The sequence below is a fragment of the Hakea prostrata genome, chromosome 1 (genome assembly GCF_041222555.1).
Source record: "Hakea prostrata isolate BN-2017 chromosome 1, UWA_Hpros_2, whole genome shotgun sequence".
In the NCBI taxonomy this organism is placed as follows: domain Eukaryota; kingdom Viridiplantae; phylum Streptophyta; class Magnoliopsida; order Proteales; family Proteaceae; genus Hakea; species Hakea prostrata.
This window is the reverse complement of record NC_142600.1, coordinates 78,844,633-78,966,528: the sequence shown is the minus strand read 5'-3', so window position 1 is coordinate 78,966,528 and position 121,896 is coordinate 78,844,633. Positions and strand designations below refer to the sequence as shown.

Here is a 121,896-nt window from a genome sequence, read left to right as displayed (position 1 = left end):
GAAACAATTTGGTCCAATTTTCATGTATGATAAGGGTTTTTGCAAAACTTCTTTGACTTGTTTTGTCATTCTCAAAAATAAAAAGCACATTAAAATTACATCAAACCCAACTTCATTCACACGCAATTTTTAACCCACTATCATCTTCATAAGAATTATTTATTTATTTATTATTATTATTTGTTTTTTGTTTGAAGAAAGTCTCAATAGTCTCAAGTGTTCTTAGGACAAATTTGACCAAATTGTCAAAATTTTGCTCAGAAGACCACCATTTTTTGATAGAAGCGGTAGAAAACGATTATTGCAAAGAATATCATTATAAAAAAAGACCGTTACAAACACACACTTAGAGTACCAAATTCCATTAATTCCCCTTATAAAACAGTGTCACTTAATTCCACCCCGCACCCGATTTTGCTTCAAGAATAATTGTTGTGTCGAAAGTATTTATTGAAGCAACAATTTTCATAAATTTCAATTTATATTGCAAAATTCATGCAAAAATAAATGGTTTATCAAACGGTTTTTGGCCAATTTTTATGCTTCTCGAAACAAGAAACACAAAAAATGGTTTATTTGGTGGGTTATCAAACGGGTCCTTAGCCAATCCATTGTGGTTGAATTTCGTTAATTTTGTTCTCTATGGATTTATGATTGTTGGATTGGCATCGAACTATTAGACTCATTGATATCTTAAATTATATTCCTCATGCTCCTTCACCCTAACAAATATAACGCAGAGTTGCTCTAATGGTAAAACCAATGATTCTTAGTGAAGAGGTCGTGGATTTAATTCTTGCCAACAACATATATTCATCCTAATATATAAAATCGACCTGTTAAAAAAAAAAAACAGAAAAAAGGAAAAAAGAAAACAGAAAAAAGAAAAAAAGAAATAAAGAGAAGAAAAGAAAAACAAAAAGAGCAAATATAACCACAATTTGACCAAAAACAAATATAACCACATTAATAAAGACTATATATATATGTAATTAACATAATAAAGACTACATGAGCAAGTCCTTTTAACTTTCTAAGCTACATTTAAGAGGCCCGGCGTGCGTGCGTGCGTGCGTCTAGAGGGAGAGAGGGAGGGGTCGTTGGAAGTTGGTGAAAGAAACGATTTCTCCATAAGTTATTTAATTTTTCCTTGCTATTTGCTATTTTTTTCGAATTCTCGATTCTTGCCGAGGATTAAACACCAACGACAATCTAGGGTTTGTATTCTGGGAATTGTTGGAGGTAGTTTCAATAGCCCACTGAATGTGCCTGCTCCCAAATTTATCTATTTGATGAATTCGCGGACATTAAAGTGAATACCATCCGGTTATCCAACTAGGCGGGAAAGAAAAGTCCAACCAAAATTGTGTCTCTCCTCTCCCCGTTCGCAGTTCTTACATTTATTTTTGTGAGAATTTGTTGAGATTACAGAAATCGAGTCGAACATTCGAACACCGATTGGGGATCGGCAGTTGGAGTGCGAAGACCGAAGTTTAGATCGTCGTTTATTGATTTTGCTGGACTGTATTCCGTTGAAAAGGTAACTCCGGGTATTGATCTCCCATGACGATTCCTGGTTCTGGTTACCTGGTGGACAATGAAGCGAGTTGCTTGCCGTGCACGCCTGAGGAAGAAAAAAGGATAATAGAAGAATTGACAAAAGAGGCAGAATCCAAATTGAAAGAAGGGAATTTGTATTACGTTATCTCCAGCAGGTAAGATCTTGGAATGGATTATGTAGCCGCCTGATTCTTTTTGTGATTAAAATTGATTTCGCCTCGTCATTATCATATCTTACGTTGTTATTCATTTATGCTGCTTTCTTGATCCACATAATCGTTGAATACACTACTATTTAGCGTTGAGTGGTCATATTTGCGTTTTTGTATCTGTTTCTTACTAAGCTGGATTTTCTACCTTCTCTGTTTTACCTACCTTCATATCCTTCGTTTAACCCTATGGTGCATACCTAGGAGAAAATCTGTTATCTTTTTTATGCCTCTGATGGTTTATCCTTTTTTTGATCAAGATATATGTTGCAGCTAATGTCGTTTTCAAGCAGATGTTAGTCTTGGCTTTTCGAGCTAATTGTTTCAAAATCCTTTATTTTCTTGCCCAGGCAGTATACTTCCGGCTTTCATCTAGAAAAGTGACGGCTGGTAAACATGCAGCCGTATGGATATTAAATTTTGTTAAAGAATTATTTGGTTGCCCTAGATTCTTAATCTTTTTGACAAATTTCTACTGAAACAACTTTTTGTACATCGAGGAATAGATTCTTGTTTTCCTACAGTGTGCTTTAGAAGGAAATAGACGTTGAGAAGGGTTAGACTGATTCACTCCATTTTCATTGTTTGAGTGAAGTGGGTACTTGTTTTTCTGAAGATTTGTGCTACATTTAGTATGCATTCCTGGTTTGGTTCATGGGTTGATAGTGCCACGAAATCAAACCAAATACTACTTTAACTTCAAAATGTCCATACAATTCCATGCAATTTCAATCGATAGCTGTATTAGTTCATTCTCCTTAACCATGATTTAGAGTGAAGATCCTAGAAGGGTGATACCAAGGACTTAAACGTTGAGTATGGAAAGTAATGATAGTAATACATTAAATTAATAATTAACAGGTGGTCAGTGAAGGGCCAAGGTTGTACTTGCAATTTCTTGGAGTGCATGCTAAATACAACCTTAGGTTCACAAAAGTTAATGTGGTAGTGGGCAGAGACAGTTATATCACAATATTCCTTACCTGGTTTGGTGGATATTTATACCTCTCCCTGTAAAGCCTGCTGACTGATCTGTTAAAAGTTTAGTAACATTTGTTCAGTTTTATAATAATGAAGTACAACTCTGTGTTGACACTGAAGTAACAAAAGAAAAATCCCAAGTTTTTTTGATAGAACTGTTTCCCTGGATAGCAATTACCGTTGACATTTTGTACTGCTCATATGAGTTTGATGTCTTCACTGCTGATTTGAAATTGCACTTAATTACTTCAAATAAGTGATATATTAGTTGAAGGGTTTGTTTTTGAGGTGCCTATTTTATGAGAAGGTGATGTCAAACTGAATGAGTAGCAGTGGTAAAAATGTTTGAAAAGATGAATTGTAGAACGTGAACAATTCTGGGATGGATGAACCACTCTAAATCTTGGAATTGGATGGGAAAAACCATGTTTTGTTTTGCTTACTTACTAACATATAGAACCATAATTGCTGATGAGGATTTCTTTTCATTGATATCTATCATCTGCATGGAAGTTCAGCAGTGAAAATCTAAGTGTTGTAGTGTATCTTTCTCAAAGGGTGTGTTCGTTTGACAGAGAAGAGTGGAAAAGGTAAAAAGTGGTGACAAAATTGTACTTACTTCCCACAAATTACAACAGATGTGATTGCTTGGCTAGACAACCTGACTAATGCATTTATTCTTGTATAGTCAGGTGGCACCTCACCTTTTCCCAACCCATTTGCCTTAAGTGTCCACTCAAATCGGTGGTACTTTGGCGCTATTGTGGAAAAGGCCCTTTTGATTCCCTCTCTTGTCAATTTCCTCTCCTGTATAATTCTTCCCCATATCTATTTCCTCTTTCCTACTAATTCCATCCAACTACAAAGTGTATATTACCATAATTTTCTTCCCTTGTCAAGCCAACCCACAACAATTGGAGCCCACCCTCACTAGTTTACCACTCCTTTTTAATCATCAAACAGACACATCCTAAAGGAAAAAGTGTGTTCTGATAGTTTTGTATAATGAATGGCGTGTTTATATATCTTACCTAGTTAAGACTCATTATTTCAAGCAAGGTTTACAATATTGGTATTGTATGGGATAGAGCAAGATACACAAGATATTGGTTAAGAAACATATTAAAGTGCTTAAGATGCATTAAAGATACAGGTTGAAGGATAACACACTTCTACCAAAAAAGAAAGAAAGAAGCATAACACACTATAAATAGGTAATGTATCACCTTTTGAATATGATGTATAGCAAAGAGAAAAAAGTATAATGAGATAAGTGCATTCAATTGATTATGATCATGTTCTGTAGTTTGCAAGAGATGTATTAAGCATATTGATAGGTATTACCCGTGTATCAACCAAAACCAGTCATGCATCAGTGGGTGTTGACAGGTAGGGTAGGATAATTGAGACCTGGATTACAGGTGGTTTGCCTCTGGAAAATGTATTGGCCTTAGCATACTGGTACTCTTGGACATTTTTTTCTCCTGTGACTAGTTGGACAATGTCTAATTTCTTACTTCTAATCACTACCTTGGTTCTATATTGAAAAAGACTTGTTATTTATAGTTTCCTCATGTATTAGTTTTTCTGTGTGTCTCCCTTACACTTAGGAACATTTGTGAAGTATATAGGGTCCATTTGAATACATGCATGTCGAAGCTGATAAGTGAATTTACTCTTTGCATATCACATTTCGCCTAATTGGATTATTGATCATAAGTTGATAGAAGGCAAGTGATCCTTTAGGTTGATGAGTTGGCATGGGACATCTCTTGGTAACAGTTCCAGTTACCCTTCAACTTGACACATTATTAAATTAATTGACTTGAAGATTCTTCATTTTAGCAAATTCTACATCCATTCCCTAACTTAGAAAAACTGGATCTGTTCTAAGTTCAATTTCTGGACTTGAGCATGCACCCTTGCTGATATAGGATCATTACCATGGATTGCCGTGAAGCCAGCTGGAAAACCTGATTGAGAACTGGGTCCAGTAGGATTGGTTTAATTTAGGAATTTGTACTATTTTATAATTTCATTTGTTGCTGGAGTTCTAGGGTTTCTTTCCAGCTTTGAGTTCTAATCAGAGTCATTAATAGTATATTCATATTTTCTTCCTATTTCAATCTTTTTGTCTAATCATGAGTTTTTGTAAATATCCTTGTAATCCACTATGGAGTATGGTTGATAGTGGAATAAGTGTGAAATATGTGGTCAAAGGTTTGAGCTGGTGCATGTCCAATTTTCTCCCCTCTCCACTCCCACCCTCTTCCTTTTCTTTCTCCCAAGGAGAAACCCCTTTCATCCCTTCTGTCTGGAGAAGAAACAGCCCTCATTTTGGTGGGGTTCTCACCCCTCATTTCCTCCTCATTTCTTCTTCACATGTTGGGCAAGGATTAGCCATCCGTAGGTGACCTTAAATTGTGAAGCTCAAACCAAATCTTTTCCTGTGGTCGAATGTCTAACTGAGATCAATTCTGATCTTGATTCCATTCCCTGGAATGGTTTCTGCAGAGGTATCTCCTTCATAGTTGCTGCTGCTTAGTTGTTATTGGTGTGTGTTCAAGAGATTTTATCAGTACTGACTTCCCCTGGAGACAGCATGCTCAATTGAATCACCTAGGAGTTCTCTTTTGCATTGTGCGGAATTTTCACTGTGTCAGTTCATTTTGATTAGACGATGATACTTCTTTTTTCTCCTCCTAATTAAACCTTTTTACAGCTCAAGTCCCAAAGTTACCCTTCTTCTTGTTTAAGCCTTTACTCAGGTAATCTATTTTCTTCCATGTTACTCCTAAATCTATGCAAATACTTTTTGTGTCACTCCGTTGTTCCTACTCAAATCGCTTTATTATTTCTGTTAATTACTTATCTGCCAATCGCCCCAATCCTACTTTATAATTTCAGGGTATTATAAAATTTTGATTGTTTCAATGTAGCTTGGTTGTTGGTACCAGAGTGGGCTCATGGTGAACCCAGTAGGGGATTTGTGACCTGGGTTCTGCATCACTTGCAAATGCTTCTAATTTGAGCACAGTCATTATGACATCTAGGTGAACCAAGGAGCAGAGGGGTCCTGGATTCAGAGGCTACCCCACCAGGGAACTCACCATCTAGCTCCTTGAAAAGGCACTATTGTCACAAGACTCACAATTAAATCTTTTGGGTGCATAAAATTTTCATTGCAAAAGCCCTCCTAAATGGTGTATAACTGAACCATGGAGTCGCAACTGAATGTTTGAATCTGTAATCATCAAGTGTCCTGAGATTGATGCTTGTTTTGGTGAAGAACTGAAGATAAAATAGGGAAAAAGCAACGTAGGATTTAAGATTGGGAGAATAGCAATCATCGGAGGAGTTGATGATGTAAACCAGGCCTAGGGTGATGGTAATTTGTTAATTCCCTAGGCTTAGGGTTCAGCTCAGGAGTTTCCAGAAGTAGAAGGAAGGGTTCCTAAGGGTTTTTTGGGCTGTTCAAACCTGTTGTAACTGAGTTTCAGATCTGAAATGATCGTGAAAATAGGGGTCCTAGGACTGGTTTTTAGTTTCGGCTAGGGTGGAAGGTGGGTTAGGATGCTGGTTCTGCTTCTCATCTCAGAACTGACTTCTATCACTCTATCCTCAACTAGAATGGATCTAATTGATTAGAAATTAATGAAATCAGTTTCTGAAAATTTCTGCAAATTCCTAAGATTGAAGATGAAGTGCGGGTTTTTTGTTAAACGTCAGAATTGGACAGGTTTGGGGAAATAAGAGTAGGAATGGACTCTAGAGGCTTGGGCGATTGAAACAAGGGTAGTTAGGAGGGCTTTGGGGCTGGGACTAGAGGTTTCCTAGATGGTTTAGGATTTGCTGCCGCTGGAAGAAGAGGAAGATGGAAGAGCTTGCTGGTGCAAGGGGAGGGAGGGAGATGACTTGCGAGGGGAGGAGAAGGGAGCACTTAGCAGAGGGGAACTGGGGCAGGGGAGGCTACGGCCAGATGGGGAAGGGCTGTGAGAGGTGTGTGGGCTAGGGGAGGGGTGGGGATGATTTGTACTTACTTGGAAGGTGTTGGAGCTGGCTTACGCGGGAAGTCGAAGAACGAAGTTGTTTTAATTGAAGAAGCAGAAATTCTGAACTCAAAACCCAACCGGCCCCCCGAGAAGGGCCGGGTCCACAATCAATTAACATCAAAACTGAAACAATTACAAAGAAGGCTATTTAAGCCTGGGAAGCAGGCACTAACTCAACTTAGGATGTCTCTTTCTGAAAAGACTCCTTTACAAACTTACTTGGACTCTTGAATTTAAAATACTGACTTACTAAATAAGATAGGAAACCTATCCTAACTCAACGGGACTCTTTTAAACTTAACTTGACTCTCAATTAAACTTATCTAAAACAAATCCAAACTAGACTCAAACTGGAATCTGAAAGACTCAATCGCAGACTCTGAATTGGAGGCGAATCCAACTCTCAAGAAAGGCAAAAATGCCTAAGCTAAGGGGAATTTGGCCAGGTTAGGGAGGCCTCTTTGACCCATCTTGAGGGCCAGGTTAGGGAGGCCTCTTTGACCCCTCTAAGTGGAATTTGGCCAGGCTAGGGAGTTTTTGTGTTCACATCAGTTGAGTAAATTGAATTTGATAAGGTGGAGTGGAGCACAGGAATATTGGGATTGATGCTTGTTTTAGGGAAGATAAAATAGGGAAAAAGCAATGTTGGATTTAAGATTGGGAAACTGTGAACAAAGAGGTGGTGGTTGATTGCTAGACTGATGGAAGAGGAGATAATTTTCCTAAAAGTTAGGATCTGAAGTTGAACAATCAATAGAGGAAGGGGAAAGAAGTAGGAGAGGATGGAGTTGAAAGTTGGGATAAACCTTCCCGATAGTACAGAGAGAGAAAGTTCGGCAAATTGAAACCTCCGTTATCAAATCAAGTCCAGTCCACCATATATGTATTTAATTGTGGAAGATCAAAGGAACTCTCAGCTCAAATTCTGTTGAACTATCTTAGACTTTCTTAAATAGGACTCAGAGTTGTAGATGACCAAACCTTTTTCCCAGTAACGAACTACTTAACTACTAATATAGTATTTTAAAGTTAAACTTCTCATCAATTTTCCAATGAGACTTTATTTTCCTAGCATTGCTAACAAATAACAATAGGATAGGATGGTTCTCAATAAAATATTAATTTTGGTGCATCCTCTAAAACTCCCCACGTTAGTCTTTATACTTCAGTCTGTTACTGATTTAATATGATAAAACAACATGGTCTAAAGCAAATTATTGCTTAATCTTCCCAAACTTAAACTGAGTGAGCATCTGTTGTGGTTTGACCGGGATTCGGCTGATAAGTTTCAAGTGTAGACTGTAGACCTTATTCATGTTACTAAGAGATGATGGAAGTGATATTCATTTTAATTTTTTGTAGTATTAGAATATAGTTTTAAGATTTCAGTTGGAAATGCATGTTTGTTAGTATCTGATAGAGTGATAGCTCATGAACTTGGATTTCATTGCAGCTTGCAATGACCTACTGAAGTTGTAACGTGATGCATAACAATAATGTAATTCTGTTCAGCTAGCATCATGCATATTCACATATTATTAGCAACCCCATCTAGTTGGGATAATGCTGAGTTTTGTTCCTTGGATATATCATTAGCATGACTAGGATATAACCTTACGTTTGATGGTTAGCAAATTTCTTGATTCTAATGGATGCTGCTTCCCTCTGTCTCCTTCTTTCCACATCTAAAATTAAGATACTGTGGTCATGTTAATACAATATAAGGAAATTCTTGGATAATTCTGTTTCATTTTAAGTGCTAACTTATGGATATTGCTGTTGACTTTTAGTAACTATGCTCTGATGCTTGGATGCTTGTGCAGATGGTTTGTGAATTGGCAAAGATACAGTGGACAAAATACAGGTGATAGTGCAATGAATGAGCATCCCACTGGTTCCCAACTTTCAAATGGATTTCCTTCAAAAAAAGCAGATAGACCTGGACAGATTGATAATACTCATCTGGTTAAGAGTGGCAGTGATGGTGAAGTTAATGACCTGGAACTTGTCAGATCGTTGGAGGAAGAAAGAGATTATGTTTTGGTTGCTCAAGAAGTCTGGAAGAAGCTTCATGATTGGTAATCATATTGCTTTTTTTCTTGTAAGATTAGTCATAGGCATAGTTTCATTCTCTCTGTTGTCTTCTCCTTGCAGGTATAAAGGAGGACCAGCATTACCTAGAAGGTTGATTTCTCAAGGCGTCCTTCAGAAGATCTTTAGCGTAGAGGTTTACCTTCTCTGCCTTCACTTGATCGATTCTAGAGACAACAGCCAGTCAGTTATCCGGATAAGTAAAAAGGTAATTTCTCTTTGATTTTTTATTTGTTTCACAATTCATTGTTAGGGATGGTCTGGGGGAGCTCTGGGCTACTTGATACCACTTGTCTGACCAAAATATTGAACTGGTCTATTAGAGGTAGGTGGGGCAGGAAATATGAAAAAGAAGTTCAATGACATTCCTTGTGTTTCAAAGGAAAATTTTGGAAGACTGACTTTAGATATTGAACTTTTTGTTTTTCTTTACCTTTTATCTCATGAGATTGAGAGAAAAACACTGTATGGTGGAGGTGGCATAAGTTAATGATTTACCAATATACAGAAGCTTTGGAAAATAGAGGTAGCAGAAATTTATTGTAATTTATACTTCATTTTGCTTCTAATAAAATTTGTAAAGAAAATTTTATTTGAACAAATGGACATAAATAAAAAGGAGTGATCAAACGGGACAAAGCAACATGTGATTAGGTATATTTAAACGAATAGAAATGCAATGTAGCCTTAGATGGAAGAGGTTCAACTAAGGACCAACAACAGGATCTCTCAAGAGCCATTCAAATGGTTATGGTTTGATTTGGGTTCAATGGTAGACAATGATAATGAAAGTTTGAAAGATTGTTTGTGGCGTAGGATGGTTAACATGTGTGTCACTTGGAATGGGATTTCTATAAAATTTGGTATGTTAATGGTTAGGGTTTTGAGACCAAGTGTCTTGATTAGGGTTTTGGGTGATCAGTTACTGTCAAGTTTTGGAGGGTGTAGTGGAATATTTTAATAGGAGTTTTTTCAAGTTTGAAATGAGTCGGATGGAAGTATGAGGTTTTGTAAAGTTAGGGTCTTAGGATTTTGGGTAGTTTGATGGGGTAACCAAGAACATAAGTTATAGTAGTTTGATGGAGGCAAAATGTAGAGAAAAATTAGATAATGTGTGTGGGGTGATCCTTAAAGTTTAGGACAGTTCTGATTGTTAGATTGATGTAGTTTTAAGTTTGAATTTTTTGGGTTTCTTTTGGGGTTCGAAAATTCAAGAAGGGAGTGGATCTTGGATGGTAGTTTGAGATATACTCTTGACAGGGTAAAGGGGATGATGTGTGTAGGCTGGGGACAGCTTGAATGATAGAAGAAATTCTTAGGAGGAAGAAAACAAAAGAAAAGAAAATAAGAAATCAGGCTGCGATGCCAGTCCTTGTGCATTGCTCAACACCACTAAAACTCTTACAAAAAGAAGTCATCTTATTAAATCAGATTATCTCTAATTAATGGGTGGTTCCATTATTTAAGAGTAAAATTTCCTAATTTGACTCATAAGTCATAAAAGAACATCCTAATTAGTCTAACAGACTCAATATGTTTTTAAAAAATAATAATAATTCTAGCTAGCTATAGAGTTTCCTAGTCCGACTCAAACATGGAATTTAATTACTAATCCATATTCCCATGTAATAGCATTATCCCAGTTATGGGCTTATAAATTAGGCCTGTTTCATCAATAAACCCAAAAATAAGAAGCCTAATATCTGTACAATCCACCCAGTGACCAAATAAATAAAGTATTCCAAGTTCCAGTTGACCTTTTTGGATATTTTTAACTGCATCATGCCATGTTCCATTGTGACCTGAATGCCATGGATCCATCAAATGAAACCTGATCTGGCTACTGAATGGCCCTAATAAGGATGGATGGAGGCATGGTGATGCCAGATTTCATCACTCAAATAGGCTTTGTATAGTGGGAATAAGTCTAATGTTGGTTATACTTATACACATGTTGGGCCTTCAAAGTTCAATCCCAGGGGGTTTCTATGCATAGGTCCCCTTTAAGGCTTTAAGGACCTAAAGTAGGGGGTAATTAGGTTGAGTATGAAATTAGCTTCTATACTTGGTTTAGTTTTATGATTTAAGATTGGGCTTGCTGATCTGAACCAGTGGTTCAGTTAAGTCATTTGATTATTCTGTTACCTAGAAGAGGGGGAGGGAAAAAAGGGGGGGGGGGGAGGTGGAATCTTTCATATTTTGTGTGTTTGTGTGCCTTTATTTTTTATTTTTTCAATTCATAGGGCAGTTTCACTCCCTCCACGATTTTGGAGAAGCTGTAAATTGTTAGACTCAACCTAGGAATACAACTTCTTGTCTGCATAGGATTTAGGCCTTGTGGGCATATTATAAATAAAGGGATTTGTGGTGGGGGGGGAACCCAACTTGGATTTGATAAAATTTTGTGCAAAGCTGCTGTCTTCCTCTTTCTTGTAAGAGTTTTTAGCCTAGCAATTGATCTAAACTCGGGTGGGATTGGTGTGTATATCCAGTCAACTCCTTGGTGGTGTGAAGCCCAGGAGGTATGCATTCAACTATTCAAGCTCCCTCTTCCTTATTCTGAAGAACATAACACCGTTCAAATTCAATTGGATTCGTTTACCTGCTGTCCAGCTTTAGAAACACAAATTACCCTACCCATGTTTGCTGGTTATACAAGATTCTCTGCAATTGGCCCCAGTTGATCCTTTTGATCTAAGTTAGATTGCACTTGGCATGTCTTTTCACTTACTCAACTTCCTTTTGTGATCACAATTGATGTAACCCAATTTTAGGGCTAGGGCTTCACGAAAGATTTCCCTAAAATTTAGGGTTATCCCAGAATCTTCTAATTGAACCAGAAAATAACTCACAAAGATCTAATAGGTGATTTTAGGATTACTTGGAAACCTAAGGGGAGTATTATGGGAAGATTGGAAAGTTGTTTAACCATATCCCATGGGATGATCTTGGGGACTAAAAATTATCCTAGGTTTTCTGGGAAGAAGAATGAGATAATTTGGACTGATATGGTTAGGTTTAGAGAAGATTGTGAGGATGATTCCTGGAATGAAACAAAAGATTTGGAATTTTTTTAGGGTTTTGGGGAATGGGTGTTTGGGCAATCTTCCTTGGGTCTTTCCTTTTCTTTGTCTTTTCCTTTCTTTCTTCTTGCTTTTCTGTTTTCAGACTTGCCACAAGTCAGAAAGAGGGAGAAGGGGGCCCAGAGAGAGGGTGGTGGGGGTATTGCTACAGGGTTTTGGGGAGGTAGGGGAGTGGTCTAGGGGGATCATAGTGGTGGGGCAGGCGCCTAGGGAGGATTGCAGGGGAGAGGGGCATAGGGAGGCTGCAGTAGTTTTTTTTTTTTTTGGGGGGGGGGGGTTGGTTTTGGGGCGCAATGGGAGGGGAGGGGGGGTGGTTTTGGGGCTGCAATTGGAGGGGAGGGGGTTTTCCAGGGTTGTGATGGGAGGGGAGTAAGGGGGAGGGCAGCAATAGAGGTAGGAGGTTGGGAAAGGGGCTTGGGGTGTTGAAATTACTTGATGGAGCTGCTGTTGAAGATGACTGCTGGATCTTGAAGAAGGTTGCTGCAATTGAAGGCAAGAAGCTAAGAATCCTGCCTTGACCCTCCCAAGAATGCCACGACTTGTTTCCCCCAAGAATTCTTAAATCTTTAATCAATGCACTCTAATTTTACAATTAGGGGAATGGCTTATTTATAGACTTACATAATGAAAGAAAGACTTAGCTTCTAACTAGGAATTAGAAACTGGCTCAACTAGGTTTCCTTTATAATTTAGGATACCCGTTTACACTTGATTAAATAACAGTCACATAAATAAAAGGACTTAACTTGATAAAAGACCTAATTATCGATAAGGAATCCTACTTTTATGCCAAATCCCTATGACACTAGAACTTAAACAAAGACTGCAAAATAGAATTGGACTCAGAAAAATAAAACAAAAATTTCTAAAATAAAGTAATTAACTAAATCAAAAGGGAAAATGACCAAACTGTCCCTATAGGGGTTCAGCTAGCCCAAGTTGCCCCATCTTGGTTGGGCCTTCAAACGAGGGTTTTGGCCGGGGGAGGCCTTTGCTTACATCACCGATAATCGCAATTGAATGCTATTTTCTTTTCTGCTGTTAGTTTTTCTTAGTTTGGTTGTGATTTTCACAAATGAGATGTATGTGGAGACTACAGATGGAAGTTATGCAGTTAAATGATTTAATGTTATTCCTTTGAACAGAGTCTGGGGCTGAGATTCAGTTAGGGATGTACAATATTAGGGAACTCGTACCAATTTGGCTGTCTTAGTGTCTTAAATTAGTAAATGGGTTTCTAATGGAGAGGTAGGGGGTATGATGGATTTCTCAGTTGGCCAGTAGTAATGGATTGTGTTTTTGTGCTGTTTGGTCAGGTTTCATTGTGATGGGTTGAGATGGGGCTCAATGGTATTTACTGATGGATTACAAATTTGTGTTAGAATATTGCAAACAAATGATAAGCATGGGACTGAAAGAGGAGAGGGGATAATCTTTATCAGCATTGTCCAGGATGTATACACATATTAATGCGAGGCCAACCAATATCAGTGCTATATTAAAACACCTTTGCAGAATAGCCTTGGAAGTAGTAGGCTGGGGTATTTCTGCAATTTTGGAGAGGATGTTGTTGTGAATGCTGTGGTTCCTGACTTGATTTTATGATTATGCTGCAGTCCTGACTTGGTAATTTGAATCTGCAGGCTTCTGTACGTGAGCTTTATGACCGGGTGTGCTCATTTCACAAGCTAGAACAGAAGAAGGCATGTCACAGAATTATTTGACCTCATATATTCATTTGAAGCTCTTATCATACTTAATAAATGGTTTGTTTTTATTGACAGGTTCGCATTTGGGATTACTTCAATAAACGGAAACATTCATATTTGGCTATATCTGATCGTACGTTGGAAGAGATGAATTTGCAGATGGACCAGCATGTGAGTGAACTTCTCAATAAAGCAATTGTTAGATTTACAGGTTTAGGTACTGATGCAGATTGAGTCAAGATGCAATTCATGGGAGTCACTGTTCACATAAACAGTGTAGTGGGCCATATGGATGGGTGAAGTGGAAAGATCAGATGCTCGATGAATATCACATTTTCAGTTGCTGTTTTGTTAGTTTCTATTTAGTTGCTTAGCCATTGACCAAGTTTTTTTTTGGATGAATAAAATAACTTAAATTGCGAAAAGGAAAACAAAACGGCCTTTAAGAGGAAGACCGAAGAGAAGAGTTAAGTTAAGGCCCCAAGAGTCAACAATAAGCGTGATCCTTGGGGTATCATCAATCAAGGGGAGGGGAGAAGTTACACGTCTTAAAGAAACATCAAAGAAGATAGCATTCCAAATCATATCTTTGGAGCGGGATTTGGAAGTCCATCTACGAAGATTGTGCTTCCACCAAAGATGATGGACAGTGGCACAAAACACTAGCTTACCAACTCGATCACATATGGTAGAACCTGAAAAATTTCTTAGAATCCAAGACCAATCACTAGCAAAACTGAAGGAGCGCCTTGAGTGAGGCCAAATGAAAGATAGGGCTTTTCTCCATATAGATTTGGAAAAAGGGCAAGAAAAGAAGAGGTGGTCAAGGGTCTCCGAACCATTCCAAAAAGGGGTACAACTTGGGTTTACAGGTCGATAAGGAAGGATTGGGTGGGAGGGCAAGATTAAGGGCCCTCCAAAGGGTGAGGGGATGTTGGGCTTGTTTTGTAAGGGAATTGAGTTCCCTGACATTCCATATAACAAAGTCTGACATTTAGACCAAAGTAAGGGGGCATCCATATTGTTGCTGGAGAGAGGGCGGAGGGGGTTGGATTGGGCAGACTCACACAGGGGGGGAGTTGAGAGGGGAAGGGGTTTCAAAAAGGTCAGGGTCAATGGTTGAGCTAGAGGAAGGGGAAACAGGTTCTGGAAGGGTTAGCAGCTTAAGGGTGGAGGGCAGAGGGAGGAATTTAGGGGAGAGAGTGATACGAGTACCCTTGGATAATAGGGGGTGGGTGTTAGGTTTGGGGGGGGGGCTGTAATGGGGGGGTTAAAGCATGAGAAAGAGGGCTAATGGAGTTGGGAAGTTTAAGTTGGGTTTGGGCTATGGGTTGGGCTTCTAATGTGTAAAAAGAGGTCTTGTGAGATGGGTTAGTTAGGGGGTCCAAGTTTTGAAGAGGGTAAGTGGCCGAACTGGTTGGGCTTGGGGTAATAACCAGGTATAGCACCCAAAATGGAAGAAGAGCCAGGGGATATGGGCTTGGGCTGGAGTTTGCGGAGGGCTGCCATTAAGGGAATCAGATTGGGTTTAAGGGTTGGTAAGCAAGGTGGATGAGAGAGGGGAGCTTTATCTTTAGGATATAGGGGAGAGAGAGCGGTATTTTGCAGGGTGGTTTCAGCGTGAACCAAGGTAGGGTTTGCGGAGGAAGGTGGCACTGATAAGCTATTGGTAACGTGATTGTCAAGTTTTTGAGGTACTATACTTGTTTTAGATGGTTTAGGCGAAACTCAAGCAATGTGCAATATGCCTTTGGAGATGGGAGCAAGTGGAGCTTCGATTAGTCTTTGAGTTGCAGAGGTAGTCTTCGGCGTGGCTACAGAGTCTACAATGTTTAGATTTTTGTAGTAGGTATAGATCTGAACATCGGGAGAAGAGTCACAAATCACCGGCAGCAGATTTTTTGGCTTGCTTCTTCTTCGATGGTAGGTGTTTACGATTGTCAGAGATTTTGCAGGCATCGGAGAAGAGGCAGATGGGCTAATAGCTTTTCCAGGGCGTCAATTGTACATTGAGGAACATTGTCGATTTGAGTAGCAGAAAAAAGTAATTGATCCTCAGTAAGGCCATCAACAGTAGTCATGCGTTCTTCAGGACATGGCGGCAAGGGGGCACTACAAGGGGGAGCGGGATTTGGAGAGGAGCATGATTTTTCTTTATACCAAAAGATGAACACAGAGCACAACGAAGAGGAACCCAGTCGTACATGATTAGTTGCTAATACTAAAGACCATAATCGTCATAAATGGTGATAGTCGACGGGAGAGGTTTTGCAGTAGAGACGTCCACTCACAAACGCGTATAGGAGAGCTTTTCCATCGAAAGGGTTTTAGCATCTGTATGTAGAGGTTTGTCGATTGTAGAGCCAATTCGGCTGAGGCAATCGTTGTTCCAAAATTCAAGAGGGAGGCTAGGGAGACTAATCCACAAGGGTATGGTGTTAAAGTCAACCCTGCAGAGAGGCGAGGATGGAGACCAAGGCTTGGTGAAGACTTGGGCCTTGCCTATAGACCAAGGCGATCCTTCTGAGGCATGGGCTTGACAGTTCAGAGAGGAGAAATTAAAGAGATAGATCCCAGAATCTAACATGTTTGTCTCCATGAGACTTGTAGGTTTCCATTGTTTAGCAAGGGAGTTTTTTATGATGCTTTTGGGGGGGGGGGATAGGGCCAAGGAATTGGCCAATAATGGCGGTTTTTCATCAATGGATACTAGAGGCAGTGGCAGTGAGCAAGAAAAGTTGAGTTGGTGATTTTAGGTGGGACGAAGTTGAGGTTAAGATTTTCAGTGAAGGTGGTGTGGTTAGAGAAGAGGGATGTCCAAGACTTAGGAGGGTCATTTGTGGGTGACGGGGGGAATGGGATGTCGGAGGTGGGGGAGGAGGAGTTGACAAAGACGGGGGAGACATGTCAGGTCATGGGAGAAACATTCTCTAGTTCTTGTTTAGAGCCAATAGCATATTTCCTCCTTATGGGAAGGTTGCCTTCACTTAGGACTGCCAACTAATATTGGTGGTTACTTTTCATGGACTAGAATGTAAGTGGTGCTTAGGATGAAATGGGTGGTTTCATCTTTTAAAGCAATGGTTAAGTTGTATATTGTGTTGAAAATTATTATTCACCCAACAAATATTTGCATTATTGCAACCTGTTGGTTGTGGGTTGAAAACCTGATGGCTGCCTCTCCTGCAAAACACAGGGTTGGGGGAACCTCTTGCATTGGAGTTTCTCAGAAAATAGTCATTGACGAAGTTAGATTTGAAGCTCTTATTGGTACCAATTTCATGAAGCTGACCTTGATGGGGTGTCCAACTCACGAAGCAAGCAATCAAGATTTTCTAAAGAGATAGTTGTATCCATTCAAACTAGGTTGTTTATGAAGTTTTAGTATGATATAGGGATTTGTTGGGGTTGTATCTATAGGGTTGGACAACTCCTAAAAATTAGGAGTTTGTTGGATGAAATTAGAGATCTTAGGTCAATGGTCCTTCTGGGGTTTAGATTAAGCTGGAATTCTCATGAAAGGAGGGGATGGGGCTATAGTCTATGAAAAGAATAGGGATTCTAGTGGCTAATTCCTAGGCAATCAACAGTTGCGACGGGTTTGGGATCTCGCGAGATATCTCTCTTTTTTAAGAAGGCGAGACAAGATGAAGTGTGAGATTCCCACGTCTCACTTAAGATCTCACCATATCTTGCTATCTCGCCAGGTCTCTCCCCAGCTCTCGCCATATCTTGTTGGAACTCTCAATTTTTGCTGGATTTTCACTTGCAACATTCCTTAGCACATCTTCGACGCCAATGGAAGATCAATCATTCTATGGTTGTCTTATGAACTTATGAGTTATGACTTATATAGAGCTTCTAATGATTTAATTTTATTATTTTGTTCTCGAGAGTCAAGATTGTGACGCTCATATGGGTGGAATTTTAATGATATTTAATTGATTTGATGTATTTGATGCACTTGCTTTTCATTTATATGCGTTAAAGGTTTTATATTACATGTTGTGTAACCTTGCATTCCCTAATCCTACAACATTTTGGTTTCATACTTAGAGTAGACTTAGAACTAATACTTAGGATTGTTTCTCACAAATCTAAGGCCACTAATGTATTTAGATGACCTAAATTAGGCTAACTACCAAATTTGAGCCCAACTTAGACCCTAAAACCCACCCAGATGGGCCATCGAGGGGGCCTAAAAAAGTACCATATCTTGACCACCATCTCGCCAACTTGGTCGAGATGTCGGTTTTTTGGAAGGGGCAAGATCTTGAACCATACTCAGAGGGGTAGAAGAAATGTCCAAGACCTTGGGAAGAATGGTGGATGGAGATTCCCTGCCTAGGTGCTTGACCTGGTTGGTGGACCTATGTAACACTGTTTAAGAGCTCTTGGTGAAGGTGGTTGACTCCTGTCTTAAGTCCCAGACTTGCTTTGCAGTCAATGAGATGCTGCCCAGCAAACCCAACAAGGAAGAAGTCCCTGCCCAGCTTCTAGTCCACAAACAACTCCCGTGATTTGCTCCAAATCAAAATTCTTTCAATCAACTTTCTCTATTTGCTTTTTCTTTGGGTGAAAAAATATATTATATAAACACCCCAAAGGGAAAGAAATACAAGAGAGGGAGGAAGAGGAGGGGACGGGTGATGTGAAACCCAATTTTAGGGTTACGGTTTTTTGAGGATTTTCCTAAATAAAGGGCTGCCCATAATCTTCTAGCGGATGAGTCAAATGTCATGGGATCGTTCTAGGGTTCACTAGGGCTAGGTAAAGGCCTAAAAAAAATTGGTCAGGCCTAGGGTTATGAGGCTGAGGGTTTTAAACTTGAAACCTTGCTGTAATGACAATTTCAGATCTTGATTTAACAGTTAGGGTTTAGAAACTGGTGGCTTAGGGTTTCGGTTAGGTTAGAGATGGGGCTGTTGTTGATATTTTGTAATTTCAGATTTGATCCTAAAGGGTTTAGGTTTAGTTGGAGGTTTTCTACTTGGAGTGGGACTTTTAGGGAAGTCAACTAGGGTTAGGATTTGGAAGGGGAAGTAGTGTACGTGTAGCAGATCCTAATCCCAAGTGGCTTGGAGTGTGGTTAAAGGGTTTATGTTAGAACTAGGGTTTAGGTCTGGAGGTTGAAGATGAATTGCAGAATTTTAATGAAGAAGATGAAGTGTAGGAATTCTAGAAGTATCAGGGTTTTAGGTTTTAGATGGAACTAAGGGTAGGGATGGGATGAGAGGTGATATGTGATCCAACTAGGAGGGAAAGGGAAGGTAAGGGGGTGGGTGGGAATTAGGGACCTAATAGGGGAGGATTGCTGCTGCTGCTGTAGGGAAGGGGAGTCAGCCAAGAGGGGTTGTGGGGGTGCTGGAGGGGAGGGTCTAAGGGAGATCGTTGGGGGTTGAGGAAGGGGCTGGTGTCGTGGGGCTTGGGGAATGAGGTTGCCAACGTACGGCAGCAAGGGAAAGGGGAAATTAGGGTTGCACAGGCAGGGGAAGGGTGCGATGGGTGTAGAAGGCAAGGGAAGGGGATGTGGGTATGCTGTAGTCTGTACTTGCTTTTAGGCTGCTGTGGTTTCTTAAAGATATTGATGGGACTGGAAGAAGAGTGCTTGGTAGAAGATAGTTGCTGATCTTTGAAGAAGAAGCTTGCTGAAAAACTGTCCCCCTCAAAAAGGAACCACGGTCCTCAACTCAATAACTCTTATTCAAATAATCAGACTTAAGAAGTTAAGATTACAGAGAAAGAATAGGCCTGTTTATAGCCTACTAAAAGACTCTAAACCTGACTGGGACTCCTTTATAGATTAGGATCCGGTTACACTGAATCACAATCGACCAGATAAATAATGGAAGATCTAATGGACTCTAATTGACGCATGCGGAAATAAAATCCTAGTTAACTGAAGTCTCTAATTGACACATGCTAAATTCTGTTTAACTAAAGACTTGAATTGACATATGCTGGACTTAGAAAAACTAAAGACTCACATGCTGAAATTAAAACTTAATTAAACAAAGACATGCTGAAATTAGAGGTTAATTATTCTAAGGGGGGAATAAGGACAACATTGCCTCCATGGTTTGGCCGGCCTTGGGAGGCTTCCCCCCCATGTGGATTCTAGGCACAACTTAGGGTTTCGGCCAAAGGCTGAAATCTGGTTCACATTAATGGGAGCCCAAAGTAGACAGTCCTGGGCACGTACAAAACAGAATATCTAAATCTCAGCCCACGTGGCAGCAATCTGTTCCTAGAGGTAGCTAAGAGGTTTATGAAGTAAGAGGGAGAGCTTGGAAGTTGGAAGAAACATCCTTGCAGATGGCAATCCAAATCTGATCCAGAAATGGAGGCCCATTTGCAGAGGTCTTACTCCATCCAAATGTGAGATATTAAGCACAAAGCATTAGTTTCCACGTGGCGTTAGTGGTCGTCGATCCCTTGAAGGTGGAGTTTATCGGATAGGTGTCGGTAGCAAAGAACTGGGGGCGTAACACTATGCTAGATGGAGGTAAGAGAAACCTGATGGATTTGAAGAAAGGGTAAATAAAGCGGAAGCAAAGCAATTAAAAGAATGGACGTGCTACAGAGGAGGCGCTTACCTGATCCATAAATGGAAACTTGGGGGTTCATCTGCAGAGGTTTTACTCCATCCAAATGTGAGATATTATGCACCAAGCGTTAATTTCCCCGTGGTGTTAGCGATCGTCAATCCCCTGAAGGTGACATCTATCGGATAGGTGTAGGTAGCAAAGAACTAGGGGCGTAACACTATGCTAGATGGAGGTAAGAGCAAGAGGACAGATGGATTTGGCGAAAGGGTAGGCATTAAAAAGGTGGGGAATGGTTTTGGCTTTGGTACAAAAAATGTAGGAGGGGTATGTTTGGATGTTTTGGTGGAGCAAGGATTGGGTGGGATGGTAGAGGGAAAGGTTCTTTAGATAGTGAAGGCTTATCAGCGTATGTGGCTTTTGACCCAAACAAGATTGGCCCAGGGAGCAGAAGGGTGGTGATGCAGGGCTGAAGACATGCTGAAAAAAAGAAGCCCAATGGGTCACAAGGGTATGACTGTTTTAGTGGGTTAAAATCAGCCCACATGTTATGATCTTCATAAGCCTTAAGTCTAGTCCTAGATAAATTCATCAAAGTCAGTAATAGGGGTTGTACTTTGAACATAAAGAACTCATTGTCAACGGAGTTATCCTTTGTCTAGAGTTAGGTAGTGGATGAGGTCATTATTTGGTGGGTGTTAGCTAGTGATTGGTTATGTGTATTTAATGTTTATGTCTTTAGATTGGCTATATGAAGGGATTACGTAAGAAGGTGGATCACTCACTCACCAATTGAAATTAAAGTTGCTTTGCAAGTCCCACTTCTCCTTAGAGAAACCTTGTCTTTTATCAAGGTAGGTTGGTGTTCGATCCAATCGATCCACCTTGAGGTGTGATTGTTGTCCTTATTGCTCTCTCATCTCTGGTATATTGTTCCCTGACTATTGTCTATTAACAAGTTTAGTTTAGTGATCATTTTCTGTTTCGTTTGCTATTCAGATCTGCCATTTACTTGATATCAGATCTTAGGGTATCTTCTCATTTCATAATGGTGATCTACGCTTTGGCCTAACTCAAATCTGCGTCTTAGTTCTGCCCCTACTTTGAAGGGCTGCTATTTTGCCCTCGTTTTTATGTTATTTTCATTGTAATATCACTCTAGGTTTCAAGCTTGCTTCACATCTGAATTCTGTCTCATACTTAAGTCTGTCAAATCTGGATTTCATTCCTGTAAAAGGATCTTGCTTGGCTAGTAGTTTTGATCATTCAAACTGAATATAGTAGTACATTAGATGGGGGTGCAGATGAACTTCCAGGTGGAAGCAATGAAGAAGGGAAGCCAAAAGAGTTGATCTTGAGGAGGATAAGGGGAGGGGAGGGGAAGATGTGATGCCCCACATTTTTATATTATTATTTTATTATGGTGTGTGGATGTGTTAGTCTTTAAGATTATTAAAGGATCCGATGATTGGTTTAATCAAATGATCTGAGTGTAGTTAAATGATAGTTTAATTGAGGCTAGATTCCAATTGATATTTGGTCGAGGTCAGACATCGCTTGTGGGTCCCACAACAGTAGAATTAGACTGAACTGAAAATGAGGTGATGATCAGCATGATTTTTTGAACCCTGAGGTACTAATCTTTAGACTGTGTACATATGTTTATAAGTCAGCAACGGTGTTGTTTGTTCTTGAGAATGTTTAGTTTAGCATTTTGTCTTAGTAGTTATAACCAGATTAATAAAGGAAGAAAGCCCGGCCCTAGTTAAATGTCCATAATGTGGGCCCCACCAAGCATGTGAAAAGTGGGGTCGTGACAGAGGAGGTGGTGCCTTCCCTCAAGGGGTTTTATATAGCTAACAGTTATACAATAGAAAGTCCTTTTTGGACTGAAAATAGAAATATTAGTGTTCTGACCTAGTTATAAGATATTACACTACTAATCCTAATTAGGAGCTCATCTTTTTCAAAAGAATCATAACTAAAAGTTAATAGAAGACTAAATTTCATGCATGGAGGCTGTTATTTCCCTAACTACACACTTAAAATAGAATGACTCTAATACCTGACTTAAATTGAATTGGAAATATGACAAGTTGAACTACTAGGCTATTCCAACTAAATTAAAACAGAAGGCCTAAAATAACATTTAGTGTGGAATTCATACTCAACTCTCGTACCCATGTTTTAGGTCCATAAAGTTGGACGATTAGAAGGTAAACCAGGCGAGGCTCAACCGGTCAACTCCCATATATATATATATATATATATAACAATCCTAGGTTGTTTTCTCAGAAAAGTAGGCTTCTTTGCTATCAGATCTTGCATAATTTGTCCTTTTAAAAAAATCAGGACGAAATGCCATTTTTAATTGCAATAACAACGACAACCAAGCCGTCCCAACTAAGGTGTCAAGAAAAAGAGAAAGAGAGAATTCCCAAGTTAGTATTATGATAGTAATTAAAGAATTTAAAGCCTTTGTTGACATGGTGTGTAGCTATTGACTTCGTAGCTTATTATTTATTGGAGGCTTGGATCTACTCCAAGACCAGCTCTAATATGATTATCCCTATCCTTCTTACTTTTGCTACTTATCCATTTTAGCATCCTCATTTATGCTACAATAAGATTCTATATAATATTTTTCAACCACCCAACACTGTACACCATACATTGTTGCTGGTCATTGACGATACTAAAGATTTTCTTTTGAATTTTAAAGGAATACATCAATTATACAAGACCCTGGACGCACATCTTCACTTCATTCACCCTATTTTAATTCTTTGGGAAATATCATCCTCTATATCTGCTTATATATATACACCCAAAGGAATGACATTTGGAATCTCTTTCTCATCAAGTTTATCACCTCATCATCTGTGCAATCACGTCCAAAGTTACACACTATATGCTCTGTCTTTGTTCTACTTAGTTTAAAGCCTTTTGATTCCAAATTTGCTTTCCATGATCAACTTGGTATTGATCCCTACTTTTGTGTCTCATCTACCAAAACATATCATCAACAAAAAACATATACCAAGGAACCTCATCTTGAATGTCTTTGGTTAAATCATCCATTATAAGTGCATATAAAATATGGGATTAAAACTAATCCTTGATGTAGCCCAACTATAATTGGGAATTCACCACATTGTCCCCCTGCTGTTCTTACATTTCTCACTAAACCATTATACATATCTTTAATGATATCCACTTATTTGACTTGCAACCTTTCTTTTTCTCTAGTACTTGCCAAATTAATGCTCTGAAGACTATTGTAAGCTTTTTCTAGGTTAATAAAGACCATATAAAGATATTTTTTACACTCTCTATACTATTCCATAAGTCTCCTAATAAGGTAAAATAGCTTCAAACAGAATAAAATGAAAAAATAGGTTTGGTTGGTAATTTATAGAATAAGTTTTTATAGTGGGTGAAGGGATTCATCCTTCAGTTGTCCTCTGTCTCAATTCCTCCCCAAAGCCCTCAGCTTTGTTCAAATGCTAAGAAAAAAAGAGAAGACCAATACATTTGGGTAGCAGTGTGGGCTTCACTCACAGCTTCAAGAGTACAAGGCTGACTACAAAACCCACACTCAGCAGGCTTTGACTTGATGTCAAACTCTTATCCAAAATGAGAACAACCTCTTCCTTTTCAGGTGCACCAGATTCAGCAAACACACCATGGGTGTCATTCATAACAACAGCCATCTTACCCTGGATGTGGTTAAAAATGTTCAAATGGGTAAAGTTGGGCTTTAGAGTACTTTGTCTTGGCCCATGGGTGGGTTATATGGACATCAAGCTTTTCATTTTTGGGTTTATTGATGTGATGGAGTAATGGATGTAATTTATACTAAATTATCAGTCCATAAAAGTGGTTTGTAGTTTGTACATGGGATTAGTAAAGTGTTTGAGGTACATTAGGATACTTAATAGCTAGTTAGCATGCTGGTTTTTTGTTTTTGTTTTTTGACTTTTTTGATTCTTTTGGAGTGATTCAAAGTCCTTTTATGAACCAACTTAGGAATTTTATGTGGTCTCTATATCTGTAATATGTCCCCCATCAATTAGAGATAATATGAGTTTGTAATATGACTTTTCTATAAGAGGTTTGGTGCTCTTGAGCAATACATACACGATTGTTATTCCAAGCCTGATTTATTCTCTTCTCTTCCTTCTAACTTCTAAGAACATAAATCTATCATTCAAGTTGTTCGGGAAGTCTTTGACAACAATAAGTTGAATTATCCGCATCTCCAACTTCTCTTCTTCTAATTTCCCAAACCCTATTTCCCCTCTTAAATTTTTGGTTTTCTCTAATCCCTATCGTGATGCAGTATCAGTAGGTTGGTTCAACTGGTTTTGGTCCAACCCCAAAAAGAACTGACGCAATGGGGTTTGGTCCAACAATAGTTGGACTTATGTAAGTTAGTTCAGTGTTAAGGTTAATCTGTTATTTGTTATAGTATTCCTATGTAAGAGTGATTTAGACTTCAGTTAAGGTTTTGTCTTGAGTTTCACATTTCGACTAGGATTTCTATTTCTTCTTAAAAATAGCTTGTATTAGGATGCAATTTCATATTGAATAGCGATAAGTTGAGTGTTACTTGATTGTGACATTTCCTGCTCCTGCCTCCACTTCCCCCTTCTTCGTCTTCCTATTGTTCTATTCCTGCCCATGAAAGCCCACCTTACCGGGCCATTCCCAGGCCTGCATCATATCCATTAGAACCTATGTCTAGTCCAAACAAACCATTATAATCTATTGGAAATCCATCCTGGATGTAGCCATAAATGAATGAGGGCTAGTCAACCAAGATCTTTTAAGAGAACCAACTCAAATGCTAGAAAGAAAGGGTTTCTTTGAATTTTGGTTATGACCTATGAGAGTTTTTTGTGATTTGGCTGTAATGGAATGAGATCAATGGTAAGGACGTAGGTGGTTTACATGAACAGTTCCAAGGTTTGCTTTCAAGGGAAAAAGTATTCAAATATGGGATAAATTCCTTGAGATGGGTAACTAGGGTCTGTAGGTGTTGGAACAGGCTGAAACTTAGAGGGAACGTAGGTAATGATTTAGGGATATGATCCTCCTATGATCGGTTTGGATGGTTAAATTGGAAGATATGAGAGTAGTTGTTTATAGACTATGAAAATCCAGAAGATACTTATATCTTGAAATTTGTTGGTCAAAATGGGGTCAAACTAGGATATAAGGTCACCTGGGTTGGAATGTTGACGTGCCTAAAGTTTGGACATTTCTAATGGTTAGATTGGTGGACTCTGAACTTGAAATTTGGATGTCTTGGTAAGTCCAATAAATAAAAAGAATGAGAAAAAGGTGAGAGAATAAGGATGAGGGTGCTGGCTACCACTTACATGGTGGTGGAGCCTTGTTTTTATTGTGGAGGATCTGGAATCGACTGTTGCAGGTTGACATCCACAATCAATGCAAAATATCTTTTTTTTACTTCACATAGAACCTTTTGTCAAACACTTGGAGTTCCCTTACCAAGAGTTGAGAACAGTAAAGAGATCATAAATATAGAGTAGAACACTGGGAGAAGTTCATAAAAATAAGCTGGTGATGAATCTGCATCAAATGTGCTCCCCACCAGCAGCCAACAGCTTCAACAATGGAGCAAGCCTGGGAACCGAGGAAGGAGCTTCAGTATCATCTCTAATGATGCAAACGTAATCTTCTTTTTTAGCTGTGAACTACCCACTCAAACATCCAATTCTTGTTCAGAATCATCAACTGTGTCTCAGGAGTCCTCATCAGTTTCAACATCCATTCCATAGCAAACTTCAATATCAAGTGCCCTTTGAAGTAGATCTGAAACAATAAATGAAAAGAAATCAGGGAAAAGCAGACCAAAAGAGGAAAGAGCAGACCAGCTGCTTGTTTCATAAAAGATGTCTTGATAAGTGAAAGATTTGTAAGTTATGTCTAAATTACTTCATTGCCCCTTGTTTTCTATCTATTAGAGCTCATGCTCTTCAAAAATGGACAACAAAATGAAGAAGAATGATTTTTTTGCCATAATCCATAATATTCTTTGTCTTTCAGTTCTTTTAAAAAGAAACAAGTATAGAAAATAATACCAAACACAAAAAGAAAAATGTAAAATCATCAGAAAATGAGAATGAAAAATGATACCAACAAAACCTTAGCTTCTATTTCTGTTTGAAGAGATTTAGGCTAGATCTTTTTAGTTAAGACAAGAACATTTTTGCTTATTTGCTACTTCCTAATTTGTAATGTTTGTAGAAGATAGATCTTGAAATAGGAGTAGTTTCTGTTGTTGAAGTTTCCAATCTTTTCTTGTCAGGGGCTTTACAGCCTATTACAAATTCAGTTCATTGTTGGAATGAAACTTTTAGCTTTTGTCCCAGCTATGAGATAACCTGAATTTATATGGGTGTATACCCGACAAAGATAGCCATCCATGTTTTGAGTTTTCTGAATTCTGTAGAGTGCATTTGGTTACTAAATTTCACATATGCTTGCATTGATTCTGATTTTTCAAATCCTTTGGAATAGGCATCTATAAAATCGTAGTTCATTAGAATTAACCTTTTGGTTTCCCTGATCCTTTGAACTAGTTCGTCCTGAAAAACGTAGGGCTGATTGGCGAGATCAATAGGAATTTACTCGAAACAGTGAAATTTTAGATGATTCCATTTTCAAGGGAAATTTGACAACTCTATGGGGATTATGTGTTTGGTTGTGACACCTAAATAAATATCCGAATGATTTTTTATGGGTCAACTCATGATGCCATGGATTTGAAATCCATGGGATCAAGTAACTAAATGCACTCTTAGAGTTGAACAAAGGGTTGTAAATTTATCTTTTGACCTGTAATAGTTGCTTAAAATTTAGATCTGGTTATGAATGCTTTTAGGTTGTTATTGAGTCCATAAGCACACAACAGGTCCGATGCATGGGGTCTTTACTTCGTGCATATATATAAACCTAAAAACTTTTATGTTTCACATTTCTTGAGCATGAACCATGATTACGGATTTACTTGCACTTCCAATTTATTTGTTTCTTGTTAATCATTTTTTTGGGTGCTCTGAAGATGCTCTTGGAGGTACAGCATACTGGTTTGTGGTCATCTGGATTAGGCATGGACTCAACAGGAAATGAATTGGCTCTGGTACCAATTGAACCTTCTAGGTCACCTGTAAGCATTGCAGGAGGTCAAACCTTGTCCAATGGTAATTCAACAGGATATGGTTCCAGTTTGCTTCAAGGAAATAACTTCAGTTCAGTTCTAATGGATGTTGACGATGCATATGGCTCATCAAACACTGTGGCTAAAGGTGATAGAGGGTTAGCAGGATTACAGAATCTGGGAAACACGTGCTTTATGAACAGTGCCATTCAGTGTCTGGCCCATACACCTCCACTTGCAGAGTTTTTCTTACAGGACTACTTTGATGAGATCAACAAGCAAAATCCTTTAGGAATGCATGTATGTGATCTCCTGGTGTCTTCTTTTTGAATAAAATGCAGTGGTCTTTCTTTTCTTATGGCTTCTTTTTTGTGTGTATAGGGTGAGCTTGCAGTTGCTTTTGGTGACTTGTTGAGGAGATTATGGTCCTCTGGACAAACTCCAATTGCTCCGCGTGCATTTAAGGGAAAACTAGCTCGGTTTGCTCCGCAGTTCAGTGGGTACAACCAACATGATTCTCAAGTAAGTTTACATTTACCAAACTTTAAGTTATACAGTTGCAGAGGAATTTGTTTCAGGCTGTTTAAAACAAAGCCAAAAAAAGAAAGAAAGAAAAAAAGAAGGTACTTAAAGTTGTGTATCAAAAAAGAGCGGGTGTTGGGAAAAATTTAGGGGCCTTGTCAAATTAAACGTTGCCTGTAACATTAATCCAATTTTTATCCCAAGCCAACTTTATCCTTATTACTTCTGGTTGATTTAGACGCCATTACCGATGATGAGATGATATTTGTGCCATTTCTGGAAGGATGAATGACATGCCTTGATGTAAACAATTGAATGACTTCCTTTTGATCTGTGCAGTTCTCTTCTCTTCTCTCTCCACTATACAATGGAAACACTTTCTTTACTTTTTTTTGAATGAATTACTTGTATTCCTTCAGGAACTTCTTGCCTTCTTATTGGATGGTCTACATGAGGATTTGAATCGTGTCAAGCACAAGCCTTACCTTGAAACTAAGGATGCAAATGGTCGCCCTGACGAGGAAGTAGCAAATGAGTGTTGGGAATATCACAAGGCTCGAAATGATTCCATAATTGTGGATATTTGTCAGGTGATCTCATTTACACATGAATAGCTCATCCTGAAAGTTCCATGCTGCTAATAGTTGTATGGATTTTATATTTTGATTAATACCATTCTTGGTTTATTGTGAAATGCTTATTCTTAGTTCAGTTATTCAATTCTGTAGTTGTTACTCGAATCATGCATGAGATCAGGAAAAAGTAGAGTTTTCAAACTATCGTTTTCAAGATAGAAAAAATGGTGGAAAGTCCCTTGACCGGAGAATCTAACAGAGACATTACTGTCGAGATTCTGACCGAAAAATTAGACATTCCATGCCCTTGGAGAGTGCTTTGTTGTGCTAGGTCACTGACTCCTTTTTTGTCTTTTTTGGACCCCAATACTTGTATAAATTCATGGCTTTGAGTACCGTTTGATTGAAGTATGTGTGCTTCACTTGTACATTTTGATTTGTGCTCTGGGAATTGAAGGATATCAATGGTCATGCCCATTGATCAAGCTGGACAGCTACCAAGCAGCAGTGTGGCCAGTGTCCTGCAACCTTGCTGGTGTTGGGGGTAGTAGGATAAGTGGAGATGATGTTGTTGCATTTTTTTTAGTTCTCATGGGGAAGGGTGGCACATCTAGGGTAGAACTATCATTAATTTGTCATTTGATGGATTCCCCATCACAGGAGGCTTTCTTAGATTCAGAATGGATGATGTATGTATTGCCATGATGGTTTGTGCATATGCTAGCATTGAGCCTATTGCATATTAACTGAACTCATTACAATGGAGGCCAAGATCGGCAGATGACTTTGCAGGATGCTTGGTAAACAGGAACTGTGCTATGGAAAAATGTGTTGTGCCTCTTTTTTATTTTTATTCTTTAGTTCCTCATGCTCATTTAGCAGCTGCTTTTTATTATTATTTTTTTTTTTTTTTTTTTTGAGAAATGTGTAAAGTTAAAAAGTACAATAGGATATGATATTTAGTCAAGTTTGGAGTACGTGGGTTCAGTCTTGATGTTCCACTGCTGAAGGTTATGACTTCCCGCCATTTATAGTTGGGAATGTTGGGAACTTTAACAAATAGTGCCATAATTTCGGGCAGTTACTGCATCTAATGTAAACCAGGTCTAGGGCAAAGGGTAAATTGGTAATTTCCTAGACTTTGGGTTTAGCCCAGGAAGTTCCAACGAAAGAAAGGAGGGTTTTAGGGTTTCTAATGGGTTTAGAGCCTTCTGAAACTTAATTTCAGTTCTGATTCCTTTTGTAAATTGAATTTCAGACTTGAATTTTTTTTGCAACTCTAAATTTTCTGCAAAAATTCTCAAGGTTAAAGGTGAAGTGTAGAATTTTTAAAGTCACTGAACTAGGACAGAACTGCAAAAAATAAGGCTAGGACTTGAGTCTATGGCTTCCTGTGATTCTGAGGGATGCAAAAGGAGTTGGAAAGGGGCTGGGAATGGGGGTTTCCTAGATGGAGTAGGATGCTGTATCGCAGTGAAGAAGGTGGGGATGGGAGAGGCTGTGGCTACTAGGGAAGGGCCTAGGATTTAAGTGAAACTGTAGGGGAAGGGGTAGAAGGTGTATGCGATGGGGTGGGAGGGTTTACTATGCCTAAACAAGAGGGGAAGGGGGCAGGGATGCTATGGGAGTGAGGGGAGGGTTTTTGGGGTTGCATAGGTGAAGGAGAGGGGTAGCAAGGGGCTGCAGATAAGGAGGAAGGTAGGGGTGGGGTTTTCTTCTTACTTGGAACTGCTGGGATGCTTGCTTGAAGGTTGAAGAAGTTGCTGGAGTTGCTGAACTTGAATTAGACAACTGCAGGGTCCCCCTTAAAGGAACCCTGCCATACCTTGGCACTAAGACTCAAATTTTATTCAATTCATATTGAAAAATAAAATTACATGAAGAGGCAATTTATAGCCTAAAATAATAGACTCGGACTCTAACTGGGATCTCCTTACTGATACGATGCCATTACATATTCGATTGGACTCTTACACAAAACTCCTAACAGATAAGGAATCTTATCTTATCTAAACTACTAAATAGGACTCCTCCAAAAAAAATTTCAACTCAAAATAAGATACTTCAAACAAAGCCAACCTTAACTCAAACTAGCAACTAGACCCCACATAAATTCTGGAAATAAATTCAGAAATAAAATAAGGGCAAAACTGCCCAAATTGCCACTCTAAAGAGGTTCGGCCAGCTTAGGGTGGCTTCTTGGAGCCATCCTGGGGGCCCACTTGAGTTTCTGGCCAGGGGTTCCTTTGTGTTCACATCAACTTCTCCCTTAGGCTAGGAAGGTTTCACACTATTCAAGATTGTGATACAAATTGTATCTTCCAAGCATAACCCTAATTAGTACCTCAATCCTAGAACTTAAATAACCTAAATGACTTTGGGAACTCTTAGTCTGACATGCTCTCCTTTGTGACACTTGTCCACTACTAGGGTTCTAGGTTCATGTTTTAAAATACTCATTATTTCCCAAAAGTGGATAACTTGAATGCAGAGTTAGCTACTAATCTACAACAACACAACTAGCCTTGTCCCAACTAAATGCGGTTGGCCTTTCCTTGCAATCAGGTTTGGTTAAAGCCATGCTAGATACAAGGCTTAACCTATGCATATCCTTTCTCACCACTTCTCTTAAGGTAATCTTAAGTCTTTCCCAAGCTCTTCTAATTCCTTTAATTTGGATTATATCACTCTTCCATATAGGGACATTTACTGGCTTTCGTTGAACGTGGCCATGCCACTTCAAATGACTTTCTTGCAGCTTATAACTTATTGGAGCTTCTCCTAGACCAGCTCTAATATGATTATTCTTTATCTTATGCTTCCTAGTTTTGCCACTCATCCATCTTAGCATCCTCATTTTTGCTATAGTAGGTTTGTCTATATAATGTTTTTTAATAGACCAACACTTTGCACCATACATAATAGCTGGTCAAACAATGGTCCTTTATAATTTTCCTATGAGCTTTTAAGGGAATATATCATTCACACAAGACCTCGGACACACTTTTTCACTTCATCCACCGTATTTTAATTATTTGGGAAAGATCATCATCTATTTTACCTTTTTTATTTATGTTAGAACTAAGGCACCCAAAACAATCACTTTGAGGAATCTCCTTATCATCAGGTTTCACCACCTTATCATCCGCTGATCCTGACCAAAGTTACAAACCAGATATTGTTTTCATTTTACTTAGTTTAAAGCTTTTTGATTCAAAGTTGCTCTCTATGCTTCAAACTTGGTGTTAATCCGTGGTTGTGTCTCATTTATCAGCACAATATCATCAACAAAAAGGATGCACCAAGAACCTCATCTTGAATGTCTAGGGTTAATTCATCCATTATTAGTGCAAATGAATATGGGCTTAAAGCTAATCCTTGCTGTAGCCAATTATAATTGGGAATTCACTACCTTCCCCTACCCCCCTCCCCACCCCCCCCCCAAAAAAAAAAAAAAAAAGAGGAACCGTTCTTACACTTGTCATTGAACCATCATAGATATTCTTGACTATGTCCACATATTTACTTGCAATGTTTCCTTTCTTTAATACTTTCCAAATTAACGCTTTTGGGACTCTATCGTAAGCTTTTTCTGAATAAAACCCATATGAATATCTTTCTTGCACTCTCTATACCTTTCCATAAGTCTCTTAATAAGGTAAATGGTAAATAGCTACCATTGTAGATCTTCCTGATGTAAAGTCAAATTGGTTCTCCGTAATTATGTTTACTTGTCTAAAATGGATTTTAATTATTCTCCCATAACCTCATAGTATGATTCATCAGTTTGATGCCTCTATAGTTATTATAGGTTTGAAACTTTGAATGTCTGCTTTATTTTTGTTATTAGGACCACAATGCTTCTCCTTTATTCATCTGACATTTTCCTTATGCTCATAGTCTTATTAAGCAAATTGGTTGGCCGAGCTAACCCATAGGTTCCTAAGCTCTACCATACTTCTATTGGGATTTCATCAGGACCTTGTGCCTTGCCTACTTGCATCCTCCTTTAACTTCTTTTACTTTTGACATCGAAGTTCTTTGTATATATGTTTGAAAATTGGTGTCATGTTGAATGGTGTAATCATTTGAATTACAAGTACCTGAAGTATTCTTGTTTAGTAGGCTAGAGAAATACATTTCCCATCTCTTCTTAATGTCCTCTTCACGTACTACTATTTTGCCATTGTCACATTTAATACATTTGACATTGTCTAGATCTCTACTCTTCCTGATCCTTATTTTAGCCATCTTGTAAATAGATATTTGCCTTTGTGCCCAACTTAGTATATAAATCTTCATACTTCTCTCTTGCTTTTCCCACAATTTTCTTAGCTTCATTTTTGGCCAATTTATACCTTTGCAAATCCGCTGAATCCTTAGTCCTTTGCCATGTCTTAAAATTAGCTTTCTTATTCTTAATGTTTGATTAAACCTCACCATCCCACCACCAAGTCTCTCTATAGGAATGGGGCTTTCCTTTTGATTCACATAGGACATCTTTACCCACCTTCTTGATACATGTAGCCATCTCATTCCACATCGCATTAGTGTTCCCCTCAAAATCCCACTTTCCTTGTTTGATTATTTCATTAGCAAAGGATTTCAAACACTCTCCTTTAAAGTTCCACCATTTTATTCTAGGGTAGTTAACCTTGCACCTTTTATGAGTTTTTGGGGTTAGGCAGATATCCAAGACCACTAGTCTTTGCTGTGTGGTTGAGCTTTTCCCTAGTATTACCTTGCAATCCGTGCACAACAATTTATTAGACCCTTAAGTTAGGAAGAAATTTGTTTGGCTTCTATGATGTCCGTATTTGAAGGTAATCAAGTGTTCCTCTCTCTTTTTGAAGTAAGTATTTACGACAAATAGATAAAAAATAATAGCAAAATCTAAAATTGAGATTCCTTCCTCATTCCTCTCTCCAAAACCATATTGATGTGAACCAGAATTCTCCCCTTAGCTGAAACCCTAAGTGGGGCCCAAAACCCACAGCTAGGGGGAAGCCTCCTAGGCTGGACAAACGGGGCAATTGTCCTTATTCGCCTCTTAGATTAATTAATTCTAATTTCAGCACATGTTTTTAGTAATTATTGTTTTAATTCCAGCATGAGAGTCTCTAGTAGAATTTTTTTTTTATTGTGTGCCAATTAGAGTCCATTAGATCTTTTATTGTTTGGTCTGTTGAGATTAATGTAGGGGGATCCTAATCAATACAGGAATGCCAGTTAATGTTAAGAGTCTTTCAGTAGGCTGTAAATAGCCTATTCTTTCTTTGTATTTCTTAAGTCTGATAATTTGAATAAGAATTATTGAGTTGAGGACCGTGTTCCTATTTGAGGGGGCCACACAGATTTTAAATTAATTTCCTCTTCAAAGGTCAGCACCTTTCTTCAAGAATTCCAGTGTTCTTCTCCCAATTCTAGCAGCCATCAACAGTCTCAGCAAGCTCTAAGGTAAGTACACCAGTCCCCACCTCCTTCCCTCACATCCCCACACCCCTCCCCAGCCCTCCCCCTGTGCAGACTCTAGGAACCCCTCCCCTTCCTTTGGAGCTCATTCCCTGCCCTCCTCCCACACCCGCATGCCTTCTGCAGCCCCCAGACTTCCTTCTGACAGCAAGGGAGCCCTCCCCCTGCCCCTTCCTCTCTTGTGGCACCCTCCCTCCTTCCTACCCCATTCAGCTCCTTCTCTCTTTCTCTACTGACATGCGGCAGTAAAAAGGAAAGGAACAGAAAAAAAGAAAAAAGAAAGAGGAAAGAAAAGAAAGAAGAAAAGAAAGAGGAAAAGAAGAAGAAGAAGAAGAAGAAAGAAAGATTGCCCAAGATCTTCAAACCCTTATCCCATTCCATCCTATGTAATTTGTTAAAACCATAACCTATCTATAACCTCCACTTATAGATTCCAATCTTTAATTAACAAATTATTCATCCCGTATTATTTTGTTACATCCTATATTGCTTCCCTATTATTTAATAGACCTTCCCATCTAGGTTTTGAGCTTTCCCATATAATTTAGATTGATTCTATTTCTTCCCACATCTTTTCCTTATCAACCCATGTCACTCCTCAGATATTCCCACAACTTTCGCAGATTCCCATTGGCAGCCCATTGTATTTTTAAATTTATTTGCTCTAAGATTCTGGGAAAACCCTCAATTTTAGGAAATTCTTCCAAAAACCCTAAGCCTAAAATTGGATTTCACATCACATGTCCTCCATTTACACTCTCACATAGCCTCTTTGATCTTTCTCAAAATGTCATTTAGATCACTCCCTATGATAATCTTTTCTCCTTGACGAGTTCCTTGCATTAATCCATCCATATTTTTGCAAAATTCTTGACTTTAGATGTTCATCTAGTCCTACTTGAGGTGCACATGTGCTAATTATATTTACGATTTCTTTCTCCATTGCAAACTTGATAGTAATAAGCCGATCACCTAATATTTTAACGTCCACCACATCGTTCTTTGAATCTTTATCCACTATTGTACCTACTTTTCCTCATAAAATCTATTAATTCTATGCTCTTTCCCGTTAATGATTCTATGTTCTAAGATGCCAATCTAATCCTACGTTTTTGGTCAGCTACTAATCTGTCACCATTTTATTTATTTCTTCCTATTTTTGACCCCCTGACTTGCAATATGGCCTTGGGTTTGGGTAAGGTGGCTTAGGTCCTCTCTGTGGATTCTTCTTGTCTCTATTAATAAAATGTTAGAGGCGCTTCCCCTGTCATGGGTCCTGGATAATATTCAGGTTATACAATAAAATTGAGAAATAAAAAAAAGGCTTTTTTTTTCCCCTTCTTTCATGAACTTATGTATATATTACTTGCTATCATTTGATTATGTTACCATTTGTTATTCACGATGTTGATACTCTAGAACTGTCATGATATGCAAGACATGTAATATTTCAGTTCAGAATAACCTTCATTGGTTCATTATGCAGTGATTCAAGCTGAAATGATTTACTGTGCTTCTAAATTCAATTTTGATGCCTGTGTTATTTTCCTGATGCCTGATGGCATGATGTTTGTATAAAAATTTCAGGGTCAGTATAAGTCAACACTGGTATGCCCAGTTTGCAGCAAAGTTTCAGTGACTTTTGACCCCTTCATGTACTTATCGTTGCCATTACCTTCAACTGTGACACGGTCAATGACAGTTACTGTTTTTTATGGTGACGGAAGTGCTCTTCCCATGCCATTCACTGTCACACTGCTTAAACATGGTTGCTATAAAGATCTTACTCAGGCGTTGAGTGATGCATGCTGTTTAAAGAGCGATGAGAGCATCTTACTTGCGGAGGTATTGTTACAATTACCAATATCTTTGATTGATAAAATTTAAATTTATACATTATTTTCTGCTGTTACTTAAAAGGTAGTGGATTGCGACTCTTTGCAGGTGTTTGATCATCAAATATATCGATACTTGGAGAAGCCTTCTGATCCCTTGTCTATGATAAAGGATGATGAGTATATTGTAGCCTATCGACTTCCTAAAAACCACGACGGATTAACAAGATTAGAGATAGTTCATCGAAGTAAGGGAATGTAAGCTTTTTCTTCCCCGGTGATCCATATCTAGACGATTTTTATTTAGTGTTGCAGTAATTTATTTCTTTTTTATTTCACTGGTATTAGTGTGATTGGTGTTTGCCATAAATTTCTTCTATAATGTTATTATTATTGTAACCTGTAATTTTGGAGACATCTCATCTGGATTTGCATGTCGTGCATTCAGATTTCTTGGGATCAGATTCTATTGGCTGATCTGGCTTGGGATTGGCCAAGTTATATCTGGTTCTCCTCAATTGGGATTAGGCCAATCCTTTATGCCAGTTCCAATAGTTCAGATTGGATTTAGACTCTCTTTCTGTCTCTCTCTCTCTCTCTCTCTCACACACACACATGCGCACACAGACACACACCTTTGTATACTACCTTACTATCATAACAAGAAGAATTTATCATTTCTCCAGAGGCACGTCGGACATGAGTAACAGCAGGGATTTGAGACTTTTCGGTACACCTCTGGTTACTTGTCTGGGAGAGAGTCCTCATACCGGAACTGATGTTCAAATTGCAATACACAAAGTGCTTGCACCATTACAGAGAAAGTCATATTTTTCTTTAACTCAGACCCATGCCAACAAAGAAAATCGTACTGCTCCCGGAATTGATGTTGATCAATCCAACAGCTGTGACCCTCAATCTGGACTTTGGAGCCAAGCAATAGACAACATGGAAGTAGAGCAGAAATCTAATGCTGGATTGTCATACCAGCTCTCTTTAACTGATGAGAAGGCATCGAGCTGCACTCCGATTGGGAATGATTCCCTAATTCAGACTGAATCCATTAAGGTTGTCTTGGATTGGTCAGAGAAAGAACATGACATGTTTGACACAAACTTCCTTGAGGATCTTCCTGAGGTCTACAAAAGTGGCTTTGCTGTGAAAAAGACACGGCCAGAAGCACTCTCTCTGTTTTCTTGCTTGGAAGCCTTTTTGAAGGAGGAACCATTGGGGCCTGATGACATGTGGTAATTAATCTCAGATGCTTCAGAGTTGTTATATTGCCTAATGTCTGTTGCAGTGTTGTCTAACATTGTTGTGCATTATTCTCTTGATGCAGGTATTGTCCTACATGCAAGGAACATAGACAAGCATCAAAGAAGTTGGACTTGTGGCGGCTGCCAGAGGTTTTAGTTGTTCACTTGAAACGATTTTCCTATAGCCGGTATCTGAAGAACAAGCTTGACACCTTGGTGAATTTTCCTATCCATAATCTTAACATAAGCAAGTATGTGAAGAGTAAGGAGGCTGGTCCTCAATCACATGTGTATGAGCTCTATGCCATCAGTAACCATTATGGTGGCCTAGGAGGTGGCCACTACTCTGCATATGCGAAGGTAAATTTTTTTATTGTTTTGCTTAAACCCATGCTTTTTATAACTGAAATTGCAACGAGAAGCTGCATTTTCTGCCTACTATATCCATGCACTTCTGTTTATTATTAATTTTTATTATCTTTTAATTTACGTGAATTGAAGGCAAGTTTATTAGTTTGCAATATTAGTAATGGAATCATTTGTCAGTAAGTCTAATCTCAGTTTCGTGGATGGAAATCAGTAATTTCCTTGTGGAAATGAACTTGATTGTATCCTTATCCTCAAATTTCTTATTGGGAGGATGATAGCGAGGACAATAGAAGGCCTTGAGAAACATGGGGATAGGCCTGTTATACATCTAAGATCTCTATGGAATTTAGCTTAGCCAGATTTCCTGCCAGGATTGATGAGATCTTAGTGTTGGCTGACCTTTCTAGGGCTAGCTTCATCTTACTGAATTTTCTTGACCTTCTGGACATGGAGCCTGATAGTGTATCTAATTTTTTTTTTCTTTACTGGGTTGGCAGATAATTGATGAGGATAGATGGTATCACTTTGATGATAGTCATGTTTCACCAGTTACAGAGGATGAAATCCGGACATCAGCTGCTTATGTATTGTTTTATCAGAGAGTTGAACCAAAGGTGGGTGCTGAAGAGTCATCTAAGTTTCGTTCTCCAAGCAACCGAGGGTGATTACATCAGAGTTTAGTTCTCCAAGCAACTGAGGGTGATTACAACTAAAGAGTATGCGTAATAGCAAATTAGCTATGCGTCTTTGATGCTTTTGTTGTTTTTCTAGAGGAAGCACAGATTGCTTTGGCTCTACGGCTACTGCTAGTTGGAATGGATGGTTTTTGTGGGCTGAAGGTGAGCAAAGCGGTCCGATTTTGATTAATAAGGCAGGGTAGAAAATCATTCTGTTTAGACGATGAATTGCTGATTAAAATGCGAGCAAATTATATTCCGCTGGTTTATTATTCATTTTCACAATGAAATTTTTGAAGGTAGTTTGGCAGTACATAAATTGTAGGGAAAGTATTTGTTTCCTGAAATTATGTAACCCTCAGGTCCGGTCTACCCAAGATGTTCCCTGCACTCACTGCAAGTTGCTTACGGTCGCTCAGCCAAGTTCTGATGTTATTCGAGTAATCGGGTCCATCTGTCTATGGTTCACGTGGTTTCCTCCGTAAGGTTTTCAAAATTACATGATATGTGAAATTCTCATTGTTTGTAAAGTTATAAGTTATGTTTCCTCAGGGTAAGTATGCCTTTTGCAATAAGATTCTCAAATTCTGTTTCTTTATGGGGGTAGAATTCTCAAATTCTCTTTGAACTCGAGAATTTTGGAGCATTGTGCCTAGTTTGTATTTTGGTGGATTATGTTTGCGTGAAAGGATTTTCTGAGTCCACATGGTTGGGGAGCTAGTAAATACGTATTGTGGGTCAGGGGGAATCAGATGTCACCTAGGGTGTTGAAAAGGGCCCCCCCCCCCCCCCCCCCCCCCCCCCCCCCCAAAGATGTGGTTCGCAGGTTCTTTAAATAAATTGAATTTTTTTCTCTTTGTCGTTTGGAATTCAAAGTTGATCGGAAAAATCGCAGCACAAGAGAGTTTAAAAAAAGAGAGAGAGAGAGAGGGTAGACCAGGAGCAAATTGTTCATGGAATTTGGTCAAAAGACCTATATAAGAAACCCTAGTAATCTTACACGAAAATTTAACAACGTGTGAACGTCGTTGAACTCATACCGAGAATTAAAAACCTCAACAAAACTAGAAGATTAGAGTGGAATACATCATAGAGAAAAGAAGGCGAGAAATCCTAAATGTGAGAAAGAGAAGAACCCCAAATCCATCGCATTCTTCAGACCTAAAAGAGTATTTGTTCTCCGGTTCAACATAAAACCAAATACCGGTGGTTCAATGTAATGCACGAATCGATGAAACTGAATAATCAATGGAGCCAAACACAACCAACCACACAAAAGATAGATATATATATCTTTTGTCAATAAAAAATAAATTCCATTATATAAAATGGTTAAAAGACATAGAGGTCGAAGAGACAAGGAAGAAGGTGGTATTCCCCTCTAATGACGAACAAGTTTGAACATTCTAGCTCTACTAGCTAGGTAATCAACAAAGAGTTGCTAAACCTAGGAATGTAATAGAAATAGACATCGAAACTTAAAGACAAGTTTAGAAATAGCTAATAATAAGCCTTTACATATCCAATCTAAAGAAGTAGAACAACCTAATCAAGTCAGTCAGCATTGCAGGTTTAAAATCAAAGTACACATGGATATCAAGAGCCTCCAGATGAAGAGCTAAAAGCAAGCCATTTATAATGGCTTGAAGTTCCAAGATAGCTAGCGAGACACCTTCATTGCCCCCACATTGAGCTGCTACAAAGTTGTATTGCTAGTCTCACATAATACAGTCTCTCCCACCAAAGTGAGTCTCACTCTTCCATGAGCCATCCACAAAGAGCTAAAATGCATATGTAATATCATCTCTATAAGCTATCTGTCCAAATGTCCTCTCTCCCCATTGCAATTAATGTCCACAATAATGCTGAATTTCTTGCAAATCTGCCAAAATTGTACTATTTCGTCAATGTGATTTCCTTGAAGCAAGTTTAACCTCCAACCCATCTTGGGCTTGGAGAGGGATTTTAGAGGGCATAAAGGTTCTTCAAGCTGGTCTTTTGTGGAGAGTTGGTAAAGGGGACAACATCAAAATTTGGGAGGACAATTGGTTGCCTAGTAATCTAGGTTTTAAGCTTCTTCATCTAGAATTCAGATCGAATCAAGTTACTTGGGTTGCTGATTTGATTGATTAAGATCATCAGAAATGGAAAGAAGATTTGGTGAGAGGATTTTTCATAGAGAAGATGCTAAAATCATTCTTAAAATTCAGCTTGCCATCTTCCTTGGTGAGGATTAGAGGGTGTGGGGACCTTCCCACAACGGCTTATTCTCAACTAAATTTGCTTATCATTTGTTGTGTGATTTGATGGATAGAGATAATCCTCACTTAAGGGGTGTTGCAGTTTAGCAACTACAAATTCCTAAGGAAGTATGGAAGTCTATTTGGAATAGCAAAGCTCCCCCTAAACTTCAGACTTTCATGTGGAGGGCGCTGTTGGGTGGGTTAGCTACTATTGCCGCTTTAAAATATAGGAACCTAGCAAAGGAGGCCTATTGTCCTAGATGTGGAGGGGGTGAAGAAACAATAGAACATATCCTTTTTGACTATCCGTTTGCTAAGCTGTATGGCATTCTTCTCCTCTTGGTTTTGCTACTCTTCATGCCAGTCTTTCTCTTACAGAATTCATTCAAGCATGGTGTAAAGTTGGGGCTGACAAACAAGAATCACAAAATGTCTCCAGCCTTGCGATCTTCATTTGTTGGGAAATATGGCAAGCCCACAATAGGATGTTGTTTGAAGGCTGTAATGCATCCCTAGTTGAGATAATTCAGCATGCTATAAGAGAGGTTAGAGATTACTCTGCTGCAAGTACATCTTGGAAGTTGAAGACACTAGCAGCCTCTACTTTGGAAGCATCAAGTCAATGTTGGAGATCTCCTCCTAGGGGAAATGTGAAGCTTAATTCTGATGCATCGCTAAAAAACAGCTTAGGGGGCTTGGGGATAGTGTTGAGAGATTATCAAGGAGCTTCATTAGCTGCAGTCTCAATTTCCTACTCTTTCTTTTCACCAATTGAAGGCGAGGCCCTAGGCATTCAAGAAGGTTTGCTACTTGCAGCAGCTGAAGGGATTGATCATTTGCAAGTAGAAAGTGATTGCTTAGTCCTGATTAACACTATTAATTCACAAGTTTCTACTCCAGTGGGTCTTTTGAACATTGTGGAAGACATCACTCATTTGGCTTCCTATTTTATTTCATGTAATTTTTCTTTTGTTCCTAGGGGATGCAATACTGTTGCTCATTCCGTAGCTGGGAAGGCTGTTACCTCGGCAAGGAGGACTATCTGGCCAAATTCCTCTTCTTGGTTGTTAGATTTGTGTAACCTCGACACCTTGTATGATGCTTGCTCTTTGAAATAAATTTCAATTTACCAAAAAAAATAAAAATAAAGAAGAAGGCGACGTCATTCCTCTCTCATCCAAATGTAGAGATCACAGCACTTTCTATTTTATAGAGGGTAAATTTTAGGATAAAAATATTAAATTTTTATGAACCATCAATTTCCCTTTGGATAAAGAAACATGTTTATCGGTCACACCCAAAAGTTTAGATTAAATTAAAATAATTTTTTTATTATCTAAATCTTACCTCAATTTAGATGTGACTAAGGGTGTCAATATGGTACCGAAACCATTTAACCATACTGAACCGCGCCGCTTAACGTACCGTACTACACGGTTTCAAATTCGGTACAGTATGTACCGAAACCGTTTTTTGGAATTTGGTACGGTAAGGTTTCGGATTTTGATGGTGTACCATTGGTAAGGGTGTCAATACGGTATGGTATCGGTAATTTGGTATAGTATGTATCGTACCGCATTTCAAACCGCCATACTGAAACCGTACTATATCGAATTTATTCGGTACAGTTTATGATTTCAGTATATAATTGATACGACAAAAACTTACTTAAACAAAAAAACGCTTGGATATTTGCAAATCCTTGCCTTTGGGGGATACCGATTGTTTCCTTATTCTTCTTATATTATTATTATTATTTTAATTTATTTTTCCCTTCGATGCTTCTCTGCTCCGAGGATATCATTTTATTTTTCCTTGTATGTGGCGTATTTCAAGAGAAGCTGACTTATACTGTGAAGTGGAGTAGTATTGTTCTCTTCAGTTACTGCTTATTGATATGGATTAGTCTCCACAGTCATCTTAGATTCTGTCATGGGGGGCCATCGCATTGGTCCCAACTGGGGGTGAAGTTCTTCATTTGTTAATGCCCTGCATATGGGATGGAAATACTGTTTTTTTTTATCAAGTGTGATCCATCCTCAATGCTTTTTCCGCTTCTTATTTTCCTTACATAACGTATTCTTCTCAGAATTATTACCAGTTGAACACCGTCTTAGATGCTTCTTGTTTTTTTTTTTTTATCGAAGAAAAAGAAACTATATTAAAATTAAGTCTGGAAACACTTACAAGGACTACATATAATGTTATTACAGTAATCCTCTTGATTAAACGCTATGTTAGCATAATATTCAAAATGCATCCGGAGCGAACTGTTTGGGAAAATATCAAATTTAACCATTTTTGTGGTTTTAGCTATATCCAAAAGACTTGTTAATTCTGCCAGAGGCCACTTTAGATTTGTAGGCTTAGGTAATAGATGAACGATTTTTGAATTGTTTGTCCATATCTCATCTATACTTAACCCACGTTGTGAAGCTGTTGACATTCCAATCTGAAGTCCATCAAGCATAGCCTTCACCACACCTTCCGTCTTTTGCTTTCCAAAGTTGACATATTGTATATGTCTGTCTTTGTATATTCCCACGCTCCATCCTACGATCCCTAGTTGTTGATTAGGAACCCCTACACACATCAAAATACATTTGTTAGTTATTAGTATATTATTGCATAGATCTTCTTCCAAGTTATAACTATTCCCAAAGTTGTTGTGACTGTAAATATTAGTATTATCTTCCTCCCTTTGTGGATTTAAAGCTCCTATCCAAGACATTAGTTTTCCGAGCACCTGGTTGGGGTTAGGTACTTTTTGATTGAACACCGTTTCATTCCTTTCCTGCCATATGAAATAGCAAGTTATAATGAAGATGGACATAAACCCCTGAAAGTTGTTGTGGTTGTTTAATTGGCTTCCCATGTTTTGGCACCAATTAATTAGGGAGTTATTCGTCCAATTTTCAGTATGCAGTCCCAATGGTCCGGCCGCATGTATGCGCTTTCCCCAATCACATGAAATAAAGAGGTGCCATGTTGTTTCTGCTTCTTTCCCACTCATCTTGAGTGTCCATCTCATATGCTTCTTGATCATCTAAACATAGTTGCAATTTAGATCAGCCAAGTTTGAATTGTTTTCTTGATGCATACTTTCAAATTAAACATTAAGCAATCAGAGAACCATCTCAAATTTCACATCTTGTTTTCAATTATTCATTTTATCAGTTGAAAATTTAATTACCCTCCACATTTGATCAGATTTGTGGACTAAGACTAACCCAACAGTTGGATTTATAGTAATATCTCTTATTTCCAGCTCAAACTAATTGGCCTCTAAAATTTTACTCCAGATCTTGATCAGTCTTCAACTATTACCAAAAAGATGGATTAGTTTAAAGAAGCTCTAAAGCTGTAAGCACAATTCTATAAAATCGCTGACAAAAATCAAACACTTGTCATAAAAAGCAGAAGTAGAAGAACCTATGTCACAACGATTCACTTACAATGCAAATGGGAGTTTCTAGAGGACAGGTGAACCAGGTTGGGCATCAAAAGGGAAAATGAAGGTGCTAGCTTCAACTCCAGAGTCGTAGTCGCAGAGAGCCAGAGAGACGAACGAATGGAGAACTCGATCTGAATGCTGATGCTTGAACTCAAACTGAAGGTTGATGCTTGAACTCAAACTAAAGGCTGAAGCTTGAACTCGAATTGAAGGCTGAAGCTTGAAGAAGGCTCAGCCGGCTCAAGAGTCGCAGAGAGGAACAAAGTCACAAACATAACAAAATTGTAAAACAAATGGATTTTGGGACTTAGGATTATTAACTTATTAGGGTTTAAAGTTTAAAACAAAATTATAGAACTAACCTTAAATACGGTACAAAAACGGTATTCGGTAATTCGGTAGGGTATGCATCAGCGGTACACCGTCTAAAACTGAAACCGTACCGAATTACAGATAATGGTTTAGGTACATACCGTACCAAATTTGAAACGATGCAGTTTTAAGTGGCGCAGTTCGATATGGTTAAACGGTTTCGGTACTATATTGCACCCTTCTTCACATCAAAATTGAGGTAAGATTTCGGTATGGTGATTTAAAATGCAGTATGATACTGTGACGTACCAAATTACCGATAGCGTATCATATTGATACCCTTAGATGTGATTGATGAATATATATCCTTCATCTAGAGAGAAATGGACTATCCAAAAAAATAAACCATCCAAAGAAATGAACCAGATAAAATTCCTAAAAATATTTAAACAAGTGGGAGTGCAAGGGAGGGGAGAGAAATAATAATTACAAAATTTCTATTATTCATATGTATTTTTTTTCTTTTTGGAAGCTGAAGTTTATCCAGACCAGCAAGCTCATACCTTGATTACATCCTCATAGGAGAACCTGTCTACAAGAATTAAACCCATCACATGACCTAATCTGCTGAGAAGTATGGATCTCCATCACTTCAACAATCCTACATTGACTACTATTCATATTTCAACATAAACTGACTGCTCAAATCATGGTTGGCCGTTGGCCCAACTTGGTTAATTTCCTTCAAACTGTCGAGTTTTTAACCCCGAAAAAAAAGTAAAACCGTAAAAGTAGAAGAAAAAAAAATCCTCAAAAGGAGAAAAAGGGAAGGGGGGGTGTATTAATTTGAAGATGGCGGACGCTTCCTAAAATCTGATTCCTGCAGCAGAGACAACATTAACTGGACCACACCCAACACATTCAAAGTGCGAAAGACGACAATCCGGAAAAGCCCAAAGACAGCGAAGCCGGCCTGCACGTGCCCCTCTCTCTCTCTCTCTCTCTCTCCCATTATTCATAAGTCATTACCCTCCAACCGACCATTACTCAAACGGCTATTTCCTTTACCATTCTTTCTTCCTCTTTTGGAGTGGGAAATGCAGAAAGCAGAAGAAAGGATTTAAAGCAGAGAGAAATCGATAATGAATAAATAAATAAAGCCAATAAACACGGCTGTCCAGAGTCCAGACAAACAAACAAATATGGCCGGTGGGTCCCACCAATTGAACCGATCTACGAAGTTCGACGTGTAAAATCCAGGAGCAGGACAAGGACAGGAGCATCGTCGGCTTTAATTATAGGATTCCATTTACACAGCAGCTTTTCGGCGAAGAGGAAGAGGAAGAGGAAGGAGGAAGAAGAAAAAGGATTTATTTTCTCTTCCCATGTTCTGCTGCTACTTCGGCTCCAACCCTGAAACACTTGAACAGGAACAGCTTAAAGGAAAAGTAATGACGAACTCAACCACCCACAAACCGCAGTCGCAGAAGCGGCGCCGAGGAGATTAGATCTCTCCTGAAATTTGAAAAAAAGAAAAAAAGAAAACAACCAAAATCAAACGGCGTGAATAGTGAATGTAGTATACAAGAACAATATTAGTTATATATATCTCATCTAGCTATAGAGGATATTCAAAATAGCTCACCGGAGCAGAAGATATGGACATGTAGCCATTTGACGAATCTGCGGGAGAGGGCGTAGTTGCAGGGTTCCCACCGGCACCGCTGCTTCCGCTTCCATCACCGGTACTGCCACCTTGTGTGCCACTGCTGTTACTGCTTCCATTATTATTATTTATTATTATTATTAGTACCGGCAGGAGCGAGTGCAAATTCATACGCTGGTGTACCATCGGGCTTAAAGAATCCAAAATTCCTCTCCGATGTTGGACCCGGCTTTAGGTTCTCGTTAAAAAGCGCAAAGAAGTAGATATTCAAATCAGAATTGGGCCTCAATGGCGTTCCCTTCTTCTGAGCTACCAGCTTCATCAGGTTACCGTTGTACTTCTTCGCGTTCTCCGGTGTCGCACCGGCTTCGTCATCGTCGCCCTTGGACGGCCAACCAGTCTCTGAAATCTGCACCGGCAATTTCTTGTATCCCAGCGAAGCAAGCGCAGCATACACGGCGTCGATCTGAGCGAACAGCATGTTATCGTAGCGGAAATTAGTGCCGGGATCCACAACCCCTGGGTTTGGCTGGAAACAGAACATAGTCTAGCGAGACCTGTTTCGGGTTCGCCCTGTACGCGAAGTATGGATACGCGTTGATGAGGAAGGGGGAACAGTTTTTCACATGGAAATCCAAGATGGGCGAGATGTACTGCGTCAGATCTCGCCGGAAAGCGCCGGCGGAAGGCGGATAGGAGGTCTCCAGCACCGCCAACGAGTGTGCAGTAGTGACGGTGACCTGCTTGTCTAAGCCTAGGCATGCCAGGGCGGCCTGCATGCTCTGCATTGCAGGGAGGAGGTGCTGCGTCAAGGATGTGTCGTTGAACGTTAGAACCTCGTTTCCGACGGTGATGCAGGTGATTTTGGTTGCAGGCAAGTATGCTTGAACGTTGGTTTTCACCCAAACCAGTGCTTTATCCGGATCCTTCATCTTGGCCAAGTATTCATTACCCAGAGAGACGATGAATTCGACGCCGGTGTTGGCGAAGGCACAAAGCACTCGGGGATTTGCATCGTAGAGCTTCACTTTAGTGACGCCTATGGAGCGGAGAAGGGGAACGACGTTTTGCGGCGAAGGGAGATTGTTAGCGATCTGACCGTAGTTGATGCCGACGGAAGCGACCAGTAGAGGAAGTAGAAAACCTGCAAGAGTGGAGCCTCAGATTGTTTAGTAGAGGAGAAAAGAAGAGTAAGCAACTGTTCTAGATCAGGTGGTGAAAGCAGAGACAGACAGTACAGTACCTGAGAGGAGAGCAATGAGAGCTGAGGAGCGAAACCTCTTAGTAATCTCCATGACCTAAAAATTGAGAAAAGATAAGGAAAATGGGAAATGGAGAAGTAGAAACCGATGAAACCCAGCTTAACTAGCTATCTCGCCGGAGCCGAAAGAGCAATAAATAGTCAATGTACTTAATTTATGTAGTAAATTGTGAGAGAGTGCGAGAGGCTGCCGTTGTGGTTGCAGGGCGCAGGCTCACACAGGCACACAGCACAGCCTCGCCGCCGCACCTCGGGGAGAGGAGCCTTTCTGCTACTCTACCAACGCCACCGCAGACCAAAGGATAGATAGAGCAGGGCAGTGACTAGGGCAGTGACTGGGAGTGAATGGGAGTGTAGCAGTGAGCATCCGTGAAGACTTAATTATGAGGCTGAATGGAAACGTGGCTATTAATATTTAATACCACCAATATCCCCAAAGGGAATCTCTAAACTGGACTTGGGCACGCAATGGTTAATTTATAAGATAATTTACTCTCTCTCCCCGCCCTTTATGTATTATTTTTTATCTTTTTGGGGTTGGGGGGCTTTGTGGTGGTAGAATCTCTCCATTTACACCCTTGGGTGGTGGAATCCGTATCCTTTCTGAGATTTTTGGCACCCTTAGGAAGACTGGACTTGCCACGTTATGCATTTTCTTGTATATCTGTGCTTTCTGTCTTTTGCTTTTATTTGGGAGTGAACTGAACTTTCATTGAAACGAAGGAGAAGAAGAACACAACAAGGCATTCAACTTACAAATATTCAAAAGCCAACGAGTGGCAATGGACCAGACTGTCTTACTTATCAAAGATAGGGCTCACCAACGAGTAAAAGAATCCACTACATGATTTGATTCCCTACAACCATAAAGAGGACGTACAATGAGACAATAGATTCATAATATCTAAGATACAAGATAGACGACATCAACAACAAACGGGCGCTCAGGGGCCGTTAATGATCTTCACTAGTTGCTCATAGTCCGATATACACACTATCAAGGAGAAACGTTCTTGCACCTCCAAAGCTAATCCAGCTCGTGAAGCTGCGGCTTCTCCCAAACAAAATACAAGGGAAATTTTCCAGTATCTCTGTAGAAAGTTGAGCATTGAGATACATACAACCTGTCAATTTTTACCTTAAAAAAAAAAAAAAAAAACCTTGATAATTCTCTAAAAAAACCCTGCCAATTTCTTAAAAAGAAAAAACTTATTAAAAAAATTATAAATTTATTATTAAATAAATTGACAGCACCCATCTCATAAAGAAAGAACATAGGATTAGAACGAAGACTATTATCAAACCCTAAAAATCCAACGGTTTATTTCAGCGACCAAGATGAAATGACCAAATGATAGATTTGTGGATTCCCATCCTCTCTAATTCCCTTCCCTACAATTTCCTGCAATTCCCTCATAGGATTGTGCCATGTGGCATTTAAGTAATCCTAAATGTTACCCAACAAACTAGAGTTTAAATAAAATTCAAATTTATGGGTGGGTTTAAATAAAATTCAAATTTATTTTAAATTTGATAACCGTTGGATTACTTTAATGCCACATGGCACAATCTTATGAGGGAATTACAGGGAATTGTAGGGAAGGGAATTACAGAGGATGTGAATCATAGATTTGTCTACAAACTTATGGAAAAAAAACAGTGACGGCATTATGAAATTCTCTCCTTTCCAAAGTTGCTGTAAAGCGGAATCACATCCTCTGTAATTCATTTCCCTACAATTCCTGTAATTCCCTCATAGGATTGTGCCATGTGACATTTAAGTAATCCAATGGTTATTCAATTTAAACTAAATTTGAATTTTATTTAAACCCACCCATAAATTTGAATTTTATTTAAACTCTAGTTTGTCGGGTAACCTTTGGATTACTTAAATGCCACATGGCACAATCCTATGAGGGAATTACAGGGAATTGTAAGGAAATGAATTACAGATGATGTAATCCGTTGTAAGGCTGTTCTCCAAGAACATAACCCAACCCCTCTTTTTGCCCCTTTAGGTTACATCTATTTGCAAAAATGGGGTGGAAAAAAAAAAGGTGAAAAAAATAAACATGTGAGTCCAACAGAAGTAGCTAGTTTATGAGGATTCTCATTCTAGGTAGAGAAGGATACTGAACCGAGTTGGTTGGTGCTATAGGGGAAGTATCTGGACTACATGTAGTATGTCACTGTATGACATTGCATTGGATTAGAAACCCTGACATGTGCCAGTACTCATGCCAATGGTCGTGGTGAGAGAGTATGGACCTAAACCTCAGCTATGGTTGATTGACAAGAATTTAACCCCTTACTTGAAATCCCAATAGAGGTAATCAGTTCGTAAGGGATCAGAGTGACTAGACTTACCCAGAGGAGGGCTGGTGTATATCTTAAAACATGTCTACTATATTAGAGATTTGTATCGTAAGACTCTAGCTGCATTCCATACATTTGCATATCCTCCTTTATATATGTTGTTTATCATGATAAAATGTTGACATGTATATGAGATGTGTTTCCTTACTGAGTTCATCAAAACTCATTCATTTTGTGGATATTTGTTAAACTAAACAGATGAGAATCTTGATCGGGAGAAATTCCCTATGAGTGGGAGAATCCTAGTGAAGAAGCTTTGGAGGTGCCACTAGGAAGTGACGATGTATACTACGAAGCCACCTGCGGATGCTTGAAATGCGCTTACAGCACCCATTGATGGCAAGAGGATTTAGGTAGCGCATAATTTTTGGAAGTCAATGGAGGAAGAATGGATAACCCCCTTCATTGCAAAGCTAGAAGAAAAGACCATCGCCTATGAAATAGCATAAAGAAGCAATCAGACTTAATTTAATTTAGTTTGCTTATGCTAAACTCTATTAATTTTGGGACATGATTACTTTATTCCTTTTTCATTGATTCATTCCTTTCGAGTATTGAATTCATGTAATTCTTTTTATTTAATTATTTGGATTATTCTTGCTCTTGATTATTATTGTGTGCATTTATCATTATTGATGGTAAACCTTGGATCTTGTGACTGTGGATAGCAACCCATGGGTTGTCGGGCAGGACCGATACTGGCGGGTGGGGTGTGACACCATTCCCTAACTCTATGGTCATCCACATATTGTTGGGGTGGATGCTCTCATGTCCCTTCATGACTCATTGGTTGCTTATTAAACGCCCATGAGCTAAATCATAACATATGCAACCTTATCAATGCATGATCAACAGTGGATCACTGAGTATTCGCAAGGACTAGCTATCGTTGTAGGATGAAATAGAGTCATGTCACTATTATCATGGATCATTCAGCTTCAATATCCCTACTGAAAGGGTGGTAGCATGTATGTATACCTAACCATGCAATCTAGACCTTATAGGTATGTAATCCAACAATCATGATAGTGCTAGGGGCATTAGAGAACAATGTCACATACCACAGTCCCTAATATCCCAAGCTAGGAATACCCATCAAGGATACCATCAGTCATAGTTACAATAGCTCATCATTCCATATCACATAATAAACCAAGTACATCTAATCATCATACATAACACGTTATTATCAAGAGAGCATTTAAAACTACAGTAATAAGAAGTTATAAGATCACTTATGCATTTAGAGCAATGAACAGTCATTACATTACATGTCAATTCATATATAAGGAGATGTAACCTTACCTGTTGAAGTGAAAAAGGTATTGAAAGTACAATTAAACTTCACAAGTAACAAGTTCAATAGATCCATGGGAACAACACCAAGCACAGGTCATAGCCAATAACCAGGATTTCAACAGATGGCCAAGACATATATCAGTAGCTGCGATGGTGGGAGAAGCACATCAAAATCAAAGCCAAGACAGGGAGACACCCTCAAACCCTCTTTCTACAATAATCCATTCTATTCATCTCTTGGATCAAGAAGACTCTTGGTCCTCCTTAATGTCTCCAAATGGAGACAACTGGCCTTGAAAGAAATTCTGAAGCAAAGGTTTTTGAATCATGACCACCATCTCGCAAAGTGGTGGAAGCTAATGTGGAACCTTTCCATACATCCAAAATTTAAAGTTTTCTTTTGGCGAGTTTTAAATGACGGTCTGCCAGTCAGGGCCAAACTCGCTCAATGGAAAGACATGAATGCAGAATGTGCAATATGTGGAAAAGCGGATGAAACTATATGGCACATTCTTATTTCATGCGAATGGGAAAAAGAATACATGCTGCAGGACCACTTGGGACGCACGGAAAATTGGCAGCTCATCGCATGACCGGACGAAATGATCACACAATTGAGAAAAGATGAAATCGATGGGTTATGTCGGATCATATAACCCCGCTACCATCCGGAAAGAGAGAAATGAGAGGGTGTTCAACAAGAAGAAACCAAACCTGAGGGTATTAAAAAGCATAAACCATTGGATTAAGGAGTTGAAACTAATAAATGAAAATAGGGACTGGACCAACCTCGAAAATGAACTCAACATTGGTAATCATGATGAAATAGAAAGAAAGCGAGTAGTATTGCAAACTAATAAAAAAAACAAAGGAGGAGACGGGGAGAGGATCGAGACGGGCATCAAACACAATTTTGGAAAGAAGACAAAGGGATTTGGACACCACACTTACACAAATGGGAATGGGAGAAGCGTGGAGAACGATAAAAATTATAAATTGGACTAATACACCTATAAAGCCAACAACAGAAGGGCTTAACAAGCTACAACACTTATGGAGTTGGCCAAAGCAACTAAACACATGAAATATGTTGCATCCAATCCGTTCTCCAACTATTTTTGAAAAACATGCAAAGTTAGTAGCCACAGTATGGTAGTCTAAGAATAGACTTATTCTAAGTGCTCGCACTAATATCTTTTTAATGAAATTTTTATTTCCACAAAAAAAAAAAAAAGTAACAAGTTCAATAAACCTCAGAGATCAACTAGATTAGGGTTGAGAAGATTCATTAAATTCAAAAGTCAAAATAGAACAAAGATCAAGCTAATAGGGCCACTGTGACTCAGCCAGTGGCCCATGGCGGTTGGTTGGGTTAATCAACCGCCCTGACTGACCGCCCCCTTTTTGGGCAGATTCTCAAGTCCGAAATTTCAACTTTTTCACCCATCCTTGATTTGATTTTGGGATGATCCAAATCCGAATTTCGACCTTAATATTCCAGAGAGTTCATCTCATTCTAGAAATACAGAAGAGGAATATTTATAATCCACTTCATCTCACTCGACTAAACCAACCCTTGATTCGAATATAGAAATCTATCTTCGGGCGTGATCTAGTCGCATTCATCGATGGAAAGATCCTAACCACCTCAACTCACTATCAACAGAATTATAGACGGAAGAAAATCACACTAATAACAAAGAGAGACTAATAGGAAGAGTGTATGATTAACTAACCTCCAACAGATTCCAAAGACCGAGCAAGAATCAAACATTCTCCATGATTTGTGCGTTTTTCACCTTCAAACATGCGTACTCTGCCTCCTAACCATCCACAGTAGCCTCCATGAATAAAACAATACAAAATTAGGTCGTGGATGGCTATTTATAGAGAGCCAGGGTAAAACAAGGTTTAAAACCCGCAATTAGACCTGGTCGGTTGCTTGGGGCGATTGGTTGGGTCAATCAACCGCCTTAAGCAACTGCCCCCTAGTACTTTTTCAGTACTTGGGTGTTTTGCTCAACTGGTTGATCCCCAACACCAATCTAACTTAAACCAACATGTTGGGGGGGGGGTCCTTACTTGATCTCAGACATCTTCAAACTTGACTTGTCTCAGGCTAGAGGTCGATCTTCCCAATCCATCAGGGTTTCCATTGGATCTCCTTTGGGTTCTCAGTATGACAGGTTCTTCATCAGTAGAATTTAGATCCTTGGGCTCAGGGTATGGATCATGGGCTTCAATCTGGATTGCCCACAGCTTCTTTCAGCTGGAACTTCAGGTACTAAGACCTGCAATACGGATTGTAGGTTAAAATTACAGGGCTTGTTACAAAACATGTGGGCCCCCTAATGGGGTGAGGGAGAAGGAAATGAAATGAAAGGAAAGGATTTTGTCAAAATGTATTAAATGTGGGTCCTACTTTGTTATTTTTCACATTTTTTCGCAAAATTTCACCTCTTTTGTAGGGTTTTGAAAAGGTATGGGGTGGGAAAGTTAGCATGCCACCTCAACAGGATAGTTTCTTTAGATTAAGGAAGCTTGTTTGCCAACTTTATCACCCCAATGGACCAAACATGCCACACTTTGGGATTTTATGGAAAAATTTGTCTTTTAAACTATTTCCCACTCCACTTATATTCCAACAAACAAACGGTGCATTAGTGAAAGACCCTCACCCTGCTTCCTTCTCATTTGTCAGTTAGGACTCTAGGGGTTTCTTTTTGTTTGTTTCCAAAGGTGAATTCAAAAATCAACCAACCAACAAATTCGTAGTTCAGGTGACTCGCAGCCTCCATCTTGCCCAAATGAAATGGGATGATGAATAACTAGGGTTTCCCCCTTGCTTTTAGATAAATTAGTTTGATTATTCATTGTTTAATTTTTATTTATTTTTCATCTTTGTTGTTGAGATTCACAATCAAAATTTCTAGGGTTTGATATTAATTTTCTTCCTCATTGTTGTTTCTTCTGTGAAAAGTTGGAAATTAGACTTAGAGGTATGTCTAATCGAGTGAATTGTGGGCTAATTTTGTAAAATTTAAAAACATAAGGTACATAATTGTAAGATTCACAACCTTTTAAATGCAAAATTAAATCTCAACCATTTTTTATTTCTTGTAGGCGTGACAAAATCTAACCCTTGCACAAGCGGATATTCGCTCAGGCACGAACAATAATCCACCCTTGTGGTATATATGAGGAGATGAAATATCTCTTCTTTTTTTTTGGGGGGCTAAAAACCAGAGAAAGAGTTCATTAATTAATGTGCTAAACTCATAATGAAACACCCTTATCTGTAAACTAGGGATGAGAAAGAGGGTAAACTGTCGTGTATGGAATCAACAAAGCCCTCCTTGCCATGCCTCTGGGGAATCACCAACATAATTGTCTTCTTCTCTTAATTATAACTGAAATTACAAGCTTTGAGACAATAAACAAAGCTGAAACATGTTATCCAACACATCGATCACATACATACAGCTAGAGGGAGCTAGGGAACCTCCGTGCCCATAGAGATAAGATACTACATTCTTGTTGTCCACTTGCACATGTAAAGAAGGAAATATACATGCCTAAGCCTCCTTAATTTAAAGCCCATCTCATCGCCAAGGATACTACTATTAACGCACTGACCATCCAAAGCCGGTTCACAGACACCTCAACAGGATAGTTTCTTTAGATTAAGGAAGCTTGTTTGCCAACTTTATCACCCCAATGGACCAAACATGCCACACTTTGGGATTTTATGGAAAAATTTGTCTTTTAAACTATTTCCCACTCCACTTATATTCCAACAAACAAACGGTGCATTAGTGAAAAACCCTCGCCCTGCTTCCTTCTCATTTGTCAGTTAGGACTCTAGGGGTTTCTTTTTGTTTGTTTCCAAAGGTGAATTCAAAAATCAACCAACCAACAAATTCGTAGTTCAGGTGACTCGCAGCCTCCATCTTGCCCAAATGAAATGGGATGATGAATAACTAGGGTTTCCCCCCTGCTTTTAGATAAATTAGTTTGATTATTCATTGTTTAATTTTTTTTTTCATCTTTGTTGTTGAGATTCACAATCAAAATTTCTAGGGTTTGATATTAATTTTCTTCCTCATTGTTGTTTCTTCTGTGAAAAGTTGGAAATTAGACTTAGAGGTATGTCTAATCGAGTGAATTGTGGGCTAATTTTGTAAAATTTAAAAACATAAGGTACATAATTGTAAGATTCACAACTTTTAAATGCAAAATTAAATCTCAACCATTTTTTATTTCTTGTAGGCGTGACAAAATCTAACCCTTCACAAGCGGATATTCGCCCACGAACAATAATCCACCCTTGTGGTATATATGAGGAGATGAAATATCTCTTCTTTTTTTTTTGGGGGGCTAAAAACCAGAGAAAGAGTTCATTAATTAATGTGCTAAACTCATAATGAAACACCCTTATCTGTAAACTAGGGATGAGAAAGAGGGTAAACTGTCGTGTATGGAATCAACAAAGCCCTCCTTGCCATGCCTCTGGGGAATCACCAACATAATTGTCTTCTTCTCTTAATTATAACTGAAATTACAAGCTTTGAGACAATAAACAAAGCTGAAACATGTTATCCAACACATCGATCACATACATACAGCTAGAGGGAGATAGGGAACCTCCGTGCCCATAGAGATAAGATACTACATTCTTGTTGTCCACTTGCACATGTAAAGAAGGAAATATACATGCCTAAGCCTCCTTAATTTAAAGCCCATCTCATCGCCAAGGATACTACTATTAACGCACTGACCATCCAAAGCCGGTTCACAGACACCCCTCTCGACCTTAGCTGTGTCTCGTGTTGTCACATAACTACCATCGTAATGCACCACCATTACCATAGATCTGATCTAGGACTAGGAGGTATTAACAGGCCACCAGCTGAGGTAGAAATGTGAAGACCACCCGCTGTAATAGGCTCATTGTGTCCCCCTCCATGAGCTCCAGCCGAACTTCCATGACTCTCCTCACGATCCCCCATGCCATGCCATGAGCCTTAGACTCGGAGAGAATTCAACAATAGCCTTATGTGCACGACGAATTACTTCCTCGATCTGTGGCCACCACAACGTTCTTCAATACTCTACATTCACAAGTCCAGATATGCCAAGAAGTCAATCCGGATAACTCGTCACCGGTCAAGTGAAATGCGACCAACATTGTATCCTATGCTTTGTACACAAAATATCAAAGAAAATCCCATAACATGACCAAATCGTTAAACATGGATCCCATATTTTGAAATAATTTTTGACAAAATGATTTTTCATAAATGATTTATTCTTCAATTGTTATAATTATGTTTTTATATACTCTGTTAATTCTTTAGGGCTTTCACATTGGAGTTCATTGCTGAACTAAGGAGATGGAAGAAATTAATTATATAGTTTGGATTCCATATTAAGATTGCTGGAAAGTGAAGAGTCTTTTATATAATCATGTAACTTGACAATGGAGATTTTATGCATACACACAATTACATAAGGAATTATTTGGTGTTTGTAGTTGATTAAACCAATCCCATACATAAGCTAACCCAACTCTTTTAACATATTGTTTGTTTACAAGAAAAGGGAGAAAAAAAAAAAAAAAGGCTAGGAAATATAAAAAGATGAGGTCAAGTAGTGAGGTGGTAAATGGGAAAGGAAAAAAAAGATTTTATGGAAAAATAAAAGGTGTGAATATAATATTAAATAAAATAATATTAAATTCCTTTTATTCTCTAAAATTAATATTAAATCTAAAATTGACTCCCGAATTATTTTTTCAACAGGGTGGCACATAAAACCTGGGACATAAGAGGATAAAATAAAACAAATTTCAGGGGCACTCTTGTGCTAAATATTTAGATTTTTTTCTTAATTTTCGAAAGAGGCTCTTTGTTTAGTATTGTGAAAAGATTCAGTAATTGGGCAAAGCAAAAGATGACGATGGTAGGTGATTTTCAGCAAGTTAAAGGCTGGAGCGGTGGTGGCGATACCAAGTTGCCAACACTCACGTTTATAGTTTTTTGGTTTTTAAAAATAGGATGAGGGTAAATTGTAATTTTAGGTTTTGGTTTTGATTTTGAAAATAAGGTTTCAATTAAAGGTCATTTGAGTTATTTTAACATATAAAGGATAATTAAAATTTGATAATATTATGAATTTAATTTGAATTTTTATACGACAGCTCAAATGACCTCTGATTGTGCTGGATTTAGACGTAATTTTAACAATAATAGGGACTCAACTCGAGTTTAGCCAGATGAAAGGGACTCCAACCTAAAATTTTCTTATAGAAACCCTAAGATCCTGACCGTGGAGTTTTATAAAAGCACACGCTCCTCATCGGGCTTCTCCTTCAGCTCTACTAGAACCCTAATAAGCAAGGAGGCACTGAATAGAAGCAGTCGTACGCCGGACGAACTCTTCCCTGCTGTTCGAGCCTGGTAGGGTTAGAATATTTGCTGCGATTTGATTTCCCGTCTCTCGTGCATATAGCGATCGTATAATTTCTTTTCTGAAAATCTTTGTCTCTTGTTTTCAATCTCCATTGATTTCTTTTCAGCTAAGATGTCTGTCGGAGAAGTTGCTTGCACTTACGCTGCCTTGATTCTCCATGACGATGGGATTCCCGTCACGGTATCCGTCTCTCTTCACAGTTTTGTTTACCTCTAATTGGATTTACTTTGATAGCCCAGAATGGATTATGCAACTAGGGCTTTGATTAAACAGCTGTATCGGATTTAGGGTTTTTTTCTTCAATTAATTTCGTACAGGCGGAGAAGATCGCTTCTGTGGTTAAAGCCGCAAATGTGACGGTTGAATCCTACTGGCCGAGCTTGTTTGCTAGACTTGTGGAGAAGAGGAATATTGAAGATCTCATTATGAATGTTGGATCCGGCGGTGGTGGTGCTGCCGTTGCTGTTGCTGCCCCTTCTGGTGGCGGTGGTGCTGCTGCCCCCGCTGCCGCCCCTGCAGCCGAGGAGAAGAAGGTAAAAAAAATCAAATTTTGGGTGGTAATATTTTGTGTCTGAATCTCATCATCTATTTGTTGGGTTCTCATTTGCTTGTTGTCTTGATTTTTTCAGGAAGAACCCAAGGAAGAGAGCGATGATGATATGGGATTCAGCTTGTTTGATTAGGAGCTCCTTTCAGTATAACCTTTTGCAAATTTAGTTGTGCCCGTCGGTAATTTTGCTTTTTTTTTCCCCTGTTTCTTTTAATGACAGTATGCCATGTTTACTACAAAATTTTCCAATGGCCTCACATCCTTTTATTCTGCCGGATTTGATTAATTCTAAATACTGTAGTTGTAGATTCAAAAGAAATCTAGTGGTTTTGTTGGTTTTATGGATGTGTTAATTTTTGGAGCACCTAAGTCGTGTTCGGCACCTATAGATACTTGAAGACTGTTGATTGATTGACTCTTATGCTGTAAATGTGAGAGGAGGAGCTATACTGTATGCTACGATTCAACCGGGATGTTCCATTTCTCATAGATTAGTTATGGCTAGACTCCCAGGGACTGGGTAGAGGATTGATGATGCCTTAGTCTTGAAAGTTCCTGTGTTTTACTTTTACCTTTGTTGGATCCCATTGACCTTGGAAAGATTCACCTCAATTTGGTGTGGAGCTTCGATACAGTAGTTGTTTTCATTGATGTTATCTTTACAATTTGCTTCAAGAATACAAATCTGTTTTTAGGGTATGACCGCAGCGCGGCCCCCGGGGCGGCGCGGGGGGGGGCTGTACGCGCGACGAACGACGGCCACATTAGGTAAGGCCACGCGCGTGCACCCAATGGTTGGTTGCCAAATGAAAAATATAGGTTGGGTTGGGCTCAATTTACGGTCTGAGTCTATTTTGACATTATTTCTGAAAAATACAAGTGTACCCCCCATGAGCTGAAAATCGTATTGCAATTACAATTTTTTTTATTTCTTACCAACATGAAGAAAGAATGTCTCCGTTCACCACTTTCCGGGAAAAAATCGTCTGCTGTGCACAGTAGTGCACTACAAGAATACGACACGTGGAATATGCCAAATAGAAGGCTAAGATTAAAAAACTGATTTTGAGTAGAAAGAAACCTATTTTTGAAACCCATTTAGACTATATCCACCTATTTCTAAAATCCCAGTTCAAAGCTCTTATCAATTCCGATCGCTTCCTTTACCGGATCCACACTCTCGTCCCATCGATGGGAAGCTGTTTTTGGGTAGAAGCAGAACCAATCGATGGAATGGAATAGAGGATTAGAGTTATGATATGTGAATCTTGATTGAAGAACAGGGGAGAAGAAGAACTGAAGAAAGTAGAATCTGTAACGTTCATAATGGCCATGGCTTTTGTGCAGAGCTTTGCCGGCAATTTTCGTTATTGTTTGAGCTCCACAGCTAACCTAAAGCAAAATCTGCTCTTACGAACTTTCCAAGCTTTTGGGCAAAAGTATAATTCATTATTGGTGAAACTGTAACTCTCGAGTCGATTTGAGAAAAGTTCTACAGTGCTTGGGATTGCATTGGAGCGCCCTGGTAAATGGTGATCAGAATGGGATTTTCAAAAATCCCATTAATGTGCTTCTTGTTTCTCAAATTTCTGATTATTTTTTAGTATTCGATGAAGTTTGATTTCATTCATTCTTGGTGGGTGTTCTTTTCTTTTGGGATAATTTAATGGGAATCCCTTAATCTTCCCAGTATAACAGTGACGCTGAAGCTGGTGTTTTTTTTCGGAGAAAAAAAACAATGTGGAGGAAGAAGGTTATCTCAAAGGTTAGGGAAATCAATCTCCAATTTCTGATGCGGAAGAAAATGATGTTGGTGAATCAGTTTCCAGGTGAATCCTGGTGCCATTTGAGGAGGAAGCGGAAGAAAATGATGTTGGTGAATCAGTTTCCAGGTGAATCCTGGTGCCATTTGAGGAGGAAGCGATGTTCAAGAAGAAAGGGAGTGCGGATCCGGTGAAAGTCGGACATGAGAAATGGTTGAGCTGGGTTTTAAAAAATGGGCGGGTATAGGCTAAATGGGTTTCATTTTTTTTTCTTCATTAAAAATCTGTCTTTTAATCTTGGCCTTCTATTTGACATATTACACGTGTCGTATTCTTGTAGTGCACTGCTGTGCACAACAGACGATTTCCCCCCCCACTTTCCTCTCTTATCAGAATTTTGGGAATGAAAAAGAGGTTTTAGCAACGAACAAGAAGGCGAAAAAAGGGGATTGGAAAATAATAGTGTTAATATGCTCTAGTCAATATGTTAGCTTTTTTTCGCACTGAAGTTTTATTAAACTGTTTACTGAATTGTGCAATTTTTCTCATACGGATTTTGTATTGATACTTATCGAATCATTTAAAAAATTATTATTTTTATACTGCACTATATAAATTTGGTAAGGTACTGTTTTGATATGAGGTTTTTAAATTTGATACGGTACTGTACTAAATTATTGGTACCATACTGAATTGATACCCTTACACCACATCCAACAGGTAACATTTAAGTTGCATGGCCTTTGTGAGCTTGATGTGGACCCACATTTTTTTTTTTTTTTCTTTTTTTTTCATTTTGGATTTACAAATAGTTTTGGTTTTCGATAATGGTGTCAATTGTGTTTAGGTACCGTTTTTAGTGTACCGAACTGCGTCATTTAAATCGTATTTTTTTCAAATTTTGTACAGTATGTATTGAAACGCTTTTTTGGCATTCTATATGATACGGTTTCGTTTTTAGGTAGCATACCATTGGTATGTACTGGATGCCGTATATCGATTATCGTATCGAATTTGACACCCTTAATCTAAGTTGGGTAGGGCCTTTAAGGCCCAATCTATCTTGACATTATTGATTGGTCCCAATTCAAGGCCTAGTCGATCTTGACATTATTCATGAAAAATACAAATCCAGTGTAGCTCATGAATGGAAAATCATATTTCAATTACGAAATTTTATTTCCTATCAACAAAAGAAAGAATGTTTTCGGTCACCACTTTCCTCTCTTATCAGATTTTGTAGTTGCTGGCGGAACGACGCGGCGGGAAAAAGCCCCAAATGAATAAACCAATAATTTGATAAATTGAACTTATCCTAACGATGTAAATATGTGGAAATTGAATTATTTCAAAATTATCCATTAAATCCTACCTAGTCACATTTAATATATTACCATGAAGCCACACATTAGGACATAATTGGAACGATTATCAAATCACCTTAAGATCTTTATAAGATTCATTAATAATTTAAATTGTTTCATAAATTATTCAGTATACACCCCCTAATCACATTTGGCATGTTGACTTTGATAATTTAAATTATTTCTTAATAAATATTCCATTAAACCGCCTGCCACAAAGTGTACCCGGCCTAAACATCGGCATTGTTGGAAAGATTAATTGGATTCATTACAAAATACTCAAATGTAAAGTTCATAAATTATTCATGTATATACTCCCAACCCCATGGCATGTTAACTTGAGAACAGACACGAATATAGTGGAAGAGCCATTAATCTTGATGATTTGCTAAAAAGTTTTCATTTAAAGTATTCTATATAGATTTCTCCAAATACATTAATACATTAACATGAGTCTTGAATCATTGTGTAAAATTGGTAAGATGCACGGAAAACGCCAAAAGAGAAATAGATAAAAATCCACAAAAAAAAAAAATTTCGAAATACGGAAATATCGGATACGCCGATTTCCGGGTTTCGTTGCGAAATCTTTCAATGGTTGCTGGTTCTTGGGAATGAAAAAAAGAACGGAAGGCAAAAGAAGAAGGAATTGGAAAATAATAACGTTAATATGCTCGGGTCAATATGTTAGCTTATTTTAGCAACAATACAAATTAGAATATTAGAAGAATGAAGTTTGTTCATACCGTACCATATACCGAACCATGTCTTTTTATCCATATCCATTTCATATTGAATCGTTTTTAAAAATACCATTTTCATATTGTACCGTATAAATTTGGTATGATATACTTTTAATATGAGCTTTTGAAATTTGGTACCCTATTGTACCATACCGAATTGACACCCTTAATTCTCGATGCCATGGCATTTGAGATTTAATGGAACCTAGGATTAGCAAGAGCGAGGGAAAGAAAATAGTTAAAACAATGAGAAATTGCGGAGGAATGGACAACGAGGAGGGGGAGCAAAAAGATGGAACAATTTCTAGTCATCGTCTGCTCAAGCAAAACAATTACAGAACCAACCAAGGACCAATGACATACAACATAAATCCATTCTTTACATTACAGTTGCAACATCTGCCACACACTGTCTTATCGCGCAAAAGGGCTAACAGACGACCAACTTGGATTTCCGGAGGCAGCATGTCCTGAAGCACCGGAACAGGGAATGAACTATGTGAGTAGCAAACCAATGTTAGTTGTATATAGGAGATACGTTAGTTCACCAAGGGGTGTCAATTTACTATGAGGCATATAAGAATGCACAAATAAAATATGGCTCAAGCCCTCAAGGAGTAGCCACGTTCTCCTTCGCAAGGGGCGCAATTTCCACGCCATCAATTCCAGGTTCACTTCCTGAAACTTCCAGGCTCAATAGCAACTCTTCCCACTTTTTCGAAGGTCCCTGTGCCAGAAGAAAGCACATCTAAGTGTACAATCAAAAACCACAAATTTCAAATACCTATTTTAGAGGGATTTTGATCCTCCCAGCTGTCAAATTCAGACAGTCAGCAAAAACCACTGCCCAGAAGTTTGTTTTCACTCACCTTCCAGGATAGATCTTGAGCCATACAATTTGTTATCATCTCTTCCAGAGCAAGAGTACCGTAAGTCCTAAGGGCCCTTTTAATTGTTGTCGCCACAGCAGTCACATCAGCCGGATCCACAGCATCACACTGAATTAGCCAAATAAAAGCGTTTTGAGACTATATCTCACAGTAGAGATACACAAATATGTCAATTAGCTAAACCAGTGAGCAGCTGACTTTTATTACCTCTACATTGAAGCTTCCCATCTGAAATCCTGTGAAGCCTTCCTTCACGGTGTCAACCAGCCCACCAGTCGATGCAACGATGGGAACCTAAACCAACAGTTCAGTTAGTTTTTGTGAAATAGTGATTTCTCAATAACTATAATCAAACTAGGGAAAGGGAAAATATGGCTAGGCATTACCGTTCCATATCGCATGGCATGTAATTGAATGAGACCACATGGTTCAAACCTACTGGGGATCAACATAAAATCAGCACCAGCAATGATCATATGTGCAAGAGGTACATTGAATTTAGCTACACCTCTGGCCTTGCTGGGGTATTTTACTTCTAACTGCTCAAGTTGCTTTTCCAGTGGCTTTTTACCAGTACCCTGGAAGAAGAAGAGGAAGCAACTTAGATGAAACCTCATAGGATTTTTTTATTTTTTTCCCTCTTTTTATTTAGGGGAGGCATGAAAGATAGAAGTAGACATGTTGAGTAAGCTATTCCAAGTGCATACAAGGACCACAATCTGAACGTTCTCTCCAATAAATTGGGGAATTGCAGCTGCTAGGATATCTGAGCCCTTCTGTTCTTCCAGTCTACCGATAAAACCTATGACAGGGATGTTTTTATCCACAGGCAATCCGACCTCAGCTTGAAGTGATTCCTTTAAAAGAGGTTTGGCATCCAACACCTGCAATGACAATTTAGGTAAAGCTGGACAATGTCACATGATGGGGACTGAAACATGAAAAAAGAAAAAAGGCCGTGGGTGGGGTGCGGGGGGTTCTTACAGTTGTTGCATCATATTTGGCATCAATGTATTTGTCAGTAGACGGGTTCCACTCTTGAACATCCATCCCGTTCACAATACCAGTAATTCCAGTCTTGCGAATAATGTTATCCAATTCCACTCCCTTGTCCACGCCTGAAACAAGTTCTTCTGCATAATGTGGGCTGACAGTGACGACCCTGTCTGATTCTAATATTCCAGCCTTCATCCAATTAATTTTCCTTCCCTTTACAGGCTTCTCGTACCTGCAAAATTTATTTGTTAAAGAGTCATGAAAATGGTCACAAGTAGGAATTTCCCATTGCACCTTAAAATAGAATTATTATATAGCAAAGAATGAGACCCTTACCCATCTATAAAGTCAAAAGAACTCCTAAACTGATCTGGAAGATTGAGAAGTGAGAAGTCCAAGAAGGCAAATCTACCTTGGTAGGCAATGTTGTGAATGCAGAAAACAACCTGTTAATGTCAGCACACAAGATTAGTCCCATGAAGTACTTGCAAGTCCACAAGATTTCAGGATGAAATGGTTCAAGATGGAAGCTACCTTAGCATTCTTGTAAATCCCTTTAGGCTGATACATACTTTTCAGGTAGCATGGGAGAAGAGCGGTGTGCCAGTCATTGGCAATGAACACAACATCCTCTCCTTGAATAAGAATGGATAAGAATGTTTAAATGCAATTTTCGTCTAGGAAAAAACACTGAAATTATCAGTTCCTGGGTACTCACCATATGGTCCAGAGAAATGTTTGCTGCTGTTAAGACTTAGAACCCTTGGAGCTTCTAGAGCTGCCTGAAAGCCATAAAGTGCACAATTAATAATTCTAACTACAACTATGGCTACTGAATTACGAGTACAACCACCTGATGTTAAAAAAGACCTAAGAAACTAGTGGGCTGAAGTTGAAATAGTAAGTTGTATAGAATGCTTCAAACAGGTTCAGGTATATTGTAATATTGATTGCTAAATAAAACATAAATACAAGAAAAGTGACATTTCCAAAAGAAAATAGATTACATCTGTACAATATAATTCATCATCTGCAGACTGAGGCAGCATATGGACTCTGGTGGCTTACACTCCGGTTTATTGTTGCCATCATGGATTCAATAATTACTAACCTAATTCTAGTGCCACAAACTGTACTGAGAAGCTACAAATCAATCTTCCAGCTGAACCACTTACTGGCAATAGAAGGAATAGCAGTTTCCATCTCAATTTTGCACTAGAAGGCAATGATTATTTTCTAAGCAGCACACGAGTCAGGAACTTTCATTCTCATCTAATTCAGAAAGCATAGTTACATGGGAAATCTTGCCCGTTATCAGTTGAAAATAATTCTGAATGATAGTGTAAGCTTCTTATAATTCTTATTTAATTAAAGCTACCAACTCAGAGTAGTATTGCGTAGTATTCAATGGTTGATGCAGTAGTTCTTGGTTGATAAGATAAACAAGAGATGCTAATGGATTACTAACCTGGCATAACAAGCTGAATCTGAGTTGGTTGTCCTGATAATCAACTCCAGCTGTAGGACCATAGACCTTGGATGCAGTTTTTCCCCATACCTTAAATTAAAGAAATGAAGCACTGCATAAGCATTAATTATCGTGATATCATGATGTTACTGGTTTAATATTACAGATCATTGTCTGGCTTAAACCAACCTTCTCAAGGAACATAGGATGATCAACAAAAACACGATCAACTCCTCGTTTGTAACAGTGGAAGAACCGAACTGTTTCAATTGTATCCCCAACTTTAATCTGGCATATTACACAGTCATTCAGAAAGTTAATCATATGTATGCCTCTTAAATGGTATATAATATGGCCGCCATCGAAATGAAGCATCATGAGAATTTACCTCAACAAAAACTTCTGTATCCCAAGCATCCTTGTATTGATCATAACGTGGAGAGACTGTCATAACCCGGTGCCCGTTTGCCTTGAGAAGCACCAACCATATGGTCAATGCATTAGTTTTCATTTGACAAGTACCCAACCGATCATACACACACACATAATAGATTATCTATTATTTTTGCATTCAAACAAGAAGGAAGTGAACAAAGAAATGAGCTTACTGCCATAGCTGGTGGTAGTCCTCCAAGGACATCACCAAGTCCACCGGTTTTGCTCCATGGACCAACCTCTGCTCCCACAAAGATCAAGGGCATTCCTTTTCCACATACAATGGTTCCAAACTGCCCATCATTTTCAGTTTTGAATCCCTTTCTTGTTTGTTTTGCATTTGTTTTAGCTTTAGTCATTCTCTGTAACATATCAACTTTGTTCAAAGACCTTAACCCACTGTGAGTCCCTGTTTGATTTCTAAGGCCAATCTGTGCCCATGTTGCCTTAGTCCCAGGGTCAGCTGCTCCCCCACCATTGAGGTGTGAGCTTCTAGAAACGAATTGCGATGCAGTCACAGTTGCCATCTGTAATATTCTTGCACTAAATAGGCATATATAGATAAATCAGGAAACCAAATATGGAGGTGGAACCACATTCAAGGACATACACAAGAAGATTGCTGAATCAGGATTCAAGTCAGAGATGAGTAGCATATTCATCCATGAAGGTAAATAAACAAATTCAATGAAGAAATATCGTGCAGGCAAGGATGCGGATCATATGCTCGTTGAAAATTAGGGTCCTTCCCCCACCATCTCTAGGTTTGTACAGCCTCAGTAATGAAAATTGGGATTCAATAAAAGGATCTCTCTCTGTCTATCTATCTATATGATAGCACAGCCTCAGAGCTTAAAACAGGAATTCCATACAAAGGAGTTGCTGCTTAGTCGATTGCTAACAAACTAGCTATTTCTTAATAATAGTTAGCGTGTACGAGGTACACTTTATATCCGGCACCAATCTGTACCACATAGACATCATCAGGACCTTCACCGAGGAAGTTGATCAATTTCCAGTAATTGATCTTCACAAGAAAATTATCTCGAGAATTCGAACTAGGAAAACCATTAGATCTATAATATTACTCATCCGCGGAAACTATGAATATGTAATGATAAGGTTGGGGGAGAAGAAAATGAATAAACAAAAGAAGGGAAAAGGCAGCAGAAATCAATTTGAAAAAACAGTTAAATCACTGCTTAACCCTTAAAACCCCATCCAAGGAAACTCTGGATTGCAAAGAGGTGGAATATTAACTGGAAAATTTTTACTTCATCAGGAAGACATTCGAAGCAGGATGATGAAAGAATAACTATCAGAAGATACAAGCCGACTGCCATCCAGCTCAAGCTCTCAGAGAGTAGCAACAGTAACAAAATTAAGTTTGTGAGGAAAAGATAAGTAAACCTTACCACGCGGCTTCGCCACCAAAGAAGCGAAGCAAAGCAAAGCTCTGCGTTCTTCTCCGCCTCACCCCTCTGCAATTGACCTGGATCTCTCTCACACACACTCAGAGGCAGTCACAGGTAGGTAGCTCAGCTCAGTCAGTGAGGACTCATCAGTGAAGAGCAGGGACAGGCTGCAATTTGTAATAGTGAGCAATGTGGCCCTACTGTACACGTGGCAAAAAGAGGATGGTTTGGCTCTCTTAGGTTGCCTCTGCTCCTCAGGATTTGATTTGCTAAGACTGCCCCAGATTCCAATCAAAGATTCCAAGTCTGGGACAAGCGGGCCCACAAATATTGGGACTTAGGTTCGGTGGATCTGGGCATAAAACGGGAATATTCGTGAGAATTGACTGCTAAGCTTGCCAACACCGCATGATTGGTCATGCAGACAAAGATATTTTCCGTTGAACGGCTGTCGAACGACAAATGCGGTCCGTGAAATTTTGATTATTCAAGTCGTTTTTGGCTAGCGACAGGCAACAGCACACCGCGAATTCGATTTTTTTTTAATTGTTTTTTCCGTTAGCTAAAACGCGAATTCAAATTCATAATTTCATCTTGGCCTGGGCCCTGGGGTGGACGAGGGGAAGACCAACGAGTGGGCCTGCAGGTGGCATGTTTCAGCCATTTTCTAACTACTAAAGCCTAGACGGAAAATTTATTCAATTTATATGTATCATGTATGATATGTATCCGAACATCATGCCATTGAAATCTATTTATAAATCACATTAAGGATCATTTGGTTACATGAATCTAGAGATTTCAAATCTCTGGACTCATGAATCTGAGAATTATACCCGTTTGGTTGTAAAAATCTCTAGATTCATGAAATCTAAAGATTCACCTTTTTACACTAAAAACGTGAATCTGTAGATTTATAAGTAAGAGGTGAAATGCAAAGATATCAAAAAAGCTATACATTTGCACATTCCCAAAAATCACGTCGATCAAAATTTTTTTTAAGATGAATCTACAGATTTCATTCCACAACCAAACATTTAATTTTATAAATTATGACTCCATAGATTTGAAATATCTAGACTCATGTAACCAAACATGCCCTTAAATAGTTGTGATTAAATTTAAAAGAAAAATAGTGTGACTTGTAAATGTACATCAAAAAAAAAAATAATTGTATATTTTCTTGTTAAAAATAGATTTAATATTAGTCTAAATCCAAAGCCCCACAAGGCCACAATGACAACCTAAGAAGCATTTCTTCTTTGTAATGAGTCTGGATTAATTCTCTGTTAAAAGGTAATAAAATATATAATGCTTTATTTTAATGCTTTTGAACCACACGCTCATATGAAACTAACCAAAATTTGTATTTGTAATTTTTTTTTCAATATCTACAAGTGAACTTGGGCCTAGGGTGGACGGCTTGACATCCTTTACACTTTCCACTTCCTATAAGGTTGCGTTTGTTTGCTGAAATAAAGGTGGGGTGGGAAAATTATTGAAAAAAATGTTGATTTTTTATTTTTCCCTTAAGTCCCAAAATGGTAGATTGTTTGGATGCTTGGGGGTGGGAAAGTGAGAGACAAGCTTCCTTGAATCAAGGAAACTTGTTTGATGATGTGGCAGCCCAATTTTCTCACCCCAAGCCATTTTAAAACCCCACATATTTAGTGGATTTTGTGTGAAAGTTGGAAAAAGTAAAAAGTGAGAATCCACTACTATCATTTTTCCACAAAATCCTTTCATTTCATTTTTTTCCTTCTCACCCATCTCACTACACATGGGATTCACATTTTTTTTTTCCCCACCCCCACCTGCTTTGCAAACAAACGCAGCCTAAAGAAAATTGCAAAGAGTGTAGATGATGTGAACCTCTCAGTTACCTGTTTAACTTGAGTTAGAAGACAAGCTAGTCTCCAATGTCTACATCAACTAATATGGAACTCCAAATTCAGAAAGACATGACATCCGGAGTGTGAATCATCTCCCCTGACGTGGAGTACTCTGTTATCTCTTGACAATGTTACAGTTACAAATTATGTGGGATGCAAAAGTAAAAAATAATAAAATATTTTTAAAAAATAAATTTCATCACCATACCCTTGTGGAGCGATCCGGACTTTAACATCCAATCGAGATTACGCACTTAGAATAAAAATATAAAACGTTTTCCATGCGTCAAACCTACCACACCAAGGCGAATTAATTTTACCCATCAGAATTAGCATGAGCGATGAGACCGTTCCTCTAGCCTGCAATCAATTACCTTTTCGGTAAGAGGCTGCAATTCAAGATAATGCCTTACGAACATGAATGGAACCGGGGATGGTGATACACACATGACTACATGAGGCACCCATAAATTTTACCCTACGATTTTCTTTTTCTTTGTTTTTTCAGAAATTTTACTCCATATTAACAATTGTAATTTTTATCATTTTTTTTTTCATGGCACCCACTTGAAATTTTAAATCATACCCACTTTCGAACTACCCACACTTATTACAAAAAAAATATATAAAATTAATAATAATAATACCCACATTTGGCTTTTTTTCAAATTTTAATTGTTAATGGATAATAATACCCCTCATCCGTATAAATGACTATAATACTCCTCTCACTTACTGTGAATCTAACCCTTAGGTGAGTGAAGAGATCTTCTTTCACCTATCTTCTATCTACACCTTGGCTCTTGAAAAAAACCTGTCACCGTTGGCCCCTTGCCGAAAATCACTCCCTCCCCACCAACGACCACCACCCCACCTTCCCCCCATCTTCACCCACGCAATCTCTATCGAGAAAAGGCAATGGCTAATTATGGCAGGAGATAGCAAATGATTTTTATTAGAAGTTGAGATCTACAACACTCTAATCAGATGCTTGAATCATTAGTGTTACGTTTATTTGCTTTTGCTAAAATAAAGGTGGGGTAGGAAAAAAGGGATGAGAAAAAATTTGAAAAAAAACAAACTTTTCCTTTAAATCCTAAAAATGTGGTTTGTTTGGTTGATTAAAGTGAAAAAAATTAGAGACAAACCTTCTTTAAATTAAGGAAGCTTGTCTGAGAAAACAAAGTAAAAACAAAACTATTGAGGATTTTTAAAATTTAAAATTAAGCTTTTAATCTTAGTCAATCATTTAGAACAAAAATACAATCTTATGCACAACAGAGAGATGTGCACACCAGAAGATTTTTTTTCGGGGATTATGAATGAGTTTAAGAAATAAACTTTCAATTTTCATAGAAACTAACAATAAGAGGTACAGTCCTTTCCCCCTTAAGCGCCTCCTCAATCACCTCGACCGACAGCATCTTCGTCCAAAACCCTAAAACCACAAAACCATTACAACAAAGAAAAAGGTAAAACCTAATACAAAATGAAAGGCAAAAAGTAAAGAGGCAACACTGTTGTAATCAAATTACTACGTCTGAAAAGGAGTGTTGCTTGCAGGGTCATGCAGGATAGTAATCAATTGGGTTTTATCCGATTTGATCACCACAAAGGCCTCTTCCCACTGTCAGAGTTCCTCCAAACCCATCCTCACCGCTAGGGCTTCGCCTACCAAGGGGTCATCATGAGAAGATGCAAAAGCCATCGCAATCAATAACTCTCCCTTAGAATCTATCAGAATAGCGCCCAAAACCCTTGAATCCGGTGTCATAGTTCATCTTTAAAGTCTAACCCATGGGAGGTCACCACACTTTATGTCACACCCCTCCCAGCCAGTTCCAGACACACTCGAATACTCGTGGAGGTGATAACACTACATGATCAAATTCACAGCCAATTCATAACAATACCCACATAACATAATCCAAGAGCAAAGCAATTAAGTATCAAAATATCAATTGTTATTACAGTCATCCTCAGAGTATTAATCAAGTTAATGAATTCGAAATCAAAGTATAAAAGGAAGAAATTGTTTAACAACAGAAGTTTAAATGTTATCAAATAGAGTTAAAGTACAAGTAGCGTCCATGTCTGACAAATAAGTAAACAATATAACTAATCGTTCAATATGGCACTTACTTTCTCAAAGGAAATTTCCATGGCTTCAGAAAGGCTAGACTCCATAGGTGCAGTCCGAGCAAGCACGACTCTCCATGTACCTCGGTGTCCTTGTTCAACGGTCCCTCATACGACTCCGTCAGTGGCGAACTCTCCAAGTAAACATTGTCTATATATATATATATATATATATATATAAAGGAGTGGGTTTCAGAGAGCTCAGTGAGGTCAACATAATCATACATCGTGTAACATCACACACATCGATAAACAATATATAAAATAAATGATAAGATAATGAATATGCAAATTTGTTCCTAAACTCTAATAAGTTAAGTCTCTATGGCAGACACACATTAGGTTATAACATTAGCCTCCTCTAGGCATCTCATCACTCTCCCTCGATGACTAGTTACCTCTTTTGGGTTTTCGAATGGGATAAGGTCACATCATATCGTGACTGGGGATTAGGTCTCACCAACACCATTTGGTCCGAGTACTAGCACATGTTAGGGATAAGTCTAACCCAATGCAAAGTCAACTATGTCTTATGCTACATGTGATTCGAATACATTCCCTCATGCCTAGTGCCCTTTTGGTCCACATCTTCTTCTCACCCTAAGGATGTTGTTCTCCACGAAAATCACACATCATGCTAGACTAACATCCTGTAACCCAATGGTTGTCCACATATACATAGATCGACACCCACGTGACTTCTTCACAAAAATCACACATCGTGCTGAAGGTACCATGAGCCTAACACTATACATTCTCAATTGCATAATAACAGTGGGCTTGAACCTCCTACGGAAATCACACATCGTGGTTGATGACATCAAGACCCAACCACTACAAAACACGAGTCAGTCGGCTTCAATACCCATGCGTAATGGGTAGTAGCACTCATTAGGGTTTACTAGCCAATGCATCTAGACACCCACTGACTATACACCTAGTGGATCTAAGTAGATGCATAGGTTAATGGGGAACCCACAACCCCCGGTTAATACATAGATATATATACATGATAGAACCGTACAACCCAAATCCATCACACATTACATTCTCAAACATTATTTGAATAAATTGAATAATAACATAAGTATAAAACATCAAATTACCTTGTATGTGGAAAGTCCTACAACAGTTCATAGGAATATAAATATAACATTTGCAATCATAAGAAATAGAATCAAATCAAATACACTATACATGATAATGTCTTTCCTCACCTTTCAATGACAAGAATAATCTCCAATACCCAAGAAATCCAAAAATTTTAGAGTGCAAAAAATCCACAAGAACCCTAAAAAACATAAAAACTAAGTTAGGTTTAAGTCGGGAAACCAAACCAAATATCAACGAACCTAACTTGCGCACCTACATAGGGGCAGAAAGTCAAACTGTCCAGGGCCGGCCAACCGCCCCTGGTCGATTGCTTCCCTGGCTATGACCAAAATGCTCTATTTCGAGCTCTTGTTGAAATCAACTCATTTGGGGGGGGGGTGTTTTGGGATTTCCATAGAATAGTGGTATTGTTCCAAAAACATCTTCCAAAGATCTCAATTAGTCCTCAACAAAAGCCCCCAATTTGGTTCTCAGAGAACCGTCCACAACATCTCAAAGAGGATGAATCAGGTTCAAACAGAAGGAAAAAAATATAATTCATTGCTTAATGGGGTTGGAAAACATAATATGGAACAAGAATAAGCATTCAATTCAATTTAGCTTCTACAACCACCTTCATTATTGCAAACATTCACCATAAATGTTATGATAGAATAGTTGCAAATAAGGTTTTTAGAGTCCTCTTATCTCAACACGCAATTTCCTTACGATTTGTGCTTCTACACCGTAAAGATTCATCAAATCTCTAAGCTCTTCTCCTCTCCCCAGCTCTCAGCCTCCAAGCAGCAAAAACGATTCGTTTATGAGGTTAAAAAGCAATAAAATAGGGCTTCTTGACTTAGAATCCTGAAACTGCCCTTTTTTGGGCAAGGGGCGGTCAGTCAAACTGCTCACCCGCCCCAATCAACTAGCCCTATATCCTTCACATGCGAAAGCCATTTTCGATGGGCTTCGGAGGGTATGTTCCTCTAAACATGCTTGAATCAATGATATATTTTACCTTGGCACTGGAGTCCTCTAACATTGGTTTTCATGCATGTCAAAATATCATTTTTATGCCATCCGAACTGATTTTCTCTATTCTCTTGAAGTCAAATAGGGTGGTCGGGTCTTCTTCAGGTTCATCCAAGTCCTTAGCTTCGATTTTTGAACTCCCAGACTTAACTCAAATGGTCCAAAGTTGTTTTTTTTACTAACATTATGAATTCGCGGACTTGAAACAATGGGTTATTAGGTTAGGATTTTAGGGGATTTTACAGTTTAGGCTTAAGGGGAGGGGTGGTGGAGTTTCTGGGGAAGTGTTGGAAGAAGATAGATGAAGGAAGTCACCCACCTAGGGGTTGGCTAAACAACGAGTGAGAGGCATTATGGTCATTACATTGGTGATGGGTATTAAGTTAAGTGTCAAATGATCAAAATCTAATAATAGGTAACTTAATATTTTACAAAAAGCCAAATGTGGGCACTTTGAAAGATTTTCCATTTTTTTTTTACCAAGTGGATACTAGTCATTATGACTGGAGATTGTGGAGGGGGGGGGGGGGGGGGGGGAGGAATGTGGATGGAACGAAGAATTGAACCACAGACCCCCTAGGACTTAGGCCTCTAACAAACAGTTGTCTCCCAAAGCACACTTACGCGCGTGCCATGAAAAAAACTTTAATTTCTTTTTAAGGATTTGCTCTACCATGATCTTATTTCTTAACGTGTAAAATAAAAATTAGTCACTCACTTTTTTCAGTGCTACTTTTATTTTCTCAAGCACTTCTCCTTACATGTTGCCTAAAATGGCTGACACATGCATTATTTTTATCCAAGGGTTTCTGTAAATCAAGTTGCCTAAAATGTGAATCCAAATCCCTAGTAAAAAAAAAAAAAAAAAATGGAAAAACAAAATAAATAAATAAGAAGAAAAAAAGTGAGAAGTTGTTGGAGAGGGCATGGTCCGGTCAACAGCGAGCCAATGAGAAGGGGCGGTAGTTGTTATAAACATTAGGTTTGAACCCTTGAACCCAAGTAAACCATACGAACCAATACATCTGGTTCAGTCCTCGTTCATGGGGTTCATAAGACACTTCTCAGCAAAATGCTTGCCGAGAAGAGCGCCTCATGGTGACGTCCAACAGTCATAATGAACTTCTCAGATGACTTTTCAATAAGCACTCGACAAACTACATCTTCGATAAAAGTAGCGTCGCCAGAGGATTTTGCACCTCTCTCTCTCTCTCCAAACGTCAATCAATGCATTAATTTCAACATTAAATGCACTAAGATTCATTAAATGTTCAACGTCAGTCAGGAAGCTTCTCATTGCCTAAAACTTCCTTGAGTATTGCACCACCGCCGGGTTGCTCACCCGGCTAAACCCACTTCCTTGAGTATTGCACCATACCCGTCTCTCCATTGTTCACTAATCATTAGCTAGAGCGATACAAAACGTGGATTTGCTATCACATCTATGTCAGCGTGAATCTGATCACCTTATTCGGGTGAGATTATGTACAATTGCTTTTAGGCTTCTTCAAGAAGTTTGGGCGCTTAACTTGTTGATCAAGCTACACATCCAATGCCATCGTCACCCTCCTCTTGGGATCAAGAGATCCAAGGGCTACGATGCATCTTCACCACCTCAAAGGTATGAATGTAATATATATATATATACAAACACTCTATACGAATGAAAGTAAGTCCAAGAACATCAACGCTGGCTATTACTCTCCTGCAACTACCCAAACATACATTTTCTCTTCGTCTTCTAAGAACATTTACTCTCCACGAGAATTTGTGTTCATCAAAATCTGACTTAATCATTAAAGATAGCTTCACATCCCCAAAGACGATCACACTCACTTTCTTTGTTTCTTGGGAACCAAGTTTGGTCTTATAACAAACCATTGTTATTGGTAAAAGGGCCCATCTCATTTTAGGCTTGGTTGCTATAGCAAGTTACAGCAACCCATCTTACATTGAAACACTTGAACGTGAGAGCAAAGAAGCGGGTGTCTGCGGCATGCAGGGTGATGCTGAGAAGGCACCGACTCTTTAGGCTTACTTTTAGATGCACAGAGTTGGCAATTAAAGTTAACTCTTACAATGACAGACCTGAATGAATAATTCAATCTGGACAATCGGCAAATGATACAAACAAATTTAATTGTGTAGAGATGTACCTTCTTTAGTCATATAACTTTATTGAATTGGTGCCTCTCAGACTTGGAATAGCCCCTCCCCTGCTACATAACCATGAAACATGATATACATAACTATGGGGCTTTCTTGTATCCTTAGAGAAACAATCTGCCATTAACTCTCCAGCAGTCAACGGTGAAACCCAATGTTTTAAAACCCTTTAGGTAAACAGCAGCATAATACAGATGAAAGTGCCACCGTCCCCTCTAAATCCATTACGAAAATCACCATAGATCATGCATGCCCTTGAGAATTATAGTGTGCCTCCAAGACATTGGATACCCAATACAGAATGACAAACACTCCTGTCTGCTACGAATTTTGGAACATAGTCATGGATAGGAGCCTGCGGAACCAGAGATGACCTTGGTTTACTGTTCAGTTTCCATCCACATCGACGTTCAATAACGCTGCAAAAACTACTTGTTGATTTGTAGATCTTGAATTCTAATATCATTAACAATCTCACTTGTTAATTTATTCACCTAATAAAAAGAAAAGTCACGATCGAGGGAATAAAGTAGTTCGTATTAATAATGGGGTTAAGGGTACAAGGCTGGGTAACCGTAACTCAAAACTTTGGATTCGTACCTGCAAGGGCTCCAGGCTCCAGGCTCCAGGCTCCAGGCTCCAGCCAAAACCAAAAGAAATTTAAAAGATAAAATAACAGTTCACCCTTTGGATGAGAACTGAAAGGCACATTAAACTTGATAAAAGATACTCTTTTTCCTAAAATATAATCAGGAAAAATAAGATCCGTAAAAATGTCTCTCTTGCTCTCTCTCGTTCGTTAGTTCCGTCCTGCGCCTTCCGATTATCTGTGCGCCGTCACCAAAGTCTCGATAAATCTCAAGCCATCAAACCTAGGCGTGAATTTTCCCTTCCCTGGAGACTTACTCGAATCAGTCGCTCGGACATTTTTGGAGAAAGATCCCTGCATAGTAAAAAACAACGTCAGAGACGAATAGATCCAAAGACTAAACTTTGGAAGAAACTACCACGAGATCTGCGAGAAAAGAAACACAGATAAACGAATTTCAAAAGCTTCGATTCAAACAATAACGCATTTAGCATCTCCTAAATCTACTGGCGTATGACTACGGATTCAGAAGCAATGGAACCGAATGGGAGAATCCTTCTTTACATTAGGGAAAACGGATAGAGAAATTAAACGAGTACCTCATCAGCGCAATAGGGAGAATCTGCAACGACGCCAGGAGAAGAGAACGCGACGGTCGACACAGCAATGACCGACGCAACCAGAGTTCCAGCTCCCTTCATGTCAGCCCGAAACCGGAGATCAGAACCTTGAAAAGTTGCCGATAAATATACGAGAACGAGATCCGACGAGAAACCGCCGGATCTCGGCTGCCGTTACAAACCGAAACAGAAGATTCTGACTAGGTTATTGGCTTTTTTTCACGTTCTGACCTCCCCACCCCTGACGGTTCCTTCCAAAACCTTATATAGCCGCGTTTCTTATCACCGACTTTTCTCCCCGTCCTGTTTTAATAGAATCTAATTTTGCTGTTAGTTCCGGGTTTTTATTTTTTTATTAACTTATTGTCAGGCCACTCATGGTAACTTGGGGCCACGGGCTCACGGCAAGGGACAGAGCAAAAGGTGTGATTGAGGATTTTTATTTGCGGCAGCAGCTGCCGACTGTCCTAATGTAGCCGCATAAGCAACATTCAATCTAACGGTTAAGAATCATAGGTAAATTTTTAACTTTTACATTTAAGGATTAAAATTTTATTAATTTACAACTTTACACCCCTCATTTGCCCGACTCGATTTTATCTTTCTTCTTCTTCTTTTGCAGTTTCCGTTGCTGGGCTCATGCCCACCTACACTTCACCTTCCATTCTTTACAAGAAATAAACCTCCTAGTTCTAAACCTCCTATTTCTATTTTTGATAAAAAAATGAAGAATCCATTGATGGGTAAACAATTCCAGATTGATTGGAAAAAGAAGTCTGATCTGACTAAAGAAAAAATTAAAATTTTCATAACTCATTTGTTTTCCTTTCAGAATGACTAGTTTCTTCTTTTCTTCTGAGTTTTTCTGCACTTCGTTCTTAATGAAATTATTCTTTGCCGGCCGTGATAAGGCTGCCGGCAGAAGCAGAAGAGGGAGACAGTTTCAGATCCTTCTTCCCAACGCTATATGTTCGACTAGTTCTCCATCTCCTCTGCTCAAACTCCTTTCTCTAATGAAACCCAAACCTAATAGAATTTTTAGGAGTGAAGAGAAGACCTTGAGTCTCTGCAATAGAGATCGAAATGTAGGGTTCAATCACTGAAAATGACGAAGTCAAAGCAGAGGAATCCAGAAAAACAATTTGGTAATTTCTATTGAGCACGAGAGTGGACGCAGACGCATGAGTCACTGGTAAATGAAGCTTGACGTTGGTGACAGTTCCAGAACAGCTTAGAACACAGAGACTCACATAGTGACGGCGCGCGCTCTGGGAAACCATCTTCACAACGTCGCTGCCGGCGGATATTTCAAGAACGACGGCTCTCATGGCACCGTTGCCGTCTTTGTTAACCACGATTGGTGGTTTGGGCTTGTTCTTTGACCCCGGTGGTTTGCCTCTAGGCTTCCGAACCATATTTCTGGTTGATCCACCAGCAATTTACCGAACGAAAAAGAGGGCAAAGACGAAGAAGAAAGAAATCGAGTCGAACAAACGAGGGTGCAAATTTGTAAATTAATAAAGTTTAGCCCTTAAAATGTAAAAGTTAAAAATTAACCTATGATTCTTAACCGTTAGATTGCATCTTGGTTATGTGGTTTCATCAGGACCCTTGGCAGTTGCCAGTTGCTGCTGCCGCAAATAAAAATCCGTGATTGGAATGAAAGTTTGAACGCATTACAGATTTTTATTAGCGGCAGCCGCTGCTGCCAGCAGCGGACGCCCCAGATTTTCTGACATGAATCGAACGGTTGTAATTAAAAATATAGGGTTTAGTTGCAAATATAACTTCTTCTTTTTTCAGTAACATTTCTTTAATTTTTTGAATTTACAAACGAAACCCATATTCCTCTTTCATCCACACCAAACTGTACAGTTTCCTGAACTCTCTCACAGTGTGTACGCTTTCCCTGCAAATAACCCCAACAACGCCACTGCCACCACCACCGCCACCGCCGGCGCGTGCGCTTGGATTCCCAGCATCATCATCTAATCGTCCATTCCTTGAAGTACTCTCACTCAATCGCTGCTTCCTTCCATCCCCGTGAGTATGGAGATCACTGATCACAGATTTCAGTGCTCGACTGGGTGAGCTCTGGTTCACGATCATTATCTCCCCGATCTATGTTGGGCTCAAAGTGGCTCCGCCCTGGAAAATCTCTTCCACTTGAGGGTAGAGCGTGTGTTCCTTCACCCCTAAATTGCTGTTCACTAGCGTCCTAAAAGCAGGGAAATCACAGAGAGGAAAGTGAATGTGAACGTTGATCCTTCCAGGTCTGAGAATGGCAGGTTCGATGTGATCTTTACTAGTCATGGTGAACACCATCACTCGCTCTTCTCCACAAGAGGAGAATATCCCATCCATGAAATTCAGAACACCGAATAAACTAACCGCAACTAATTTCTCGCTCAGGAACCTATCAAAATCCTTGATGACTATAACAGATCTGCTTGTAGTTTGTAAGAGAAGCATCTTCAGATTCAAATCGTCGGATGCTCTGAGAGATCGATGTCGTACACGTCGTAACAGAGGAATTTATCCATGGCGGCCACGAAGGTTGATTTTCCCCGACGGCCCGTAGAGCGGGTAGCTCCTCTTCCAGACGCGGCCGAGCCGATGGTAATACTGTTTGGATTTGAGAAACGACTCGAGATCAGACTTTATTCTATTCTTGAGATTAGAATAAAGTCTGATCTCAAGAATACTGTTTGAGCCGATGAATACTCTTTGGTCGGCACCGAGTTGTAAGACGATGATGTCGTTCGTTTTCCTTCCGGCAAAGAGGTTCGCGAAATCCGAGTATTCGATGGAAGGCAAAGAGTAATAAGGGTTTCTTTTTGTAAATTTAAAAAATTAAAAAACTTTTCGTGTAAAAAAGAAAAAGTTATATTTACAACTAAACTTATACTTTTAGTTACAACCGTCCGATACACGTGGCATAATCTAGGGCGTCCGTTGCTGGCAGCAGCGGCTGCCGCTAATAAAAATCCACGCATTACCCCTTTGGATTTTATACCACTATAAAGAGGCCGTCACCTATTGTGTTAGGCACTTCTTGTTTTTTGGCCAAAATAATAAAGCAGCGAATGTATTAAATGAAAGAGTTTAGGTCAAAAGACCTATACAAACGAAAGAAATCCATAATAAACAAAGGTGGTATACCCCCACTAAGATCTGTCTAGAGATAATTTGCAAGCACACTTAGCAAGGAAATCAGCAAAACCATTGCTAATTCTAGGAATATAACTAAAAGAAACCCTAGGAAAGAAAGAACAACGCTTCAAAATATCTACTACTAAACTGAGACACATCAAATCTAAAGATGAAGGAAGACCCTGGAGAGCACTAACAACGGTTAAACAGTCTGAATGGATATGCAAATCAATCACTCTTAAAAAGGAACCCAGAATAATGCCATCTCTAATTGCTTTAAGTTCAACTAAAGTTGCTGAAGCACTATGACCACATTTGCTTTGAGCCACTACAAAACCACCATTATAGTCCCACATGATGCACCCTCTACCTCCTTTATGTGAAGAACTATCCCATGATCCATCAACGAAAATTTGAAAGAGAGCAAAGCAAGTTCTTCAGAAACGAGATGACTAGGCCTTGGATGAGTATCCACATGAGCCCTTTGAAGATCCATAATGTGAGATTGTATATCTACACATAGATAAGAGAAAGTAGTCATTGTATGAATTATGGAGGCATCAATTCCTCCTAAAAAGTGTAGTATTCCTAGTATTCCATATACACCAAGCTAAGGCACTCCACATTTGATTCATTAGGGTTAAATTGTCACAACCATTGAATTTTATTTTGATAAAATCCATCCAATCAAATAAATTTGTCCCTAAAAAATCAGATGTATTAATACGGAGGGGAGATAGTCTCCAACACTCTTTTGCATGATGACAAAAAAAACAAGGCATGACATACATTCTCCGAACCATAACCACAAATTAGACACAGAAGGGTGAGTGAAACATTTCTCAAGAAGAGAGAGCTACCAATTGCCATAGCCTCATATGAGGATCGCTACAAAAATTGTTTAATCTTTGGAACAATAGGAATCTGCCAAATAATTTTCCAATATATGGAAGAGGAAGAAGAAGAAGCAACATTACCTTAATCATCAGCCATAGCTAAGCATTGATAATAAGCAGACTTCACAGTGAACTTACCATCCTTTATTTTGTCCTTTATCAAAGAGTCAAGAGTATTAGGAGACAATAAAGGGATTGTTAAAATAGCTTGAACCTCACATAGAGAAAATAGAGACTGAAGTAAAGGTAATTTCCAATGGCAAGTGTCTCAATCAATAAGCACTAGCACCCATATTGGACTATGTCCTCAAAGGGGCACTACTAATGCTATGGAAAGGCAAAGAGGGAAACCATGGGTCCTTAAAAATATACACATTAGCACTATTTTCCACTTGCCTAATAATGCCATGTTTGAGAATATCCCTCACAGACAGAATACTTCTCCAACCCCATGAACAATTATTTGGGACACGACATTCAAAAAATGGAATGTCTTTAATATATTTTGCATGCATCACCTGAGCCCATAATGAGTTTGGGTTGGTTAAAAGTCTCCAATTCTGTTTGGTAAGGAGAGCTTTGTTGAAACAATGTACATCTCTAAACCCCAAGCCTCCATCTCTTTTACTCTTGCACAAGGTTTCCCATTTTATCCAATGAATACCCCTTCCTTGATCATTTTTCCACAGAAATTGTCGGATCCTTTGATTCATTTGTTTACAAATTTCATTGGGTATAAGAAAACACGACATAACATAGACTGGAGGAGCAAATGTTACTGCTTTGATTAAATTCTCCTTCCCTGCATGAGAAATCAATTTCCCCTTCCACCCAGATAATTTAGAATCTAGACACTTCAAAATAAAAGAGAAAGTATGCACTTTAGATTTTCCAATAGATGAAGGAAGACCCAGATATGTTCCATAAGAATTGACCTCTTTAATATCAATGGCAGAGACTATATCAGTCCGGAGGTCATGAGGGGTTCTGGTGCTAAACAAAACAGCAGACTTTTCAAGATTGATGTGAAGGCCAGAGACTTGTTCATAATCTTGCAACAAAACATTTATCGGTGATGCATTAGAAATAGATGCAGGGGAAAAGATCATGCTATCATCAGCAAAAAAGAGATGATTAATTTCTGGAGCAAACAGATAGCCTAAAACCCGATAGTCTAGGGATACCAAGATTGGAACAGAGCCTTTGTGAAAAGTCTCTTGGTAGAGGATAAAAATGTAAGGGCTTAAAGGACAACCTTGTCTAATCCCTCTTTGTGGCACAATAGGTTAGACACTTCCACAGACATCTGACATGTGCCTAGTTCCAAAGTTTGCCCATCGATGAGAGAGCTTTCGACTGTCCAACCACAAAGACCTTTGTTATCATTTTATAGATCTCAGTATTAATCAGATTAGCCTTTACTTTCTCTGATCCTCCTTTCGTTTTTGCCTTGCAATTTCTTTATGAAATACCTAGGTTAGTCACAATTGTAGCATGCTCTCTTCTTCTTTTTGAAGCTAACATTTTTGTTGGATTTCAAAGACTTATTAGATTTATTTTTCTAGTCAGTCTCTACCAAGTATGCCTTGGACTTATTGGAATTAACAGGTTGATTCCTAAGTCGATTCATCTCTTTTATTTTGATCCAAACCACAACATTGTCAAAGGCCCAGTGTTTCCTCTTATGTTTCATTGAGACCTTTAAGGCACTCCAAGAGGAAGGAAGCTTGTGTATCAAAGCACTGGTCACAAAGGCATCTGGAATAACGATATTCTCTTTTGCCAAATTCCCTACCAATACTTGATACTTGCCTACTTGGTCAAAAATGCTAATCTCGTCCACCATTGTAAACTCCATAAAATTTTCAACCACAAACCTCAAGTTACCGACATCCTCAATAGTATACTTCTTGACTAATGCCTCCCAGATTTCATAAGCAAATTCATAAGAGCTATACACATTGTATAACTCATTTGACAATACATTTATAATGCGATTCTTACATTTGAAATTTGCAGTGAACCGTTCGATCCTTTTTATGATTGAGTGTAGGAATTATTAGGTTGGGGTTTATTCATAACAAAAGCTATCTTAGCTTCCATAAGAGCAAAATACAACATTTGCTTCCAATGTTTGAAGTTCTTATCTTTGAACTTCTCGATTTTGTCAAAATCTGACTTTCCTATTGTTGGTTGGCGAAGCTTGCAGAGATGGAATAAGAGTGTTATTCTCAATAACTTTCTCAAGTGCACGTGTTTGCAGAGTTCTTCATGTTGGTCTCTTTTCCAATGGTTGTGTTGATTACCTTGGTGGTGTTGTTAGTAACCATAATAGAACAATTCTAAATACCTTAAACTTGTTGAGAACTTGTAGAAGAATTTACATGAACACTTGAAAGGTTGTAGTAATCACGATATTTCGTCAGAACTGAAACGTATCAAAGGTACTTTCTTTAAGGTATCTCCCACTAATTTGTGCAATACGGATATCAAATGTGTCTTCACCCCAAGATCAGTCAACTTATTCCTTTAAGGTTGCACCCTAAAAAGGTTACTTAAGGTATAATTAGGTTATGTTCACTACTTCATAGAATAATAACAGAGAGAGAGAGAGAGAGAGAGAGAGAGAGAGAGAGAGAGAGAGAGAGAGAGAGAGAGAGGAGGAGGAGGAGGAGGAGGAAATTCAATGTAAACAAGAATGTACCTATTTAGTTGACCTTCTCAAGAGAAAGTGCCTGTCTAATGGCATCTCCACAATTTCAGCCACTAGTGGCTTAGATTAGGGCCCATAACAAAAATGGGTCTTTTGGATAAAGTCCCAAGTCCCAAGTCATATCATATAGAATTATTAATTGTTTTAATATCTAGCTATATAATCATGGTAAGATTCACTCCAAGGTTTAGGCTTAGTTTGTGTCGCACGATGGTTTGATTATATATAAATGAGATAATCAATTCTTTTCTGTCTGATGTGGGACTAAAGTTTCCGTTATAGAAATCATAAGATAAAAGACATCATTAAAATATATATATATTTAAATAAAAAAATTAAATACATAAAGTTTTAAGCATATTTCCAATACTTACTTCTAGGTGACAACTGCCTATCATTGTTCGTGTGTTAATTTTTTGATGGATGTTTTATGGTCTAATGAATCTATACCTTTATACCAGAAAAAAAAAAAAAAAAAAAAAAAAAAAAAGGTGAATCTGTTCCTTTGATAAAATGGAAACGGGCCAGAAAAAGGTATGCATAAATTATACAATTTTTTTGGGGCAAGTGCCAGAAGCCGTTCACTCATTACATCTAAGGGTGTAAGTGTCACAGTGTAAATAGGTTTAGTATTTTTTTTGGTTAAAGTAAATAAGTTTAGTCACTAACCCAAAAAAAAAAAGAAAAAAAAAAAAGTAAGCTTAGCGATTCTTTTGGTTAAAAATAATTTAATACACATGCTAAAATACCATTATTTGTACGTTGATCTCTACACTTCTATAGTAATATGATAGATTTATTCCAAATTAAAATGTTTTTCTTGACTTACATGTATGCAATGATGAAAATTGAAAGGGAATTTTCATTTGTGGCTTTTTTCAAATATCCATGTGAAACAGTGTATTTGGTTGATCCAATACCAATTCGTTAAATTATGAATTTGGTTCGGAATGAGATTGTATTTGTCTAACTAAGATCTGGTTGGGGCTGGGGAAATTTAAACACAATATTTAACGAGGTGGGAAAAAGTACAGATGATCAAAATTTTCTTGAACTTGTCATTGTTATGTTAAAAAGAAATATGACGAATCCCCCGCGCCGCGTATATTAATTATATAAAAAGCTTTTGAGGATGTAGAGGCAGGGCCCTCTGGATGAACCTCATTTCTAAAAAAAAAAACCAAATCCACAGACCTATGAAATTATTATCAAGTAATCTACCAAAAAAAAAAAAAAAAAAAAACTCTCTAATCCAATTCGATTTACCATCAAGTCCAATTCCAATATTTCTTGTTGATTCTAATTTTCGAGAAAATGTTGATTTTTGTAAAAAAATTTATGTATTCATAATCAAATGCCAAGTCACCTTCTACAACCTTGTAGACATGATCGGATGCAGGACCGGAGGGGGCCATGGCCCCCTGGATTTTTTGAAATTGTAAGTATCCTTATTTTTCTCCTTATTTTTCTATCTTTAAATGTGAAATACTACTATTTGGCCCCCCTCTAAAAATTAAAAATAAAAATTTAAGATAAAAATGATGGGTACAAATGTCATTCATAATCTTTATCTAATGATTATCATTAAATCCGTAATTTTAAGGAATAAAATGTTAAATTCTAACTTAAAAACTAACTCACGATCCATGAATTTCTCCTTATATATTCTCTCATATTTTCATTTCTATATTTTCTCCTATTTTCATTTCTATTTATTCTCTCATGAATCTCCTCTTTTATTCCTATTTTTTCTCTTTTTTTTTCTCACACGTCTCACAAAATATTGAAATAGTTAGCAAACTTTGAAATTTTCCTAAATCTTCTCCACATCAAGTATTCACTCTCTCTTTCTCAAATTATTCATTTCTTTCTCACACTCATGAATTTTTTATTAATTTATCTCATTTTTAATGGAGACTCTACATTAAAATATAATAATATAATCTAAAATGGGACCTACAGTGGGTCCTAGATTGGCCCACATACATTCGGCTCCCCAATGTCAATCTTGGCTCCGCGCCCTGGATGCATGGTTTATAAAACTTTGGTCAGATTTGTTAAAATCAGTAAGTTAGATCAATGTCAATTTTGATCGATGCTGAGATATGTCTGACACCAACCATTATTTACAGGTACAGAAAAACTCTAAGATCACTCATACCAACTTTGTTTTTTTTTCCCCTTTTCTTTGGGTAAGAGACTCGAACTAATCAATTAATGTCTTCCGCCCCAAACAAACCCCGTGTTGGAATGTTCATTAATTTCTTTTATGAAAAATATATGTTTGCTAATTTTTATTCTTTTGAACAAGCAAGTGTTTGATAATTCAAGTTTAGTAATTGCAAGGTGGCACAAGCCAACACCGAATAGGAGTGAGTGGGTTTTCTGCATTATAAATAAAGGACGAGATATGAGTGGCTAAAGGCAGTGGTGTTTGTTGTGCTCTAACCTGCTTTTCCCACGTGGGGGGGGGGGGAACGGGGGAGAAAAGACCACACCCCCCCCCCCCCCCCGCCCCATTTGTAGGGTTTATAATTTGTTTTTCCTTGAACAAAATGTAGTGAGCAGAAAGTAACTGCAATTGATATACTTGGAAAGATCAAGATTTTTGAAAGTATATCATGATTTACCATACGATACTAGCCGATAGGATAGATCCATATTTGACTCAACCGAAAGACGAAAATAAACATGACGATTACGTGTGTCCAAATTGAATTAAAAAAGGGGCTAAATTGCATACAATGATAACGATAAATGACTTCGATATAGGGGACGATGCAAGTCTCTTATTTTGTTAAAAAGACATAGGCAAAACCTGACCGATACGAAAATTACTCTGATAAGAGACTCGAACTAACAATTAATGCTTTAAACACACCCCTCGGAATGTTCATTAACTTATTGATGACGGTTTATTAGACCTTTTGTCATCCCCAACTCATCTTTGATCCCTGAAGACGTGCGGACTTGTCAATAAATTTATAACCCAACGTTCTTGTATGATTGAACTGGTCACAAGCCAAAACGTTTTGTAGAAGACAAGACTCAATCCAAGGAACCGGATAATTAAACAAATTACCTAAATGTACAAAATAAACCAAGGATCTTGTGCAAATAAGTTGAAAGACAATCATAAAGCAAATAAATAACAAACTACCACAAGAATGAAAGAGAAATGCAAACAATACACAAGAATTTTACGTGGTTCACTAACCCGAAATAATCGAGATTAACTACATCCACATAGAGGGATTTCACTATTTTAATCTTCAAAATAGTACAAGATTTGAGTGTGATACAATGTTACATCAACCAGTCACACCACCTCTCAAACCTCCTTGAAAATACCCTTCCACCTCAAGTTCTTGAAAAAAAACCCTTTAATCCAAGATTCAATAGAGTTGTAATGGAAAAGAATACAAGAAAGAAGAAACCATTTTCTTGTAAAACCACAAGAAGAAGAAGAAGCTAAAAGTTCAATCCCGTTTTTGCACAAAACCTACTTTAAAACTTCCTAGAAACTCTCTTTTTCTCACCTCATTTACCTCTCCCAATGCCTTTTTAATGATACCAAATACCTAACAATGTTTAACACTAAGTGGGACCCACCAAATTCAAATTTTGAACTCAAAAGTGATAAAGTGATTTTTATCACAACCCCAACAATCTCCACCTTGATGGAAATCACTTGTTTGTCACATCATGCTTCTTGAAACCAAGAGAAGATATACATCAATTCAACTTCTCTCCTTGGACAACCTTGGTAAGCATATCCACCATATTCACATTGGTTCCAACTTTTAACAATTGGATCATTCCATCTTCAATGAGTTCTTGAATGTAATGATATTGTACTAATATACGCTTTGTCCTCTTGTGATGTATCGAGTTCTTGGTCAAGAAAATTGCACTCATATTATCACAAAACAAATGCATACCTTTTGACTAAATGTCAATCTCACCCATCAAACATTGAAGCCACACCGCTTATTTACAAGCTTTAGTTGTTGCCATGCATTCCGCTTCGGTAGTTGATAATGTCACCGTCGCTTAAAGCTTAGACATCCCAACTTATTGGACCATTGCCATACTTGAAAACATATCCCATTGTAGATCACCCCTTATCACGATCATCACAATAACTAGCATCCACATAGCCTTGAATTTGTTCTCCACCTTTGCTAAATGTGATAGAGTTGTCACTTGTGCCTCTCAAATATCAAAGCACCCATTTTGCCGCCTCCCAATGCTTATTTCCGGGATTTGCAATAAACCTACTCAACACACCAGCCGCATGAGCAATATCCGGCCCAGTGCACACCATTAGAAACATCGAGCTTCCAACTAGACTTGCATAAGGGCATCTTGACATCTTGTTCTTTTCATCTTCTGTATTTGGGCTATCATTGGAAGATAATTTGAAATGTGGTCCCAGTGGAGTTGAAACCGCCTTTTCTTTACACTTGCCAAACTTCTCAAGAATTTTCTTCACAAAAGACTTTTGTGAAAGTGATAAAGTCTCATTCATTCTATCTCTTTGAATTTCAACTCCAAGAATTTGTTTGGCTTGATCAAGATCTTTCATTTCAAACCTCTTGCTCAACATCTTTTGAACTCTTCAATTTTAGCTTTATCATTGGACACCAAAAGCATGTCATCCACATATAAAACTAAAATCACATATGAACCATTATCAAAGAACTTAATGTATAAACAATGATCATATTCACTTCTTTTGTAACCAAGACTTAAAATAAATGAGTCAAAAATTTTGTACCATTGTCTTGAAACTTGTTTAAGTCCACATAAGGACTTTCTCAACTTGCACACGAGCTTTTCTTTGCCTTTTTCAATAAATCCTTCTGGTGGCCTCGTGTACACATCTTTTAGAAGATCACCATGTAAAAAAACTGTTTTTACATACATTTGTTCAAGCTCCAAGTCATGCATAGCAACAAGTCCAAGCACCAACCTAATAGTCACCAACTTCACAATCGAGGAAAAAACTTCAAAGATATCTATGCCTTCCTTTTGTGCAAAGCCTTGGACAACAAGCCTTGCCCTATACCTTTCCACCTTGCCATCCACCCCTTTCTTGAATTTGTACACCCATTTACAACCAATGACTTTTCTTCCCTTTGGCAATTCCACCAAATCTCATGTCTTATTCTTTTGAAGTGCTTGAAACTTTTCATTCATTGCTCCTTCCAATGCTTTGCATCATCCCCATTGATGGCTTCAAGAAATATACTTGGTTATTCATCTAAAGCCACCAAAGCTCTAAGAGTATTTGGATCAACACAATCGTTGTACCTTTCCGACAAACGAGTTTGTCTTGTAGGCCTTCCTCCCAAAGGTACCACAATTTATTCTTCAATGCCACCGGTGTTTCTTCTTGAATTTTTCCTTGTACATCTTGATTATCAAGATTTATAACATCTTCATCATGAGCATCCTCATTTGAATAACTTATATGTTACATGTGAAATTCATGGGTATCCTCAACAGTTGATTTTTGTTCATCACATTTCTTTTCCACCCCCTTAATCAACATAGAGGATTCATCAAAATGTACATCACGACTTATAATAATCTTATAGGTACTTGGATCCCATAACCGATACCCCTTCACATTCTTACCATATGCTACAAAAATGCACTTTTTAGATTTTCGATAAAGTTTGCTCATTTGACAATTTGGAATCAAAGCATATGCATCACATTCAAAAATTTTCAAATCCGAATAATCACAAGGAGTTCCATGCCATACCTCATTTGGAGTCTTTCCACTCAAAGTCATTGAAGGAGACCTATTCACAAGATAGCATGCCGTTAAGACCGTTTCGGCCCACAATTCTTTCTCCAAGTTTGCATTGCTAAGCATAGCCCAAACCCTCTCCATCAATGTTCTATTCATGCGCTCCGCCACTCCATTTTGTTGTGGAGTATGTACAACCGTATGATGCCATACAATTCCTACCTCCTTGCAAAAACTACCAAATTCTTTCTTTGCATATTCCATTCCATTATCCGTTCTTAAAACTTTGATGCTCTTACCGATTATTTTCTCCACCTCAACCTTGAATTTCTTAAATGTCATTAACACATCACTTTTTGACTTGAGAATTGTCACTCATACTTTCCTTGAAAAATCATCAATGAAAATAACAAAGTATTAAGCACCACCATAAGATATATACGGTGATGGACCCCAAACATCTGAGTGAATATAATCAACAATCCCCTTACTTATGTGCATACCCGCTTTAAAAGCCATTCTATGATGCTTTCCATAGACACAATGTTCACAAAATTCATTCTCTAAAAAATTCAAATTTTGGATAAGTTTCTTTTCCATCAAAATTTTTATACATTTTTCACTCATGTGCCAAAGTCTTCGATGCCACAACCTAAGAGGAACATCTCCTTTGTCAACCGCCACATTTGCAACATCATCAGTACTGGAACTACCCAACAACTTGTATAAGAGACCAACCCGGATTCCCTTCATGATAACAAGAGCACCTCTTGAAACTTTGAGGACTCCATCTCCTCCGGAAAATTTACAACCTTCCTTCTCCAAAGTAGATAAAGAAATCAAACCTTTTGTTATATCCGAAACATATCTAACATTTTCAAGTGTGCGAATAATATCATTAAACATCTTCAAGTGTACCGATCCAATGCCAAGTGTTCTACTAGATGAATTATTCCCCATCTTCACCAATCCTCCTTCACATGGCTCATATATGCTAAACCAAGATTTATGTGGGCACATATGATGTGTAACACCGGTGTCAAGAACCCAATTTTTGATGAAATCAACCCACTATCAACACTTCATCTTCGATAACACTAGATGTGGTAGCTACAACTTCATTTGCCTCCTTAGAATGTTCACCAATAGTCTCTTTACCTTTCTCATTTTCTGAATTAGAACATTTTTTCTTTCTTTTGGGACAATTCTTTTTAAGATGTCCACTCTCTCTACAAAACCAACAATTATACTTGCCATCATGCCCTTTGGATTTAGAACGATGTCTCGACTTGCTTCTTGAAGAACCCTTTGAAGAATCATGACGTTCCTTGCTTCTACCCCTGTTATATTAGCTTCCGAACCCACCTCCATAGAACTTGTCAAAGAAGCCTTTTCTCGGAGTTCCTCGGCAATAATGTACTACAAACCGAATCAAAGTCAAGAGAATCCCCTTTACTACAACTTAGGGTCGTTACTAAATGATCATAAGATTCTAATAGAATGCAAAGTAAAATCACCGTCTTGTCTTCATCCTTCATCTTTTCAACACTTTCCAATTGACAAAGTATTTTGTTAAACTCATTCAAATGATTAGAAATATTTGAATCATCCTTCATTCTTAAAGAAAATAATTTTCTCTTCAAGAAAATTCAATTTGTGAGAGACTTTGTTTGGTAAATGCTTTTCAACTTTGACCACAAATCTGCCGCCGATTTTTCATGTGCAATATTAAACAAACTTTATTGGACAAGCTCAACCGGATAGTAGACATGGCATTGAGATCCATCTCTTCCTAATCACTATCTTTCATTCCCTCCGATTTCTTATCTTTTCCCAACAATGCTTTGTGACCAAGGTTTAAAGTATCCCACGATACCATACGATACTAGCCGATATGTATCCATATTTGATCCAATCGATACGATACATCTCAATACGTCTCTCTATTGAACTACGCTAAAATACATTAGTCAAAGCGATACAATACTCGATACGGGACGATACGTCTCTTAAAATCACCTGACCAATACGATACTCGATATCGATACTTTAAACCTTGTTTGCGATAACCATTTTAAATTAACAAATCTTTCATTTTCATTTTCCATAGCTCAAAATTTGTCTTTCCATCAAATGTCTCCACCCTAAATGTATGAGTACTCATTAACTCCAAAATAGATGCACAAAACCTATGCTCTGATACCAATTGTAGAAGACAAAACCCAATCCAAGGAACCGGGTAATTAAAAAATCACTCAAATATACAAAATAAACCAAGGATCTTGTGCAAATAAGTTGAAAAACAATCACAAAGCAAATAAATAACAAACCACCACAAGAACGAAAGAGAAATGCAAACAATACACAAGAATTTTACTTTCAAACAACACACAAGAATTTTATGTGGTTCACTAACCCGAAATAATCGAGATTAACTACATTCATGGGGAGGGATTTCATTATTTTAATCTTCAAAATAGTACAAGATTTGAGTGTGATACAATGTTACCTCAACCAGTCACACCACTTCTTAAACCTCCTTAAAAATACCCTTCCACCTCAAGCTCTTGAAGAAAACCCTTCAATCCAAGCTCAAGCTTCAATAGACTTGCAATGGAGAAGAATACAAGAGAGAAGAAACCCTTTTGTTGTAAAACCAAAAGAATAAGAGGAAGAAAAAGAAGAAGAAGCTAAAAGTTCAATCCTGTTTTTGCACAAAATCCACTTTAGAAATCCCTAGAAACTCTTTTTTTTCTCACCTCATTTACCTCTTCCAAGGCCCTTTTAATGATACCAAACACCTGGCAATGTTTAACACTAAGTGGGACCCACAAAATTCAAAATTTGAACTCAAAAGTGATAAAATGATTTTTATCACAACCCCAACAGAGATAACTGAAAAGAATATTAGGCCAAGGAGGCCATCAACAGGGCTCGCCTGGTGAGCTTCTTTTCTTATTCTCTTTTCTTCCAATATGCATGCTATAATGTCACCAACATAATCTAGTTTTGGATACTAAATATTTTGTTTCCCCTCTTCGTTAGTTATATGGTTGAACTTGGGTGATATGATCTGTGGGGTGTGGGGATTTGTGCTTCAAAATTGGCAATACGATTCATTTTCGGTTGCCGCCTTGAATTTCGTGGCTTCGTTCTTTTAGGAAGCTTTTATTCTCCTAAATGCGAAGTGCCTGGTGTGAGGCTATTATGACCCAGAGTGATTGGTGTATCGATGGCTTGCTTGCATTTCATTTTAATTGAAGTAGCTATTTTTCAGTTGGATTTTGGGTTGTTTGGTGTATCTATGGATGCTTAACTTGCTTGAGTTTCAACTGAAATAGTTAATTTTCAGAAATATGTTGGTTAGAGGTTTGCCGATTGGAGCCTTTTTTGTTCCTTTGTACAACCACAAGCACTCCACAGACACCCTTCACAATTTGTTCTTTATTTATTTCCTCAAGGTTTTGTTCTATTTCCTCATAAATGGAAGTGTTAAAAAATAATAAGTCGCACTACACCATTGCATATGTTTTTCTCTGGTGTTTTTAGACCTTGTTTGCTTGCTTCATGGACAAATCTTCTCGACGTTCACTAAGAGTCTTTGAGATCTATATCGAATCTGCTGTTGTGGACTTTGTTGTTTGTTTAATCCTTTGAGTTATACCAGAACATACCATAGTAAAGTAATGACATGCCCTTTCGGCCCAACTGACATTTTTGAGATACCAAAATTCACTCGAACATTGCATGTTTTTCTTTGAGTTTTGCTTAGTAAAATGCCAGAATAATCAAAATTTTAATGAAACAGTGGATTTTCAGACCAAAATCATTGAGATACAATATTAGTGTTCATTTGGAAGACCATCTCATTTCAGTCATACCAAAATTCTGGAAATTCTATAGATTTTGATGAAATTTCATTCAGTTTTTTAACATTGGAAGATATCATTTGTGGCTTCATATGATCTTATGATCCAACTTCCTGTATCTTATTGTTCCCTGCCTCCCCAAGTTAATAGATAATTCTTTTTCCACTGTTGAAGTTTTATGTTTTGAAAGTTCAAGATTAACCGCAAACGCCATTTGGGTATTCTTAACATCCAGTCAGAGTGTATGTTTTAAAACTAGTTGATAAATAGATTCCATGCTGGAGGACTGTATATTCTTGAACAAGATATTTAACACCTTCGAGTACTTTCCAGATTCACATTGCTACTGAAGACATGTGTTGGAGTTGCAACCACTACATTCAGTTTGCATTTGTTAGGATTTAATCTGGTAAAGCATCTTTAAGTTAGAGCAACATAATAGTCCTCTGTCATCCATGTGGGTTGTGGTCTAAGATTTAAAACATTTGCCTCATGTTGTGCGCCAATCTATATTTGACAAGCAAGGTTGGAAACCATTAGGTGAAACTCTTAATTTGGGAATTCATAATGTGTGTCCTATAAATAACTATAGTTGAAACCACAATGACCGGTACTAATTTACCCATAGGAAAAGAAGAAAAAAAAATCACTGGTACTAATATTATCAGGCAGGATGGAATTTATCATCGTTGGTCTTCACTGCTGAAGTTCTCTTCATAGATTGAATTTAAAATTAAGGAATTTCCCTCTTTAGTTCTTATAGAAGATGCTGGAACTTGTGTTTCTGTAAATGCTAATATGGATCTAATTGTAACCACAACATTTCAGTTCAACAATGGATGTCTTTGGCATATTGTTTAAGTTGCTTGATCGAGCAGAGTTTTATTTTATTTTGATTATCCTTGCAAGTTGGATGATGGATTCTTTTGTTTATCTGGAATTCTAGTTTTGATTTATTTTTGCTTTGCAATTGCATATTTGATTGATATTGCATGTTGAAACAACCACGGAGACTGTTAGAATATCCAAATGTTAAGTTGTGTGTAGTTCATTTTCCTGTTCAATTTATAAAATTTTGTGTAGTTCATTTTTGTATTTGCAGCTGAGAAGGCTTGCTATGCTGCAGGAGATCCCATAACAGCTCTGAAGGAATACATGACTGCAAACAATCTGGCCAGTGAAGTGGAGTTGAAGGCTATAGAGAACAATCTGGCCAGTGAAACAAAATGAACTTCATTAACTTCTAGGAAGTTTTTACAACAAGTTACATCTGATAAAGCATAAAAGAAAATCCTAGTACAAATTATCTAGGAGACTGTCTCTGCTCTTTGAGAATCCTAACATCTTTTACGATCTGAGTCAACTGAGACTACATCTACACCTGCCTGACCTCCCCATCCTCTCCAAAATGGAAGTCATGGAAAGCATCTAAGCATACAAATTTGGTGTCTCAGGAGTTGCATGTGATGGACCTCCAACCTCTAAGTGGTCGAGCTAGAATAGTTTCCTCCTCATCCAACCGAACCTCCTGAACCTCCTCCTCATCATCATCTTCATCCTAATCTTGAACCTCATCTTGAGTTTGGATTGTTACCTCCTCATCCTCGTATAATCTCTTCTAGTGGCATAGGAATAGTACTCTGACCTCCACCCCTACACCACTTCTGACCCTAGATGTTTTTCCTCGTGGTGGTTTGATGGAAATCTGAAAAGACAAAGATAAGATTTGGGGAAGAAGGGCATTTTAGTAATTTTTTTTGGAAAAGTTTGATTTCGATGGAAACTGTGATTGAAGCATGTTTCTAAACATCTCTAAGCATGATTCTAACCAAGGCAGAAAGCCCAAGTGCTGTTGGATTTTGGAATTTCTGATTTTTGAGCCTATGATTGATTGTTTGAAGGCTATATTGATGATTTTGAACCTAATTAGAGTTGTCCCAACTTTGGATACAATTGGACATTAACGAAGCCTCGATTTTCGATGTTTTTGATTCCTTCCGATTTTTGCAGAATGGTTAATTTGAGGAATCGCACTGTTGGTACGGGCAGGATTGAGAATGAAGACATACTGCGCGAAACCATACTTGATGGTGGCAATGATCAGCAGATTCCACTAATTGGTGAAACGTCTACTTAACCACCTAGTGCTCCGCTGGTAAATAGTTTCGGGATATTGCCAACATCATGGACAATATCATGCAGCAACAAGCTACGCAGTTTAATCAGATGATGACAGGTTTTATGACTTTACATAATGAAACCCGTACTACTGCTAATGGAAACCTTGACACCGCTGTCCCTAATGCAGAAAGGCTAGCAGGAACTCCCCACACCCGACTGATGGAGAGTTTTCAGAAATTGCAAGTGCCTACTTTTACTGGTGTTACAAAGGACACACTGTTTCGAACAAGTGGCTGCGAGAATTAGAGAAGGCTTTCCGCCATCTGCAGTGCTTTGAAGCCCAAAAGATCATGTTTGCCGAACAGAAGCTCCAGCATGAAGCCAATGCCTGGTGGACTTCCACTCGTTCGATTTTAAAAGAATTACATGCTTGTGTGGTTATTTGGGAAATTTTTAAAGAGGCGTTCTGTAAGAACTATTTTCCAGAGGCAGTAAAAGATGCGAAGGAAGCCGAGTTCATGGCTCTAGTTCAAGGATCCCTGTCGGTGTTAGACTACCAACAGAAATTTGAGGAGACAGTTCTTCTTTGGCCCAGATTTAACGATTCGGGTTGAAAATGGACACCCCTTAAGTAATTCGTAGGTTAGGCAACGAAAAAGAAAGAACCCTTCTTGAACGGGTTACATCTTGAAGTTGGGTTTTAGGGTTTTATTTAATTAAGAAAAAGAGTGTTACACACTTACACCGGAGAAGAACCGAACCCCACCTCAATGGCTTAATCCCAATTCCCAACTGCCAGGCGGTGTTTACTAGGACCAGCTTCCTAGATTTCTCCGCCGTTAGGTTTCTCTTCTCTCTCTATATTTTCTTCAGCTTCATCTTCTTTGTTCTTGCTCATCTGCTCCTTGCAAAAGTTGTTCGATCTTCTCAGAGCAGTCTTCCATCCCCATTCCATTCAAAGAGAGCACAATCAGATTTAGCAGGGAAAGGAAGAAAGATAAGAGCTAGGAGTGGATCTCTGCAACAACTGCAATGTCTTCAGCTTTAACGGCCATGAAGATCCTCCAGCCACCCCCTCTCCCCACGACCGCCACCAGATCCTCAGAAACCCCCTTTTTAGAACCCTTCAAATCCAACTCATCCTTCCTCGGTTCAACCCACAAACTCCGATTCAATTCCCTCAGGCCCTCTTCCTATACTCCACGTCGATCTGCCGTTTTTGCCGTCTCCGACCTCAAGGAGAAGAAGCTCAAATCCAACTCGACTCTCGCCAATCTGGTACTATTCTCTTATCTTGCTCATAGGAAGCACATTCTAAATTTGTTTCTCCGAACCTCCCTGGTTTCTCTTCTTGCTTTTTCAATAATTTCTTGTGGATCTGCAAACCCTACCCTAATTCTAAAATACTTTAATTCTTTCTTTTTTGATTTTGAATTTTTTTTGTTTTTCCTTTCTTGCAGCTGATCACCAAGGAGGAGGGTCTGGAGCTTTACGAAGACATGGTTCTGGGTAGAGCTTTCGAGGACATGTCAGCTCAGATGTACTACAGAGGTAAAATGTTCGGCTTCGTTCATCTCTACAACGGCCAGGAAGCCGTGTCGACGGGATTCATAAAGCTCTTGAAGAAGGAGGATTCCGTCTGCAGTACATATCGCGATCACGTTCACGCCCTAAGCAAAGGTGTCCCTGCGCGTTCGGTGATGAGTGAACTCTACGGCAAGGCCACTGGGTGCTGTCGAGGCCAAGGTGGTTCTATGCATATGTTCTCCAAGGAGCATAACCTTCTTGGTGGCTTTGCCTTCATTGGCGAAGGAATCCCGGTCGCCACAGGGGCTGCTTTCAGTTCCAAGTATAGGAGGGAGGTTCTAAAAGAGGCTGACTGCGATCATGTTACCTTGGCCTTCTTCGGTGATGGAACCTGTAACAATGGGCAGTTCTTCGAGTGCTTGAACATGGCGGCCTTGTGGAAGTTGCCTATTGTTTTTGTCGTCGAGAATAATTTGTGGGCGATTGGGATGTCGCACCTGAGGGCTACTTCAGATCCTGAGATATGGAAGAAGGGGCCTGCTTTTGGGATGCCCGGGGTTCATGTCGATGGAATGGATGTTTTGAAGGTGAGGGAAGTGGCCAAGGAGGCCATCAACAGGGCTCGAAGAGGCGAAGGACCCACTTTGGTAGAGTGCGAGACCTATAGATTTAGAGGACACTCGTTGGCTGATCCCGATGAGCTCCGCGACCCTGGTGAGCTTCTTTCTTATTCTCTAATGCTATGATCTTTTCTTCCATGCATGCTATGATGTCACCAGCATAATCCAGTTTTGGATACTAAATATTTTGTGTCCCTGTTCGTTTGTTATATGGTTGAACTTGATGGGGATTTGTGCTTCAAAATTGGCAATACGATTCATTTTCCTTTGTTCTTTTAGGAAGCTTTTATTCTCCTAAATGCGAAGTTACTGGTGTGAGGCTATTATGACCCAAAGTGATTGGTGTATCGATGGCTTGCTTGCATTTCATTTTAATTGAAGTAGCTATTTTTCAGTTGGATTGTGGGTTGTTTGGTGTATTTATGGATGCTTGCTTGAGTTTCAACTGAAATAGTTAATTTTCAGAAATATGTTGGTTGGAGGTTTGCCGATTGGAGCCTTTTCTGTTCCTTTGTACAACCACAAGAAATCCACACAGCCACCCTTTACAATTTGTTCTTTATTTATTTCCTCAAGGTTTTGTTCTATTTCCTTAATGGAAGTTTTAAAAAATAAAAAGTCACACTACACCGTTGCATACGTTGTTTTCTGGTGTTTTCAGACCTTGTTTGCTTGCTTCTTGGACAAATCTTCTTGGCATTCACTAAGAGTCTTTGAGATCTATATTGAATCTGCTGTTGTGGACTTTGTTGTTTGTTTAATCCTTTGAGTTATACCAGAACATATCATAGTAAAGTAACGCCATGCCCTTTTGGCCCAACTGACATTTTTGAGATACCAAAATTCACTCGAACATTGCATGTTTTTCTTTGAGTTTTGCTCCAGAATAATCAAAATTTTAATGAATCAGTGGATTTTCAGACCAAAATGACTGAGATACAGTATTATTGTTCATTAGGAAGACCATATCATTTCAGTCATACCAAAATTCTGGAAATTCTATAGATTTTGATGAAATTTCATTCAGTTTTTTAACATTGGAAGATATCATTTGTGGCTTCATATGATCTTATGATCCAACTTCTTGTATCTTATTGTTCCCTGCCTCCCCAAGTTAATAGATAATTCTTTTTCCACTGTTGAAGTTTTATGTTTTGAAAGTTCAAGATTAACTGCAAATGCCATTTGGGTATTCTTTACATCCAGTTGGAGAGTGTATGTTTGAATACTAGTTGATAATTAGATTCCATGCTGGAGGACTGTATATTCTTGAACAGGATATTTTAACACCTTCGGGTTCTTTCCAGATTCTTCATTGCTACTGAAGACGTGTTGGAGTTGCAACCACTACATTCAGTTTGCATTTGTTAGGATTTAATATGGTAGAGCATCTTAAGTTAGAGCAACATAATAGTCCTCTGTCATCCATGTGGATTGTGGTCTAAGATTTAAAACATTTGCCTCATGCTGTGCTCCAATCTATATTTGACAAGCAAGGTTGGAAACCATTAGGTGAAACTCTTAATTTGGGAATTCATAATGTGTGTCCCATAAATAACTATAGTTGGAAACCACAATGACTGGTACTAATTTACCACAGGAAAAAAAAAATGACTGGTACTAATATTATCAGGCAGGATGGAATTTATCATCGTTGGTCTTCAGGTCTTCACAGCTGAAGTTCTCTTTCATAGATTGAATTTAAAATTAAGGAATTTCCCTCTTTAGTTCTTATAGAAGATGCTGGAACTTGTGTTTCTGTAAATGCTAATATGGATCTAATTGTTACCACAGCATTTCAGTTCAACAATGGATGTCTTTGGCATATTGTTTAAGTTGCTTGATCGAGCGGAGTCTTATATTATTTTGATTATCCTTGCAAGTTGGATGATGGATTCTTTTGTTTATCTGGAACTCTAATTTTGATTTATTTTTGCTTTGCAATTGCATATTTGATGGATATTGCATGTTGAAACAACTGCGGAGACTGTCTGAAGATCCAAATGTTAAGCTGTGTAGTTCATTTTCCTGTTCAATTCATAAGAATTTGTGGATGATCCCTTTCTCAACCTCTGTATTTGCAGCTGAGAAGGCTCGCTATGCTGCAAGAGATCCCATAACAGCTCTGAAGAAATACATGACTGCGAACAATCTGGCCAGTGAAGCGGAGTTGAAGGCCATAGAGAAGAAGATTGATGAGTTGATAGAGGAAGCAGTGGAGTTTGCAGATGCGAGCCCTCCCCCACCTCGCAGCCAATTGCTGGAGAATGTGTTTGCTGACCCAAAGGGTTTTGGAATTGGCCCTGATGGGAAGTACAGATGCGAGGATCCTAAATTCACAGAAGGCACTGCTCAGGTGTAAAGAGTTCAGTTGTCACTCTTTCATACACATTTACGATGACCTTAGTGATGGATATTCCAGTAGTTCAAAGCTCAAATTTTCGGTTCTGAGTAGGCTCTCCTTACATCAGTTGGTTCTCTTGTTAAATTTTTCTGCTCTACGAATATATATATATTATATATATATTTTTTTCGCTCATATTTGTTAGTTCCAGACTTCCAGTCCTGGCTGCTGTTCTGACGAATGAGCCAAAAGGCTCTGAGTCAAGGGGTTGGGGAATCTTGATTTTCGTGAGTGACAGAATGATGGTGGGAGGATTGGGGAAATATCTGTTGATGTGATGTAGCATCTTCCTATGTGTCTGGGTCTAATGACTTACAATCTATAAAGTCAAGTCGCTTTTAACAAATTTGTTTTTTATGTAAGTGAACGTCGTGAATTGTCAATTCTACAGATGCCATGGAAACCTAATAAATCACTCCTGTGGTTCATTGGAGCAAATGAAGAACTGAGTTTCAACATCTCATGTGATTTTGTATTATTATAAATTGAGTGTGTAAACACCGAACAGTTTGTTACTCGTCTCTAGTTGTCTCCCATGTCCGGATGACCTGTCCTTCACGTACAGGATTGTTCTGGAATTCCTTTTGTCCTGCAAATTCATCTATTAAGCTTTGATTATCAAAGTAAAAACTCTTCAGTTCTTTTGCCGTATTATTTATGACGGTCTGTCTATGCCGAATTAACCGAGCAATTGAAAAATGCAATGTCATTTTAACTATAGGCTTTATTTGGTATCATTTTGATCTTTTATTTTATTTTCGTCTATTTTTTTCAAAAATCAATGCTGAAAATAATTTTCTTTTCTTTTATATTAAAACATAAAAATCGTGCGGCTTTCTTTGAAATAGAATCATTTTCTAACTTCCAAAGTTGTGTGGGAATCCGAATTCAATTAGTAAAACTGCTATTCAAATCTGAATCAACAAGAAATTTAGAGAAGACATCCGAATTTGAATTCATAAGTTTATCTGATATTCGATAATAATCTGATCAATAAACCATCCAATTATTGACTGGTGATTGTTATTTATTTATTTTCTATTTCCGATTTCCAATTTCCAATTTCCGAGTCCGATTATTAACCCCTTTTCTAGAAAAAGTATTTAGTACTTTACTCTAGCGGAATCCGACTATCATCCCTTTGAGAAAAAAAATGTTGAATACTTTACTGTATCTGGATAAATTTTTATTCGGATATTAATCGAACCAATAAGCAATTATTCGAATTCGAATCGGGTTGCTTAGCGGACAGACACGGATATTTTCCAGTAAGAAAAATTCCGAATACAAATACAAATTCGGAGGTGGATTTCGGCTATCCATTTACAGGTTTAGGAAAAATGTGTCCGAATCTTTCCAAGGGACACCCAACATTAAATTCCAGCTTAACACCTTCTCCTCCTTTTCCATCAGCCAAGAGTTTCTGATTTTCATTCTAATTATCAATATTAATCCGGATACACTTGGAGCTTTCTCAAACTTTTAGAGTAAAAAGAGCTTCCCCTGTTTACATGTTGTCAACATATTTATGATGTTTTTGTATATATATATATATATATATTTTGTGACGAATTTTAAATGGAAATTAGTTTTATAAATGACACCAAGTAACACTACTGTGAAATCCATGGCTATCAGGTTACACAGCCCGAGTGTGTGGTCCTGCACTAAATGGGGAGGGGGTGGTGAAACATCAAAGAGGGGAAACCATGCGGAATTTTTCTCATTTTCTTTTTCATATAACATTTATCAATGTTTTAACAAAAAAAATAAACATTTATCAATCCTATACTTCATAATTGACTGTTGACTAGAAATCATCTTGCTCTTCGTTAGGTTTCAAAAATAAAATGTCAGAGGATCAATAGGAGTAGCGGTAAGATAGTCGTCACGGGAATGTCGCGATGCAAAAGGTAAAGGTTTGATTTGGTCCAAACAAAGCATCTTGATTTTTCAAGGATTGGTTATATGGGGGACTTCAATTTTAACGTCCGATTCTCCCAAAAGAAACGCCTTCAAAGAAATATTCAAAGGGATTGGCGAAATTCAATGCTGAGATACAGCAGCCCACGTTTTGCTTACCAGAAGAAAAATACAAGGAAACCCAGTTTAGGCTTTTTTCCCTAGTTATCATTTTTCATTCTTATCAATATAAATTAGTCTTCTTACCCAGAAAAACAAATATTAGACTTTGACCTTTTTGTTATCATCTTTTATTCTTATTTTCTTTGATTGATTAGTTTGGTTAAAGATTGGAGACAATAGACATGAACTTGGATCCCAACTTGAATGTAAATCCCTAAGAGTAGCAACAGATGGGAGAAAATGAGAACATTGCCTTGGAACTAGAACAAAGCTTGGAAAATTGGAATCATGAACTGTGATAGAGAGAATATGAGATGAAGATAGGCCAATACCTTCAAAAACGTTGTTAAACTAATTAAACATATCCAGACCAAACCCATTTTTCATGCAATAATCAAACCTCATTTTCTACGAGTTCCTTTTCAACCAAACATGGTTACATATACGTAACTAGATTTCCATCTCCGACTTTAGAGAGTCAAAACTACAAAACACAATTCTTACCCCCAAAAAAAAAAATGTATAGCAACTAGCAAGCTAAAGATTGCATAAACTAGACCGGTGAATCATGGATGGCCAACTAAAGAGAAGGGAAAATTGAACCCGCCCATTATTCTCTTATTCAAATGGCATTGCATTGTACCCTTTCGTCCTTGGCTGGCAACATCTGTTTCTTACTTTCTGCAGAATACAAAGATATACTTCCTACTGTGGGCTAAAGCTAACCGTACATCTCCTCCCCAAACCCATATTGCATGGGTGTGATAAATTCTTGGGAATGTTTCATCTTTCTTTTGGTTGAATTGAAGAACAAAAAATGCATCTGCGATCCAATCCATCCCAGCATTGGCAACATTTATGCCACAGATTGGCGTTCACCCACCAGTGGCAGCATCCACCGCAGCTTCTTCTCTTGGGCGAGCAAGGCAGGGATCACAACCTCCTTCCTATGTTTGCAAACCGTCTGGCTACTCCAAATATAACTGCCTTGGTCAATAAGCCCCTGTCAAGACTACAAGCAAGTATGACAGCCCCACCTACAACCAGGAGCTTGGGGATGTTCTTTCCCTTTGGTTTCTCATCAGCCGAATTCAGGTTTTCAACATCTGAAGAACCATTGTTGGTCTCTAACGATCTCAGGTACTCAACCTTGACCTTGGTGTTGACCTGTGCCATGAATGCACATCGGGAGATTGGTTCCCCTGATGCCCTACTTTTCTGGTAGGCACGGAAGCCTGGTTCAATCTTCTTCACAGCTCCCCACATACCCTGTCGGACACCAAGCTTTGCAATTTCCCATGGAATGCCCATGTCTTCATGATGGAAGAGTAGCACCTCACAGGCAGTCAGCTGGCCACTTCCTCTCTGTGATTCCACTGGTTCACATACACCACAGGAACAATTTAGTATTATTTTTATTTACTTTGGAGGGTGGGTATTTCCAGAAAGAGTGATAATTTATTCAAACTAAGAACGAAACACACCAAGCATAGTCACTGAAAAGGAAGGCAGAATATGGGAGGATAGACAACATTATTTAAACATCGATCATTGCCCCTCCTCCAAGAAGACGGTCACCAAAATTTACCAATCTTCACATGCCAACACAGATCCTTTTCATTGGTTTACTAAAATGAAATCAATTGTTAATGATTGGAAGGTTAAAATTTGGAGTGTTTTCCAATACTGTTCTGTAAGTAGTTAGAATCAGACAAAGGTCCAACTCTTTGGGTCATTAATAAAAAGAATTGCTCTCCACAGAATGTACCAGGTTGCAGAGGTGGTCATCTGATCATCCAGATTGCCAACCACAGCATTTCCATGATAGTAGCACTGGTTTTCTTTCAAAAGCATTTCTCATCTCTATTCTATGTACTGTAGATAATCTGTTCAATAAAAACAAAAAACTGTCCACAAAGTACTTGATTCTTAAACATCGATAAACAGTGATATGCAATTAATGAACATCCAAAAAGTTTCAATTTAAACTTAAGGGTTTAGTTCAGTGTGGAGGTCTGTTGGGCCTCAAAAACTTGTGCACATGTAGTCTCCATCATTATCTAAAATATTTGTTGATTTTGATCCACTACATAATGCCATCTATCAAGATGATGCTCGAAAATTGTCACAAAAACTCTTGCAGTTCTATAAAACAAAGATCATTAAAAACAGGCGGAAATGCCAGGCATGGCACAACAGTTAATATCATGGAAACAGGCTATCAAATCAGACATATGACCATAACTCCCCCAACACCCAGAAAAAAAGGGAATATGATATGCATATGTACCAAAAAAGAAAGAGGAAAAAGGCCATGCAGGGGGAACCCCTGCCAGCTGCAAGATAGTAATCATCTCATCCTCTAGAGAAAAAAAAGCAAGAGAAGTTGCAAAAAAAATCCTAATCAATCTATCTCATTCTAATAATGAACCAAAGACTACATATACAAGGAAAGCTAAGGAAAAGGCAATGATAGGATTCAGAAACTTCTAGAAGAGCTAACATAATACCATCTACCTAACCAAGGTCAACATGAAAATATAAGAGAAAAAAATAAGAGAAGAAAAATGGTGATTTGATGTACCAGCTCGAATGCACCAACTTGAATAGTAAAGGTCAACACGTCTTGGTTTGTTACGTTTTGGCACAGAAGCATAGGGTACACCCTGAAACAGAAAGGAAGATGAAATACAATTAGGTCAAAGAAAATTCTTTCGCTTCTCTTTTTTCATCTTTATGGAAAGGTGAACTAACAAGGTTTATTCACTATATGGTTTATAGACAGATTTTTACAGAAATAATGAATGAGCAATAACCTTTGCAAGAAAGCCTAATTCAACCTATTAAAAAAGAACCATAAGACACTGACCAACAAGGTGAGACACATAAAAGGACACTAGAAAACGTGAACATCCCAGAGAAAGAAAAAGGAACCTGCTAACCTCAAAAGAAAGGTAAAAACTCTCTGGGTTTTTCTGAGTAGTAACCCCTAACTCTTAGAACAGGAATGTAAAAAAATGTATGGTGTTTAAAGAGACCATCAGACAGCCCTACCCAAGAAAATAAATATGTCAACTGGGACAATTTAAATGCATTTACCAGAAGAAGAAAAAAGGGCAATATAAATGCACATGGAATTCCATGTACTGAACGTTCCTCTACCCCAAGAGACCAGGACGAAAATTATATTTGGCATTATTTCTTGAAGCTGAAACAAATGGAAATAGAAGAGCATGCAGATTGATCTGAAATAGCATTTACTTTCAACAGTAAAATTTCTATTTTGGAGAGGTTCTGCAACACTTCTATACCACTACTAGAGCAAATCGACTAACATAAACCATGGTCAATGTATCAGTAAAAGTTGGCAAAACTGAATTAGGTCAAATATCTTAACAGTCTAAACTCCATTACCTTTGTGACACAGTAATATGCTCTTCCCGATTCCCAAATTCTGCGTCCTATGGTGTATTCTCGATCACTACAGAAGAAAGGGAACTGTATAACACAAGAAATATAGAGCATGAGCAGATGCAATCAAGTCAAGTCATCACCAAGTACACAAGAGTGAATCTTCTTACCTTGCGTACCCAGTGAACTACCATAGTTCCCGTGGTGGGGCACTCCTCCAGTGTGGCAGAATGTATAAGCATGTCATCCCAATTTTGTCGGAATTCATCATCCCAGAAGAAGTCCCTCACCAACTCTGGTGTAGCATCTTCAAAAACTGTTCTGCTGCGATATTGTGGAGGGCCACTCTAGCGAATTGAATGAAGCACGATGAAGAGAAGGTCAGAGAAGAGAAAATCGATGACATGCCGCTACATTTTCTCTATTGGAATGAAATAAAACAATATCAAAGGAGGAAAAAGTGGAAAACCACCTCGGGGTCTCTCCGCCAAGCTTGATAGGTCATATTAGGAGTTGTACGATCCATCATCTGTATCCATGCTGGACCTCCGTCTTTCACCTCAACAAGCTGAAACAGATGTTTTAAATCCTCACCCGTCACGGCAACAGATTTTTCATCTTCCAACTGTGAAGAACTAAATCACCAGAATTCAAAAGCAATCAGTGCCTGGGTGTGGAGGAATATATAATACAATATAGGGGAAGATTTTAATCCCATATCTACCTAACTTTCTTAATCTTCTTGTACATGTGTATTGTGTAGTAATACAAGTTTCAGGAGTAATTGACAATTGTCTTGTTCTACCAAGTTTCAAATCTGACCAGAGGACAGATGAAAGGATGTAACATACCTACAGATGGAACTTGCAGCTGCCGGCGCAGAAGTTTCCTCCTGCTCCACTCCATCGTGAGAGATCCACGAAATGCAACTGGGCAACTGGGGCTTCAAGGAATTGAAGCTTTTCGGTATGGAATCAAAACCAAACGAAGACGACGATAACAATGAAGAGGGATTTAACACCGAACAATCTAGCTTACTTCTTCTCAAAGTAGCCCATTTTGGCTTCCAACCCCATCCGATTACAAGACCCACAAGAAACGCAACCAACAGAGGACCCAAAAGCATCACCAGCTCCATGAAAACGTCCCAAATTGTGGGTTCTTGTAAGATATCGCACAAGGCCGAATTCAACGCCACCAAAGTTAACAAGAAGAAATGAGAGAGGGGAAAAGGAGAGAGAAACTATGGGCAAAAGCAACAGCGGAAATACTCTAAAATGAAAAGAAAAGAAAGAAAGAAAGAAAAAGAAGGGAAAGCCCGGATTGAATCGATAGTAGTTTGGGCGATAAAAAAGAGTAATAAGAGCAGGTAAAAATTCTAAAACCCTAAGAACAAAATTAGCTTCTGAAATCTAGTCTAGATGAGAAAAACGCGAAAGAAAAATAAGCAAAGATAAGGTAGAAGTTTAGACGACGAACAAAAAGAAGGAGAGAGAGAGAGAGAGAAAAGAGAGAGGATATTTACGTCGTTTTGGATAAGAATCCAGAGAGAAGCGGCAGGCATAGAGGAGTATAAATAGGATTGCCGTTGGGCCTCGTTCTCACCTCACTTTGCTTCCGCCCAAAAACATCGCTGTATTTGGCGGAGAATAACGACAATCAAAGCCAAAACCTCCCAAACTTGCACAAAAAAAAGCTGATCTTTTTCGTTCGGAAAGTACATACACAGAAGAGAGAGAGAGATCAATACACAAACAAGTAGAATCAGGATAACAACTTCCCGGTTGCCTGCTCCGTTCTTTCCTTGTTCAGCTTCTTCCTCTTCCCGTTGCTCTTCTTCTTCTTGAAGCTGCAGATTTATGGTTATTATATATACCACCATACCAGGAAAACCAGCAATTGACAATCAATGTGTTAAGTAAATTAATGCTTGGTGGGTTCTCGTTTTTCACGTTCGCTGACGAAACGAAAATTTGGAAATTTTCCTTCCTTCCTTCCTTCCTTCCTTCCTTCCTTCCTTTTGTAACTCGGCACCGCGGCTCGTGTGAGCATTGGTCAGTGGATTGGATGGATGACTGGGATATTTGAGTTGTGACTTTCAACCACCCATTAGCATTTAATCCCGTTTAACCGTCACTAATTCCATGTGAGGCTTATTTACCAAAATACTCAATCTGATACTTTTATATATATATATTATTAATTTATTATTATTGTAAGTGTGTTAAAAGACTCAAAACTATAGTATTGTGACCACTGATGATAAAGCGAAAAATATTCAAGAAACTAAGAGAGAGACATACTTATAATTAATGACGGAGTTCGACTTTTCAACTTACCTCTCCAAGACTCGAGATAAAATCCAAGCCACTATATCAGAGAATAGCCAGACGTTACAGACAGAGTAATGTATACAATCGAAGGAAGCCCTATGATAGGCAATGTGTAATCACATACTCAAAAACCTCCATTTGTATATTGAAATCTTTCACATAGAAGGAACAGTAGCATCATTGTTCTTGGAGCCCTAGCCTATAGAAGAAGAAGATGAACAGAGCACAATGAATCCCAAAATGAAGTTAATCCAAATACATGAACCAACCCAAGTTTAAATAGTATAGGCTGAATCGGTAGTATAGGCACCGGTTTAAGATGGTTCAAGATAAACTTAAACCCATGGTCTAATAAAAAAATAATAAATTACGAATTACACTTTAACAATTCTCCCCCTTAAAAAGTAACCATATAGTAGACTAGACTTTAATTGTCATCATCCAAGTGTACCCACAAGACAACAATAGTATAATGCAACTCAACATGCAAAATACCTATGACACAACTAATATGCAAAATAAAATATATAACTTGTAGGCAAACAATGCAACAAATGTAACCAATAGAGAAGCCCTAAACCACAACTCAAGTGTTTATAATTCTGACAAAAAAATAACCATGGACATCAAATCATGCACAAACAAAACATACATTTCAAAACTAAAGATAAACATAAATAAGAGCTATAACATCTCCCCTAAAAATGCAACATATGCAAAACCTAAAAAACAACAAAACCCACAAGACACTCACTATAAACTAACAAAACAAAGTAATATACAACTCCAAGCTGTAAAAAGTACATAAAACTAGAAAACAAAATCACAAATTTCCAACAAGTCAAGACAATGCAAGAACTTGGAGGGAGGCAACACCTTTGTACCACAATCTGCAAGATTATGTTCAGTACTCACTTTTCAATCAAAAGTGCACCATCATTTATTTTCTCTCTAAGGAAGAAGTAGCAAATATCAATATGTTTGGTTATACAATGATAAATTGGGTTCTTACACAAAAAATTAGCACTTTGATTATCAACAAATAGAATATGTTCTTCTTCAAAATACTCAATTTACATAATAAACCATGTAACCATATGCATTCCTTCACACACTCAAAAACCCCCCATACAGCAATAAGCAACAAAAAAAAAAAAAAACCCCCACCCCCTGAAATGTGGAGGCAGCTATCATAAACACTTCTTTTAAAACCAATACCCAACACAAATGAGTCAAATCTTTTATTCCATTGGATTGTACCTTTAATGCTTTGATGCAATTACAAGATAACATAGCATATATACATCTCTTCTAAATTGCAAAGAAGAAAGGTAGCTTTAATATCCATTTCCTATATTGTCATTTGTGCTTGAGCAACCAAAGATAGCAATACCCTTATAGTCTTATACTTAGTAATTGAGAAAAATATCTCATCATAATCCACCCATTCATCTTGGATATAACCCTTAGCAACAAGTCTAGCGTTATATCTCTTGGAGTTATTCACCCCTTCATCTTTAATTTTGAAGTCCACTTACAAGGTAAAAGCTTATAGTCTTTAGGTCTTTCAACTAGCTCCCAAACTTGATTCTTATTCAATGATTCCAACTCTTCATTTATGGCTTGAATCCACAAATCCTTATCCTTGGAATCTAAGGCCTCTTCATAGGAGTTAGATTCACCAAACCCAAGCTCAGAAGCTGAATCATCAACCTCAAGGGCAAAATTAGCTAAATACATCTTAGGTGGTCTAATCTCTCTCCTTATTCTATTCCGAGCTAGTTGGTAGCTACTCAAATCAAAACCCCACCCACATCACTAGTAGAAGTCACTGGAGAGGGCAAATGTCCACCATCAATGTTAGTGCTCCACAAACTCAGGCTCATCATCACTAGAGCTGGGTTAAGGGGAAGTCATGGGTAATACAGGTTCATAACCATCAATGATCTGAACAAGATCCAAAGGAATACCAAGCTGCTCTAAGTCAAACTGAATGAAATCAGTCAATCTTTAGTCTAGAGGGTCAAGATCGGTATTGTCAATCGATAGGCAAGGGAATACAGTCTCTATAAAGAGAACATCCCTACTCATAAAGATTTTCACTCCAGGTATAGATCTATCCCACAATTTATACCATTTAACTCCCTCAGGATAACCCAAGAATATACACTTCCCACTCCTAGGTTCCAACTTGCCAATGCTTTGATGAGCAAGGGCCTCACAACAAAAAAACACTAAAGCTATCCAACTTGGGGGGCTTCCCACCATATCTCCTCAAGAGTCTCGAAACCTATGGTCACAGAAGGACATCTATTTATTAGGTAGATAGTTGTAGCCAGAGACTCTTTCTAGAGTAGTCATCAACTAGGGATAAGAAGTAGGAGTTACCTCTATAAGACATGACAGATGTTGGCCCCCACAAATTAGCGTGTAAATATTTCAATATGGCACTAGATAAGTGGGATCCAACCCCAAAACTCAACCTGTGTTGCTTGCCAAGAACACAAAACTTCAAATTTTCAACTTTATCCTTGCCAAAAAGGCCCCTATTTTTTAAGATTTTGCATTCTCCTGTTACTAATGTGCCCAACTGAAAGTGCCACACACTAGTACAAGTAGACTCACTAGACAAGCAACAAGTACTAGAGACATCATTAAGATAAATACTATCATCTAACACATACAAACCAAACTAAGATTTGTCTTTCAAACATACATGTGAACTTTTAGAAATTGTAAGAACACCCCCTAGATATATTTGTATCAAAACCAGCATTATCAAGGATGCTTATGGAAATCAAGTTCCTCTTTAAATCAAGAATGTATCTAATATCATGCAATGTGAAAACATAATTAGTGTGAGTGAGTAATTTAACAAGTTACCCCCCCGGACCTTTCCTTTCCCCCCCGGGCGGGCGTGGGGCGGGGGGCCCCTTTTCACTCTCTCCCCCCCACCGGTTTGTGGGTTCTGGGCTTTTGGTCCCCCCCCCCCCCCCCCCCCCCAATGCCAACCACATCATATATATCATTATTACCCATTATAACTTTAACATTATCTATCTCAGTTAAGTATGTAAACCAATGCAAATGAGGGCATATATGGTAAGTACAGCCAGAATCAATAATCCAATTATCATAATCAGAAATGGTCAACACCTCACAAATATCTGCATACACACTAGCTTGACCATTACTAGTAGAGGGCATATCAAAATTTGATGTCTCATTTTCTTGTAAGTTTTTTATATGCATAACAATTTCTTTAAAAGATGCTCACTTTCTTACAAAAGAAACATCTCTTGGTGCTAGAGTCAAATTTATTATTTCCATTGTTGTTCTTGTTATTATTGGTATGATTGTCATTCGCCTTACATTTCTCTTTGGGCTTACCTTATTTGTTAGGGCCATTGTCTTTCACAAATAGGTTCTCACCACTTCCCTTGGCTTTCCTAGAATCCAAAAACCTTGACTCCCTAGTATTGAGGGCCTCAATAAATTGGTCAATGGTCACATTTTGACAAGCATATTTTTATAGAATTCTTAACAACAAGATAATCATTGTAAAGGGAATTTAACAATATAATAAACAAGTTGTACTCATCTAATTTACTTTTCTCCCTGTTAATGACTAAAATGGTCATATCTTCCAATCTGAACCAACGGTTGCACGATCTGACCAGGTTCGCTACCTAGCAAGGTTCGACCAAGCGGTTCATGGTAGGACCGACCATAGTGACAAGTACATCCGCTTAGCAGGATGAGGAAACCTCACAAAGGTAGACTCCTACCATCCAACAATTGGAGAAGAGAGTTAGTTAGGTAAAATAACTCTTTATTGAGTTACTTTTTTAGAACAACTCATATTAGAGTCACATTCCGAATATAACTATATTATCATACACTAGATAAACACCTCAGAATATACTATGAGGTAGGTATTCATATTTTGTGTGATCAATTACTTGAATTCGCTATTGAGTAGTTGAGATCAGATCATTGGTACTGACTTTCTCATCGGAGATGTACCTCGACCACACAAGGTCGAGCACGTATTTTGCAGGTTCGAGACAGGGAAGGGCGAGCGAGATTCCGTATCAACACTCCCCAATGCTAGCTAAATCTTAAACCAACCTCTTAAACATGTATGGATTTTGGTCTAGACTGATAGCAGGATCCATTTTGAAGTCATATAACCTCTCCTCTAAATAGATCATGTTACCTAAATTCTTTTTTTGATAAATTTGTTCCAGCTTTGTCCACATTTTAATAGGGATATTATCTTCTTCACCAAGCCCCCCAATAACACCAGTAGTGATGTTCTAAAGAATACAACCAATTGCATTCTACATCACCTCAGTTCTCAATGTAGGGTTTATGCTTTCAAAGAAAGCATCAAAATCATCAATATCCCTCAGGTTTCTTTGTTGGGCCATCAGAGCTCTTATCTTTCTCTTACAAATCCCAAAGTATCCAATCCCAACAAAATTTTCAATGTGTGCCCTTGAACTCCCCATTGGAACTCTCAAATCTAGGTACTTAGGGTTTCCACCCTTGCCAACAGCCTAACTAGATCCAATGGTAATCACACTAGGAGGTGTTTCCTCCCCCGCAAACCAAACCTCTTCTCAGTTTCCACTTTCAATTTCTTTAAGTAATATTCTCACAAATCATAATATTTGGAATGAATACATGTATAATCTGAACCAAAATAGAATATGAAATTATCACAAAATTGATTCAAGACAATACACTATTGGTCGAACCTAGCAATGTTAACAAACAACAAACTACTATGCACAATTGTTAACAATTAATAGCAAGAGCATACCAACTAATCAAATAAAATAATATCAAATGTAATAGATCTCAAAATCAAGGCACAAACCACTAGAACATATCAATTAGACGCACACAAACCCTAGCCGAACTTGATCAACCAAGATAGTTAACCTAATCAGCAATTAGTGAGCAAGATTGACTAAACCATATGACAAGAATACTCAGAGAGATCCTAAACCATGAATTAAAGCTATTAGAACAAAAAATTCCAATTCGGATTTGTCACATCCCCTCAGCCGTTACCCTAACTACAATACCCAGAGGTGTGATCCACATCCCCGAAAATCAAGTCTCAACAGTCATCTTCCCACATACACAATAGTACAATCATGAGCAATAAATAATCATTTTATTAATGTAACTAAAAGAATAATCAAAGAATGGATCTTAGAAAGATCTCAAAACAATATCACAGTACAAAAATGACATCAAAATAATCAGAGTAAAAGAGTATGCAGAAGTGTTGAAAACATGGACTGAGGTTTTCTATTAGAATAGGATTATGTTTCCTAATAAATCTAGAGTTTTATTTCTATTTGTTTTATATTTCATTTTCCTACTTAGTATAGGGCTTAACTAAGTTGTAACTATAAATACCCTATTGGGGTCTTGTGAATAATATACTTTGATGGGCAATTCTTCACATTACAACACGGTATCAAAAGCCTAATATTTGATTAGGGAAGAAGAGGGAACTAGAGAAACTTCATTTCTCTTGATTTCTCTCGCTGCCGATATCGTCTCGCAACCACTGCCGATATCCTCTCACAACCGTTGCTGATACAGAGACTTTTTTGTAAATTCGAAAAGTTTCAAGGACTTTTTCTTAAATCCGAAAAGTTTCAGGGACTTTTTCTTAAATCCGAAAAGTTTCAGGGACTCTTTCGTAAATTTGAAAAGTTTCAGGGATTTTTTTCGTAAATTCAAAAAATTTCAAAGACTTTTCCATAAATTCGAAAAAAATTTAGGGACTTTTTCTTAAAATTTGAAAAAAAAAAATTGAGTGATTTCTTCTTGCGATGGTTGATCCCATATCTCCTTTATCTGGTACATTTGAAGAGTCTCCTATGTCTTCTATTCATAGGGATCATGAGTTTTCTCCACTTCAAATAACCACTATGAAATTTAATGTGATGAATTATCTTAGATGGTCTCGTTCAGTTTCTCTTGTTGTTGGTGCTCGTGGTCTTATTGGCCATCTTGATGGGACTTCTGCCAAACCTTCCACACCTGGTCTGCAACTTTCTAAGTGGTGTACAGATGAATGCTTAGTCATGGGTTTTCTCCTCAACTCCATTGAATCAAGCATAGCAGAGAGTTATCTCCTCCTTCCTGATGCGGCAACTATTTGGAAAGTTGCTAAAGATACATACTCCAAAGTTGGTAATGATGCACAGTGCTTTGAAATTAGACGGCAAATCAATCAGTTATAGCAGAAGGACCTTACTCTTTCTCAGTGTTATAACACTCTTCGGGGATATTACCAGACTTTAGATTTCTATGAGAAATTTACACCGAAGAATGCTGAAGATAAACAGAGAGTTTATGATTTTTTGGCAAGATTAATATAGAATTTGATCAAATTAGCGCACAAATCCTTTCTAGAGAGCATTTCCCTTCTCTGGCTTAAGCCGATGCCATGGTAGATATCGAGGACAGCCGAAGGACAGCTATGGTACACGCTCAGACATTTGATAGATCTGCATTGGTGGCTGGTTATGGCAATAATAATCTAGTTCTGATAATTTTCGCCGTCCAATAAATTGCGAGTATTGTGGAAAAAGCGTAATACAAAGGGCAAGTGTTGGAAGTTGCATGGACGTCCAACAAATTCCCTTGGAGGAAGTAGAAATGGAATCAAGAGCAGCAATCAAGCATCTGCAAATCAAGCCAGTTCTGACACCCTGAGTACTCCAACACCTCTTTCCTCAAATGAGCTCTAGCACCTTTGCCAATTGATGTCCAGACTTGACTCATCTTCTCCAGTATTGACTTCTAGGCGAGTATAGCCTCTGTCATTGTTCCCTCTGTTAATCCACAATTCCCCATAGGTATTTTTAGTTGTCATAATGTCAATTTGACTCATTCCTCCTAGGTAATCGACTATGGAGCAACCGACCATATGCCAGGCTCATCTACTTTGTTTCATACTTATTCATCTGTCCCTATTGCTCAAGATGTTCGAACGGCTGATGGGTCTCTCTCCCCTATCTCTGGGAAATGATCTATTATATGTTCACCTTCTCTTACCTTATCTAATGTCATGCATGTTCCTTAGTTTTCGGCTAATCTTTTATCTATTAGTAGCCTTATTCGTGATATGAACTGCAAAATAACTTTATTTCCTTCTCATTGTGTGTTTCAGGACCTGGAAACAGGCTTATGATTGGCAGTGGTAGACAGAAAGGGGGGCTCTACTTAATGGATGGGTCCCCATCAGCTCTTTCTACGGTCTCTAGTTCCACCTCTCCTGCACTTTTTACCTTATTCCAGTGGCATAGTCGTCTTGGCCACATTCTTTTACCTATTTTGTTCAAGTTATTTCTTGATCTGATTAAAATGTGTAATTTGAATGATTTTTATTGTGAGGCATGTATTTTGGCCAAACAGACCAGGCATGTTTACCCTATTTCAGATAATCAAAGTAAAATCCCTTTTTCAGTCATTCACTCTGATGTGTGGGGTCCTTCTCGAACCATGTCTATATCTGGTCATAGATGGTTAAATACCTTTATTAACTGTTGTACTAGGACCACATAGGTTTACTTCACCAAAAAAGTGACGTTTTCTCATGCTTTCAAAATTTTCATAATATGATTAGGACTCAGTTTGGGGCGACAGTCAAAATCCTTCTTACAAATAACGGAACTGAGTACTTGGGTGGTGCATTCCCTTCCTACTTAGCAAACTATGGCATCATACACCAAACTAGTTGCGTCAACACTCCACTTCAAAATGGGGTTGCCGAACGCAAGAATAGACATCTACTTGAGGTAGCACGTTCCCTCATGTTTTCTATGCATATGCCTCTTCGGTTTTGGGGTGAAGCCGTTCTTACTGCGGCATATCTAATCAACCAAATGCCTTCCCAAGTCTTAGACCAACACTGTCCCCTTGAGGTTCTTTTAAGGACAGCAACCTTTACAGTCTCACCTAAGGTTTTTGGATGTGTTGCCTTTGTCCGGAACCACCATGTTTATGGAAAGTTAGATCCTCATGGGTTAAAGTGCATTTTCTTAGGTTATCCTCCTACACAGAAGGGGTATAAGTGTTATCATCCTAGTTCTCATCGTTTTTGTCTTTATGGATGTTGTGTTTCAAGAACAAAATCCTTATTTTTCCCTACACCTCATCAGGGGGAGATTTTTAGTGAAGAGGTTCCAATGTTGATTCCTCATTTTAATATTTCTCCTGAGATTCTGTAGATGATCCTCCTTTGGAAGATGGAAGGACCGGACAGGAACAGCTGGTGGATGATATATAGGGGGAGACTAGACCTTTGAAGACCTATCAAAGAAAGCAAGACCTATCAAAGAAAGCAACACCCCTTCTGAACCAAGCTAGTCAAAAGCTTTAGTTCCTGGCCCTGAACAATTTGTTCCTCCATGTGAGTCTGTCTTTGACCCTTCTTCTAATCCTACTTTGGACTTACCAATTGCATTAAGAAAGCAGTCTCGAACTTGCACCAAACATCATATTTCCAATTATGTTTCATATCAGTCATATCTTCAGAATTTCAAAGTTTTATTTCCTCTTTGTCCTCTACTTCTATTCTTAACACTTGGCAAGAAGCATTATCTCACTCAAATTGGAAAGAAGCTATGGATGAGGAAATGCAAGCTTCGGAAAAAACAAAACGTGAGATTTGGTGACTTTGCCCATAGGAAAGCAGACTGTTGGGTGCAAATGGGTGTTTGTGATCAAGTACAAGGTAGATGGGACTGTTGAAAGGTACAAGGCAAGATTGGTGGCCAAAGGTTTCACTCAGACTTATGGCGTTGACTATCAGGAGACATTTGCCCTTGTTGCCAAGTTGAACACAGTTCATACTATTATTTCATGTGCAATTAATAAAGGGTGGAGTTTACAACAATTATATGTGAATAATGCTTTTTTGCATGGAGAACTCCAAGAAGAGGTATATATGGATTTACCACCTGGGTATTCTACTACAGAGACTTATAGGAAAGTGTGCAAGTTAAAGAGGGTTTTATATGGGTTGAAACAATCTCTAAAAGCGTGGTTTGGAAGGTTTCATAAGGCAATGATATTTAATGGCTATAAGAAAAGCAATGCAGACCACACTTTGTTTATTAAAAGAGATGGTTGCCATACTACTATACTTTTAGTATATGAGGATGATATTGTGATCACAGGTAGTAGTGAGGATGAGATTTCAGCATTAAAGACATTTTTGGGATCTGAATTTGAGATCAAAGACATGGAAAAACTAAGATATTTCATAGGTTTAGAGTTGGCATATTCTACTAGCGGTGTATCTCTATCCCAGAGGAAGTATACATTGGATCTTCTTGAGGAAACTAGAATGCTAGGATGTAAGCCTGCTGAGACTCCTATTGAGCCTAACCTACACTTAAAGGCAAAGGAAGGAAAACCAATTGACAAGATAAGGTATCAAAAATTAGTGGGAAAGTTGATCTACCTATCTCACACTAGACCTGACATCACATTTGCAGTTAGTCTTGTTAGCAAGTATATGCATGATCCCTATTCCTCACATTTGGATGTAGTATATCGGATCTTGAGATACTTGAAGACTACTCCAAGAAAAGGAATTTAATTTTAGCTCATGGACATTTGAAGATTAAGGCATATACATATGTAGACTGGGAAGGATGTTCAGATGATAAGAGGTCTACCTTTGGGTATTATGTGTATGTGGGAAGTAACCTTGTGACTTGGAGAAGCAAGAAACAGGTTGTGGTTGCGCGGTCCAGTGCCAAGGCCGAGTTTAGGGTGATTGTTCAAGGCATTTGTGAGATATTATGGCTTAAAGGGCTGCTTCAAGAGGTTGGGACATATTTGGAGGTTCCTATACAGTTATACTCAGATAGTAAGTCAGCAATCAGCATAGCTCATAACCCAGTACAACATGATAGGACTAAGCATGTAGAGATTGAGGTTGCGCTGATCCATATCACCTTTGTTATTTCAAACGAGCAACGGGCTGATGTGCTCACAAAGAGCTTGAGCATGAAGATATTCAATTAAATTATGAGCAAGTTAGGCATGATAAATATCTATGCTCAAACTTGAGGGGGAGTGTTGAAAACATGAACTGGGGTTTTTTAATTAGAATAGGATTATGTTTCCTAATACGTCTAGAGTTTTATTTATATTTGTTTTATATTTCCTTTTCATATTAGTATAGGGCTTAACTAGGTTATAACTATAAATACCCTATTAGGGTCTTGTGAATAATTTACTTTGATGAGCAATTCTTCACATTAAAACAGGAAGTCATCTCAAATAGTTAACGTGCGGAAGAATAGTCGGACTAAAGTATTACAACTGGAATAAATAAAGAAGATTGTCAAACTAATCTACGTCTTCTAATGGTTCTTCTTCTTCTATTTTCGCCTTCTTCTCTGAGGGTTTGTATTCTTGTAACTTGGGATCAATATCAAGCTCGTAATTCCACCGGCGAGCAAGGCAACATCTATCACTGTTGATCACAGTAGTGATAGAACTCCATACCTGTACTCGAGTCGCACCATGTGCTACTATCGACTCTCATTATTTCCTCAGTTGCATAATATAAGGAAGGGACCTCCGAACAAGGGCTTGGGACTTCTTCTTCACTTACAAAGTCATCTAAACAAACATTATCCCCAAAGGGTGAGCTCAAAAGAACTTAGCGAGTAATTCACATACAAATAACGATTACAATCCAATTCAAGAACAAAGAATGATGCAATATGATATGAGACAATATGCAAGTATGCAACTAACTCTAACAAATGCTAGTCTCTAATGGCGGACATGCATTAAGATAGAACACCAGCTTGGGAATGTCTCGTCACTCTGATCCCTCACGGATTGGCTACCTCTTTTGGGATCCAGGCAAGGGGTTACAGGCATCCCTCTCAGACTATCACCATGGATGGGGTTTAGGTCACCGCTCTCTCACCACCCCATTTGGTATGAGTGCTGGCACGTGTTAGGGTTATACCTAGGCCAGTGCAAGTCATCTAATGAGTCGCATCAACTTAGGGTTGAATACGTCCCCTCATGCCTCTCACAATCGGTTCTAGTATCTTTTCCCCTGAAGTCATCATATCCTATGGCACCAACCAACTCGGAATACGAACTCTTAACCATAATGGACATCCACATATAATAAACGGGAAGCTCTCATGTTCTCTCACGGGTTGTCTACCGGTCTTGAGCGCCCATGATCCTAGACTTATTATGATGTGACCCTACCAATGAATGGCCCCCACAATGTGATTTTTTTCTCGCACGAGTTGGCTACCAGTCTTGAGCACCCACAATCCCCATTGCTGCCACAAGTCACTCGACCTCAATACCCACGTTGATATGGTGTGATATGATGGGGTTTCTAACCAAACACTTCTAGACATTCTAGGTATGACATCCAGTAATCATGGAAAGCGCAAATGGGGTATCATAGGATTGTGTCCCATACCACCTCCATTTGATGTCCCATGACAGAAACACCCAATTGGCATTCCCCATTCCACAATCACAACCTAAGCATTCACATTACAATATGATTCCAATCACATCATCATATCATAATTCATTCACATTCCAAACATTCACATATTTAACAAATATACATAACATCATTACTAAAAATATTCTGAAATTACAGAGGCATAGTAATCATATTTAAGTCTTAAAACAGCAATATAGAACATACATTCAAGTCCTATTACAAGTAAGAATGTAACTTAGCTATATGTAAGTGAACGTCATCACCTTGTTGTTGACTTGAAACCTGAAGAGTAGACCAAAAGATGAGTTCAAACTCGCCAAAAAAGTCCTTACAATATGATGATTCAATGTTAGAAAAAATCCTAAAGGTTTGAAGATGAAAAGAGGGCAAATCAAGGCATTCTGCTGTCAGCAGCATGGTTGGTCCCCTGAGGTTGCCAAGCCAATCGACCAAGGCTGCTAAGTACAGACAGCAAAACCTAAAATCGATCGAAAACTCATCGTTTGGGTTCCAAACCACTCCTAAATTAACTAAAAAACTCTGAAATAATGGTAGGACATTATCTAGTATGATTTAGGCATTAATCATGGCCAAAGGAATAAAAACCTAACGAGTCCTATATTAGGTTTCATCCAAAATCAAACCGCAGATTCACGGATAGACTAGAGTGGGTAAAGAAAGTAGTAGAATAAGGTCTGAAAACATTATAGAATATGATCTAACATAGATTTTAAATCAAAGTAAACAAAGAGAGTAAAAACCACATAGATTTATACTAGGTCTTTACCGAAATCCTACCATGAAGTTCACGGAAGAGCTAGAGTGAATGGAGATTCACTCTAGAACTAAGAGAATAGAAGAATAGGTCATTAAAATAGATTTAGACATTCTTCAAAGTCTCTATAGTAGGTAGAAACAATAGAGAAAGTAGAACTAGAAAGAAAAGAGTGAATGCTAACCTTGCAGAAGAAGAATCGTTGGACGGAAAACTTCATAGATGCTTCAAAATCTTCCTTCACCTTGGAGAGGTTCTCTAGAGTGTCTTTGATTTTCTCTGACAACCTTAGGACATAATGACACATTTTAGAATGAAAAATAATTAAATAGGGCTTCGTAAACCTAATTTCCCAATATTGACAATTTTGCCCCGAAACAGGCTTGGTCGCCTGGGGCGACCAAGGTAGGCTACCAACCTATCTCCTTTTGGTCAAAATGGTATTTTGGTGCTCTGAAAGCTCTAACTTCCTCTTGGGTCATTTTTCCAATTTATAGAAGGGTCTTACCTAGTTTTTCGGGGCTTTCTACTTGTATCATTATTGTACTCTTGATCCATCTACCAAGTCTGTCAACATTCAAGTTAGATATTTTTCCAAAATTCGACAAGGTTCCTAACTTAGCAGCATCTCCATCTAAATCCATTGGTTCAAAGTCAAATCTAATGGTTTCAATTCTAATGGCCCACAGTTGCCTTCTTCCCACACTTTAAGTTTTTAGACCTACAAGAATATGGATTTTTTTGGTTAGGGTTATGAGGGATTTCATAGGTTTCATCACAGATCAAACCTAACTGGCTATGTTACCACATGTTGTGATCCAGCGATGATAAAGCGAAGAATATGCAAGAATTTGAGAGATAGACATAGACACGATTGATGATGGAGTTTGGCTTTTCAACCTTCGTCTCTGTGACTCAAGATAGAAACCAATCCATTATATCAGAGGGTAGTGAGACTTTACAAAACAGAGCAATGTGTACAATCCAAGGAAGCCCTAGGCTAGGCGATCACAACAGTGCAATCCACGCTTGAAACCTCCATTTGTACACTAAAATCCTTCACAAAGAAGTAGCAGCGACAACATTGTTCTTGGAGCCCTAACTTGCGGGAGAAGAAGATGAACAGAGCACAAATGGACTTAAAAATAAATGTAACCCAAATATCGGCCCGCAGGTTGGCAAGAGCTTAGAAGGAAAGGGAGACCCGGGAGGCAAACGGGCGCCCGGACCAGGGACGGCAAATCGAAAGCTCAATGGCCGAGGCACAGGTACCGAAAATGTATGTTGCAAGAAACAATGATGATAAACCACCGAAGCCGCAGCACTCGATCAAAAATTTCCCTCCTCGGAGTGAATGTTTCTCCTCCTGAGTGTAGTCTCCCCTCCGTGAGTGTAGTTAACCTAGGGGTATCCTCGGGGCGGTTACGGATTGGTAATCTCAACGCATTGAGTCTACTTACCGTAGTCATCGACGGGGTTAGAATGGCTCCGGACGGGGGCGGAGGAAGAGGAGGTGGGAGAGGCCCACCGAGACCATCGTTGATCGATAATGATGCATATTCGAAATTAGTCTTTCGGATGATGAAGGAATTGATGTGCCCGATGAACTAGAAGATATAGCATACGAAGGCAACGAGAACACAATAGTTGGATGGGTATTGATGGGAAACCTTACCGAAGGCAAGCAATTTTGAAGCCCTACCCGAGCATGGAACCTAGTAAAATCTCGGAAATCACACAAATGAAGGAAGATCGTATAAATTTCAATTTGAACATACCCAAGACATGTTCAATGTTATTGAAGAGTCACCTTGGAGTGTAGGAGGCAACGGCTTATCGGAACCCCGGAGAGATGACAAACGTGGGTATTCACACACACGATTCGGTGCCAATTTCATGATATACCAACTGATTTGCTCAATATGGAATTTGGGTTTCAATTAGCAGACGATAGGCGAACCGGAAGAGGGATGCTCATAAGCGGGACTCGGTGGGGAGAAAGAACATGCTATTTTAGATGCCGTATCACCATTGATCGCAGGAACCCCTCAAATCCTCAATCCCGGCTAGAAGGCGATCGGGGTCGTGGATAAAACCGGATAAATGGGAAAGGCTTCCTATGTCTGCTATGGGTGTGGGGTTTTAGGGCATGAAGAAGAGAGGTGCCCTACCCTATTTTCACCTCAACATCGAGAAGAAATTACAATAGATCGGCACAAACGCGAGCATCTCCACCGATAAACGGCTGATTGAGAAAGCGGTTCCATGCACTATGCATTTTCGAACATTACGGAGAAGAAACCGGCTACTACATCGGAAAAA

At 38.5% G+C, this 121,896-nt stretch overlaps 5 protein-coding genes and 2 pseudogenes across 7 annotated transcripts; 3 read left to right on the top strand and 4 right to left on the bottom strand.

Moving 5' to 3' along the window:
* Positions 1–1,033: 1,033 nt before the first annotated feature.
* On the top strand, positions 1,034–38,841 carry LOC149030301 (ubiquitin carboxyl-terminal hydrolase 9-like). 2 transcript variants are annotated; one of them, XM_089142574.1, is made up of 13 exons: positions 1,034–1,715; positions 8,626–8,880; positions 8,957–9,101; positions 13,620–13,679; positions 13,761–13,856; positions 27,324–27,719; positions 27,801–27,941; positions 28,361–28,531; positions 35,576–35,833; positions 35,933–36,081; positions 36,492–37,070; positions 37,163–37,439; positions 37,946–38,841. In XM_089142574.1, exons 1-13 carry the CDS (start codon positions 1,564–1,566, stop codon positions 38,111–38,113), a joined length of 2,847 nt encoding a protein of 948 aa, XP_088998700.1. In that variant the 5' UTR covers positions 1,034–1,563; the 3' UTR covers positions 38,114–38,841. The 2 variants fall into 2 exon arrangements, with proteins under 2 accessions (XP_088998700.1, XP_088998701.1); XM_089142575.1 differs by having other exon boundaries at positions 36,510–37,070; positions 37,946–38,840.
* A 5,455-nt stretch (positions 38,842–44,296) lies between these two features.
* On the bottom strand, positions 44,297–47,501 carry LOC149030300 (glucan endo-1,3-beta-glucosidase 11-like; annotated as a pseudogene). Its single transcript, XR_016171262.1, has 3 exons — positions 47,044–47,501; positions 45,780–46,944; positions 44,297–45,649 (listed from the first exon to the last, which is right to left on the bottom strand). The product of XR_016171262.1 is annotated as a glucan endo-1,3-beta-glucosidase 11-like (transcript).
* Positions 47,502–57,081: 9,580 nt separating this feature from the next.
* Positions 57,082–58,096, top strand: LOC149030299 (large ribosomal subunit protein P1-like). Its single transcript, XM_089152730.1, has 4 exons — positions 57,082–57,194; positions 57,314–57,387; positions 57,525–57,740; positions 57,837–58,096. The coding sequence occupies exons 2-4, from the start codon at positions 57,319–57,321 to the stop codon at positions 57,888–57,890; spliced, it is 339 nt and encodes a 112-aa protein (XP_089008856.1). The 5' UTR covers positions 57,082–57,194; positions 57,314–57,318; the 3' UTR covers positions 57,891–58,096.
* A 3,812-nt stretch (positions 58,097–61,908) lies between these two features.
* Positions 61,909–67,010, bottom strand: LOC149030298 (granule-bound starch synthase 1, chloroplastic/amyloplastic-like). The gene is made up of 14 exons (XM_089142573.1): positions 66,832–67,010; positions 65,590–65,959; positions 65,370–65,450; positions 65,171–65,269; positions 64,982–65,071; positions 64,232–64,295; positions 64,048–64,148; positions 63,850–63,959; positions 63,502–63,745; positions 63,225–63,401; positions 62,904–63,095; positions 62,725–62,811; positions 62,497–62,625; positions 61,909–62,354 (listed from the first exon to the last, which is right to left on the bottom strand). Exons 2-14 carry the CDS (start codon positions 65,941–65,943, stop codon positions 62,238–62,240), a joined length of 1,845 nt encoding a protein of 614 aa, XP_088998699.1. The 5' UTR covers positions 65,944–65,959; positions 66,832–67,010; the 3' UTR covers positions 61,909–62,237.
* An 11,181-nt stretch (positions 67,011–78,191) lies between these two features.
* Positions 78,192–89,229, bottom strand: LOC149030297 (AAA-ATPase At2g46620 pseudogene; annotated as a pseudogene).
* Positions 89,230–95,622: 6,393 nt separating this feature from the next.
* On the top strand, positions 95,623–100,061 carry LOC149030296 (pyruvate dehydrogenase E1 alpha). The gene is made up of 3 exons (XM_089142572.1): positions 95,623–96,155; positions 96,338–97,118; positions 99,109–100,061. Exons 1-3 carry the CDS (start codon positions 95,910–95,912, stop codon positions 99,384–99,386), a joined length of 1,305 nt encoding a protein of 434 aa, XP_088998698.1. The 5' UTR covers positions 95,623–95,909; the 3' UTR covers positions 99,387–100,061.
* Positions 100,062–101,767: 1,706 nt separating this feature from the next.
* Positions 101,768–106,921, bottom strand: CP5 (Polyketide cyclase/dehydrase and lipid transport superfamily protein). The gene is made up of 6 exons (XM_089142571.1): positions 105,776–106,921; positions 105,397–105,559; positions 105,095–105,271; positions 104,928–105,011; positions 104,098–104,179; positions 101,768–102,889 (listed from the first exon to the last, which is right to left on the bottom strand). The coding sequence occupies exons 1-6, from the start codon at positions 106,060–106,062 to the stop codon at positions 102,447–102,449; spliced, it is 1,236 nt and encodes a 411-aa protein (XP_088998697.1). The 5' UTR covers positions 106,063–106,921; the 3' UTR covers positions 101,768–102,446.
* Positions 106,922–121,896: the final 14,975 nt, after the last annotated feature.

Bases quoted from the DNA above. Each gene is read 5' to 3' on its own strand.
- LOC149030296 (XM_089142572.1), top strand. From the start codon at position 95,910: ATGTCTTCAGCTTTAACGGCCATGAAGATCCTCCAGCCACCCCCTCTC. The intron at 96,156-96,337 runs GTACTATTCTCT...CCTTTCTTGCAG, and splicing joins ACTCGACTCTCGCCAATCTG to CTGATCACCAAGGAGGAGGG. The intron at 97,119-99,108 runs GTGAGCTTCTTT...CTGTATTTGCAG, and splicing joins CGATGAGCTCCGCGACCCTG to CTGAGAAGGCTCGCTATGCT.
- LOC149030299 (XM_089152730.1), top strand. From the start codon at position 57,319: ATGTCTGTCGGAGAAGTTGCTTGCACTTACGCTGCCTTGATTCTCCAT. The intron at 57,388-57,524 runs GTATCCGTCTCT...AATTTCGTACAG, and splicing joins ACGATGGGATTCCCGTCACG to GCGGAGAAGATCGCTTCTGT. The intron at 57,741-57,836 runs GTAAAAAAAATC...TGATTTTTTCAG, and splicing joins CTGCAGCCGAGGAGAAGAAG to GAAGAACCCAAGGAAGAGAG.
- CP5 (XM_089142571.1), bottom strand. From the start codon at position 106,062: ATGGAGCTGGTGATGCTTTTGGGTCCTCTGTTGGTTGCGTTTCTTGTG. The intron at 105,272-105,396 runs GTGGTTTTCCAC...TCAATTCGCTAG, and splicing joins CTTGGCGGAGAGACCCCGAG to AGTGGCCCTCCACAATATCG. The intron at 105,012-105,094 runs GTAAGAAGATTC...TGTGTTATACAG, and splicing joins TAGTTCACTGGGTACGCAAG to TTCCCTTTCTTCTGTAGTGA.
- LOC149030298 (XM_089142573.1), bottom strand. From the start codon at position 65,943: ATGGCAACTGTGACTGCATCGCAATTCGTTTCTAGAAGCTCACACCTC. The intron at 64,149-64,231 runs GTGAGTACCCAG...TTCTTATTCAAG, and splicing joins ACATTTCTCTGGACCATATG to GAGAGGATGTTGTGTTCATT. The intron at 63,746-63,849 runs GTAAGGGTCTCA...TAAATTTTGCAG, and splicing joins TCTTTTGACTTTATAGATGG to GTACGAGAAGCCTGTAAAGG.
- LOC149030301 (XM_089142574.1), top strand. From the start codon at position 1,564: ATGACGATTCCTGGTTCTGGTTACCTGGTGGACAATGAAGCGAGTTGC. The intron at 1,716-8,625 runs GTAAGATCTTGG...ATGCTTGTGCAG, and splicing joins TATTACGTTATCTCCAGCAG to ATGGTTTGTGAATTGGCAAA. The intron at 9,102-13,619 runs GTAATTTCTCTT...TTGAATCTGCAG, and splicing joins TTATCCGGATAAGTAAAAAG to GCTTCTGTACGTGAGCTTTA.